This window comes from Pinus tabuliformis, chromosome X (assembly GCF_031772625.1).
Source record: "Pinus tabuliformis cultivar Carrire ecotype Pingquan chromosome X, CPIR1, whole genome shotgun sequence".
In the NCBI taxonomy this organism is placed as follows: Eukaryota; Viridiplantae; Streptophyta; class Pinopsida; order Pinales; family Pinaceae; genus Pinus; species Pinus tabuliformis.
The window spans coordinates 907,825,037-907,969,215 of record NC_142308.1 but is presented as its reverse complement, the minus strand read 5'-3'; the positions used below and the strand labels follow the sequence as shown (position 1 = coordinate 907,969,215).

General features: G+C 35.6%; 2 pseudogenes; both read right to left on the bottom strand.

The window, feature by feature from the left end:
* Positions 1–58,745: 58,745 nt before the first annotated feature.
* On the bottom strand, positions 58,746–103,850 carry LOC149142630 (kinesin-like protein KIN-12E pseudogene; annotated as a pseudogene).
* Positions 103,851–124,096: 20,246 nt separating this feature from the next.
* Positions 124,097–140,938, bottom strand: LOC149142629 (LRR receptor-like serine/threonine-protein kinase FEI 1; annotated as a pseudogene).
* Positions 140,939–144,179: the final 3,241 nt, after the last annotated feature.

Sequence of the window (144,179 nt, the reverse complement as noted above, 5' to 3'; positions counted from 1 at the left end):
AAACCCTTGATGGAATCCAAATCAATGTGGACCCTTTGTCCATTTCCAACTACCCACCGAAGGTTGATTCTTAGCCATGGAAGGATAACTCTAATACTACCCCAAATCTTGGAATTTTAGCATGTTGAAGGTTCCCCCTCAACAATCCATTGATCGAGTATGCATTGAAGAGAGTATTTGTCTTTAATTATACTCTATCAGAGTGCTTTCTCACAAAATAACCTCCACAAATTTTCTACGAAAAAGGCTAGGTTAAACTATCGTGTGTCAATAATGTTGCAACCTCCACATACAATCGAACTCACAATGGACTACACGAAAAAGCAAACCAAACAATCTTTGACACCATTGAGTCCATGTTGTTAAGGAAATATTGGGGAAGATGAAAGATATGCATCAAGTAGATTGAGATTCTAGTCATGAAAGTCTTTATCATAATACTCTTCCATGCAATGTGAGCCACCTTTGGTCCGAACAAAATAGTTTTTTTATTTATTTTTAATTTAGAAAGAAGCCATTACCAATCATTCAATAAGTACTTGTCGTGCTTTAGAAAACATCCCAGGTATTTAAAACCATCTATCATAGAGAGGATTTTCATTCCAAACACAGATTCTATTTCAAGTACTTCTAGGTCATCCACCACCACATCTATGAGTTTAGTTTTGTCTTTGTTTATGTACAGCCCAGAAGATTTACCAAAATCCATGAATATCCTATGAAAAGAAAACCACTGAGAGAGTATTGTTTCAATAGCACATGGTACATCATAAAAAATCATTATATGAGAGATTTTTAATCCTCTAGAGACTTTGCATCCATATATGAGTGTTTCCTCAAACCTGGCCTTAACTCCCCTATTGAAGGCATACATGATCAGAATGAAAAGAAACATAGATTGTGTAGATCTTTGGTGGAGCCCCCTCTAACTTTTTAATAAATGAGTTGGCACGTCATTGACGAGAAAAACTATATATGTCTATGTTAAGAAAGTCATTATCCACTTCACGTGCTTATGCAAAAAACCAATTTAATACAATATCATTGAGAGAAACTCCATATCCACACAATCATACACCCCGTGGAGGTCAACTTTCATGTTCCATTTTAACTTCTCTTCGATGGGAGAGTTTACAAAAAAATGAACATAATAGATGTTGGTACATAAGTCAAACTTAATATTTTAGTTGTTTCACTTGAAGTAATATTTAACAAGATTTTTATATCCTCCATTATCAACCATAGAATTATTAAATTCTCTAACATTGATTTGTCATTTTAGATGAAACATGTTTTAAATAGATAATTTGATTTTAACCTTCATGTTTGAGGTATATATTTCTCACCTTCACATGTTTGTAATTTTTTCATTGTCTCAAGTAGAAACTCTATCAATCTCATTAGCAAATGTGTTTTTCCTATTAGAACCCTGTGTGAGTGAGAAAAGTGTGCAGAGCTAGATGATGTATATGGGTGCTTATGAGTGACCGCCCTTTCCAAGAAATCCATTTCATACCCCAATGTATGTCCAAATCCATATTGGGTTTGTTGGAAAGATTGACCAATTGTACGGCCCAACCTTAAAGTTGTTAATGTCAATGTTGTTTTGAACTCATTTTTGATGTCTTCCATGCATTTCACTAAGATTGAATATGTTTCTTTGTTAGGATATATGTTTTAATTATGAATAATTCATTTGTTTTGAATAACAACAATGCAACAATAGTTTTGAGAAATAATTTATGTCTCACTCAATGGAATTATTATTGTGGTTTTGATTAAATTAAAAAAAAAAAATTAATGTTAAAGAAATATTATCATGACATAATGCATTTATGATTTTCTAGATCACTGTAAAATGTAAATTACACTAAAGGTATATTTTCCAAGGATAAAAGTATATTTTCCAAGGATGTATGATTTCAGTGACTCATTTTTTTTGACATATAGAGAATGAGATATGGATTTTTTAAGATCAAAGAAATTTTGATTGAAAAATTATTGTAGACTGTTAAAAATGAACAAGATTTCAATTTTATTCAAATTAATTTTTATTTAATATATTTTTCATTAAGGGAAATTATTATAGTTTGAATATTTTTCTAAAATCAAAATGTTTATATGTGAATTGTGAACTAACAAATGATAGGTTTGGTTCAAAATTTAACAAAATTGTAATCAAGTTTAATAGAAGTTAGTAGAGTCATTGACTATTTTATCCAATAATGTTCTTAAGAGAAAATGGGTAGTAACTAAAACACCAAGGTTTTGGACTAGTATTTCAAGGTATTGAAAACCCAACTTAACAAACACTAAGCCTATTGTTTAGAACAAAAATGTACCATGGAATCTTTAGGATATAGGGTGGCTAAAAAAATAGATACTTATATAAATGTAATATTCAATGCAAGAAGAAACACATAAATGTTGGAAACTAGCTTACAGGACGTGGAATAAAAATGTCAACATATAATGATATTAAAAGATTAGGAGAGACACATTTTGAGAATATATATTTGGTAAATTATCTACAATTATTAGGAATATGAAAGAAAACTCAAAGAAATAAACAAGTATAGAATGAGACTGTGTCTACATTATTTTGTGTGGCATTTCACAAAGATATGGGAAATCCCACTCATGATATGAGTTTGTATATATTAAATGTTAAATTGAATTGTTATTAAGAAAATCAGAACCTTAAATAACTTTACAAGAGAAAAGGTACCTCCGAACATTAGGAAGAGAAAGAATCTATGAATGTAACAAATTAAGGATTAATTTATAATATGACATCAAAACTCATAATGACTCTTTTTTGTAATGACTAAGTAGACTATAGTTCCTACATATCTTATGTAGATTATACTTATGATATAGATGTGTGCAATTTTTTTGTCAATATCTCATAAAATTTAATTATTAATAAATATTATCTATTTATAATATATTACATTAATTAGTTATTATGGTTAGCTTTATTCATAAAGTTAGGTATTTTAAAATAAGATTGCAATTATGATGTACTAATTCTTATCCAAAATAAAGTATCTTCTAAACATTATAATAGTTCCTCTTATTAATTTTTGTAAACTATTATAATGGATAAAACAAAACTAAGTTGATACTCTAACCAAAATGTTTCTAGCCAAATAAAAATTATTCACATATTTGTTAGATAAAATATTCTAGCTTAATTTAACAATAAATAGAAATACAATCCTATTATACATAAACTTATCAATTATAATTTTCCCATTTAACATTGAACTTATAATATGATAATATATTATATGAGTTTGATAATAAATAGTTTATTACTAATATTAATATATATGTTTAATTATAATGTATACTCTATACAAACATAACTCAATGTTGTTGCAACCACAATCATGTCAGAGAAAAAGAATTGTGGAGCTTTAAGGACTAGCTAGTTCACAATTTTCTTTAAAAAGCAATACATTAAATGAGTACATTATCCTATTATAGTGCGAAAGATGATATTATGCTATTCCGACCTTGTCACTATTGTGATATTTCCACTGCCGAAGATAATCAAGCTCTTATAGTATCCTCAGAAAGGTTAATTAAATTGAAATTACAGACACTTAAAGAAAATATGCTCTTAAATATCTTTACTTTTAACAAATCTTCTGATGACATATAAAATTTCTAAATTTGGAATTTAAATAATAATAATATACTTATAATTTAATATAAATAAATAAAAATAATTCATATTATCGAATATCATGATAAAAAATTACACCTATGATGAAATTTAAACATATATTCCCTTCCTTTTTATTGAAATGAAAATCCAAAAATAATGCCTAACAAAAAAAAACATTTGAACGCAGAAAAATCAAATTAACTTTAATATAATAGATTTCGTAGAATTTTTCATTTAGATTCAAGGCCCACTAGATATAAACAAGCTATCTTGATATAAGATAATTATCTCCTGCTATATTTAGAGTTATAAGGGAATCTCCAAACTAGCATGTCTATTTGTAATTTTGTATTACATTGGATGGAGATTGTGTGAAATATCACTCGAGCCTCAAAAGCAATCTAACCATGGAGAAAATTAATTGCTTAACCAACTAAATTGCAGAGTAGGGTGTTAGAACACTCAATCTTCCATAGATTTAATTTCTCCCATGTTGGCACTGCAAAGAAATTAAAACACCAAGGAAATTAATGAAATTAAAATACTAAGTAAATTAATGATATCTTTGTGCACATACTACACTGGAAACAAAGAGTTGCAACAAGGAAAGCAAATATAAATGCAAGGAAAAACATCATGTTTACCAAGAAAATGAACATGATAGATGTTGGTACATAAGTCAAACTTCTTAGTTTAGTTATTTTGTTTGAAACTATTTTAAAAACTTTTTAGATCCGACATTACCAACCATATAATGAGTATCTTCCTTTGCATTTATTTGCACGTTTAGATTATACATGTTTTAAATTAAAACATTTGAAACTAACCTTCAGATTTGAGATATGTAATTCTCACCTTCATATGTTTGTGTTCATTTCGTTGTCTCGTATAGAAGCTCTATTGAGCACATTAGAATTAGTTTTTTTCCTTCTAGAACCTTGTGTTGGGGGTGGAAATTATGCAGAGCTAGATGATGTATATGAGGGCTTACGAGTGACCATCATCTCCAAGCAATATCTTTCATGCCTAAGTATATCCAAATCCATATTGCACTTGTTGGGAATATGGAGCATATGGATGGTCCAACCCCAAAGTGATTGATGTCAATGTTGTTTTGCATTCACTTGCAACATCTTGCATGCATTTTTATAGGAAGTGGAGATGTGATTCATCACCAAGTAAATGCATAAGTGACTCAAAAATATGCCTAATATTTTGTGGTATCTTTTCTCATTTGTGACTTGGATAAACATTACTTGAAGAATCCATGGAATAATTAACATTATCATTTACCTACAAAGAAAAAATCAAATAGTCATAAAAACAGTAAAAGAGTGATAAAAAAAATAATTAACATTATCATTTACCTACAGAACAAAAAAACAAATAGTCATAACAATAGTAAAAGAGTAATGAAAAACATAAAATTATTCAAGTTATTAAATTATTACCATGGCATTAACATAAGAATCCATGGAAGCATTAACATTATCATTTACCTACAAAGCCAAAAAGCAAATAGTCAAAACACTATTAAAAGAGTGATAACAAATATAAAATTTACAGAGTTATGAAATTATTACCAGGGCATCAACATCGAAGTTATGCACACTTTCAAAGTAATGATTTTCACGTATATGCGAACAAAACATTGTATCTTATTAGATCAAAATGACTATTATTTATTATTATTTATCTACATATTCAATCAGAAATACTCAAATCACCTAGTTTTGGGTTGTTGCATTGATTCTTTCTTCTAGATTTTCTTGTTCTAACCTTACTTTTCCCCTCATCATGCTAATCTTGATGGCATGTTTGCAAATATATCCATTTTTCGCCCAATAACAATCACACATAGAAAAATTGAACTTGAATGGCATACCATATATGATTTATTGGTATCATGTTGACTTTGCACCCATGATATTAAACAATATGAGTGGTGCAGGGTCACATTACAATCTAGAATGGATTTTGCCCTTAGCCACGAATGAGCTTCTATTTTCTCCACCTTATAGCTTCTATGGAAACCATTTTACTTTTCACATTGACACCACAAAAAGAGATGTTGACCATTAAACACAATTGATGCACCAACCAATCCACCCAACGATGTGAAGTTGCTCATATAGAATATAAAATAACTTGTTTCAAATGTGAATGGTAGGACTCAATAGGCCCATTTGTTTCTTGTCTCACATGATTTAAGTGATGACAACATATTTTCCCACATTTCTGCGATTTTTCAAGTCCTTATGAAATCTTGGGGGAATAACCAAAGCTAGATCAAAAAGGTCCCTCAAAACGGATGAAAACTATGTTCCTAACACCTCCCCTAATTATCACAACACAAGGGTATATTTCAAATATATCATCTTACTTGTCTCTTTAATCTAGTTTATTAATTTTATAATTTTTTCAAACCTATAATTTAAATTTTAGATCTATGAGTTATAAAAACTACACATAATAAGTACAAAAAAAAAACACAAATCATAACAAAACAAAATCATTGTATTGTGGGAACCCAAGGATGATAAGGCCCTTATCTGCTCAATGCCCCAGTAACCATGTCTGTATTGTGAAAAAACTCCTTACCATTTCCATATCAATCTTGTATGACAATGATACATTTTAAAGAATCCATGTTGTGCTCATGGCCTTGATCATGGCCTTTTAGCTCAAGAAACAAAAGTTAGTATCCCTTAATTTCTTCCTCGGCCATGGTGACAAACTCAACCCTATTTCACAAAGCTTTAGATTATCCATAGTGCACAAAACCCCATACCAATTCCCATATCCCACATTAAGAATGGTGATATCCTATACAAGATAAGTTTTGTGGTTTGAGACTTTATTCATGTCCCTTGGTCCCTAGAGACTTCATTTAGAGCCTAAGGGACTTATTTTCCCTCCATCCCCATTGGAAAGGCCTTGAGACCCATTTTTACAATCCAATGCATTTTAGGAGCAACCGTATTCCACTTAAGCGCCATATATCCTGATTTCCAAATCTGGCCAATGAGGACTAACACTAGTATACATAGATAATACATATTCAATATAAGTATGTTGGTATATATACTAGTTATATTTGTTGGTACATATATCAATATATATATATATATATATATATATATATATATATATATATATATATATATATATATATATATATATATATATATATATATATATATATATATATATATATATATATATATATATATATATATATATATATAGATATATAGATATATATATATATAATATGTCGTTATATATACCAATATATATATACTCACATATTATATTTATATTTATATTAGTATGTGTACCAACATATGTGTAGTAATAGTATATAATTGAATACATAATGTGTGGGTATACTAGTGGTTGTCGTCATTGGATAAGCACAATACATAGATAGATTAAGAGATTAATAATTTAGTTTAGGGTTGTAAAAGCATCCTAACTTAGTACATTTTAATTCATTAATCATGTATTAATTTATCTATTAAGAAAATGTTATGTGGTTGCTCCATATACAAATCCCTAATATGCCAAACCTCTAATAGTCACCCTCTTATACTTGTAGGATAAACATTTCATTGCTTGTTTGGTGGTCCTCATTTTGCAAGTTTTCCCAATGAGTATCACCATTAATATACTGAGATAAAATGTATATATGTATATATATATATATATATATATATATATATATATATATATATGATAGTATTAATATATATTGACAAATCTACTAACATAATATGTCTATAGGTATATACATGGACATATTTACCTAGTATATATCTAGATAATATGTTTCTATGATCTCCTTATGAAAGCATCACTTAGACGATTTGATAAAATACAAGTTATGTTCATATTCATTTCCATTCTTATTTCATTTCACAATAAGCGTACAACTTTTTTTAAGTAACTTGTTTTCCCTCAAATTCCTTCTATCAAAAAGTAAAATTCCATTTATAAATGACAAGTGGGTTACCTCAATGGATACCTTAACTTGTATATCTCTTAATAATCCATTTCCCTTTATTTAGATAATGAATTATTAAGCATTTATTCTACAAAGGGGAAAAAAATGGTGACAAGGGGCATCCTCGCTTGTGACCCCTAAATTTAATGAAGAACTGCAAAGGAGAGTCATTTATTGACACTTCAAATTTTCCAGATTCCACATCCCCCACAATAAAATTAATGGATAGAAGTGATAAACCTATGTAAGGAAAAACTAATACGAGAATAACCCTTTTCACTTTGTCATGTGCCTTTGAATGGTCAATTTTCATAACTATTATGGGTTGTTTTATAGTTTTTATTGACTGAAACCCCTCCTATGTGTCCCAACAACATCATGAATTTTCTTATTTAAACTAAATCCAAATCATTCTTCTGAAATATAATTAGATAGTGCTTTTCACATTTTGTTTCCAATGGTCTTTAAGAAAATATTGTAGATAAGGTTGAAAAGGGATATTGTTATGAAGCCATCGAAGGTGAAAGGTCATTATTTTTTGAATTAAGTTTTATAGAATCCCATAATATCTTTTCATATGTTCTTCCCCTCTAAATCACCCTAAGAAACTTATCATGTAAGAAGTTGTAGAATCCTAAGACGAATTCTACAATCCAAGAATCACGGTGTGGAATTTTGGCCATCTGAAAAGTCCTTAGAATATCTTTTAATTCTTCTATTCCTATAACTATTTAAATTCATTCACCTCATCATTAAAGAGTATAGGAAACAATTTAATTATTTTCACAATCTCCCCTATATCAACTACATCATTCTCTTTAAACAAGGATTAGAATTGTTGTTTACTTACGTGAGAAATATCCTTAAAGGATGAGATCTTTCAACCATTTAGACCTCTCAAATCCATAATATAGTTAAATTTCCTTCTATAGAAAACATATTTTTGAAAAAGCTTCATATTATTATCTCCTCAAGAAAACCAATTTAGGTGGATTTTAAATGTTCACTTAGTTTCTTCTAGCTTCAGAAGGACTTTCTTTTACCTTTAAGGTATTTTAACCATTCATCCCCATTGTCAATGAAAATACCATTGTTATTTTGGTCAAAAAGTTCCTATGTCATTGCATCCACAACCTTCAAGTCTTCTTGGTATTATTTTGCTTCTACCTTTTCCCAAACTACAACCACGTTCTTCACTCTAATCAAGTTGTTAGAGAATTGAAGCATTGTAGATTCAAGAGTGGAATTTTATACTTTATCCAATTTCTTGGAATTAGATGTCTAAATCTTTCCTCCAAGAGTGAAGAGTGATTAAGGTTAAACAAAAATGAGGAATTTTTATTCTCCACCTCAAATTAAAATAGGGTAGGTAAACGGATATGGTTCCCATCAAAACCTTCCAAATGATTTTTATTTACAACTAAGAATATGATTCAATTTCTTGAAAAATCCAGCCTTGCTACTTTTGGAATTTCACCAAGTTGAAACAACCTTGATTTGTTCAACATATTAAGTCTTTAAATACACGAGTGAAATCATTTTCTAGTGGATCTGATCTACGATCCTCACCCTAGTATTCTCTTGAATTCAGAGTAAAATTTAAGTCAACTCCTATGACCATAAACTCAAGATTCATTGATATTTTAAATTGTTCTAAAATGTAACCAATTTTATATGGAGCCTACAACTTCATAATTTTACATAGATCATCTACGCCCTTGGCCCTTCCTTGAACCATACTTCTAGAAATGAGACATATAAAATTAGTAGCCTCAAATCTATCATTCTAACTAGTTACTAGATCATTAGAGAATCCTTGTGCATTCATACCAAAAAAAAAAAAATCTCCTTTAAGATAGAGGAAAGAATCTCAGTTAACATAGTCCCATCATAAATTTTCTCTTGGAACATAATCACATCCAACCTATACATAGAAAGAAACATTATGAAAAATAAAGTCAGTAGGAATCCCCCCTCACCTGCTAATGTTAAAGGACACAGAAATCATGATGTAGAAACCTTCCTAGGGGTTTCCACTTTAGGTATCGCTTGTATGGTCAATTTTTTTCATACCATGAACTCCCTTTAGGCCTTCAATTTTTTTTTCTTTAGATATATGATTTTGTCCTAGCTAGATCCAATTTATAATGCATCATATCTAAAGCACCCTTGATCCTTCCTCCTTCATTTTCCAAGATTTATTTCTTACAAAAAAAAATGAAATAGGAGATAAAAAAATTGCTTATTTAAGTATCCAAAACTTGTGTCTCATTATTGAGTGGTCACCCTTAATGCAACTGTAGAGATGTATTTGAAACCACATTAAAAATTTGACAATTCTCCAACTTCGATTAATGAAATACCAATAGGTATACAAAATATTTGAAGCTGCCCCTCTCAATCCTCTCCTTTAGGTGATAAGGACTCTTCATTAAAAAAAATAGAGCTTGTGAATCCAAAGAGAGAGACTCCTTGCCTTTATATGTAGCAATTGAAGTAGATTCCTTATGGGACTCCCTCTTTTTAGTTTAGAAGTCTTGTCTCTACTTAGGGAGAGCTACATCGAAGTCAACCCCCTCAGTGGGTGACATTATTCTTTTTGGTTTTTCTTGATCCAATGGAGTCTAATCATTGAGGATATCTCATTTTCTAATCCACCACTTCTTCTTAGTCTACCATTAAGGTCTTCAGATGTTACACTCCCTCAAAAAAGGGTCTTTCGAATGATACATTAAGAAATGAAACAATTTTAGTAGGATCATGATTAAATTAGTAATGATTCCCCTCTACAAAATTCAATTTATGTTGACAACATATCTGGAATATCAACTTTAATGAGAACTTTCTCCATTCATTTGTCAAGGATTCCTACATATTTTCCTCAACCATAATGAAACACCTAATGTTACCCCCAATTAGTTTTAAGACCACTTCATTCCATAATTCTAGTGTTATCTAAAGGAGAAGGATCCAAACGTTTTGGGTGCTCATTAGTTCAGAATGGGGGTCAAACCCTAGCTTCCAACTATGCAGTACCGAAGTGGAAGGCCCCTACAACTCTTATACTCTATTGAATTTTAAGGATATCCAACCCTTGACCATCAACTTATATTGGAGGGGATATCCAAGAGTATTTCAAAATCTTGCTTCTAACCGAAGTATCACCAAGTCTTCTTTTACTCGTTTCTCAATATTCTCTTTAATCAAGGGTTGGTTCATAGGGCTTCGACCCTATCCGTAATACATCAAGTTTGAGAACTAGTTTCACCTCGTCCTTTCTATACATAAAATATTTTTTTTATTTTTCTAAATATTAATTCATATTGGATTGAATTTGTCTCTAGGATGCACGCTTCATGATTTTACCTTAGCTCCACCCCTAATAGCATCTCTTTCACTCTTTCCACAACCTGAATAGAGCTACGAACTTTAAAGTTCACAATGTGATCTATACTCAAAATTATAGATATCAAAGGCTTAAGCAGTTGTAGTACATCAATCCATGTTTCATTGCATTTATGCTTAGAGTGAGATGACCTTATCTCATGATCTTTATCATTGATCAATACAATGTCTAGCTTGATCATTGGCTTGCCATTTGTCACGATATGTCTAGGAATTCAGGGAATCACCTAATAGGGTAGGTCCTCCTTAAAAGTTTGTGTGTTTCTCTATATTTTAACCAACTAATTATGCATCTAAAATATTAATAACAAATTCCATGAGTTGTCCTTCCCATTAACTACTGCGTCTAGATTGTGAGTGATGGCTTTAATGATAGGATAGTCCAAAACTATAGAGTTTAGATGCATAGAAACTAAATGATAGAAAACCATAAGATGACCCATTATCCTCATTAGAGGCCTCCAAACATATCCCCATGGGTCTTTCATTTCTAAAATGGTCATCATCATCTAATATAATATACCCATAAAAGATATCACAATAAATGATATAATAATATATTTACTGACATTTTAAAGGATATAACATAATATTTACTATTAATAAAACATATAGTATATAATTTAATACATTAATAATTCATTAACTATATCTTTAGTAAAGAGTCATAACTTTAATTTTAATTATATTTTTAATATTGTCATTCTATTATTAATGACACAACTCTTTTTAGTATTTTATAATTTCTTGGTTTACCTCGTAAAATTAAGTATCTTCCATCACGAAGATGCATTTTCATTATTTATTTATCAATTTATTATCTTATTATTTAACTCTCTTAATGATGAAGCTTGATATGGATTTGAAATGTCAAGACAGTGGCTACCAATGTGGATAATTTAGAAGTCTTACATTCTAAAACAACTCAACTTTAAAATAAGAAAATACATCATGAAACAATAAATAATCTTGAAACTTGTCAAAAATTTGGAAAATCAACATTTGGAAAAAATTTGTTGATACATTATGGATAAGAAGATTCTAAATGTCAAAAAAATGCCTTGAAAAATTGATGATTTTAGAGTACCACTTGTTAAACAAAGAGAAAGGTAAAAAAAATCAATAAATATGGTATTTCATCTCAAAAATCAAGAATTATAAAAACTTCTCATCAAATAGCTATCTATGTTATTCTCGTCTTTTATATCTAGATAAAATATGTTTTTGCTAATAATTTCTGATATATTCTTTTTTATATTAATTTTCATTTTTCAATTTTAATTTTATTTAGTGAACTCAGTTTTATTCTTATTTTCTAATTTAGCAAGAAATATTTTGACAATATCGTTGTACTTAAAAAAAAAATTATGATGACATCAAAGTTCACTTTAATCTACCCGGATGCTGGTCCTTTCAAAGCTTAATAAATGCGGGCTCATGTCAAGCCGGCATCTGGACTTGCACCTGGCAATCCTGCATGGCCTTCAATCTCCTCTCGCGGATGATATGAATCACTCTCAGTACTGGCAGTTCTTCAAGCATTCGATATTGAATGCGCTCCCTGTTCGAGACTCTTCGCAGGTTGTTATATTCATGGCTTCGTCGGTGGTTTCTGCTGTCATTCTTATCGGGTCTCTCTTCATCATCCTCTCCTTATTCCTGCATCCTTATGTTGCTCTGGTAGCTTGGTGGCTTTTCAGGTGTCAGCTCCTTACCTGGCTTTCCCACCTTCGATCCTGCTTTGTCTGGCCCTGTTCGTCTTTTCCCTCAGGTCTCTTTGTTCCCCTGACGATGGTGTGTTGCCATGGCTGCTCTCGCCATGGAGGCAGCGGTCGAAACTGCAGACGTTCTCAGCCTGCTCCCCAGAACATCATACCTTTGGCTTCGACCTCCACGTCCTCTGATCATGGTAAGCCCTTCCTGCATAATTCATTCCAAACCACCCACTTTAAATTCCACAGTCGTCTCAACAGACTGATTCTCTTAGCTAGCATTATTGTCATTTTAGCTGAGGAAGAAGACAGGCCCAGTGTCTCTGTCCATACCTCACCCTTGTAGTCTCAGGATGATAGCATGCTCCAGGGAGAAGATGTAGGAATTGTGTTTGATCGTGGTGACTTGCAGGCTGAGGGGAACATTCCTGATGTCCCCAAGCCTCCAGAAGATATTTCTTAGGACAGTTTGGCTGCGGTCGATCCGGTGAACCCATCAGATTGCAATCTGTGCTTGGCAGCTCCTCCAGGTGGCAGTGACACGGACGTCGGGGACAATGTCGATGATTCATGGATGGGCATTCCTTTCCGGGTGGAGAAGGATGCTTGGGACCCTCTGCAAAATGCATGATGCCTCCGGAACCTCGCCTGATGTCGCAGTTTCCCTTCTGGTTCTTCTATCCTATGTGCTATGTTATTCTGGCTTTTGTCAACATGTTTTGTATCAGGTCTTGGCTCGGCACAGATATCAGCTATCATGATCATATGCTTTATATCAGGTCTTGTCTCAGCAAGTTTATCAGGCCTTTGTTTTTGTTCAGTTTTGCATATGGTTATCAGGACAACAATCATCGCTACAGTTCTCATATGCTCTGTAATGTTTTTTACCATCTTGGCTAGTATTTTTGTATGTACGGATTTTGGGATTTATGTATTTGGTCGTCTCAATCCGGGAATTGGGTTATCTGGTCATCTGGTCATCCAGTTATTTGGTCTCATGTTCTCTGGGTCAGTGTTGTTGGATGGCTTCGGCTTCCTCTGAGGTCTTGACCTCCATGTAAATATTTTCTCTTTATTAATAGAATTAGCCTTTACTTGGAAAAAAAAAAGTTCACTTTAATCTTGTTTTTTTTTATGTATGATGACAATGCTTGTTATTGGAACAAGGAATTTGTTTGAGGAAGGTTGACCAACAAAAAGACTTGAAGCCATTTTATATAATAAGGGATTGTGGTAATGTTATATGGATTAGTGTAGTGTACATGCACACAATATAAATCAACATATATATAATAAAAAGTTACAAGTTAAAGAAGGTCTTTCGATATAAATCACATAAGGGAAATTTTTGGCCGACGCATTTTGAACCAACATGTGTGGTTCATCGACCAGATGAAGAGGCATAACATGGAAAAGGCTTAAATAGAGAACAATGTAGAGACATAATTTCAAGTAACATGTATATTTCAGCAATAATATTTAAATTATGATATCAATTTATTAATATATTAAAAAGAAATATTATTAACGGCTATTAATATTAAACAACAAGTCCTTGAAAAATAATATGTAGATAATGATATTAGTTTATTAATTTATTAAAAATATTAAGAGGTAACAACTATACTAAATGGGTAGTTTTTGAGAAATAATATTTAAATAATGATATTAGTTTATTAATTTATTCAAAAATATTAACAAGTAAGGATATTTAAATTAATTTATTAAGACCAAATATTACTAGTTTTTGAAAAGTAATATTTAAATTAGTTTATAATTTATTAAAAAATTATTAATAATTAATCACTATATGAAGGAGCAAGTTTTTGAAAAATAATATTTAGCTTAATTTATTAAAAAAAAATCAAATTCTAAACAAGGAGGGATGTCAAAAATTATAAAAAGGAGTGAAGACCCTAATCTAGATTAAATGATCTTGTCTTGGTTAGGGTCTTGACTCCTTTTTACAATTTTTGACTTCCCTCCTTGTTTAGAGTTTGACTTTTTTTTTTCAAAGAAATTAATTTAAATATTATTTTTCAAAAACTAGTTGCTTAATATACCAGTTACTTATTAATATTAGTTTTTAATAAATTAATAAACTAATTTGAATATTATTTTTCAAAAACTAGTCATCTAAAATAGTTTTTACTTATTAATATTTTTTAATAAATCAATAAATGAATATCATTATTTAAATATTATTTTTCAAAAACTAGCACTTTAATATAGTTGTTACCTATTAATATTTTTTATAAATTAATAAACTAATAAAAATAATTTTTTTTAATATATTAATAAATTGATATCATAGATTAAATATTATTGTTCAAATACAGTGGTTACTTGAAGTTATGTCTCTACATTGGTCTCTATTTAAGCCTTTGTCATTGTCTCTATCTTTTGTTGAAGCGTCTGCAAAAAAATCTCTTATGTGATTTCTACCGAAAGACTTTGCTTAATTCATTATGGTTCACAGAATAGAGAAGTTACAAGTTTTTTATATTAATTTTTATTCAAAAACATTCTAAAAAGTTAACTACATAATCTATATAAAAAAAAAAATATGATTAAATAAAAAAAAAACTATAATTAAAAAAGGGGTACAATATTATAAGAGAAAATCATTATGAATATTATTTTAAATATTTTCATCTAATACTAAAATTTTAATTAACTAAAAAAATATTAAAAAAAACATTTGAATTTATAATATAAACGGTTCATACTTTAAAAGCATTAATTACACCTATATACATGCTTATTTTGGAATAAATCTTTTATAATTTTAATTTATTTATCAATAATCATTAGGTGTGAATAGTACAGATTTAGTCTCCATAGAATATTCATGAATATCTATAGTAGTATACAGGAATTAATTTTTGAAATTTATCTCCAAACTAGTTATGTTATTTTCACTCTTCTAAATAAATTGATTAATTAAAACAAAATGGCATATGAACATGTGTCATGTGGAGTGAGTTATGGTTTTTTAGGCATGTCATATTGATAAGCCATGATATTGTAACAAAGTTTATTTACAAATAAAAATTCTCCATGGTAAAGTGGAGGTAAATCTCCATGATAAAAAAACCTTCTTCTATGTGTTTTTAATTCTATATGTTTAAGTCACATATTAATTCATTTTATAATTAATAATAATAATAATAAAGCTATAATTTAGTTAGGGTTTATGATTTTTTTATTTTTATTTTAACAATGTGAGATGTATCATGAAGTAAGTGTTATGATGCAAGAGTTTTGATGCTTATTATGGATTGATGTCTATCTGCATGATTTAATTTATATGGTTGAGATAGTAATATATCCAAATTCATATGTCAACTTCTATCCTATTAATTTTGAACTTAATATATATAAGTTATAGTATTGGTGTCACTAGCAAAGTCAACTTTTTAATAAAATCAATAAGGTTAAATATATGGTAACAAAAAAAACATAAAATGATAAAAAATGTTATATGTTTTTTCAAATGTAGTACTTTAATTTTAAATATATTCATTCATAATATTTTTTTTGCACAAGTATCAACTAGCACAACCACATTAATAAAGTGGTTGATATACTTTCACAAATGTCATTTTCCATATGTCAATTGTCATATGAAAAGTAGAAAATGACACTAATAGGTGTAAATCAACCACTTTATTAATGTGATTGTGCTAATTAATGACTAACATATATGACTAAGATTAATAAACCATAATAGAGTATGATTAAATATGATCAAACTATACTTTGACTCTATGTGATTCATTTCACTATTTTCAATCTCACTTATTCACCGTGCAATGAGTGCTAACTGTAATATTAAAAAATCATGAGAAATTAGTGATTTACGACTACCTCTCATAGAAATGGTCATACATGAATAACTTAAGGCAGTTGAATCCCATACAATGATTTCTAATATAATGTAGTGTGAAAACCTCTTAATACTCAAAACTAAATTATAATTAATAAACACTTCTATCTAAATTGATATGCGATTCTTTTCTATTAATTTTGAAATATACAAATAGTTAAAAAAATATACGTAATAGTACTATTTTTAATGTTAACCTTTCAACACAAATATCAACAAGGTTAAAGGCACACTAATGAACACAAGCAAATAAATTAAACTGTGAAAAATTGGACATGTTTTCCTGTTGCTAACTACGCTACACTCGAAACATAAATAATGATTCAAGTTTTGGAATGTTTTAAATTTGGTGCAGAATATATTTTAATTTTATAAACCTAATGTATGTCATACATGAATTGTTCATTTTGGTCGAGGTCACCGAAGTCTATGAAAATTTCGTCTATGTTAGAAATAGTAATTACTCTTGCATGTGGAGTTAGTTAAAAATAGAGAGTTAGCTAATTGAATGATTGAGTAGTTGAGTTAAGTTGAGTTAAGTGATAGATGACTTTGAGTGTGTGATTGCATGTCTTTGCATGTCAAGATATTTTAAGTAGTTAGCTAGTTGGAAAATGTTTAAATACCCTTCACCGGGTTCATTGTAATCATCATGTTTTATGTAATCAATAGAAGAGCAGCAACGCGTGAATTTATGTGTGAATTCATGATTTATCTACTCCGCCTTTCTGACAAATTGATATTGGACCCATCATATTTCGGGAGTGAGAGTTTTCCTGTAAGGACCTCTGGTCCGATAGACTCCCGACGTGTGAAGTGCGATATGTTTTGAGTGGACGAGTTAACGAAATGGCAACGCGAAGCACTTGGGCGCGTGTGCAAAGTGTTAGAGCAATCATATGTTTATACGGTACAAGCTAGGCATTCGTTCAACAAGCTGACAATGGAGGATTAGTAATTTGGGTGAAGGTTGGATGGGCCAACCAAACGAGTTGATAATGGAGGGCGTTAGCTAGGCATTAAAACGCAAGTCAGCCAAGGATGGCACGACTGCCCACCAAGCATATATATAACATGCGATGGATGGGGAGAAAGGCATCGATCAGTCACATTCGATGGAGATTCAAATGTGAGCATTCGGTGGAGAAGAGGAAGTGTGAGATAGGTGAAGGCCATAGCAAGGAGGTGCAACACTTATGTGCCCACTCTTGGGCAGCACTACACGGTGATATGTACAGGTCTTGGTTATCGGGTGAAGACGTGGGTGAAGGCGCCCACTGTTCAAAGGATACACGGGTGGAGAATTGGGTGAGGTCGCCCGCCCATCGTGCGAAGGTGAACGGGTGGAGACTCGGGTGAGGTCGCCTGCGCGTCATGCAAGGTGAATGCGGTGGAGACTCAGGTGAGGTCGCCTGCCATTTGTTGGCATTTCGGTTGAAGGCTCAGGTAGGCACGGTGCGTGGGGCGCCCGCCTGCCTAGTGAAACGAAGTATTGCCGGGGTTGAATGAAGTTCGGTTGAGGAGTGTGGTTGGCGGTCCGTGTGAGGGCACGCCCGCCCAACTCAGGCAAGGAACTCAGTTGGCACACGAAGGTGTGACTTGTTGTAAAATTGGCTAAGTATGAAACTTGGTGTTTCCCAAGTATACTTGTAAATATTGGAAAGTTGAATAATATATTGAATTCGGGCAGACTCATTGTTCAGGGAGTTGCCCCTCCCTTTATACTGTTGCAATTGTCTTATTATTTATAATTGTTGTGGATAATGAATGTGTATGGGTGTTCATTGGTATAATGGAATAATAATAATACTTGCTTGAGAAAAACAAACTAAGTAGACAGTAGTCCATGAACATAAGTATTGGTGAAAAGAGAGTGTTCGGTGGTGCCGCACCTCGCTATAAGTGATTGAAAGACTACCGTAGGTGTAGGGTCATGATAGTTGGTATCAGAGCAAGGTTTTCTCGTGACAAAGTGATTATGGAAGTAGGTACTTTTAAGTGAAGGAAGTTGGTTTCGCACAAGTGAAACAAGAACTCCTTCGGTTTTGCAGTGAACCTGACAAAGCTGGTGAATGTGGAGAAGCCTGAAATGGTGAAGGTGGTAGATAAACCTATGGAAGGTGAATCTAGCCATGATGCAAGTGAAGCTCTCTAGTACAAGGTGTTGGAATAGGTGAGCAGATGGAGTTCTGATTGGGTTCTAATGAAGGCTAAGAATATGAAGATTCAGGAAAGTTGTTCGAATTTGAGGAAGGAACTTGAAGAACTCAAGTCCCAATACGGAAGTATGATGGATGGTGAACTCAGGGAACTTGACAAGGAGATCTGACAAAATGGTCTTGATCTTCAAGAGCTCTTGGATGAAAGGGCCCTCTTGAGGAAGAAAAGTGCCATGGTGGGGACCAAAATCAAGTAACTTGAGGAAGAGATAAAGAAGAAACTTCTTGGTAAGAAGGTTGTTGTAATTGAGGAGGAAGAGCTTGACTACATTGACAAGCTAGGGACTCGCTACCGTAACAATCTAGAGGATGTTTGGAAGCTTAGTTCTATGAAGGTAGTCAATGGGCACTTGGTTGATGCACTTAAGCAGTATGCGATGGAGGACAAGCTTGAAGGAAGTCAAGCTGAGCCAGGATCGAATTGCTTAGAAGAGCCAAGCAAGGAAGTGAAGTACCTTAGGAGGAACATTAGATTGGAGCACAAGCCAATGGACACTTCTGAGGCTGAGTTTTAGAAGAAGGATGCTGATGTGAGACAGAAGATAAAGCCGACAGAAGGAGGAGATGCCTTGAAACTGAGTTTTGTGCAAGTGACCGTGAAGGGCAAGAGATTTGTAGCTTTGGTGGATACGAGGGCTACTCATAGTTTCTTGAGTAGGAAGACAACAAAGTCTTTTGGGAAGAAAGCTGAAATGGAGAGGAAGTGGAGTGCTTTAAAAGCAGTCAACTCCACCATGAAAGTTGTTACTGGTGTGATGGAGAACACTCAAGTGAGAGTGGGATCGTGGTTTGGAAGGTTGGACTTGAGGATAGTGGACATGGATGATCATTCTATGGTGTTGGGGCAAGATTTCATGAAGCTTGCACAAGCCATACGAATTATGGACCGGGACATCCTCTTGATCACAGCTGGAGGAAGAACTATGTTGGTTTCGATGAATAGAAGGAGTTTCTTGGGGTATCGACCAAGGATGAATTCTATGACTTTGTATCCCAAAGATCCGAATGTTAATCATGAGGATGTGGAGCAAAGAGGACTTGGGAGTATGACTCAAACGATGAAGGAAGGGAAGGTGATTGACTTTGTTGCAAGAGTGAGGAAGGAGGAAGGAAGTGAGAGGACAATCTCACAGATCATGAAGCAATTGTTAAAGACATCTTCTACTGATGATCTTCACAATGGAGTTGCAGATGAAGGGAGTCCAAGTATTACTTCAGAGGCAGTGGTTGGAGAGGATTATGCAGGTAGAGATCCAGCTGGTATAGTGGACTTTTGCACATATGCTATGGGTATATATGACTTTCAGTTGATGAAGGACAAGCTAGGTGAGCTTGGGTGCACATGTGAGGAGGTTGAGGCTACGCGTAGATATCTGAGGACACAATATCAATCTGATATATGGGTGGATGAGAGTTAGGAGGAAACTTCCTGGCCCTCCTTTTTCTATAAACAACCTTGGAGATGCGTTGGTGCAGGGACCTTAATGGCAAGGGGCTGCACTACCTTGGCAAGGGGCCTTGGAGAAGGCTTCTTTATGACAGATTTGCGGACTTGGATGCAGATGGCCAGATGTTGGGATGAGACCACTTGGTTGGGTATCATGGACAACTAAAGTCATGAACATCAGGTTGGAGACATGGAGCATGGGTTATGGAAGGACATGATGCAGGAGCATGTATAGAGGTATCACTTATGGACATTCTATGGGAATGCCGAGGCAGAGATGTTGTGCAGACACTGATGTGACATGGAGATGTTTTGTATGATTCGATGGAGAGGTTGTACACTCCTTGTACAATAAGACCATGGGCTAGACATGTTGTAGATGCGATGGAGTTTCCATGGACCTGAGCATGGGATTTTGAGCAGACTTGATGAGTCCGAGATGTAGCAGAAGTCAGGGGAAGACTGATGATGGCATAAGAATGAGCATTCCTGTGGTTTGAGTGTACGGTTGGATTAGCTACCCAACTAGTTTGAGTCATGACGGGTACCAGTGTGCAAATGTGTGTCAGAATCGGGATGATGGCAGGTAGACTACAGGGAGCGACGAGACATGATAGAATTGGTCAATTTTCATATGTTGCAGGGATTTTTGTGATGTATGGATTGCTTGGTATCATGGATAAGACTGTTTGGATATGAAAATCTTGGTGATAGGATGGTTGCCCGGATGGTAGATATTGTCGAGGATGACAATGACTTCAGGTGGAGGAGGATGTAAGGACCTGCGGTCCGGTAGACTCTTTCCATGAGAAGTGCGACATGTTTTGAGTGGACGATTTAACAGAATGGCAGAGCGAAGCACTTGGGGCGTGTGCGAAGTGTTGGAGCAATCATATGTTTATACAGGACGAGTTGGGCATTCGTTCAACAAGCCGACGATGGAGGATTATTAATTCGGGTGAAGGTTGGATGGGCCAACCGAACGAATTGATAATGGAGGGTGTCGGCTGGGCATTAAAACGCAGGTCGGCCAAGCATGGAACGACTGCCCACCAAGCATATATATCACGTGCGATGGACGGGGAGAAAGGCATCAATCAATCACATTCGATGGACATTCGGATGTGAGCATTCACTGTACAAGAGGAAGTGCGAGATAGGTGAAGGCCGCAGCAAGGAGGCGTAGCTCTTATGCGCCTGCTCTTGGGCAGCGCTACACGGTGATACGCATAGGTCTTGGTTATCAGGTGAACACGTGGGTGAAGGCGCCCACCGTTTGAAGAATACACGGGTGGAGACTTGGGAGAGGTCGCCCACCCTTCGTGCGAAGGTGAATAGGTGGAGACTCGGGTGAGGTCGCTCGCCCGTCGTGCGAAGGTGAATAGGTGGAGACTCGGGTGAGGTCGCTCGCTGGTTGTTGGCATTTCGATTGAAGGCTCGGGTAGGCATGGTGCATGGGGTGCCCGCCCACAGGGTGAAATGAACTATTGTCGGGATTGAACGAAGTTCGGTTGAGGAGTGCGGTTGGCAGTGCGTGGGAGAGGGTGCCCACCCAACTCGGGCAAGGAACTCGGTTGGCATAGGAAGATGTGACTTATTGTAAAATTGGCTAAGTATGAAACTTTGTGTTTCCCAAGTATACTTGTAAATATTGGAAAGTTGAATAATATATTGAATTCGGGCAGACACTACCGCTGCAGCTCGCAAGCCATAGTGTGTGAGTGATTAAGCACAGTCGTAAAGAAACAATCGAGCGATTCGTTGTGGCTTGTGGATTGCCGCAGCCCAAGTACGTAAACCATGGACGTGAGCAAGTCAGTCCGTTAATTAAAGAGAGTCGCAACTCTCGTCCCTGTTACAGCCGTGTTAACAATCAAAGACTTGGGGGCTTTTGCATACACGCGGGTCAACGGTAAATACAGCGCGTTACTAGACTAACGTGGGAGTTCATTTGCGTGGCGTTAACACGTAACCAGTTTCAATGATACAAGGAGTTAACAATTCCGAAGTCGGGTTCACTTCGTTATACGTTGACTCTTCATCACGCAACTTGCAAGCTTAAGTTGACGGCTTATGAGTCACATAGCCTTATGAGTTATGTTTCCAAAGTCAAAGGAGTCACTTAAGCTTTACATTAAAGTGGTTTTTTATTACGTGAGGTTTTTTCAAGTATGTGAGCTTTATTCAAGTATGTTTCACTTAAGCTTTACATTAAAGTGGTTTTTTACTAGGTAAGGTTTATTTAAATATGTGAGTTTTATTAAAGTATGTTTAAAAAAGGCGTGCTTAAAAGGTTTAAAGAGTTATTAAAGTGTTTTTATAATTCAAAAAGGAAAAAAGGTGTTTCGTAGAATATGGTTTTGAACCAAGTTTTTTGGTTGGGAAAAAATATTATGGGGATTTAAGTTTATTTATTGGTGAATTTTGTGGTGTTTTGTAAAGCATGACAATTCTTTTGGTGACGATTGTGTCTTATAGGGGCACATTGAAAATCATATTTTTTTCGACGTAATATGGAAGATAGACGCATGAAATTAGTGAAGGATTTACAAGAAAAAAAGATACAACAATCATGGGTCACAAAGCGCGACTGAAGAAGACTAAGAAAATTAATCAAAAAGAAGAGGTAGAGATTGTTGCCATGGTTAGAGAGGTTCAAGCCGTAGCCGAGGAACTGAGAATTATAGCAAAAGACAAAGAAGAAATCGATAGTGATTGGTGTAGCTTTGATCTGCTACCACCTCCTATGTTTACAGGTGAATATTTTGATCATTGGGTTATCAAGATGCTAACTTTTCTTAAAGTTAAAGAGTTAATTGAGTACGATTCTAATAACCCATATGATGAAGTATGTGATGATTTAGCATTGAATTTTATAAAACAAGCACTAGATGAGCAGTGTTTGTGCAATGTAGCAAAAGCTACAACTTCCAAGGAAGCATGGAAGTTCATGGAAGTAGAGTTTGGTGCAATGGGGAGTGACATGCAATAGCAGGTTATGTCACAAGCAAAGAAGTTAGTCGCAGATCTGAGAGTAGATGAGCAAGACTCTGAGAGGAAAACAGAGCTTGGAGAATCTCACTCAAAAGTGGATGATGGTTGTCAAGACTATAATATTGAAACCCATTATGCAAACATGTGTATGGATGAAGAAGATGCAACAAAGATTGCAGAGATACAAGTTGAAGCCTCTGTGTGTGAAACAGAGTAAGAAAAAAAAAGTGCTCAAGGTCTCCATTGTAACGTGGATGATATAGATGATGGTGAATCCCACTTTGGTGAGACACATGTGGATGATAACTGCAAAGTTATATGTAAATTCATGCATCCAACTGTAGCTGATGGATTTGGTGAAGTTGAAATTGATAATGAGCACATGTGTGCTCCGATATCCCACCATAGTGTGGATGAACATTATATTGATGATATGTGTGGTTTTTTTTTTGGAACATGGATTGATTGTGACAATATGGTAAGCACAATGTTTGATGAAACATTGAAGGTTGACGCTGCCACTGTAGCAACAAGATATGAAGCAGTTGGAACTACTCATGAAGTAGTGTGTCATCTAGTAGGATTTGATGATCAAGAATATGATAAAGTAATTGAAGAGTTTTTGATAAGAATATCCACTAACAACATAAAAATGGAAGACAACTTCCATGCAGTTGAAAAGAGGGAAGATGTAGAGAAGGAAGCTCTCACTGAAGAGAGACATATTAAATATGTTTTTAACATTGTTTCTGAATATGCAGGTGTTTAGAATAGCATGGGCAAAGAAGTTGAAAGCAAGGTTGTTAATAATTTTGATGCAAATTTGAATCTTATTGAATAATGGATTCAGAAACCAATTGAACAAATTGATGAGTCTTAAAGCAACAACTGGAATAAAAGAATTGAATGAAATGGTGAATAACGATCTTGAGTATGAAGATTACAGGAAAAAAGCACCAGTCCTCATGATGAAAGAGAAAAGAATGAATATGAAGAGAAAAGAAGATAGTTTGAAGATGCAATGTTGTGGCAACAATCCATAGTTGAATGAATATTTGAAGAGGAAGGTGTAGAAGACATGATCCAATTGTTTTTCAGACCAGGTTCAAGAATAAAGCCTACAACAAGAAAGTTCAAGAGAGAATGAAGCAATTTCGAGGATATAAAATTTGGAAGTAGAGAAAAAGAAAATGAAAAATTGTAAAAATATTGAGTCATTGTAAGCCTAACTGAGAATTAAACCAACAGACATGTTTATGTGATAGTGAAGTCATGTCGAGTTATGTTGAGTCATATGGTCGTAATTAAGGGGGAGTGTTAGAAATAGTAATTACTGCCGCATGTTGAGTTAGCTAAAAATAGAGAGTCAGTTAACTAAGTGATTGAGTGGTTGAGTGTTGAGTCAAGTCAAGTAATATATGACTTTGAGTATGTGATTGCATGTGTTTCCATGTCAAGATATTTTAGGCAATTAACTAGTTCGAAAAGGTTTAGATACCCTTCACCGTGTTCATTGTAATCATCATGTTTTGTGTGATCAATAGAAGAGAAGCAACTCATGGCTTTATATGGGAATTCATTCTTTCTCTCCTCTTCCTTTCTAACAGTCTATTTTTTCTACATTTCCTGTAAAATGATGGGACCGTTGTTCTACTTCTGCTTCAAAAAAGTTAGCATTTGTCATATCAAAGTTGACATTGTCAAAGCCATTTACAGGAATGGAACCCTTTACAAATAGGTCACACCATGAATGGAATCATTTGGAATTTCTTTAATATTACATTTTTTGAATTGCTTAACGATGTAGCCGAATAATGAGCTCCTCCTCATTGGGAGCAATGTTTCTGCATTTAGTGTTGATCAAATGTAATGCACCCAAAGTATTCTGCAACTTTATTCACATGGCTTGAGACCTGGAAAACATATTCTAGACCTATTTTTAGTCTATCAATATATATATATATATATATATATATATATATATATATATATATATATATATATATATATATATATATATATTCGTTAATACAAATCTGTTGAGATTCACCTGCTTTTACTTTATTGGAAGATTTCTCCATCCAACATAGTCGTGAAATGCAATTAAGGCAGAATCATATATTCTTAGCAGTCCAGGCCCCATAGTTGAGCGCTTCTTTACAGTAGCGATGATATCTACCCATCTTGGATACTATCCTCCTGTTAACCCTTAAAACTACCTCCAAGGTCCATGATCTCCTCTTCTTGGAACAAATGTAGTATTGGCCTCTTCAATACTCTTTTGTAGGGCTTACAAAAGCTGAAGAAGCTGGAAGCCGGTGGTGGACAGTGGCTCAATGTAGACCGAAATCTACGCCACACTTGTATGTGCAATTATTTACGATAATGAAAAAACTTGCCCAAGCTTCTGCAATTAAACCCAAAACATCAAATGTCTTCACCGTGTAGTTATGGGCTAGCTCAGAAAATATAGAAGCATATTGCTAAAAAGCCTGCCTACCAGGTGTTCATGTGGCACCTAGGGTGTTCAAATTTCAAATTTCAAACCAGTGGTATTGTGTTTAAAAGGATTTAATTGCGTTGAGTTGAATAGTGAGAGAAGTTACAGATAGAGAGTGTGAACTACAGTGAAAAAGATACAAGGTGACAGGTGTTCCATATTGCAAATTCTCACCAGTTTTCTAACTTCCACAGCAGAATGGGCTTATAAGTTTATGTAAACAAACATCAACGGAAATGGAGAGTGCTCACTGGCCACGTTGACAAGCCCAACGAATGTGCAATCTAGATAAACTCCCTGGTTTATTACTAACATGTATCAATGTTTATTAATAGAAATTTGAATTATTGATATGTTGATAGCCATTACTTGTTCATGGTTATATCATTGTGGCCCACCCAAGTCTATGGCCACATCTTCTTGAGAGGTGTGTTGCAAGAGACACAAATGAATTAGAGGTAGAGTCTCCTGTCGAAAGATATTATTTCTACGACTGATGGCTAACCATAAAAAATAAAGAATGTGCAAGAGGATCCCTAAAAGATGGCCACAAGAAGGAAGTTTTTCGTAATCCCCATGAACCATTTACTTATGGATTGACTTTTCTCATCCCAAGCACCCCTTCGGTGTTCCTTTTCACTTTTAGGTGTGATTACTAGCTATTAGTATATGCTCACAAAGTCGCAATATAACAAGATTTTATAGTGGATTTTTATCAAATAATAAGATATTTGATAGCCAAGTTGTTAGTTTTAAATGTACTTTTTAATCAATGCTCATAATTATTGTGCAATGCAATGAAAGGTGATGATTTTTTACTTTAAAAACTTCATTTAGGGGATGACTAATACAAGATGACCATTTGAAGTAAAGATTATTTACAACTAGGTATAGATTTTTGAAATCGAAGTTAAATATCTTTTACATGTTGATTATGTGATTTATTAATGGAGAGAAATTAATAATATTGATTAGAATTTCTATGTTCTCTTCCCTTTTCAATTGTATTTTTTCTTGTATTTGATATTTTTCAAGTCGTTTATTATGCCTTATGGTGTTTGGGGGCTTTTATATGTATGGATTTTATGTATAATGATTTTACGTAGGTTTGTTAGTTTGCGATTAATTGTGATTGAATAAATATTTAACTTATTGTTCTTATTTTCAATGATCATTGGTTATTTCTTTACAATATCTTCTGATTGTTATGGCTTTAAAATAAGATTGGTATGAGGTATAACTACTTGAATATTTAATTTTAGTTTCTGATATTTTAATGTGGGATAGTATAGAGTCTTATAAGTTTGCTTAGAAATTCAATTAAATGGAGAGAGCATTTTTACAGGTTGCTACTTATATAAACTTAATATCAGAGGGGCATTTTATGCATTGAAAGGGTCCTTTCTATGGGAGGACATATCAATAATGAACTTTAATAGTGGTTCTCAAGGGAAATCCCAAACTTTAGAAAGGAACTTTAATATGAGTAACCTTAACAAAGAACAAAATTATAAATACAAACTAGAGCTATCACTAAATGTTATTGCCAAAATATGTTCCACTAGGTAAAGTGAAATTTGATCATCCATTGCAATTTAATAATTGATAATGTGACGGGGAGCCCAAATCCCCTAACCAATTTCTAACTAAATCCATCAAAATTTCATAGAGTCCAAGTAAAATATCTAACAAAAGAAACCACTATATATGGATCCATAACAAGGTTTGTAATATGAAGAAAAGATATATAAAAAATCCCATGATAAGAGTTGGCCTATTATATAAAATATTACTATTTTTCTTAAAATAGGAAGCATTTTAGAACACTTTTTCACGATTATTACCTTTTTGGAGGCTAAAAGTGGAAAAATTCCATAAAAAAATTAATATCATTTGAACTCACTCTCAAGGGTGCCACATTGAAGTGTCATTGGACATATGATGATAAATTATCCTTAATAACTTGGATCAAATTGATTAACTAGTTCCGTGTGAGATAGGGATAAAACCATTAGATTTCACAAAGTTTGTAGGAACCCATAATATGAATGAGGATATATCTCACGAATGAGAGTATCAACTTTCTAGACCATGTTTTAATGGATTAGTCTATGTTGGGTTATTTTTATAACCATGAACTATGACTTTGAGGAAATGAGAAGCCCTAAATATGGAAATTGCGATGAAGAGAATGAATATGAATATGAAGCATTAAAGGGAGCATTGGGAGACTAGTAAGAAACAAATTAATGTAAGCACCATTAGCTAAAATAAGGGGAATAGCTACAATGCAACATAGTCCACTCCTTTACTACTAATTAATTTATTAAAACCATGCTTCATTTTGGAGGGCCCACATTTTCGCCTTATGCGAGAATGCCTACATTTCCACTATCTATCATTATCATGGATTGTGGACGTAGAGTATAAGTTTTTATTGTGAGAAATTCCTGTGTGTACTACGTTGTCTCTTCACATCACTATTCTCCACACACATTTTTTCCACTCACCTATTTTGTAGACCCTACCACAGATTATTCCAAAGCCACTTTTTCATACTTGTAACCCTCATGAGATTTGGCATGACTGGAAAGAGAAGTAGCAATCTCAGGCATAAAAATTCGGAGAACTTAGTGAAAAAACCACCAATTATAGAATTAGCATTTTTTATCCATGCCCTCACTCGTGATACTGGATTAGGATTTTTCTATGAAATGTGAAGGAAAGTGGCTTGATTCGATATAGTCTCTCCTCATTAATATACCCTTCCATGCTTTGTTCTCTACACACCCATTCTCCTTCGTTTTCATATCAAAAAATTAACCTTTTATCTTTTTTTCTCAACTCCACATACTAAATTACCTTTATCTAGAGTGTGGAGGAGGAAATATTGACTCAATATAGTCCCTTCTCTTTAACAAACTCCCCCACAAACAATTTATTTGCATGCCCTTTCTCCTACATTTGTACTTCCCATCATTGGGGCTTCAAATACTATATCATGTGCGTTCATATTGGGGTATAAAAAGTGAAAAAAAAACCTAAAATAATATATTGACAATATAATAATGCTTAAAATGGTTTTTCTTAAATTATATTATAATAATTATATTATAGGGTATCGTTTATGGCATATTTTGGCTAGGTTGAGGGAAAACTATAGGTCGATACTGTAGACTTTTCCTTTGGAGTGTTGAGAGAGGGCAGCGAACTTCAGGCCGAGGCAAAAGAACAAGCAAAATATCGTGGGAGAGTGCAAAAAATTTCGGGTTACTTCGCGAGAGGAAACATTCAAAAATTTGTGGCATGGCAACAAAGGGTTCACTGTTGGTTTTCAATGCAATTTATATTGTAATAGGTTCTATATATCAGCTCGAAATGTAAATTGGCCAAGTGTGACTTGGCCGGAAAGTGCGTGGATAAGTGAGAAACAATGCATAAATGAGTAGAGTTAAAGAACATAGGCTGAAAGAAACGAGAGGGATTTGAAGACAACAACCTATAGCATATGAAGCTAGAATAAATATGCATGAGAGGGCATATGGAGTAATGATGCTAAATCCGTAGCGCAATATCTATTAAAGCATAGAAATTACAAATCATTTTTTTTGTGCTACCCTACCTCTTGGGTGTGAGGTCTCAACATGATGCCCTGTGTGCGAGTTTCACGAAATGAACTATTGGAAAATAAAAACAAAAGAATAATAGTTCCAGGCAGAGAGAGAGAAACAAAGGAAGGGTATAGCTATAAATGAACTACCTAGATATTTTGAAGAGTGTGTGCCAAAGAAATCCAAAGTGATTTATCGCTATGTTATATGCATTATGAGCAACCACATTATTTTTCTTTTCAACTCTGGAAATTTAATATGTTCTGTGGGTGTGCTCGAAATTGAAATATCAACTATGTTATATGCATTATGACCAACCACATTCTTGTTCTTTCCAACTCCAAAAATTTATTTCTTTCATGAGTGTATCCAAAGTTGAAATCTAACCCACATAAGAAAGAACAAACTTTTATGCATATCATTTCTTCTCTCCAACTCCGAAAATTTATTTTGTTCTGTTGGTGTGCCCGAAGTTGAAATCTGACCCACATAAGAAAGAACAAGATTTTATGAGTATAAATTAGAGGAGGTGATGCAGGAGCATCTGGTTAACAGGGCAGTGGTTTCCAGGACCCAGTTCGTTGGATGGACAGTAGATCTGTCTTTGTTTTTATTTATTTATTTTACTTTACTCTTTAAATTGCCAAAAAAACAAAGAAAAACAATATTGTTATGGTTTTTAATTTTAATTAGGAACAGTAGTGATTAGGTAGCATTCTTTGTTTTCCAAACAGCCATATTACGGTTGAGAAATACATGTAAAACAGAATGTACTAACTAGCTATGGAAAAGCCCGCATATGAAACAACTGTTATAACCAACAACACAACTGACAGCAGTTACAAAACTGTTTGTAAACAATATTATAAAATGGGTGAAACAAACCATTACAGGGGTTCGACTTTGTGTAAGAGAACAAAGAAGTAATAATAAGAAAAACATTTTGTGCACATATATATATTCCTATCGTGTCTCCAGAAACTGTCTAATTGTGCAAATAGAATATTATGCAAGACTGCCAAACGTGTTGCTACAGGTTTCGAGCCCAGAGGGAAGAATAACCAGTTAGACGACAAGAAATAGCCAAAGCTCATACAACCAGACCATTAAAGAAAGCCCTCATCACAGGTATGTTGAAGGAAATGATACAAGTCCTTGCCGTTCACCTAAATTAAAATTCATACAAATACACCGCACAGTCGGTCAAATATATATATATATATATATATTTCCAATATAAGTTTTCTTTACATACTGTCAGCGTTAAGAGCCTGAATTAAAACCACAGTCGAACACATTAACCCTACAGCAAACAAGAAACCGACTCGCGCAAGATTCAACATCATACCCACGCCCAGCAGCTAACGAAGGGTCAAGCACATATAGAGAGCAGTCTAAGACCAGTAACCAGGTTCAACAGTTAAAGTCGAAACACCCCTAAGACAAGTTGCCAAACACCAAAGAAACTACCCGTGTTTGCCGAACTGCCGGAAGCTCAAACACCGGTAACCACGAACAGTCACACCTGCAAGAGCATGCACAAGAAAGATTAGATTAGGCGACAGTATAAACCGGATAAAAACCTTCTGAAAAGGCGAGCAGACAAAAGGCGATGGTGCCCTACCTGTTCGAAGAACCATAGCTTCCAGCCGACCCCGAGAGGACCCCTGCTCACGAAGGAGCCACTACATTAGGAATAGGTAAAGAAGGATACAAAAAAATTCCGGCATAGAAGCCAAAAACTTACCGAATAAGCATGCAGAGATTCCAACTAAGGACGCCGCCATCGAGTTATCAAGGACCGTGAAGAGAAGCCAAACCAGTGTCGAAAGCAAACAGTAGCCACAGGGGCGGACATTGTCAACAGAAGAAAATCGAAATCATACATAGGGTACAAACAACATATACAAAGATGGGGACCCTCTAAGGAAACAAAATAACGAAAACTCAAACCACAGCAACGTTCGACATGCAAGCCGAGAAGTAACGCCATTCAAACTTACCAAATTATTTATAAAACGTCGGAGGAACAGGGCCATATCGGACCAGACAACAACGACTGAAGCTGAGAGGGTAACACGGAGTCATAACAGCCGAACCAAGCAAACAAGTAACAGGAAACCGCACCGAGAGAAAAAACCGCCGAGTTACAGAGCTTGCAGAGTGAAAGACTAAGTGAAATAACAAGAATGAGGTGGGCGCGAAAGGGTGAAATCCCCAAACCCTGAATGGATTCGTGGGATCCCGAGGAGGACAGATGTTCAAAGGACAGAGTGTTAAGGTACAACCCTCATAAAACAAAATCCATACGGTGCCGATTACAAATCAACCCACATAACTATCCAACAGATCCACCACATTATTATATTCACTACGGTTGTTTACACCTCAGCACTTCAGCGGCGGGACCACGTGGGCTGGCCCCATCAAGTGGTATCAAAGTAGCTTTTTTTTTTAAAAGGAAGTAGGGAAAGATGGAAGTACAAAGACGAGGACGAGGAAGAGGTGCATGCAGAATAACAGACGAGGGCTTGAGAGAACAGTTGAGAATCCTTACTGCTCGCTTGGAAGCAGTAGAGGCAGGAAGGCGAAGAGACCCGGAACTTGGAGATGACAGTGAAGACGAGGCAGCAACTGTTACAGATGGGTCAGAGGAAGAAGCCCCGGAATTAAAACTGTTGAGATCAGTATTGTTAGCCAGCAGCAAACCCAAACCGGAGATCTCTAATTATGATGGCAGTCTGTCCGCTGATGTTTTATTGGATTGGGTGAGTGAGTTAGACAAGTATTTCGAAAATGAGGAGATTAGTGAGGATAAAAGAGTTAGATTTTCTGCGACTAAGCTAAAAGGACAGGTTGCCCTATGGTGGGATAGCATCGAAGCGGACAGAAGACGGATGAACAAGTTGCCGATAAGAAAGTGGCCAAGGATGGTGGCAAAACTGAAGGGAAGATTTTTGCCTAAAGACTACCAGGTTGAACTTTATCGGCGAGTACAAAATTTAAGGCAGAAAGGTATGACTGTAAAAGAGTACATAGAAGAGTTTTATCGAGTAAATTTACGTGCTGGTTATACGGACGATACTACAGAAAAAATAGCGAGGTATGTGAATGGCTTGAGGTTGGAAATATTGGACGAAATCAATATTCTTTCTCCCCGAAATATTGAAGAAGCCTTTCAGAGTGCTGTAAAGGCTGAAGAGAAAATTAACAGGAAACAGAATAATAGGATAGGGAGAGGGAATGACAGAGGACGAGGACAGTCCTATGGCAGAGGGAGAACTGCCACCAATAGCGAAGAAGGCAACAGTTCCAGAACTTCAGGGACAGCGGAGAAGGGAGAAAGCACTAGAGGAGGTCGACCATATCAGCGGGGAAGAGGAAATGGTCGTGGAAGGGGGACTAATGTCCAGTGCTACAGGTGCCATAAGTGGGGGCACAGATCCTTCGAATGCCCGGAAGCTGAACGCGCTGGCCAGAGGGGAGCATTTGTTGCACAGCCTGAGGAAGCTGAAGCACAACCCCAGGAGATCGAAAACGTGGCAGAAACAGGGGAAGCTTTAATTTTGAACAAAGTGCTGTTGAAACCAGCCAAGGAGGTGGCTGAACAGACCCAGCGAAAAGCGTTGTTTCGAACAGTTTGCAAATCACGGGGGAAGTGCTGTAAATTGATTATAGACAGCGGAAGTACAGACAATTTGGTTGCCACCGAAATGGTGGAAAAGCTGGGATTGAAGCGGTTAAAACACCCCACACCTTACAGGGTGTCGTGGCTACAGAAGGGCCACCAACTACTAGTTGATGAACAGTGCGAGGTAGAATTTCACATTGGCAAATATCACGACACGGTGGTCTGCAATATTATGCCTATGGACGTGTGCCATATACTGCTTTGGAGACCATGGCAGTATGACCGGAAGGTGACACACGATGGGAAGACAAATTGTTATAAATTTGTGAAAGATGGGGTCAAACACACGCTTGCACCCATCAAAGAGGAAGACACAGCAGAACCAAGCAGAACAAAAATATAATTAATTGGAGGAAAACAGTTTGTGAAACAGATTGAGGAAAATGAGGTCAATTATGCAATTGTAAGGAGGACAAGACTGATGTTGCTGAATACAAAAAAATCAGAACTGCCTGTAGAAGTTCAGGAGCTGTTGGAAGAATTCCAAGACATTGTAGTTGACGATTTGCCAGATAAGTTGCCTCCCAAGAGGAGTATTAGCCATCATATTGATTTTATACCCGGAGTGAGCTTACCAAACAATGCAGCGTATAGGATGAGTCCGAAAGACAATGAGGAAATTCATAAACAAGTGCAGGAGTTGCTGGATAAGGGACTGATCAGGGAGAGTTTGAGCCCTTGTGCAGTACCAACAGTACTTACACCTAAGAAGGGTGGAGAATGGTGAATGTGTAAAGATTCCCGGGCTATAAATAAAATTATGATTCGATATAGATTTTCCTTACCCAGGATGGATGACATGATGGATTGTCTTAGTGGAGCAGCTTATTTTAGAAAGATTGATCTGAAGAGTGGTTATCATCAGATCAGAATTAGGGAAGGAGATGAATGGAAAACAACTTTCAAAACTAATGAAGGGTTGTACGAATGGCTGGTCATGCCATTTGGATTGAGCAACGCTCCTAGTACTTTTATGAGATTGATGAATGAGATGTTAAAGGAATTTATTGGCAAGTTCGTGATAGTTTATCTTCATGAAATTTTAAATTTCAGCAGAATAAAAAGAGAGCATCTTCAACATGTTCGAAAGGTGTTAGAGAAGTTGCAGCAGAACAAACTGTTGATAAACTTCAAGAAATGCACTTTCCTACAGAAGGAGGTGGTCTATCTGGGATTTGTAGTTGCAAAAAATGAGTTGAAAATGGACCCAGAAAAGATTGCAACAATTATAAATTGGCCGTCACCGAAGAGCTTATTTGAGGTACGTAGTTTTCACGGACTGGCAAGTTTTTATCGGAAATTTATTAGAAATTTCAGTGAAATCTGCGCACCAGTGTTAGAGACCATAAAAAAGGCCAGTCAGCATTTTTGTTGGAGCAAGGCGGCAGAAGATAGTTTTCAGCTTTTGAAGTGGAAGATCACGGAGAGGCCAATCTTGAGGCTACCTGATTTTAATAAACTCTTTCAAGTTCGGTGTGACGCAAGTGGAATAGCTATTGGCGCTGTGCTCAGTCAGGAAGACAGACCAGTAGCATTTTTCAGTGAAAAACTGAATGAAAGCCGGCAGAAATATTCCTCATATGACAAGGAATTTTATGCAGTGGTCCAAGCTTTAAAACATTGGAGGCACTACCTGCTGGGCAATGAATTTGTTTTGTTTTCTGATAATTCGGCATTGCAATACGTAATGCAGCAGCACAAGTTAAACCATAAGCACGCCAAGTGGGTAGAATACTTGTAGAGTTTCACTTTCATGTTAAAACACATAAGTGGGCAAGCCAACAAAGTGGCAGATGATTTGAGCAGAAGAGCCTTGCTCTTACAGGAGAGTAGCATACAGGTATTGGGATTCGAACATCTGAAGGATTGGTACCAAACAGACACAGATTTCAAGGAAGCTTTTGAATCCTGCCAAAATCCCGTATTAAGGAATGCGAGCCCGTGGTTGGACTATAATTTGCAGGAAGGATTATTGTTCAGAGGTGGGTAGTTATGTATCCCGGACTGTTCAATGAGGGAGAATATTGTACGGGAAAAGCATAGTGGCAGATTAGTGGGATATTTTGGCTTCAGCAAAACTTTGGAGCAACTCGGACATTTTTATTATTGGCCTAAAATGAGCAGGGATGTACAAAGATATGTAACCAGGTGTAAAGTCTGCCAACTGTCGAAAGGACACAGTCAGAATACTGGACTTTACACACCACTACCTGTTCCAAGCAGGCCATGGGACTCAGTCAGCATTGACTTTGTCCTAGGACTGCCTAGAATGCAGCGGGGATATGATTCAGTAATGGTGGTGGTAGATATATTTTCAAAAATGGCCCATTTTATTCCTTGCCGGAAAACTAGTGACGCCACGTACGTGGCACACTTGTTTTTCATGGAGGTTGTTAGATTACATGGCCTACCTAGAACTATCATTTCAGACAGAGATGTAAAATTCACAGGACACTTTTGGCGCACCTTGTGGAAAAAGTTGGGCACGCAACTGAATTTCAGCTCTGCGTATCATCCGCAGACTGATGGACAAACGGAAGTGGTGAACAGGAGCTTGGGGAATTTATTACGGAGCTTGACTGGAGAAAATTGACGATTATGGGATCGAGCTCTCACCCAGGCATAATTCGCTTATAACGATTCACCCAATCGTAGCACCGGACTTAGGCCATTTCAGATTTTGTATGGCATGCATCCTTGGGGAATACATGAACTTCGACATTTGGGAAAGCTGGAACAGAGAAGCGCGGATGGGGAAGACTTTGCAGAAGCAATGAGCGAGCTTCACGAAAAAGTAAAATTAAGGTTGCAGGATGAGAGGTGCATTTTAATGTTGGGGATGAGGTCCTTGTGCACCTGTGCCGGGAACGGTTTCCTAAGGGCACATATAATAAGTTGAAATATAAGAAAATTGGTCCATGCAAGATCCTACGAAAATTTTCAGCCAACGCTTACGAGATTCAGCTGCCACCTGACATAGGCATATCACCTATATTCAACGTGGCAGACCTGTTCCCATATAATGCCCAGGCAGAGGATGATAGTGTGGTACAGCCAGAACGGGACACCCAATTTGGAGACGGTTCTTGGAAGAAACAATTGCCTTCAGCTCAGTCCCATGAGATTGAAGGGATCCTCAGCACCCAGGTAGCCAAGAAGACACGCAGGAAGGAATATCTGCGTTACCTCGTCAAGTGGAGAGACCGTCCAATGGAGGACAGCTCATGGCTCGACGCGACGCAGATACAAAAGGCTGGTTATTCGGTGGAGGAACTCATGGAACGGAGCCATGAATTTCTTTTACCCCGGGAGCCTGATGCAGGAGCATCTAGTTAACAGGGTAGTGGTTTCCGAAAAGGACAGAGGACACAGTTCATTGGATGGACAGTAGATCTGTCTTTGTTTTTTTTATTTATTTTACTTTACTCTTTAAATTGCCAAAAAAACAAAGAAAAACAATACTGTTATGGTTTTTAATTTTAATTAGGAACAGTAGTGATTAGGTAGCATTCTTTGTTTTCCAAACAACCATATTACGGTTGAGAAATACATGTAAAACAGAATGTACTAACTAGCTATGGAAAAGCCCACATATGAAACAACTGTTATAACCAACAACACAACTGATAGCAGTTACAAAACTGTTTGTAAACAGTATTATAAAATGGGTGAAACAAACCATTACAGGGGTTCGACTTTGTGTAAGAGAACAGAGAAGTAATAATAAGAAAAACATTCTGTGCACATATATATATTCCTATCGTGTCTCCAGAAACTATGTAATTGTGCAAATAGAGTATTATGCAAGACTGCCAAACGTGTTGCTACAGGTTTCGAGCCGAGAGGGAAGAATAACCAGCTAGACGACAAGCAATAGCCAAAGCTCATACAACCAGACCATTAAAGAAAGCCCCCATCACAGGTATGTGGAAAAAAATGATACAAGTCCTTGCCGTTCACCTAAATTAAAATTCATACGAATACACCGCACAGTCAGTCAAAAATATATATATATTTCCAATATAAGTTTTCTTCACATACTCTCCGCATTAAGAGCCTGAATTAAAACCACAGTCGAAGACATTAACCCTACAGCAAACAAGAAACCGACTCGCACAAGATTCAACATCATACCCACGCCCAGCAGCTAACGAAGGGTCATGCACATATAGAGAGTAGTCTAAGACCAGTAACCAGGTTCAACAGTTAAAGTCGAAACACCCTAAGACAAGTTGCCAAACACCAAAGAAACTACCGGTGTTTGCCAAACTGCCTGAAGCTCAAACACCGGTAATTGCGAACAGTCACACCTGCAAGAGCATGCGCAGTAAAGATTAGATTAGGCGATAGTATAAAACGGATAAAAACCTTCTGAAAAGGCGAGTAGACAAAAGGCGATGGCGCCCTACCTGTTTGAAGAACCATAGCTTCCAGCCGACCCCGAGAGGACCCCTGCTCACGAAGGAGCCACTACATTAGGAATAGGTAAAGAAGGATACAAAAAAATTCTGGCATAGAACCCAAAAACATACCGAATAAGCATGGAGAGATTCCAAGTGAGGACGCCGCCATCGAGCTATCAAGGAACGTGAAGAGAAGCCGAACCAGTGTTAGAAGCAAACAGTAGCCACAGGGGCGGACATTGTCAACAAACGAAAATTGAAATCATACACAGGGTACAAACAACATATACAGAGATGGGGACCCTCTAAGGAAAGAAAATCACGCAAAACTCAAACCACAGCAACGTTCGACATGCAAGCCGAGAAGTAGCGCCATTCAGAATTAGAAAATTATTTATAAAACGTCGAAGGAACAGGGCCATATCGGACCAGACAGCAAAGACTGAAGCTGAGAGGGTAACCAGGAGTCATAACAGCCGAACCAAGCAAACAAGTAATAGGAAACCGCACCCAGAGAAAAAACCGTTGAGTTACAGAGCTTGGAGAGCAAAAGACTAGGCGAAATAACAAGAATGAGGTGGGCGCGAAAGGGTGAAAACCCGAAACCCTGAAAGGATTCGTGGGATCCCGAGGAGGACAGATGTTCAAAGGATAGAGCGTTAAGGTACAACCCTCATAAAACAAAATCCATACGGCGCCGATTACAAATTGTTATGAAGCCAGCTCAAGAAAAGATAGAAAAGAAAGATCAACGCCTTAGAATTCAGCCTCTTCGAGGGGGAAACCTCCTTTACATTACATAAATGAACAATTCTTGGATGATACAAATGACAAAACCTCCTTTCTATATATAGGAGTCTAAGGAGTCACAATATAATCCAACCGACCTAACAATAATAATATAAAGCCACAAAAATAACAATAGAGGGATTCTATGGGCACAGAAATAACAATATGGGGGTAATAGGGGCACAACAATATAAATAAGGGGTATAACTACAATAGTAATGGGGTAATCACTAGTATTATAGGGACCCAACATGCCCCTCTCCTTCAAAAAAGTGTTGTCCTCAACGCTTGAGTAGTTCTGGATACTTCTGCATAAAATTCTCATCCTCCCATGTGGAATCTTCAGCGGATAAGTTCTTCCACTTGATAAGATACTCTGAAATTGATCGATTTCGTAGCTGTCGAGTTCTTGTTTCTGTGACTGCTTCCGGTTCCAATATAATTTTTCCTTCCTCGTCAAGTTCTGGCAATATTGTTTGAAATGGGAGCTTGTCGCCTATAACCTTCTTTAAACATGAAACATGGAAAACTGGGTGCAATCGAGAAGCTGCAGGAAGCTCCAATTTGTATGCCATAGTACCAATCTTTTGCAACACCTTGTACGGACCATAATACTTTGGTGATAATTTATTATCCTTCTTAGCTTGCTTTAGGGACATTTGCTTATATGGTTGTAGCCGTAGGAATACCCAATCACCTACATCAAAACTTCTTTCACTGCGATGTTGATCTGCCTGTTGTTTCATTCTATTTTGTGCCAACACGAGGTTATCCTTTAAGAGTTGGAGGACTTGTTGTTGATGTTCGATGTGATGTTCCACTGCCTGAACCTTAGAATTTTCTCTTAAATATGATGTGATTGATGGTGGTTGATACCCATAAAGTGCCATAAATGGGGTCATTTTTGTTGCTGTATGGAAGGAAGTGTTATACCACCATTCAGCCAGAGGCAACCATTTGACCCATTGTGTCTGTTTATCAGATACAAAGCAACGAAGATATCCTTCCAAACATTTGTTTACTATCTCAGTTTGCCCATCAGATTGAGGATGATAAGATGAGCTATGAGCTAACTGAGTACCAAGACAAGAAAATAATTTTGTCCAAAAATTTCCAGTGAAAATGGGATCTCTGTCACTTACAATAATCTTTGGGTTTCCATGTAGCTTTTGAACTGTTTCCATAAATGCAGTAGAAACTGTACTGGCTTTAAATGGATGTGATAATGCACAAAAGTGTGCATACTTGGTAAGTCTGTCAACTACCACCATGATGACACTCTTTCCCTCAGACTTGGGTAAACCTGTGATAAAATCCATTGAAACCTCCTCCCAACGTTGGCTTGGAATGGATAAAGGTTGTAATAGACCCGGTGTCTTAATTGTTTCAACTTTATTTTGTTGGCAAACCAAACATTCCGCCACAAACTTTTGAATATCTGATTTAAGGCCATCCCAAAAAAATTCCTTCTTAACCCTGTGGTAAGTTTTTAAAAATCCTGAGTGCCCTCCTAAGGGAGAAGTGTGCAATTCCATAAGAATCTTTTGTTTTAGCTGGGAATTCTTACAGAGGTATAAGCGATCTTTGTACCATAACGAATCATTTTGCCAGCTAAATGTATCAGAAGTACTGGAATCTTGTTGTAGCTTTCGAATAAGTGCCCACACTTCTTCGTCATTCTTCCATTCCTCCTTTGCTTCGTTTATCCAATCTGGTTGGATAATAGAAATGGCACACAACAATGCTTCCACATCCTCATCCTTTCTTGAGAGTGCATCTGCCACCACATTTTGCTTCCCTTTTTTGTAGATGATTTCAAAGTCATAACCCAACATCTTTGTGACCCACTTTTGTTGCTCTTCAGAGGATAATCTTTGTTCTAAAAAGTATTTAAGGCTATCATGATCCGTTTTTACCTTGAAGTGTCTTCCCATTAGGTAGGGTCGCCATTTCTTAAGTGCATGGAGTATTGCCAACATTTCCTTCTCATAAATAGCTTTGCTTAAAAACTTTCCCTTGATTGGACGACTTTCAAAAGCAATGGGTCTTTCATCTTGCATTAGAACAGCACCAATTCCATTTCCTGAAGCATCACATTCCACAATAAAGGTTTTTGTGAAGTCCGGTGTAGCTAAGACCGGTGCTTGGCACATTGCCTCTTTAAGATGTTCAAAGGCCTTTGTTGCTTCCGGAGTCCATGAAAATGAATCTTTCTTCAATAATGTTGTTAGAGGTGCTGCTATTCTCCCATAATTCTTAACAAACTTGCGATAATACCCTGTCAACCCAAGAAATCCTCGCAGATGCTTTATGGATGTGGGGATTTTCCATTCCTTAATGGCTTTAATTTTGCTAGGGTCTACCTTAACTCCTTCATGAGATACAATATGACCCAAATATTCCACCTCCTGGACTCCAAAGAAACATTTGGATCTTTTTGCATATAATTGTTTCTCCTCCAATAGTTGTAGCACCTTGTCAACATGTTCAACATGATCCTTCCAAGACTTGCTGTAGATTAGTATATCATCAAAAAATACTAACACAAATTTTCTAAGGAATGGTTTGAAAATTGAATTCATCAAACCTTGAAATGTTGAAGGTGCATTGGTAAGGCCAAAAGGCATGACCAAAAATTCATAATGACCCTCATGAGTTCTAAATGCCGTTTTCGGAATGTCTTCAATCTTCATTCTGATTTGATGATATCCCGAACGAAGATCCAACTTGGTGAAGTAAATTGATCCATGCAATTCATCCAGTAATTCATCAATGACAGGAATGGGGAACTTATCTTTAATAGTGAGCTTGTTGAGCTCCCTATAATCTGGACACATGCGCCATGATCCATCCTTCTTGTGCACCAATACTACTGGAGCTGAGAAAGAACTTTGACTCGGTTGAATTATACCAGCCTCTAGCATTTCTGCAACCATACGTTCAATTTCACTTTTTTGGACATAGGGATATCTGTACGGCCTGATGTTTGGAGGAACACTTCCTGGAATCAGATGAATAGCATGATCATGATCACGCATAGGTGGGAGACCTTTGGGAGTCTCAAATACCTTGGAATGATTGTCCAGGACTTTTTGGAGATCTGGAGAAATAGATGATTCCAATGTGGAAACATCTAGCGAACATAATTGTGCAATTACACCTCTTTGCTCCTTTTTTAGAAGCTTTGTCATACCATTAGAGCTGATTATCTTTCCTGGTTTCCCTGCAATACCCCTTAATTCAACTTCCTTTCCTTCCACAGAAAATTTCATGAAAAGTTCTTGAAAATTAAAAGCTATTGTACCCAAGGATTGTAGCCATTGGACTCCTAGTACAACATCAGCACCTCCCATTGGAATGGAAAGCATTGGGCTAGTCAATACATATTCTCCCATGGATAGCTTGATATTATGGCACTTTCCAGAACAATTTATTGTTCCTCCATTTGCAATCATCACTTGACACTCTGGTGCTGGATATAGGAAGCAATTCAATTCTTTTGCTACCCTACAATGAATAAAATTGTGGGTGCTTCCTGAATCAATCAACACTATTACCTTTTTCTTCTTGATTTGTCCTTCTATCTTGATGGTTTGAGGAGTGGTAATTCCCGCCAATGCATTACAAGATATGGTCGGATTTATTTGTTCTTCATCTAGGCTTTGTTCCTGGAATATATCCTCTTCTTTTGACCTTTCTTGCTCCTTTTCTTCTTCCTCTTCACAATCTATGTAGAATAATTTCTTCTCAGCACACTTATGACCTTTTGTGTATTTGCTATCACAATTGTAACAAAGCCCTTTTGCTCTTTTTTCTTCCAATTGTTGTGGTGTCAACCTTGTAGGTTGTGGAAGACTATGGGCAACAACACTTCCGTCTTTATAGTTGTGAATGGTATGCTTCCTAGTTGCCATAATTTTGCTTTCCATTTTTCTTGCTAACCTGAATGCCTTCTCTAATGAATCAGGTTCCCAAAGGCGCACATCATGTTGGATATTATCCTTTAAAGACCCTATGAACACATCAATCCTATGCTCCTCTGGAATATCTTTTACCCTTATGTTCAATTTTTGGAACTCCTCAATGTGCTCCATTATTGAACCCTTTTGTTTGAGACTTATCAATTGGCTAAAAAAAGTGTTGCTTTTTGTATCCTCATAATGTGCTATCAATTCTTCCGTAAAAATTGCCCAAGTGATAAATTGTTTACGAGAACAAAGCCATTGATACCATACAAACTGATTTGGTTCCAAATATAAAGTTGCCATACGTACCTTTTGTGTGTTTTGCACATTATTGAGATCGAAGAATTGCTCCATCTGTAATATCCATGTGGCGGGATCCTTGCCATCAAACTTCCTCATATCGATTTTTGGAATATGGTGAGTCTTCGATCCAACATTAGAGTCTATGGAATCATGATTAACATTTCTTTTGTTCTCATCATGAGTTTCCTTTAGTACTCTTTCACCCTTAGTGACCATTTCTTGTAGCAACTTATTCATATTTATCTTCAATTCTTCCATCTTATCTTCTGTGCCATCAATTTTAGCGTCCATGCCATTCACCTTAGCTTCCATGCCATCCATCTTAACTTCTACGCCTTTCTTTAAATTGTCCATCTTAGATTCTACACCTTTCTTTAAACCATCCATCTTAGCTTCTACATCTTTCTTTAAACCATCCATCTTAGATTCTGTTCCTTTTTGTGCAAGGGACAGTTGTTGCACTTGGTCTTGTAATTTTGATATATCATGTTGCATTTCTTCCTCTTCTTCATGAGTCATGCTAGAGCTTTCAGGTTCCTTACTAGGTGTTTGCATTTTCTTTCCTCGGGGCATCAGTTACCGATAATAATGCTCTACTATGCCCTTTGAATTCCTTCAAAATAAATTTTCAAACCAAGCTTAAGCAAAAATTTAAAAAAATCTACACACCTTTTTTCACTTTGTAGGAGCTTGATATTGCCTCTGATGTATCTCTGTACTTTCCAATCATCTAGTTCTGAAATTGTGACCTGTAGTAGCTCTCTGTGTCCTCTTTCCAATGCCACCAGTCTGATCCAAATTGGATTCTCCAAGAAAGAGTTATGCACAATCTCCCAAGATGACCTGATTATAGACCTTTCAGAAGAGCGAACTTGTATGAAGTGCCACGTGTACAATTTTCGACCTTTGGTTCTGAAAAAGATATACAAGAAACTACAGTCCGTCCTCTTTCTGTACCTTCTTACAAAATTTCAATCCGATCCTCAGAAAGAAAGTTATGACGATTTTCCCTAGGTCACCTGTTTTGAATGTAATTCAGGAGTCTGCAAAAAGACCAACTTCCTCAGATCATATCTCCGCAAATATCACGCGAAAAGATCTGAAATTCGGACCCAAGGTTCAGCCTGATTTCTTCTCAAATGGGTTTTTTTGCGACTTTTGAAACGTCACAGAAAAAAAGTTATAGCGAAAATGCCACGATGACCTGTTTGGAGCAGCGAAACCCTAGAATCCAAAGCTCTGATACAAATGTTATGAAACCAGCTCAAGAAAAGATAGAAAAGAAAGATCAACGCCTTAGAATTCAGCCTCTTCGAGGGGGAAACCTCCTTTACATTACATAAATGAACAATTCTTGGATGATACAAATGAAAAAACCTCCTTTCTATATATAGGAGTCTAAGGAGTCACAATATAATCCAGCCGACCTAACAATAATAATATAAAGCCACAAAAATAACAATAGAGGGATTCTATGGGGCACAAAAATAACAATATGGGTGTAATAGGGGCACAAAAATATAAATAACGGGTATAACTACAATAGTAATGGGGTAATCACTAGTATTATAGGTACCCAACACAAATCAACCCACATAACTATCCAACAGATCCACCACATTATTATATTCACTACGGTTGTTTACACCTCAGCACTTCAGCGGCGGGAACACATGGGCTGGCCCCATCAGGAGGGAGATAAATCCTTGTGGGTAACTCTCCTTCCTCTATTTTCTAGTTAGGCCGTTCTATTAATGCTAAAGGATTGCACATAGACATATTGACACGTTGTTCCAATTTGAAAGGTCAAACCTACACTTTGCTGGTATGTGCACGCATGTCGGGATGGACTTTCTGTTATCTCATCATATCATTCATTACGCAATTAGGAGGAATTCCTGGTTCATAATTCCACTGTAATGAATACCACTTTCCCACATTTTGTAAAAAATTGTTTAATCGAGTCAACTAGTTATTTATGTCATAGTTTGTAGGATATTTGAGAGGTTAGCAGCCATCTAGAATTTTACCATTTACATGCATGCCAGTCTAGAACTAACAACTTATCATTCACTTAAGGAGACTAGTACACGAAAAACCCCTTTTTGATTGTATGTGTTTACCCTTCATTGTCACTTTTATTCTCGGAAGGAAATGAAAATACCTTGTCTCTAATCTGGTCCATGTTGTCAGATCTACCCTTATTTTCTGGATACCAGTGGATTAGGATTGATTAGTATTGAAGGTTATTTCAAATATGCATTATAAGTGCTTATTCTTCTACTAAGAGGCAACCTTGGATTTAGAAAATTACCTGAACTAACGACCATAATATGGTAGATGAAGAAAACTTGCTTTTTGGAAAATATGATAGTTTCACTTTTGGGCGTTTCTGACTATTTTTCTTAAGGAACACCTAACCAGACTACGTAGGATGTGCCAGCACATAAATCTAGGTACGCTCCTCGACTAATCACTATGAATAATGAACTTAAAAGAGGCTGACGTTTTTATTTTCATAATTATATGCTGATATATATTTGCTTTATTGACATGTGAACCGTGGGTATCCAATAGGTATTATGTTTCCTTGACATCATCTCTTTCGTGTGGAAACTCAGGTTTATTAACTGCAATTTCTCCACACCATTACTGCAATTTTAATCTATTTTCACTGACATGTAGTGTTAGTTTAATGTCTCCCTGATCTCCTTGATATAATCCCTTATTTATGTCTCGTTGCGTTATATGATCTAGATGTGCCTTTTGGGTTGTATTTATCATGTTCTATCCAATAATGGATGGATAATAAAGTTAATAATAGGGAACACCGTAATGGATATTTAATAAGGTTCATGGACATACATGATTTGATAATTACCATGATATGTTATTTTCAGCCTTACACATGGGGGATTAGGCTCTATTTCTATGTCAAATTCTTATCAATAACTCATGGAAACATCTATATTCCACTGTTAACTTAAGCATAAGGAGGGTGATTCACTAGAATTGGTATTTATGGCTCTACTCAATTAATTACTTGTCACGAGTTCACAATAAAGTACGAAGAATTAAAAAAACCCTTTATCAATATTGATTGCTCTTCCTAGTTAATGAGTTGTCACAAGTACAAAAGAAAGTAGGAACAGTTACAAGACCCCTCCATCAACCTCCTCTCCTCTGTTTTTGTTTGAGGTCATACAACAATGGTGGAATTTTGAGGTGAACAAGAGGATTTATACTACATAGCCTCACTTAGAAAAGCCTTTGTAGGGTGTTATGTAAAAGGAAATACCCATGCCTCAAATCAGAAATCGTTAATATGATAACATATATGACATCAAAATTCTGCATAGACAAAATTTACATATCTTTGTCTATTTTTTATTTTAGAAAATTCCATTATCTACCCTTTATAAAAGGATAACTTGATAAGAGGGTAACTCAAAAAGGACACGATAGTAAGGAAATCATTGACTTACTAATTTACATTATATTCATTGAATACCACTTTAGTCTCATCCAATGAATTAGATTTAAAGACAATGAGCCAATCATTGGCTTACTACATGGTGTTTAGTATTTTCCATTATAGAACATCTGAAGAAACTTCAACTTGGTTGAAACAAGGTGACTCAATCCATAAATCTTATATATTAACCCCTTCCAAAATTTGATATAACCTTCAACTACAAAGTGGCCTTTTTTTTTTGACCATAGCTTCTTGTAAGTGACTTTGGGAATTTTTCACAATCATTCCAATGTTCTTGAGATCTCTTTCTAGAGTTGTCTTCCTAAATCACATTTTATATAAAAATTAAAGGCAAAGACGTAGCATTGCCCACTGATTATATATTCAGTCAGCACATGATGGAATCTCTTTAGTTTTCCATATAGGTCTCCATAAAGTTTATTGTCAGATAATTTTTGGCTATAGACTATCCTCCTGACATTTACAGCCATTCCATTACTCCAAATATCTGTGAACAATCAGTTTGTTGCTCCCTCCATTTAAACAATCCATTCATAGTTTTTTTCACTAAATGCATCCTGATTGGCAACAACCCTCCACAATAGTGTTGATGAGTGTAGAAATGTAGTCATCCATATTTCTTCTCTCTCTCTCTCTCCTTCAACCTAGATTTGACTATTAGAGATTCCAAGCCATCCTAAAGGTATTCCCAAAGTTTTTATTTAGTGAACCATAGTACCTCATTGGGACATATTCTAGGACTTACAATTAGTAAACATATCTAAGATTTAATTTTGAAGTTGAACTGTGAATCCTCCAGCCTCAAGGTTTTATCTATAAACAATTGAAATGTATTGATCTCATATTTCCGAGTAATAGACATTAATCAATTAGGTCACATCTTTTACTATGAGCCAATAATAGTCAAGCTCATTTTACTAATCCCATGCTTAGCATTATTCTCTGCCTTACACCAATAATGCCACAAATCATGACAAGACGAGACCTAGTAATGGTCAATTCAAAAACTCCAAATTAATGGTTTCACCCAACAACATCGCTTGATAGAATGAAAGAAAAACATTGGTGGTGCACCATTATTGTCCTTACTCTTTTACTCTAATGTGCCTGAAATGTTAAACTATAGTCAGTGTTTTTAAACTAGGATGTTCATATTTGAGATTGAACTAGCTTGACATGGCTTCACTAGTAATTTATAAATTTAATATTAAAGCTTGCAATGTCCAATTTGGATATGATCCTTTCTCCCATGGAAATCCAGGTTCTTGGTTCACGTTACTTTTCTTTATCTCCACCAGAGTCATAATATTTGGTCTACAACGTTCAAATAACTTAAATCTGAGTAAACAAATATACATTCTTATTTGTGTCCCTACATCTATGACTTCAATCTGATTAAATAAATTATATAGATATATAGAAAACTGAGATCGAACCCAAACTTATAATTTTTATTAATATCATATTCTTAGTTTCATAAAGACAATTAAAAGGTTGTAGAAAACAATCCTAGTTAACTATTTTCTTAAAAAATATTACAATATTCATTACTAACTCTGCATTTAGCCTCAATTTCAAACTAGACAATAGATTACAAAATTATTGATCATTGAAGGTTGATTACTGTTAAAATTGGCAAGTAGGGCCAAACTCCACATGGGTCATCTTATTCAAGGCTGATAATATTTTTATTAGATTCCTCTAATCAAGAGGTGTAGGATTGATCTAAAGATCATCTGATTCTGATAATTATTTATGGAGATATGAATTTATTTTTATGATGGAATAATTATCAAGCCTATGAACAACTCATGCAGGCTCAGAAGCCCAACTGTCGCATCTATTCAATTATCATCAGATCTGCATAAATATAGGAGGAATTTTCCTCGTTTTGACTCACTCAACTCATCAAATCTCTCTCTCTCTCTCTAGCGCAATAAAGAGTCTCTTCTCTCCTGCATAGTAGGTGACTCTCTCTCGAACAAGTGGAAGGAAGGACGCAAAATTTAATCTTGCAACTGCAGAACCAAAGTTTGACCAATGTTGACTAAAAGACTCCCTCCTCAGAACTACGTTGTAGGTCCATCTAGACCTCCTCTGAAGGCCCCATTTTTTGGTGGTGGAATCAAGCCGACCCGATGGTCTGTTTGCAAGATATTGATTGCCCTAGTTTTGATGATGAAGACACTAATGCTAATGTTGTTGATCTACGGTTTTCTATTGCTGATATAAATTAGATTTTTGTACTATTTCTCTCTACTGAATTGTTGAAGATAAAAGAAGATTTGATCAAATGGTTTCCCCATATTTGGGTTTGTCCCTGGCTAGCTGCCACATCTTGTGTCTCTTATCTTGGATTGTTTTTTGTTGATCATTTAATGTTCTATCTGCATTTTACTTATGCACATGTGATTGCTAATCTGTGAATAATAATAAGAGAGAAGAAGTAAATTCCTCTAAGCATAGAACATTCCATAAATTAACATGGTATTAGAGATGAGGTGAGGACAAAGCCCAAGCAAGAGCAAGAGCAATCACCGAAGAGAAGATTGCCAAGGCTATCTTAAAGAACTATGGGGTCCTCAACACTCTTCCCTACCGAGGACAAGCTCCATGAGAAGTCTAACTATCACGAATGGAAGATGTCTATCGATCTAACCTTAGAAGATCAAGGAGTGTTGGACCATGTGAGAGGCAATATTGTTGAGCCTCCATCAAATGCACCCACTGCTGTGAGGAACAAATGGAATACGGGTGAAGTCAAAACAAAGAATATCATCTGGGAATCTATCGACAAGAACTTGGTAGCCTACATCTATGATCTGAACACCTCCAAGGAAATATACGATAGACTGGTGAGTTTATTTAAATTTAATGAAGCAAATCAAGTTCTATTTCTTAGAAATAAGTTGAAGGAAATGAAGAAGGGGAAAGATGAGAGTATGCAAGCATACTTCTTAAGGATCACCGAGATCAGGAATGATCACCTATCTATTGGGGAGACTATTACTAATAGGGAAATGACACTCACAACTCTTGGATGATTACCATCCAAATGGTATGTGTTCAGGACTACTCTTCTGAACAATAATGTAATTCCTCGTTTCAAGGAATTTATAGCTAGATGCATTCAAGAAGAAACAAGGGTTGAAGAGCAAGAAATGCCCATGCGTAAAGGTCCTCCTACTGCCTTTTCTTCTCAATCTAAGAAAAGAAATAATTATGGGACTAAATCAAAAAGAAAGGTTGGACATAAGGGTGGAAGAAAAGGACGATGATACATTTGTGATAAACTAGGTCACTATGCAAAGGAGTGCCCTGATAGAAAGATCTCGCACCGAGACGATGATGAAAATTCCTCTCATGGCAATTAGAGGAATGGGAAACCTAATAGCAAAGGTAAAAGCACTGTTGGTAATCAAGGAAGAGGACAACCATTCAAGAAGGCTAAAAATTCTAAGTATGAATCCAATATTGTTGAAAATAAGCAAGATGAATATTATTTACCAACTGCTCTATCTACCTCTGCTCCTTTGGACTCAATGGGAATTTGGCTCATTGATAGTGGTGCGTCAAGGCACTTCACTGGTTACAAAAAAGTTCTCCATAATCTAATAGAGAAGGAAACTAACCTGCAAATTGTCCTTGGAGATAATATGAAATATCCATGAAAGGTGTAGGCAATGTCTCTCTTAAATTGAATCAAGTCAATATGATCCACTTACAAGATGTATTATATGTACCTGACCTCAAAAAGAACTTGGTTTCCATCTCGGCAATGGAAGAAAAATTCTACAAGGTAACCTTCGACGATGGCAAGGTACATATATGGAAATATAATGTTAAAGATGCCTTCACTCTTGGGTTTCGAGTTGATTCATTACATCAGGTCAGAGGAAGTCCACTAGGTGTCATGTCTTGTGACACATCTCAAGCCTTCATCGAGAATCAAACTGGAAATAGCATCAAGATCTTAAGGAGTGATAATGGAATTGAATATGAATCTAATGAGTTTCATGACATTTGTAAAGAGGCTAGCATTAATAGGGAGATTACTACACCATATACTCCTGAACATAATGGTGTGGCAGAAAGGAAGAACCATACGATTGTGGAAGTTGTGCATGATCAAAGACTTCTGAAGTTTCTATGCACCGAAGCTGCAAACACCACCATTTATGTACAAAATTGATGCCCCCATGAAGCATTAGGTTCCAAGACTCTTGAAGAAATGTTCACCCATAAGAAACCTGACATATCTCATTTTAGAATTTTTGGAAGCCCTGTATATTTTCATGTGCCAAAAAGGAAACAAAATAAATTGGGTGCATCTGGAAAGAAAGGAATCTTTGTGGGCTATGGTGAAAATACTAAGAGCTATAGAATCTATGTAGTCAGTTAAAGGGAAGTCGTGATTAGTCATGATGTCACCTTTGATGAAGATATGGCTCTCAGCAAGGTGAAAATTCTTCCTACAGTGAGGAGGTCTCAAGAAGTTGAGACCAGGGAACCGAAAGAAAAAGAGTCTGATGAGATATTTTCACCTGTTGCCAAAAATACCACCATCCACATGATCATAGCTCTTGCGGCTTCACAAGGATGGAAACTACATCTGATGGATGTTAAGACTGCGTTCTTACATTGTTCGATCAAAGAAGATGTCTACGTGGATCAAGCCGAAGGATTTGATATTTATGATAAAAAATCTCATGTATGGAGGTTGAAGAAGGCTATCTATGGGCTGAAGCAAGCACCTCGAGCATGGTATGAGAAGATTGATAGCTACTTGATGAAGTTGGGATTCAGTAAGAGTGAAGTTGATCCCAACCTTTACTTTAAGGTTGTAGATGACAAACCTCTCATACTGGTGTTGTGTGTTGATGACCTCTTTCTAACGGGTGCAGACCCTACCATTCACAAATGTAAGAGGGAGTTGGCTTCTGAATTTGAAATGAAGGACCTAGGATTGATGCACTATCTCGTAGGACTTGAAGTCTGGTAGAAGCCAACGGAAATTTTCCTATTTCAAGGAAAACATGTAGTGAAGCTATTGGAAAGATTCAGTGTGGTGGACTTCAAGACTGTTACTACCTCAATGGAGCTTGACTTTAAGAAGTTAAGAGGTAGTGTTGCTGGACCTATTTTACGAAATGCCACTAAGTAACATCAACTCGTCAGAGCATTAATGTTCTTAGTGAACTCCCATCCAGATATATGCTTTACAGTCAACAAATTAAGTCAACATATGGTTGAACCTCACCACATACATTGGATTGGTGCCAAGAATCTGTTAAGATATATTTATGGCACAATTACATATGGGTCAAGATACACTACCAAAGATGTGAGACTACTTGGATACACTGATGTTGATTGGGCAGGTAGTGTGGTGGATCGTAAGAGCACTGCTGGGTGATGTTTCTCCTTGGGATCTACTTCGATATCCCGGATGAACAGGAAGGAGAAGTCGGTGGCTCTGAGCACCGTTGAGGCAAAGTATATTGCTACTAGCATGGCCTCTTGTGAGGCAGTCTGGTTGCAAAATCTTTTCATTGAGTTGTTTGGATTTACATTGGATACCAACATGAAATGATGTGACAACCAGAGTGGGATTCGTTTGTCAGAGAATCCCATATTTCATGATTGCTCCAAGCATATCAATATCAGGTACCACTATATTCGAGATATGGTGTAGTGGGGAGCTATAAGGCTCCAACATATCTATATAGATGAATAGGTCGCCGACATTCTGACAAAGCCCCTAGGAAAGCTCAAATTTTTTACTTTCCTAGAACAACTTGGTGTCGTTCAGAAACTCTCTGATGAGCATCTTGTATGATGTATTGAGCTCTGGGAGCTCTGGGGTGCGCAGGGTACTTCTTGGAGTGACATATGACCACAGGGTGACTCACCATCCCCTGGTGGTGTATGTGTACAAGGTAAAAGAATCAAAACTTTCCCTGTGATACCCTGTGGCGACTATGTAGCAGGATGATTAGTTCTCTTGTTGGGTCTGGATGATGTGTTCTCCATGACGACTATGTAGCAGGATGATTAGTTCTCCTTTGAGGTCTAGATGATGTGTTCTCCATGATGATTATGTAGCAAGATGATTAGTTGTCCTGTGAGACCTGGATGATATGTTATCCATGGCGATTGTGGACATGATGATTCGCTTTCTTATGGATAGGATGATCTTCTGTCCTATGGACAAGACGATTCGTTCTCTTGTGGGACAAGATGATTCATTGTCTTGTGGGACAGGATGATTCGCTCTCCTGTGGATAGGATTGATTAGTTCTCCTATCGAGGCATCCTACCCATGTAGTCTGGGACTCATGGGAAGTACCTCTCATCTGATCAATGAGTAGGGAAATAATGATAAGGACCATAGTAGTACCGATGGATGCATCATTGTATCTACCGTACTCCTTATGCTAGGATGATCTTCATTGATCTGGGATCAATGACACTGGTCTGGGACCAGTGGTAGGAGTTGTACCCACTATGACGCCGACTTCGGGTCGGTTGAGACTGGTCTGGGACCAGTGGTACATACTCTGAGACTAACTTCAGGTCAGTGAAGGACTGGTCTTAGACCGGTGGTAGGAGTTGTACCGACTATGACACTGACTTTAGGTCGGTTGAGACTGTTTTGGGACCAGTGGTACATACTCTGAGACTGACTGCAGGTCAATGAAGGACTGGTCTGGGACCAGTGGTAGGAGTGGTACCTACTATGGCACTGACTACGGGTCAGTTGAGACTAGTCTGGGACTAGTGGTATGCACTCTAAGACTGACTTTGAGTCAGTGGAGAATGATATTGGTCTGGGACCAGTGGTAGGAGCTGTACTCACTATGGCGTTCACTTTGGGTTGGTTGAGACTAGTTGTACATACTCTAAGACAGAATTAGAGTCAGTATGATGCATCCTCGATCATTTCTTCTTCTTCATAATTCGAACAAAAGCAGAGCAGAATACAACAAACAGTGTAGAGCAGAACAGAGCAGAGCAGTGCATATCAATACAGGGCAGAACAAGACAAAGAAAAATAGGCATAATAGAGTAGGGCATGGAAAGGGTCAAGCTATACAGGGCAGTGCATTTGATGGATGAATAGTAGTGACCAACAAACAGATTGTAGATGGAGTTCTCCCTAGTTGAGAGGGGGTGTTAAAATGGGCAAATAGGGCCAAAATTCATGTGGGGCATCTTATTCATGGCTGATAATATTTTTATTAGATTCCTCTCATCAAGGGGTGTGGGATTGATCTAAAGATCATCCGATTCTGATAAGTATTTATGGAGATATGAATTTATTTTGATTATGGAATAACTATCAAGCCTACTTACAACTCATGTAGGCTCAGAATCCCAACAGTCGCATCTATTCAATTATCATCAGATGTGTGTAAATACAGGAGGACTTTTCCTCATTTGGACTCACTCAACTTATCACATCTCTCTCTCTCTCTCTAGCGCATAAAGAGTCTCTTCTCTCCTTTGTAGTAGGTGACTCTCTCTCACGTAGGTGGAAGCAAGGATGCAGAATTTAGTGTTGCAATTGCAGAACCAAAGTTTGACAGCGTTGACCAGAAGAATCCCTCCTCAAAACTACGTTGTAGGTCCATCTAGACCTCCTCTGAAGGTTGCATTTTTTGGTGGTGGAATCAAGCTGATCCGATGGTCGGTTTGTGAGATATCGATTTCCCTAGTTTTGATGATGAAGTCGTTAACGGTTTTCCCATATTGGGGTTTGTCCTTGGCTAGCCGCCACATCTTGTGTCTCCTGGCTTGGGTTGTTTTTTGTTGATCATTTAATGCTCTATCTACACTTTACCTATGCACATGTGATTGCTAATGTGTGAATAATAATAAGAAAGAAGAAGTAAATTTCTCTAAGCATAGAGGATACCATCAATTAAAAATTATGATTATGATCTTGTTTTGAGTTTTGACCCTTGGACATGATAGGTCGGGAGGGTATCTCTCCTATACTTTTCTTAAAAAACTATATAACAATGCACTCATTCTTTGATGTGCATTCCTACTTTCACCAAATATTAAGGTCCTAATAGAACGAGTTTATATCACGACAAATAAAGCGGTCAGGTTTTTGCATGTCTTGAAAATTTTTGGCCCTTTTCAACTTATACATTAGAAATTCTCTTGCCAATATAATCATTTGTTTGAATTTATTATATTCATTGACTTTTGAAGTTTACATGAAAGCAAAAAGAGGAGCATGATTATAAGACTCTCGGGTTGGGATATTAATACAAAGAAAAAATCATGATTAGTTTACTACACTACACCATACAGTTAGTATATCAATAATTTGTGTATTAATTTCCCTAGGTGCTTCATTTATTTCAACTTGTAGAGATCCCAATGAAGTGTTTGCTTCCTAAAAAAATGCATGAATATCCTTTAGCTTCTTTATGACTAGTTGCGTGAAAGAGGAGTGATTAGGTTCAAGTTATTCTTTCATTTTCTCATCACAAATTTTTCTTCCTTCCAATTCAAGTAGTCTACTAACTACATCTTCAAGACCCTCCCTATTACTCTTCAAATTTTCCTCTTTTCTTTTAACTTCAAACTCGAAAGATTAAAGCTCAAATATCAAAGCATCCATTTCTCAATTTACTTCTTTGTGCGAATCAATTAGAATTTTTTTTCATTGAGAATAATGTATAAGGAAATATTTGATTCCTTTAAAGAATCAAAGCTTTCCCCTACATGAGACTCCAACTGCTGAATTTAAGATTTTGTTAGCTTAAAATGTTTCTCCAACTTCTTAATATTTGTTTTTCAATCCTTTACTTGATTTGAGGATTTTTTTCAAGGTAGTAAAGAGCTTATTTCTTTCTTCTTCACCTTTTAGCAAGGATGCAACCTTGCCAATATGTGTAGAAACTTGTTATGAAGATGATCTTAAATATGGCGATGAAACAACCTACTTTTCTAACTGAATAACTAGGATTTTCTTCTCAGCATCAATTTTGGGCTCCTAAACAAGCTAAACCTTCTCTATTAAATCACATACCTTAGATTGTGTAATTGTCTCAATATCCATAGTTTTCTTTAACACAATTTTTAGTGACTTCTTATCATCTTGAAAAACAAACATTTCCTCCATCTTTTCCGTCACAAGAGAACCAAATGTTTCTAATTTTTCAGTTTCCCTTGATTCCCGAGATTTCCAATGCTCTTCAGATGCAGAAAAATCAAACAACAGTGTCTCAAGAGAATTGAATTTTTTTATAGACCCATACCTTCTTTTCCTGCATTTGATTGTCACACTTTTTTGTTGTGTTAATTTATATGAGTCCTTTCTAAAAAACTACATCTCTTTGTGAGATATCTCCATCAAGCCCAATTTGTCAACTACTCGAGTAATCTATATTATCCTCTCTTTTAAAAAATGCAGCTTGGATCTTGGAAAAGTTATTTCGCATTGAAGCATTTTCTCCTAATTGAAAATTGCATCTTTGTCCCTAGAAAATTTAGAACATTGTCTAGCCTAATTGTATCTTTCGTTACTTTAGAGATGGCCTAAATCTCATTTACGATGTTCATATTCTTGAAGACTCATTTATAGACATTCAATCTCTAACTGCATAGCCTGAAGATTTTTCTCATTTACTGCAATGCTAAAGAGAATCTTTGTAACCTAGCACTAGATTAAATCCAGAGAAGTTTCAAATTTCTTTAAAATAATGTCAAGGCTATCCATTGGTAATCCACATTTTCCAAGCTTGACATCCATCTCTTCAAATAGATTTTGCACCTTTTGTTCATATTATTTCAAGTCCTTAAGTTTCTCTCCAATCCATGCATGCAAGCTAGCAACAAGTGCATCAAATTTCCCTATATTTGTTGCAGAAACTACCACTGTGATTGGTTACCCTGATTTCCCCACATTTGTGCCTGAATAATTTTTGGTTGTTAATGACTTAAGTTCATCAGATTGGTTTATTGCAAAATGATATTTTTGGTAGAAACTACCACTGTGATTACTTCCCTTCAGTTCCCCAAATCTTTGCCTAACTCAATTCAGCTGCCAATGATTGAAGTTCATCACATTTGTTTATTACAAAAGAAGCATAAACATTATTTGATGAGTCCTTGCTTATGTTTAATGAAGTGAATTTTTGAACAAATTTCTCATTCCCCTTGACCATATCTTCATTATTCTCTATTAGGTACTTTGGCTTGAACTTGAGATCCTCTATCTCCCTGGAGAAAAGTGTCCTCTCTTTTATGGAATTTTTGAGTTCTTAATAAGTTTTCTCTAATATTTTCCTGATCTTATCATTATCATTTGTAGTGTCCTCATATAGTACTATTAGTTTCTCATCTTCACCTGTCATTTCCTTCATTTTCAATTAGAGTTCATTAGCCTCCTTTATCAACAGGCTAAATATTCTATTAGAGTCTAAATTGTAAGCCATGTTTTTCCCAAAGTGAGACTACTCCTAAACACCCTCTACACTTCCCTTGTGGGTAAAAAATATACCATGATGACTTTCAAAAATGTAAATGTCCTTTCCCTATCATTGTTGCTTCATTTCCTCATGAGTTTATTTTGTGATAAAAAAACAAAGGGGGTTCCCTCATGCAATATGAAGAATTCTAGAAATGATATTGCATCTATCTCCTTTCAAAAGATCTATATTCTTAGCATGCTTCAGAGCATTTGTTGACTTCTTCCACAACTTCACTAATACATTTCTCTCAAATATAGCTTTCTCATACATATTAACTAATTCTCCATTCTCTTGATACATACTCCTCATCTTTATTTGAAGATTTTGAATATGATCAATCATTTCTTGTTGCCATAGTTCTAAGTTCCTCTTTGGATGCTCTAACTTAACATTAGAGGAGGCAAACAAAAATTTTCTTTCTGGCATATTTCCATTATTTGATGCTTCTAATGGTCCCCTTATCTCCTCTTGACGTCCATCATCTTTCATGCTAAATTTTAGATATATTTTACCATCTTCCAAATCTATCACCAGTCCATCAGAAGCCTTTTCAGGCACAATCCTGAGTTCTAGTTGTTTAGTCTCATTTCTCAATCCTTGAGATAATATAATTCCCCTTATAGTTGCATTTACTTATGTGGAAGCCTTTTTTTGTACAATGTCTTGCCATAATTCCCTAATTCCATATTTTTCTTGCATTTCCTACTCATACATGCCAATTAATCATTCATTCTCTTCAGTTATATCCTTTAATTTCAATCGACACTTCTCAACATCCATTCCTGTATGGATCGCCTCAGTTTATGCTTTTCCATCCCCATTGATACTAGCATGTTCAGACAATAATGTAGTTTCAACATTGTCTTGAATTTATTGTTAATGCCCTTGAATTAAGGTTTCATGACCTCGTACATTTACCCCATTCCATATTCCATATCTCGCACATGTTCTCCACAAATTCTCTTACCTCCATAATTCCACTACATTCTTCTTTCACCATCTCTTTCTCACATTGATTTTTCATATACCTCAAGCATTCTTTCATTCTCTTCTGGTGTATCCTACAATTTCAGTAGAAGTTCTAGAATCTCTTTTCTAAGATGAAGAACTATATGTAATACTTGAGCATTCATAGCACTTGTTTCATCTTGTTAGATATTTTGGAAATCATCGTTTCCAAACATGTCTCTCTTGCTTCAAAATTTATGATTCCTTTCTTTAATTTCTTTCTCAAGTTCCTTAACTTGATTCCTGAAGAAATCAACTAGTTCTTGGGATTTTCCATTGATTTCATGTGCATATTCCTCAAATTTCCTTATTTCATCTAATTCTTACATGGCTTTCTCATAAATGATAATCACTATTTCAATATATTCAAGTTACTCCTTTACTTTTGTGAGTAAATCATCAACTTCCTTAGCGAGAAAAATAACAGTTCCATGAGCTTCTACTTCACATTGATTGGCTGCACTAATTTATTCAACTAAAAATTTAAGTTCCCTTTTCATTGATAAACCATGTTTAACTGATGTCTCCTCTTTCTACTGGGAGCATGCATTACAAAGTTCGGCTATATTGCTCCATCAATATTTGAAAGCATCATCTAATCAAATTGGATAATCAAATCATCAATGCGCCTTTCCAAATTTTCTTTGGCTTCTAGGTCGAAGCACAAGCTATTATTAAGAGCTTCTACTTCCCTTTGGTACAAATCATCTTATCAATGAACCAAGTTATTTGCCTCACTGATTGAAGAAAGCTCTGCTTCTGATGATTCCTTCTAGTTCACAAGGTTTGAGTCATGCTCATCCATAAGGTTCTAGTCCAAAGTTTCCAACAACTAATCTCATTATACAACTATATGTTCCAAAACTTTCTCCAACTCTCCACCCTCATAATATTCTTCGTACATTCTTAGTTGTTCCATCAACCTCATATTTTCCATTCAAAACCTCTTCACCTCAAGATTGTGATCAAGGCGGTTTATTAGAATTTGTAGCTCCTCCATTAACACATTCTTCCATTCTAAAAGGTGTGCTTCTACAGACATCTTGTTAGAAGCAACTGCCTCGAGTCTCTTAATTTTTTCTTCTTGAAAACAGAGCATCATCTTTCCACATTGTGCACCTTCCTCACATTGTTTAAACTAAAGTTTTAGTTGTTCATTTTTAGTAGCCATTTCCTTCATTGTTGTTTCTAAATATTCCTCTATTTTCAGGGGTACTACAAGCGAAAATTCTAAATCTCTTTTGTGAAGAGAATTCTTATGACCAGGTAGTGGCATTGCTACAACTTTCATATCCCATGCATATGGTCTTAAAAATATTAGTAGTTCCGTGCTTCCATATCCATATTCTTGAGTGGGTGACGCTCCCTTGAGATGACCACACAGATGACTAACTTCTTCGTTCAACTTTTGAATTTGCATCTTCAAAGTTATAACATATCCTGTAGCATCTTCATTTATAGATGCATTATTCCAAATAAACTTTGCTCGCTATGAAAATTTCAAATTTCTCGGCGTCTCTATTACACAACATTTAGGAGGGATGAAATTGGCAATGATAGTCATTTTAGAGTTTCCACCAAGAAAATCCTAGAGAAGAAATGTAAGTTTGGAGTCACGATATGGTACATGTTGTAGTTTCCCATTGGAAATATTTACAAGATTCATGATTAAGAGCCTGAGAGATGAGAGTGATTTGTTGATGTTTGAGGCCTCTTTCAGGTGCTCACCCTCTTTCTTTTAATTATACAAGCAAATACACTATGTGAGAAGGTGGCGAGAAACTACTATCACAATTCAAATTAGTTACTACAAGTTTCTTGTTAGCTGCTCCTTACAGGAGTAGCCGAATAACATCATTGACACCTTTCACCTCAACTTCTGAAAGATTTTCAACATACACTCCTTTCTTGGCATCTTCCCTCATCTGTAAATTTGTTGATGATGGTTCTAGGAGATCTGCAACCTGCTCATTGTATATTTATAGAAATGAACACTTGCAAATAAATTTCAATTTTTCTTCTTTTCGAGCTTCTTCTTCCTTATGGATCCTTGCAAACAAATGCTCAAAAACACGAGGCGTCATTCCATGGTTTGCACTTAGTTTTTGCTTTACGTCCTCAATATCACCAAGCATGGTATGTGTTTTCCCACTCCCAGTTTGACCATACACAAATATGCAACTGATGTATCCTCCCATGTAATTCTCAATCACGGGTAATATAGCTACTTTTAAAAGCTTTTCCTAAGATGTCATTTCGCTAGCTACAAAGTCAAATGTAAAACGAGACTTTCGGTTCCCCAACCATGTAATGGTGTGGTGAATGTCTTGTATGACACATCTATAATGACCTTGAGAAGCAACTTTAGTGCTACTAAGAGGATGAATACGAATAACAACCTTACCATTATGGTCATCCCAAAAATATGGATCTTATTGAAGCTCAAAAATGATTTTGCACAAAATTGTTCTTTGAATGTGATTCCAAATATCTTACATGAGAAACATTCAGAGTTTCTATAAAAGGAACCATCAGGGGATTTACAGTGCTTGCATTGAGACACTGGTTGGTTTTTATAGATTTAGTGACACCATTTGGGGTCCAACCAAAGATGTTTTCTAGATTTCTAGCTCTAGAACATGGAGGGTAACTTGGAAAAAAGGTTCAACTCTTGAATTTTTTCTTGGGATGGATATTTCACAAGGCTTGTAGAAGAAAATTGGGAAAAATCCACTTCCGTGGCAGTTGAAAATTGAGTTCTTGACTCATGCCAACAAATCTGTTTCTGGAATTTATTTTTTAAAATATAATTGAGCTATTATGTAGATTGTTCTCGAACGTGTGGAAATTAAATTCTTTGGAAGTATTTTCTGAAAATTGATTTGAAACTTGGTCTTGTCCGGATGTGAAAATATTTTCCCAAGAACTTGTTTTAGGAGTACATGGATCTTGCTCTGCATTTTTACTAGGTGGTAAATTGTGGTTTCTAGAATGCGACATAATGGAGGTCACAGAGTAGGAAAAGAGTGGTCCTCAACATTGAATTCTTGGAAAGGACTAGCATCAGAATTGTTATTTTTATTATTTCATTCTCTAAATATCTTTTAGGTGTTTTCTTTAAATGTATACATAGAGGAGAAGCAAATTTCATTATTCTAATTTGTTAATCGAGAAGTAAAACAAGATTTCCCTTGAAGTGATATCAACAAAACCCTAGGATGAATGGTTCAACCCACTTCCACCACTTCCACTAACATAGTTTCAAAACATTCCCCCTCTTGCAAAGATTGATTTTCCAACGGTTAGAGTATCTAAAATACGCTACATTAATCTCTTCTGATAGATTCAAACCCTATAGTTCAATGCTGCTAGGACTATACAATTTTGTCTATCCATATTTTAGGTAAAAAATGGCTCAACTCGTATTCTTTAGACCCATATCACTCAATCCCAAAGAGATTCACTTCAAAATATTCTTTTACCAGAGTTGATTACAGAATCGTTGTAGGAGAAGATGGTAAAATTCCCCTCAATTTCCCTAAAATTTAGGACTTCTAGAAATGAAGAAAAAAAGGAACACGAAACTCACATAGTTTAATTTCAATAAAATGAAGCATGCATGCTTTGAACCCTCCAATTTTCTCTCAATGGAGCTGCAAATCCTTGCCTTATTTTTATTTTCCACATGATATGATATCAATATTATATTATTGGCCAATTCTCTAGCTCTTCCTTTGCCTCTCTATTAATATTATATTCGTGGCCAATGCTCTAGCGCTTCCTCTGTTCCCCCGCCATGACATGATATATCATTGAGTGTGATTATAATATATTGGGGTTTAGGAATGTGATTACATATATTTAAAATATTGATCAATGCTGAAATCATAAAGTATGAAATGTAATGTTGGAATGTGAAGGAAATATAGTTTTAAATTTTTTAATAATTTTAATAATTTTTTTATTATATAAATTTTAAATTTCAAAAATATTATTAATACAGATGTCACAATATATAAGGTCTAATGTTTTAATTTTAATAAAATTAATGAGAATTATTTTAAAAAAAATATTCCACTTATTTCTATATGTTTGGTATAAAATGGAAATTTTGAATGGAAAATAAAAATAATAATAATAATAATATAATTACACCATAAGGCATTCCCCTCAGAGAAGAACTCTCCAGCTACCACTTTGCATCGGTTCGCACTCTCGGAGAAAATTTTAAATGATTGAAGAATAATGTGTCGTTGAATTGATATAGTTTCAATAGAATGACCTATGATAATCTCTCAACTTGCTCATTGTTAACCAAATTGGTGGTCCAAGGCTTAAACGAATCAAATGCATTGCAATAGAACAAACAACTATAGGTTTTTTCTTTTCAAACATTTGTGTAGGGTTTGTTTCTTCTTTTTGAATACCAAGCCCTCACTCAATCTGTTCTTGGAAATAATACTTGGGGGGGCGGGGGGTGATCAGTATTACCAAATCGATAATCTTTTCATTTCCATTATCATAGTCATATACGCAACATCAGTTAAGGGAACCCACGTGTACACGCAACTATGGGTCTACAACAACTAGCGTATATCTAGTAAACTTATGATTCAGTTACTCGATCTTCAATGAGTGCAGCAAAAAATTATTAACCATATGAACAGTAAATAGGTGCAGTAAAACAGAATAGATCGTCACACATAAGAAGCACACATGAATTCCATGATATAAGGTGGAAACCAAATGTGGGTGAAAACCACATGCTGCAATTCGTCTCTATCTTCTTTTAATAAGAAACTTCTTTTTACAATATTTCTGTACTGGTGCTGTCTTATACCAGTAGACAAGCTTCTACCCGTAGAAGGCTGCAACCTTCTCTCGTCCTCTAGCTTCTCTTGGAAGGGAGCTACAACCCCCTTAGCTCTTGTACTAACTAATGTACTAGTACATAGGTCTTGACCTACAAAAGGATACAACCTTCTCTTTTCTTCCAGGGACCACGTTTCATAAATTTTCAGACTGGATCCATAACTACAAAACAATGACCACTGCAATATAATCATTAACTCTAAATCATCCAACAACTGAATCACTGAAACCCTGTCATCAAAACACAGTCACCAGAACACAAAGCAGAGCCCAGAACTCTGCAACAGCCACTAGAACCAACAACAGCCTCAAACATCAAATCTCATAATGTATAGACTACTTGACTGTGTCAAACCATCATGTATACACCCTTTCACTAGAGATAACATGCCTATAGATTTGAAAATAATTACTTATGCCTTCGCTGCAATTTTCAACCTTAGATATACCCTAAACATAAGATATAAAGGATAAAACATGCGTCGGTATTCAAATCTATTCATGATCATATCATATAATGATAATGCATTTTAGTCTTCATGATCCTAGTCCATCAATCTTTATCAACCACATAGGTGCCTCCTAGGTTTAGATCGAGTAAAGCATCACAAACCCATAACCAGCATACTAGATCTCACACTTCATTAGATATTCATCACTTGCACAGTTTCCCCTCTTGGTCAAATGATCTTTTTCTTATATAGGTTTAAGCCTCTCTCAATACCATGGTCCAAAACCACGTAGAACCAATACCTTGTATCCAATACCTGGGGTCAACACATCGGACTAAATACCATGGACCAATACCAAAATACCATAGACCAAAACTTAGATTCCCAACATGTACGTGCCTTTCCTTTAGTAAACGTGCATGTGTAGGTATATGCGACTTGGTATATGGTTAAACTGCATGTATATGCTTCTTTGTTACATCACACCTGCGTATATCTCTCTGATCGTTAATTCTTTGCTATTTACTAGTTGTACTATGATCTATCATCTAAGTGAGTTGCCATCAAGGACAACACCTGTATCATACAGGTATCATAATGCCAACAATCTCCCCCTTTGGACTTGATGGCAACAACCACACCAAGTCACTCTTCCCCTTTGACATCAAGGGCAAAGGGCAGACCAAGATATTCTCTCCCTTGAGATACATTTTGCTATCCATACTCCCCCTGAGTACATGCTGAAATCTCTGATTGAGCTCCCTCTTTGTACATGCCAAGATGTACCAGTCCATCCATGCTCCCCCTAAGCACATGCCGAGTCTGCAAAAATATTTTTCAAGACCATGATAGTCATCAACAAATATCATACACCATATATGATCTGCACCATAAGCATCAGCATCCAGCCCTATAACCTGCAATACCATTCTTTTGACCAACCAGCAGGATGTATCATTTAGTCACATAAGAATCATCACCAAAGACTTCTAACCATAATGCCAACAATGCATTATTTGAAGTATATACTCCCCCTGAACTTGTGCCAACCATCATATACCATGACCGAAGCATTTCTTGAGTATGTTCTACTGCTTTTTCTTCAGAGCTCCATATACGCGACTCTACAACCTCTAACTCGCATATATACGCGACTTATCTTCATAATATTTGCGTATGCAAATTGGAATACTGAAGGTATACACTTTCAGTTTCCCCTGTTATGTCAGCTAACTGAGTTATGCCACATCTTTCTGTCTCTAATTCTGGTTTCTTCAATACCTGGAATTGCGATGATGTATGATCCTCTTGCTTTGGAGTTCGAATTTTGCTCCTGCATTCCCTTACTTTATGTCCAAACTTGTTACATGCATAACATCTTGCATGTTTCATGTTCCTTCTATTGCAATCAATTGATTTGTGACCAAACATATTGCAAGAAAAACAATATCCCTTAAAGTACCTGGAACGTGATGATCTTTCTATGTGACAGTCTTGAACCATTCTACTTCTACATTTGGCTGCAACATGTCCAAGATTATGACATACATAACATTCAACATTATTCATCGGAGTAAATCATCGTCTATCACTTCCACAGTCAGGAGCAAAAGATTTTCTTTGAGGAATTTCTTTCCTTGGTTGTTGATGGGATTTTCGTCTCATCTCCTTGTTGAGAATTTTAGATTTCTCATTAGAGTTCCTTGCCTCACCTTGTGAGCTAGATTCACCTTCAATAGATTCATAAAAACCAAGAACAATTTTGATAGCAGGCGACCTTTGACTGCTAAGAATACCATCCAAAATCTTAGTATTGTCTTCAAATCATAAGATATTATCCTTTTCGTCTAATTTACACTTTAATATATTTACCTCAACATGATGTTTTTCTTCCTTTTACAGATATTGCTTCCTTATGTTTTCTTCAACTTTTCTTCCTTCTTCCACTTGTTGCCTTAATTCAAGCACTTCATGTTCTTGTTCTTCAAGAGCTTCTTTATTCTTCTTCTTTGGTTCTTTAAGATCTTCTTTAGAGAGAGGATCTTCGATTCAAGCCTCTGAATTGTTATGCTCTGATCTTTTACTACATCCTGCAGTTGTTCCCTTACTCTGGTTACTATCTCCAGTTGTTCTTTTAATCTGGTAACTTCTTTTGTTTCTACGTCCTTATTTTCATATGCCATGAGAAGTCTAATTTCTTCATCACTACTGGATGAGTCATTACTTTTATCATGAGTATAATAACTTCCATTACCTTCTTCAGACATCTTTGCATTGTTATGAGAGCATCTAGTAGTGTAGTGACCAACTCTACCATAAGAAAAGCATTTGAAAGGTAGCTTACGTTGAACCTTCTAGATCCCCGTTCAAGATTCTTGATAAAATTTACCTCATATTCTTCTTCTGAAATGTATCCAGATTCACCGAGTTTTTCTTTTCCATTTTTCTGATACTTTAAATGTGGCTTCTTTGATATCTGATGGTCCTACTTTTCTAATCTCAAAAGCAGTTAAGATTTCGTGAAGCTGCATCATAGTGATTTTCTACAGATCCTCCTTTTCTTATATGGCAGACACTTTGGATTCAAATTTAGCAGACAGGGATCTCAAAACTTTCTCAACTAAGACAACTTCCTTACTTTCTTCACCCAGATTCCTCGTACAATTAACAATGTCATCTATACGTAGGAAGTAATTAGCTATGATTTCATTACTTTGCATCTTAAGAGTTTCATACCGTATTCTGAGAGCTTGAAGCTTAGCACGTTTTACTTGATCATCTCCTTCGTAGCTTAGAATGATTTTGTCCCATATTTCTTTGGCTGGTTTGAACTGCATAACCTTGACAAATTCTGATTGTGACAAACTTCCCAATAAGAGAGTAATAGCTTTGGCATTGAGTTCATATTGCTTTCTCTCTACTATATATATAGGAATTGCTAATGGATATGTATATCCACCTTCCACGATTCCCCAAACATCCGTTCCAAGTGATTGTAGATATGCTGTGGTTATTATCTTCCAGTAGACAATGTTGCTCCTAACAAAGATTGGTGGCCTGATGGATGCCTCTTTTCTTGATTACTCATCCTGATGGATCTTCCTTCAAGCAATCAAGCTTCTTCTGAAGGACCTCCTCTGATACCAATTGTTGGAAATAATACTAAGAGGGGGCGTGGAATCAATATTAGCAAATCAATAATCTTTTCATTTCCATTATCAAATTCATATATGCTACTTCAGTTAAGGGAACTCGCGTGTACACACAACTGTGTCTAAAGAAACTATCATATATCCAATAAACTTATGATTCAGCTAGTTGATCTTCAATGAGTGCATTAGAACATTACTAACCATATGAATAGTAAACAGGTGCAATAAAACAGAACAGATCGTCACACATAAGAAGCACACATGAACACCATGATATAATGTGGAAACCCAATGTGGGTGAAAACCACCTACTGCAATTCGTCTCTATCTTCTTTTAATAAGAAAATTCTTTTTACAATATTTCTGTACTGGTGCAGTCTTGTACTAGTAGACAGGCATCTACCTGTAGAAGGCTACAACCTTCTCTCGTTCTCCAGCTTGTCCTGGAAGGGAGCTACAACCCCCTTAGCTCTTGTACTAGCTGATATACTAGTACGTAGGTGCTGACCTATAGAAGGCTACAACCTTCTCTTTTCTTCCAGGGACCATGTTTCATAAATTTTCAGACTGGATCCATAAATACAAAACAATCACCACTACAATACAATCATTAACTCTGAATCACCCAACAATTGAATCACTAAAACCCTGTCATCAAAACATAGTCACTAGAACACAGATCAGAGCCGAGAACTCTGCAACAACCACTAGAACCAACAACAAAGTCAAGCATCAAATCTTATAATGTATATGCTAATTGACTGTGTCGAACCTTCGTGTATATGCCCTTTCACCAGAGAGAACCCGCGTAGAGATCTGAAAATAATTAATTATGCCTTCGCTGCAATTTTGAACTTCAAATATACCGAGAACATAAGATATAAAGGATAAAACATGTGTCAGTATTCAGATCTATTCATGATCATAGCATATAATGATAATGCATTTTAGTCTTCATGATCCCAATCCATCAACCTTTATCAAGCACATAGGTGCCTCCTAGGTTCAGATCAAGCAAAGCATCACTAACCAGCATACTGGATCTCACACTTCATCAGATTTTCATCACTTGCACACTTGCCCCTCTTGGCCTAATGATCTTCTCCTTATATAGGTTTAGGCCTCTCTCAATACTATGGTCCAAAACCACATAGAACCAATACCTTGGACCCAATACCTCGAGTCAACACTTCAGACCAAATACCATGGACCAATACCAAAATAACATGGGCCAAATACCATGGACCAAAACTTAGATTCCCAACATGTACGCTCCTTTACTTCTGTAAACGTGCACGTGTATGTATACGTGACCTTATATATGGTTAAACCGCATGTATACGCTTCTTTGTTACATCACACCTGCGTATACCTCTCCAATCATTAATTCTTTTTTGTTTACTAGTTGTACTATGATCTGTCATCTAAGTGTGTAGCCATCAAGGACAACGCCTGTATCATACCTGTATCATAATGCCAACATCTGGTGGCATACATACCACACAATACTGTGACTGTGACCATTGAAAATATGTCACTGGAGAAGAATTTATCCCAGAAATACGAACTCACTGGAGCGGTTTTATTTCTTTGCCTTGAGCTTACTAGACTTGAAATGTATCTGATGTGTAGAAATTAAATTCATTCAAAATTAATGTATATATATTATTTTCATGGAAATATCTCCTCTAGCTCTTTCAATGGTCCAGTAATTGCTTTTGTTTGAAAGGATATTGTAGAGGATGAGGAGAAAAAACTTGAGGACCTTCGTAGCACCGTATTTGCTTCATTAGGTTTGTTTCTTCTTACAAAATACTAAGCCCCTTCTTAATCTACTGGTGTACACACCACACAATCGTATGATTTACATCGCATAAAATATGTCCCTAGAGAAGAATCTATCATAGAAAGGCAAACTCATCGGAGGGGTTTTCCTTCTTCGCCTTAGGTTTACTGGACTTGAAATAGATCAAGATATTGTATAGGATCAGGAGAAAAAGATTAAGGGGTTTCATAGCACCATATCTGCTACATTCCTTTGAGTTAACAGTCACGTGGGTCAATGCCTTAGGTTGTCTTTTATCAGAGGAAAATTCTATATGTTCTTTGTTGTTGGGTATGAAATTTAAATTTAGTTTCATGAGCAGGCAATGGAACAATTAGTTCGTAACAAGATGGAATTGTAGAGGAACATAGAGGTGAGTGAAAAGTGGTTGAAAGAATGCTTGGGTAGCCATGATCATCACATATCTCATTATCCTAAATCTATATACAATTCAAAAAAATTATTGCTTCTAAAATGAGGTTTTCTTACAAATTCAATTCAATTCAGGTCTAGGGATTCTATTACTGGTATACATTATGACTTGGTTGAATTTAGGAGAAGGATAATTGTCTTTTTCATTTATTTGTATTTTTTCCTATCAATCATGGATGATGTATAATGAAATTGGAATTTTGACTTCCTTGATGCTTAGTTCTATCAATATCCATTTAAGTAGAAAAAACCCCTTGGTCCCTTTTCTTATTTATCTTTAAATTATCTACTTGAATTTTATGGCGACACCCTAACCACAAAATAAGGAACTCCAAGTTGAGTCTCAATGCTCACAAGATTTGAACTCTTTCCTACTTGTGTCTCTTTTCTGGGGAGCTAAAGCTTATATTTAAACTTTCACCATATCTCTACCAACCATGTTACCCACCCTTGTTCTCATGGAGGTTTGTAGAATATGCACCATCCAAATATTTGGCTATCTCAATGTCTTGACTATAAAGAAAATTCTTAGACACATTGCTCCCATCCACTGTGCTACAATATTTTCTCTTTGTTGTAAGGATCTTTTCACCTCTATTGGCACATCATTGTTTGGTAAAACAATATTTTGTATTGATAAAATGGATATATAACTATCATATATAAAGATATATATGAAGGTATCATTCATAACTCGTTAATAATTATAAAATCATCCATAATGGTTTCTTTGACTGGAATTATTGTTCAAATTCTTCTTTGTTGTTGTGGAATCAGGGATGGGTGGTACTTTGTCAAGAAACAAATTCATATAGCCATTTTCCTTCATCTAGATTAAAGATAAGGGACTGAATCTATGTGTTGTGCCATTAATAATGACTGTTTTGTTTTCCAAATCTATATGCCCTTACAATTATAGAATGATTAATGTGTTTAATTCATTTCTAACTAATATTAATGGTGTTTACTGAGCTACAAGATTGAGAAGACAATAGCTTTCCCACCTTATGATTTATAATTTACAAATTCCACATGATTGTTTGGTAAAGAGTTAATTTATGTTGATAAAATGGATAAATAACTATCATTAAAATCAAAATAACTATCATATAGAAAATTTATATGAAGGTATCATTCATAACCCATTAATAATGATAAAATCATTCATAATGGTTTCTTTGACTTGAATTATTGTTTAATTTCTTCTCTGTTGTTGTGAAATCAAATATGGGTGCTACTTTGAATGCAGACAAACAAAAGAAGGGTTTGATAGTAGCAGTATTTGGCCTTGGCATTGATGGGCTTGCTATAAGTAATAATAGAAAGTTCTCTCTTCATGTTGCACAGTATGCATATTAGTATATGTTGCAGTTTTAAAGTTCTCAAACCTTTTTTCTAGGCATTATTTTGTTCACTTCTCCTACTTGCATTTTTGTTCGGACCAATATGATGAGGGTATAACTTAACGACTTTAATTAAATGTTAGACTTCTTATATGATTTTAACTATGCCGGCTTGTGAAAGTGCAAGAATTCTAGGAGTTGCTCAAATAATTGGAATCAATTTCAATAATGAGAAATATGAATGAGGTTGTATATTTCCAAGTTCCATTATTGGAGACTATGTGTACATGTGTTGATATGTTGACTTGTAAAATTCAATTTTTAACCCTTTCCTGTAATATTTTGTTTCTTAGAAAAAAGATTTGGGGTAACGGAAGTTATAAACCCTAAAGAGTACAAGAACCCTATTCAAGGGATACACTGAGATATTCCCTCAGAATGCGTTAAAAATAATATTTTATTTTACAAAACCCCCATGGAACTGTATTCATTCACAAAGTTTTCATCCCGTAGATTAATCCCACTTCCATGTACAACTCCTTTCTTCATAGTTCATTTTAAGAATCTTTAACTAGGGACCATGCAAATTTAACACTAGTTTTCCCATTCTCAATCAAGATTCTTTGCCTACTGTGTATTCTTATTTTCCATGTGTATATGGTTGCCTCCAATTGATTTTCCATTTCCAAAGCATTGTTATCTATTGATAAATCAAGCAAGGAGAGAACATTTTCTGCATATGTATAATCAATAATCATGATTATATAAAGGGCATCTCCAATGCCTAACTTGACAGTGTGCAAAAAGAGACAATTAGAGATTGATAAATGAACTTTATAAATATGCACAACAATCCAAAGTTTAATCTAAGTGTTTAAAACATAGGATCTTTTCAAGAAGGATGGGATGGCATAGAGACAATTCAGGGAAGGTTTACAACAACTGAAGTGGAGAGACAAGAAGAAACAATAAGTATCATTAATAAGTCGTTAATAATTGTAAAATAATTCATAACGGTTTCTTTGACTAGAATTATTGTTTAAATTTTTATTTGTTGTTGTGGAAGCAAGGATGGGTGCTACTTTGTGGGGAAGAAAATTCATAGAGCTATTTTACTTCATCTAGCTTATAGATAAGGGACCGAATATATGTGTCATGTTCCCTTAATAATGATTGTTATGTTTTCCAAATATATATGCCCTTACGATTATAGAATGAATGTTGAATTTAATTAGTTTTTAAATAATATTAATGGTGTTTAATGAGCTACAATATTGAGAAGACTATAGCTTGCATGACTTTTGATTTATAATTTAGAAATTGCACATCATTGTTTTGTAAAGAGTTATCTATATCTATAAAATGGGTAAATAACTATCATATAAAATAAAAATAACTATAATATAAAAAATATATACAAATGTATCATTCATAACTTATTAATAATTATAAAATCATTCATAATGGTTTCTTTGAGTGGAATTAGTGTTTAAATTCTTCTTTGTTGTCAGGGAATGTGAGTGGGGTGCTACTTTGAATTTTGGAAAAACCTAAGAAGGGTCCAATAGTAGCAGTATTTTTCCTTGGGATTGTTGGGCTTGTTGGAAGTACTAGTAACAAGTGTTCTCTCTAAGTTCCATTGTATACATATTAGTATATGTTGTAGTTTTAAAGTCGTCAAACCTTTGTTTCTAGGGATTGTTCTGTTCACTTCCCCTACCTACATTTCAATTAGGACCAATATGGTTAGGGTAGAGTTTAAGGATTTTAATTATATGTTAGCTTTCTGATCCTAGTTTAAATACATGGGCTTGTGAAAGTGCCAGAATTACACGCGCTACTTGAATAATTGGAATAAATTTCAATAATGAAATATATGAATAGAGTTTCATATTTCCAATTTCTTCTATTGGAGACTCTGTGTACATACGTTGATATGTTGACTTGTACAATTTCATTTTTAACCATTTTTTGCCCTAAATATGTTAAACGATTAGAAGATTACACATTGCATATTTTTTAACCATTCTAAATGCTTAGTATTTTTGAAGTTGAGAAATCTTCCCCATCTAGACTATTCATTAGCTTGTTTCTTTGAGTAGAAACTCAATTTTCTTAGTACTAAAATCTCTACGAATTCTTGGTTGTAGGGTCACTCATATATTTCCCATCATATTTAGACATGAAGCAACTAGGTATCCACTCTGTTTTATCACACAAAATTTTGTTTTGAAATAAATTATGTTTCAAATTAATTATTCAATCAGAAATGTTACATTCTATCAGATTATTTTCCTTGTGATTAATTGTTGGTCATTTCTGAACATAGTGAATGTGTTGGAGAAGGGGTAATTGACCTCAAGGTGTGTGATAGTGTCCTTCCTGTATTCACTGGAGAATGTAAAGAATCCAAGCATTGCAATAAAACATTTTTATTTAAAATTACAACTCTAGTCTGTAATTCTATCTATTGAAGAACAACTTTTGGGCACTATTATTCTTGATTGATAAAATTAGAGGTTTTATGAAGATAAATTTGTAAGCCCCATCATTTTTCTTGATAGGGTCTAGGCATTGTGGAGAAGAAAATTCATAGAACCATTTTCCTTCATCTAGATTATAGATAAGGGAATGAATATATGTGTCATGTGCCCTTAATAATGATTGTTGTGTTCACCAAATCCGTATGACCTTACAATTATAGAGTGATTGTTGTGTTTAATGGATTGTTAACTAATATTTATGGTGCATAATGAGCTGGAATATTAATGGTTACGGTCCTTGGGATCTCTAAAATTGGCTACAGTTGTCTTGACCTCTTTAGATAACTTTAAATGCTACCAGTGTTGTCCTGAATCTCTGTAGTATTATTCTCTGTCGGTTCTGAAGAATCTATAGTGTACTAATATCATCCAGAAATGCTAGGAATTTCAGAATTGAATGTGTATACTTAACAAACAACCACCACCTGATAGGTTACATTTTGGCTTGAAAGTGGACTTTGCAGAATGAGGAGGTGGCAATGAGAATTCCCGGCATTAGTTGTTTTTATCAAGGAAAGGCCGGGGGAAAATCATTACTCCTCTTTTAGGTAAACCTCTTATGAACACAAGAAATGATAAATTCATATATTTATATATTCTTCATAGAAATCTAATCGGTTCAAACATTATTCAGCAGAAACTACTATTCAGAATCTTTTGCAGTTGAGTTCAGACATGTTTGTAACAAAATACAACAAACCTAAAGTTGCAAGTGTGAATTTCCATGTCAATGGAGTTGGAAAGGGCCATACTTGAATAGAGTCTTCCGGTAATGTAAATGATTTCTTAATGTTATTTGAGAGAGTTTTGATTTATGCTTATACTACAAGATTCTCGTATTTTCCCCTTGTTTTTTATTTTTAATATATAATTTTTTATATTTCTTTGAGCAGAGGTGATATTTTATGTTTCTCAAGGGATCATGCCAATAAACCTATAGTTTGTAATGACTGTGCACTAGACAAGCAATTCATGGAGCTCTTTTCTATCTAAATTCATGGATCTCTTTTGTGACACAAATAGAAAGACAAGTAAAACTATTTCTTGTTTATCTTTTCTAGTTTGATAGTAGATTCAAGAGCAAGGATACCAATGTGTATACTTTTCCTCCAGCATAACATGTTGTCATATTTTCCATCTTTGGGTGCACATTTCTAATTTTCTTGTACTTTCTTCTTTTCATGTTTTGAAAATGAATCTTACATTTCATAACTAAACATGATACAAATACATACAGAATGATACATGATGCCAAACAATTGATTTTTAGTATTAGTGAATAGATACTTTTGGAGTTATGGTTGGTAAGACTTAACTTGACAATTTGTTCCAATACTGTAATTATGATGTTGATTTTGATTAGAAGAATTATAACTTGTTTACAATATTGATTTTTATACAATATTTACCATATGCTTATTGTAGATATTATACAACACCATGAAAGCTCTTCAAATATTGTGTGAAAGGAAAGTACCTTCAACATTCTCATTTGTGTCCTTAGAGGGTGATTAGAATCAAAAGTGTATTTTATAGGTTTGTATATTGTTCTTTTTCTTGGTAATAAATGTTGATTGAATGATGTTGGGCATTGTAAATATATCATTTGAGATATGCTAATGGTGTGCAGAGATTGCATCGATTTTACAAGACACTTCAACCTATTGGTTTCTATGCTACCACCTTATGATGTTTCCTTTGAAACATTTGGTGTAATTGCTAGTGTAATGTGATTTCAATCATTTGTGACATTATATCATGATTGTGTTTGTTTGACTAATAATGAAGATGATAATATGATGTATTTTTAAATGATAAAATGTTGTTTGATAAATAATACCATTATTTGTTTTTTATCACATGTTGGGTTTGTTAAATGATAATAATGATTTTTATTTTATATTTATTAGATGATATGATACTAAGGAAAAATATTATATTTTTGTTCACTACTTTATATTATTATACTTTTTTTAGATAGATAAGATAATGTTAAAGATTGTGCTTTTGTTAGATGATATGATAATGATTTTTTAGTAAGTTAAATCTTTATATTTATTACAGTAAAGATGATGATGCCAACTGTGTTTTTGTTTATTAGATGGCCATGTCCTCCTCTCTATAAGTTGGGTCACAGCTGAGAGATTTGAACCTTGGATATGTCAATTTTCACAGATTTCACATTACTTTGATCACCAATTGAGCTTCTCCCTAGGACATGATAATATTTTTTTTTAATTAGATAATATGATTGTATTTTTGTTTATTAGATTATATGAATTATGTTTATTAGATGATATTATGATGATAATGATGACTGCTTTTGCATGTTAAATGAAATCAATAAGTTTCTTAAAGCATATGGTGTTGATATTTATATGTTCTTAATGTGTAGTTTTGTTCATATATATATTTGTGTATTTTTGAGTGATGAGATAGTTTTATTTGTTACATGAGATGATAATGACAATTGAATTTTATTTTGGTATTAGATGGAGTGTGGTGTGAGGATTATAGAGGAAGAGGAGTGAGAGAGAGACAAGCGGGAGGGGGGGATGTTAGGGGCATGAGTGTGAAAGAACGGGGGGGAGGTCCGAAGGGGGATGGGAGAAAAGAGAGGTGGGGGTGGTGAAAGAGATATTTGGGAAGGAGAGAGAGAGTAATCAGGTAGAGAGAGAGGGAGAAAGAAAGAGAGTTAAAGAGTTGGTGGTGGGGGACGAACGTGGGGAACGAGAGAGGAAAGTGAATGAGAGGTGAAGACAAAGGGGAAGATGGAGAGGGGGCATGTGCATAAGATAAAATGTTGTGGGGGTTGGTGTTGGGGGGGGGGGGGGGGGTAGATGGATAAAGAGATTGAGGGGGAGGGGGCGTATCGAGAGAGCCCAGGGTGGGGTTTTTGTGAATGTATTTGGAGATCGGGGGAAGGAAAGGGAGTAGGAGGAGAGAAAGAGGCAATAACATAAAAAAGAGATAGATGAAAAGAGATGGACAGAGAGATGGTGGGATGGGGAGAGGGATATATAGAATAAGGGGCGAGAAAGAGGGGCGAGTGAGTGCATGAGAGAGAGATTAGGGAGAGAGAGAGAGTGGATAGAGTGAGAGAGATAGTGAAGTGGGACGGAGAGGGGGAGAGGAAGATGGATAGCAACTATTCATATCAAGTATATTCCCTTTATATGCTTGTTGTGAAACATAGTGTTGACTTGTTATGTATATTCCTTTATATGTTCTCCCAACTAGTCTTGACCAAATAGAGCCACTCATTCATCCTTGTCAAAAAAGGATCCTTGAACTCAACTTGACAGAGAACACAATTTTTTAATTAATTACATGAAAGTGTCCATGTTTATGTGATGGATAGGCCATATTCACATCATCTACAAGTCAACATTAGAGAAACATTTCAAATTAAAGAAGTAATAATCCATGCTATACGATTGAAGAAGGGAGTATAATAATTGAAGGTTAGGTGTAACTTCTAGTAGGATTTTCTCTATGTGAATCCAATTGGTCATTAGAATTTGCTAAAGCTTTTATTTTTATATTTTGTTGAAGTGCGACTACACATTCAATATGTACTAGAGCTTTTGCATTGGTCTATATGAGAACTAAGAAAATCACAACATAAAATACAATACTTAATCAAGCACACATGCTTACGAATACGACACAATTATTTGAATAAGCAACTAGGACCTCATTAAAATTTATTTTTGGTAGATAAACCAAAAGGTTTATATTATTTAGAATTTACAAATGAGCACATCAAATGATCGTTGATACTAGACAATATTTCATCTAGTTCAATGTTCCTATAACATAGTCTGTATATATAATATTTGCCAAAAAAATAGAAAATTGCTCTTGTGCTTATAATTTGTATTACTAAAAAAGGAAATATCACTTTTAATTAAGGGTGGTTGTTCATGTCCATCATGAATCACCATGAATGCATGTGTATAGCAATATTCTTAAATATGCATTACAATAACACACAAGGAGTTTTCTCTCTTTATACCTCCATAAAGACCCAAATAGGTTGTAGTAAGTTCCCAGCGAGTGAATGGTTAATTAAGTGATGGTCCTATAACCTCTCACTTTATATGGATTTGAGATTTTGGGCCCCAAACTTATTTGTAGATAAATGTATTGCATCTACAGGGTCTACACTTGTCCCTGAACATCTTATTTAGTGCAAATGTATTCATAAGGATTCATCAATTGATTTTTTCATCACTAGATATATATAGATATATATCTATATCTATATATATATATATATATATATATATATATATATATATATATATATATATATATATATATATATATATGTCATTTTATATACATTCACAGAATCAATATTCCTAAAACATGGTTGATCTTTGTGTTTCTTATACGATTATATCCTAGAAATCATAATGAGATATGCTTTACTGGGGGTTGAGTAATTGCATTGTGGGAGAACTAATATGCATTTACAATGTATATATAAAGAATAAAGGTGCATTGTAGCATGAATGTGGGGTCATAGGAGAGACATCTTGTCACTATACTAGGGATATAAATAGAAACTGGTATAAAAAATGGTAATGAAAAAATGGTTACCTACAATATCTAGTGAAACTAGGGGTTTTTTAAATTGCGAAGGTGTATTAGGTTTGTACTGGTAGGGCTTAAATAAAGTGATTTTTAGAGGTATTTTCCAATATGTAGTCAAATAAAGGGTATTATTTAGTATGCCATAAACATATGTGCTATGTCATAGGTTCATTGAGTGAAGCCCCTGTGCTTCTCATAAACCCTTTTTCCACAAAACAAAATAGTTATAATTACCCCGCAATTTCTGGCATCATTGGCAAGAGTAATGTCCTAAAATTAATTAATACTCAATAGAAAGTGACCATAAGGTATAAAAATAAATAAATATTTTGATGCTTTAATGCTCTTGTATTCTATTTCCTACAAAAGCATTGGACATGTAGGTTATTTACTTATGATTTTGTCTCATTTTTTCTGAGTTCATCTATGAATTTAGATATTCTTAAATCATTTGAATCCTTAAATCTTGAACTGGACATGTCCCTTTATAATGATTTTTAACAGAGGGGAAGGTATAATGATATGGAAGAAGCTTTCATTGTGCAGAGTGCAAAGCTTTCCTTATAGACATGATACTCTATGTAACAACCCTTGGTTGATCTTCCATGTAAATGAAATAAGACAAAGGTCATGGGACACATATTCCAAACTCAATGGTGGGAAAAAACTATGGTGGTCATCATTTGTATATTATTAATGGCTATGTAAATTGGAAAAGGAATTTGAAAATTCAAAGAGGAATTAATTGGTATTTAATTATGAGAACCAAGGAAAAATGGTGAAAAGGAAGGTGAAGAGACGCAGATTTTCATGCAAGGGAAATTAGAGGGAAAATGAAAAAAAATGAGGAAAAATAGACATTAAGGATAAAAAGGGCATCATAAAATTAGTTCATAACTCTTTATAGTTTAGCTTTTGACAGTTTGGAGTTGAGAACACTCTCATTCTCCCATACTCTTGCAAGCTTAAATAATTCTTGTAGCATACTCGGAGAAATCTAGTATTCACTTGGATTCGAGAAAGAAGGAAAGGTAAAGTAAGGGAGCACAAAGGAATAATGTGATCAACAACTACAAGCAAGGATACTTTGCAGGTAAAATCTTGCGTGTGCGATTTCCTTGTTAATTTTTGGATGCATGATGCATGTGATTCTTTAGTTATGTGTTATCATTGGCAAGGAAATTTTCTTGGATTGACATTCATTTCTCCCTTGCCTTTCCATTTCCTGGATAACCATGGTGTTGTGGGTTTCCCATTTATTTTCAAGATTCATTCTCAGGTTACCTATGGATTTTGGTTTAAACAAACACTCTGGAAGCCTTGGAATAGTTTGGGTGAGTTACTAGTTGCTGGAGTCATAGGGTGGGACAAATGCTTTAGAGCCCTCGGTGGATTGAGATACTAGTTGTTGGAGCCATGTACATCTTGCGTAGAGACCGATCTAGTTGATGTTAGTGATTTCTAGACTATATAGGTCAGATCATTTTGGTTGAGGATTGAGATGGTTATGCCTTTGGAAGCCCTATTTTGGTTTTATTTTGGTTTAACCCATGAGATCCCACATTCCTTCTTGGAATATGGTGTGGGAGTGATTAGCTGAAAGAGATATTTGGTTTAGCCCAATATATGGTTCAGTGGTGCATGGAAGTCCGTGACTTGGTTGGCATTTTCACTTGTTGATATGAGATATTTTCCTATTGTGATAGTTGATCATTTGTAATGATTATGTTGGTGATTTTATGGCTAATTTTCCATTGTATTTATATGTTCTATGTATGATGTATTTTATTTATGGCTCTTGACACGTTTTGATAAATCGTTGAAAGGTTGATGGATGCATAGGCTAAAAAGTGTTACTGCAACTAGCTAGAGAGGGCTTAGAGCCTTCTTGGGGATTCTTAGATGAATTTCAGAAGTTTATAATAAGATATGTATACATGACCTATAGCTCACTCTTTTACCATATGTTTTACAAAATGTCTATCATGTATTAGGCATGTCTAGGACATGTAATTTCTTTTGTAAATGCAATAAGACAATCCTAATTTAATTTCATCATTGAAATAAATTAGCAATTAAATTCAAATTCCACATCTCATGACAATAGTTAAATAAGTGAATTAGACTTGTTTGGCTCAGTTAATTCGAGTTTCTGATCTAACTGGAGTCATGTAGAGTATCTCCTACTTTTTAGGAGCCTTGGTTCAGTTTATTTTGAGCTGTAATTATTTAATTTAGTTTAATTGAGTTAAATATGGTTAAACTAGTTCAAACTAATCAAGGAATTAGTGGGAGATCCTGTAGTCGAGTGTAACTTGCAGAAGTGGGCTGAACCAACAGTGATCAAATAGTAAACATAAGATTCACTCATAATTAACTCATGCATGTTAGATCATAGAAACACCTAGTTCATATTGGAGTTTAGGGACAGTGGACTATCAATTGTATAATCATTCAAATTTTGCAGGTGGTGCATGCAATTAGAGGAAGGCCTATGAGTATTACACAATTCATAATTATGGGATTTCCTAATTAAATATGGGCGAATTCCCAAGGGAACAATGCAAGGAAATAGGAGCTTGGAAGGAAATAGAATTGGCTTATATTGACTTGAGGTTGTAAGGAAGTAGTGAGATAGATAGAGATAGTGCAGAGTGATGGGCCTCTAAATTAGACATAAATTAAGGCTCATGCCTCTTAATTAGAGATAAATTAAGGCCCATCTAACCATACTTCAGCACATTAAATCTCTCTTTTTCGATTAAAAAAATTATTTTTAACTTTAATATGTTCATTGGGAAGGTTTATGGTATTTTTCATATTTGTGCTTAATATTATTTATTTTTGTGGAATATTGCGAGAATTGTAGGAATTTACAGGGTAAGTTCCTCAGACAGAATACCAAGAGGACACCGCTCACAACCAGATCTCAAATCAATACACCAGTATTTTTGACGTGGTTAAAACCCTCAGAGTGCAAGGAGGGAAACAGTCCACGGCCTGTCCCAACGTGGGTACAGACAATTTATTAATCAAAGAATGAAAATTTACATAAGCTTCTCTCATGTACGGATTACCCGAACAATGACCCTCCATGCGCTTTAAATAGAACTCATGGACCAATTGGGTGTCAAGCCACGGATCAAGTGTCGGTAATACCGAGGTGAGAGTGAACCGTCGGATCACTACATATCGTGACCGTCGGATTGTAAGTTACAAAATGTACAACGGTAAAGAAACACACTTTACCTAACTCTAACCTAACTCTATACTAGACCAAGTTGAACTTAACTATATCCTATGTGTCGGAATATCCTAACATCCCCCCTTAAGAACAACTTGGGATAGGATTGAAGGATTTACAAATATGACACAATAGGAGAAGGAAGGAGGCACTAGAGCCTATCCCCCCTTAGTGACAACTTCCTGAACTCCAAGCATATATCGAAGTTTAGTGAACTTCGCCTCTGTGAGAGCCTTTGTGAAGATGTCTGCAACCTGATCATCTGTTGGACAATATTGCACTTCAAGAACATGGTCATGAATGAGCTTTCTGATGAAGTGCATGTGTAGTTCAATGTGTTTGCTGCGCTGATGCTGGACTGGATCTTTGCATAGCTGAATGGCACTTTGATTATCACACCAAAGTGTGGTTGGATGCTGCTGCTCAAAGCCAAACTCTGATAGGATCTGACGAAGCCACAAGGCTTCCTTACTAGCTTCCACGGCACCACGATACTCTGCTTCTGCTGATGAAAGAGAAATGGCAGCCTGTTTCTTACAAGCCCATGTAATAGGTCCTGAACCAAGAGTGAAGACATAACCGGCAGTAGACTTCCGATCATCAAGGTCACCAGCCCAATCAGAATCAGTGAAACCAACTAACAGAGGAGCTGCTTTGGCACTGTAATGAATCCCAAACTGTACTGTACCTCGAACATAACGAAGTATTCTTTTAGCTGCTTTCCAATGACTTTCACGGGGGTTTTGCATAAAACGAGCAACAAGGCCAACAGCAAAGGAAAGATCAGGACGAGTATGGGTTAAATACAAGAGTTTTCCGACAAGTTGACGGTATAAGGTAGCATCAACTTCAGGAGAAGTACAAGAGACTGAAAGTTTGACTCCAGACTGAAAGGGAGAAGGGCTGGCTTACAGTCTTCCATGTGAAAATGACGAAGAATATCACAAGCATACTTGGACTGGGAAAGGAAAATACCCTCTTGGGATTGCAAGACTTGAAGACCGAGAAAATAGTGTAAGTGTCCTAAGTCTGTCATTTCAAATTTCTTTTTAAGGCTGGACTTCACATGGTTTATAAGGTTGGGATCACTACCAGTAAGAATAAGATCATCAACATAAAGAACAAGGATGATGAGAGAGTTGCCCACTTTCTTGGTGTAGACAGTATTGTCAGAATGACACCTAGAAAAGCCAGATTCTAAAAGAAAGCTATCCATTTTGGCATACCAAGCTCGAGGAGCTTGCTTGAGGCCATAAAGGGATTTCTTAAGTCGACAAACGAGGCTGGAGTCTGTTTGTATGAAGCCAATGGGTTGTTCCATATAGATTTCTTCCTGCAAGTCCCCATGCAAGAAGGCAGATTTAACATCCATTTGATGGACTTCCCATTTTAAAGAGGCAGCAAGGGAAAGAACAAGGCGGATAGAGTTCATTTTGGCAACTGGAGAGAAGGTTTCAGTGTAGTCAATGCCTTCAACCTGTGAAAAGCCCTTAGCAACTAGACGAGCTTTATGTTTATCAACTTTCCCATCTGGTCCATACTTGGTTCTGTAAACCCATTTGCATCTAACAAGTTTGCGTCCCTTTGGTAGAGGAACAAGATCCCATGTATCATTTGTCATCAATGAATGATATTCTTCATTCATAGCTGTTTCCCAATGTGGATGGCCTGAAGCTTCTGCAAAAGTGTCAGGATCATGATTTACTGGAGCTTGAGCCAGTAAAGAAGAGGCTCTTTCAAACTGAGAACGTGTACGTCGCTGATCTGTAGGATCACCGGCAAGATCACCTGCTGCATCCCGAGTAGCACGGACCCATCTTGGAAGTTGAGGATCCTGAGAAGGTGGGGAAGGATTATCATCCTCGCTTTCATCATCAGAAGAAGAAATGTTTTCAAAGATAGAAGAGATAGGAAGAGGTGGCACATCCGCCGGACTAGGCTCGCAGGCCGATTTATTTTCATCAAATTTTACATCTCTTCTAATGATAACATTTTTGGACTTAAATGGAATAAGTCTATAGCCTTTTACATCTTCAGAATATCCAACAAAAGTACATTTCTCACTCTTAGGTTCTAAGGCTTTATGCTTTTCATCTGGAATATGGGCCCATGCTTCACTTCCAAACACACGAAAGTGACTTACATCTGGTTTAATGGAACTCCAAGCTTCTTCTGGAGTGATATTCTCTAGAACCTTAGTAGGAGTGCGATTGATTATATAATTTGCACAATTAATTGCTTCGGCCCAAAAACTAAGACTGAGTCCTTTAGATTGCAGCATACAATTAGCCATTTCCTTTAAGGTGCGATTTTTCCTTTCAGCTACACCATTTTGTTGTGGAGTGTATGGAACAGTATGTTGCATTTGAATTCCATTTTCGGTGCAAAAGTTGATGAATGCATTTTTAACATATTCTCCACCATTATCAGTTCTTAGCTTAAGAATTTGATGTCCAGATTGTTTTTCAACGAATGCTTTGAAGGCCAAAAAGGTGGTAAATACTTCGCTCTTGAGTTTTAAGAAGTATACCCAAGTGCGTCTGGAGAAATCATCAATGAAAGTTAAGAAGTACTTGCAGCCAGAGAATGAAGCAACAGGAAGAGGACCACATAAATCACTGTGCACAAGCTGTAAAGGGGCTGAGGCGTGCCAAGAGGCACGTTTGTCAAAACTGTCCCGATGATGTTTTCCGAGTACACATCCGGAACAAACACCATCTTTGCAAGATACCATAGGAAGACCTGTCACCATATTTTCTTTACATAGATGCTGAAGGGAGCGATAGTTTAAGTGACCATACCGCTCATGCCAAAGTTTGCTCACTTCATCATTATGAGCAACAAATACTGAGGGAAGATGGGATGACCCAAAGTTGTGAAACTTATACAACCTTTTGGAATCATCAGCAAGACCAGTAGCTAGAATCTGTTTAGGATCTTTTAGATCCTTGATTACAACATCATGAGGTGAAAATTCAACAATTTTACCTTCACCTGAATGAGTTATCTGATAGACAGATAGAAGGTTGCAGGATAAGTTTGGAACACATAATACATCATTGAACTGACCATTGTCTAGATGAACAGTTCCAGTCCCTACAACATTAAGAGATCTATCATCACCAACATATATATTTTTGGTGTTACAATCATTTAAAGAAGAAAACATGGCTTGGTTTTTGGCCATGTGACAAGAGGCTCCAGAATCAATGAGCCACTCATGAGAATGAGAAGAAGAAGAAGATACATTTAATGCATAACCAGACTGAGATGATTGACGATGACATGCAGAAAATGCCGTTCCGGAAGTTGAAGTTGAAGTAGGCTCCAGATGGATGTTATGTTTCTTCATTGCGGCTTCCAAGGCTTCCATCTTCTTAAAGCATTTAGATTCTAAGTGGCCATCTCGATTACAAAAGTTACAATGTCTATCAGTCTTCTTCCATTTGTTTTTATTGGTCTTGTCATATTGCTGAAATGATCTTTCATCTTGAGGCTGAGTTGGTTTAGGACCATTCCTTTGAGGATAAGACTTCTTAGGATTCTTTGAATTTGGTTGCTGCTGGGCGGCTAACGCTTTCGAGGAAGAGTTTCCAAGATTAAGAAGACCAAGGTGTAAGAGTTTTTCTTGTTCTCTTATTAAGGAATCACAAAAGGAGTCAAAGGAAGGGGGCTTGTAGTCTTTGCCTTGACAAATGAAAGCTTCCCTGGTAGAATGGAAAGTGGAAACAAATACAGAGTAGGCTGGTCCCAACTTAGTAAGGATGGAATAAATAAGGTTACCATCTTCTTTCTTAACTTTAACACCTTCCAAGAGATATCTAAGGGTCTTGAATTTGGACAAGAAATCTTCAATGCAAGAAAAATTATTAGGATCCAAAGTAAGCAACTCATTCTCAAGTTGATGGGCTCTAATTTCATTTTTAATCCCAAAAACTTTAGCAAGTTTTTCTAATGCTTCATGAGGAGTTTCAATTTCTGCAATGTGGAATCTAAGATCAGGAGAAACAGACATTCCTATCAAACCACGTGCTTGATCTTGTCGATTTTCCCATTTTTCGGCCTTGTCTTCATCTTTGGGTTTCTTCTCTTGGTCTGTGGCTATTCTGAAGAGACCTTTACTTCTAAGTAAATCTCCCATGTAGGCTACCCATTGGAAGTAGTTAGTGCTGTCAAGAATGACTTGGCATGGACTTTCCATTTTTTTAAAAACAACTGAAGCTGAAGATGCTGAAAGTAAGTGGTCCAATGGATAGATCTCGAAAAAATAGGCGGTTTTAAAAAAAACGGCTCTGAAAAAGGCTTCCGGATGAAGAAGTTATGGCTTTTTGAAAAAAAATTGTTGACGTTGCCGGCAAAGTGCGCGAATGTGCGGGAATGAAAAAATCCGCCCCCACAAAATGGAGACTTGAACCCAAGACCTCTACTCTCTTAAAAGGTCTTTGAACCAATTGATCTATACAAAATATTTGAGAGAGAGAGAGAGAGAGAGAGAGAGAGAGAGAGAGGGGGGGGGGGGGGGGCTCGATTTGCGTGCTTGCCTTGGGAAGACTCTTTTCCCCTACAAAACACAAAACACAAAACCCAACACGAATATCCAAAGAAAAACGAACCTTACGGCTCGAAGTTAGCTTTAGCCAAAAAACTAGAAATTTTAAAAAAAATCTCAAAGTTAGCTTTTAGCCGAAAAACTAAATATTTTTCTCAATGTTTCTGATTTTCCGAGATCACACTAAGGTGCAGGGAAAAGAGCATACGCATGAGAAAAATCCTTTCTTTCTGTTTCTGATTTGCCCAGATCGCACAGAGTCGCAGGGCAAAGAGCATACGCAGAAATGAAAGGTATAGATCCGGAAAAAAAAAGGCTAAATAAACCGAAACCGAAATAAGCAGAGAGAAAATGACAGTAAACTGCAAAAAAAACACTGTATACCTCCCGATCTAAAAAATGACGCAGCTAGGGCTACCGGAAACCTTTTCGCGTGAAACGAAAGGGGTTCCTCACTGAAACAGATGCTCTGAACGCAACAGAGCAGTCCTCTCGGCCCGAAAGCAGTCAGAAACAGCAGATCTAGGAAACGACAGCCGCATGCAGTTCTACCGGCTTCAGATTTGGATCACCAACGGACGCGGCCCTCAAATAGCTCCGATACCATGTAGGAATTTACAGGGTAAGTTCCTCAGAAAGAATACCAAGAGGACACCGCTCACAACCAGATCTCAAATCAATACACCAGTATTTTTGACGTGGTTAAAACCCTCAGAGTGCAAGGAGGGAAACAGTCCACGGCCTGTCCCAACGTGGGTACAGACAATTTATTAATCAAAGAATGAAAATTTACATAAGCTTCTCTCATGCACGGATTACCCGAACAATGACCCTCCATGCGCTTTAAATAGAACTCATGGACCAATCGGGTGTCAAGCCACGGATCAAGTGTCGGTAATACCGAGGTGAGAGTGAACCGTCGGATCACTACATATCGTGACCGTCGGATTGTAAGTTACAAAATGTACAACGGTAAAGAAACACACTTTACCTAACTCTAACCTAACTCTATACTAGACCAAGTTGAACTTAACTATATCCTATGTGTCGGAATATCCTAACAAGAATATTGGGCATATTATGAAGATTTGGAGGAGGAGATAATTTAGGGACTTACTCACTACTACATGAGGATGAATATTAAATAATAAATCAATAATATATTCTAGAATTATGGCACATATTTTGGAGCTCTAAGGATTGAGGAAATCTAGGAATGTGTTCCCCGCAATTTAATGCAGATTCCCAGTATTGGGAACGGATCCACTAATCAAGGGATTTTGGTGGATCTAGCTTCCTATTTTCATGGGAAATGATTCCTAATAATTTTTTATAAGTATCAAGTCAAATTTTCCTTTAGGGGTTGATATTTATTAGTCTTCTTGTGGAGAGAACTCATATTTTTGCAGCTCCACTTTCAATTTCTTTAGGGATGTAATTGTATTGATGAAAGTAATGAAGATTGGTGACATGTTTAGCTTCTAAATATTGGTGTCACTCATAAGAATCTATGTTTCCTTAGGGTTGGCCATCTTAGGACCCTCGGATCCCTTTTGTATAATTTACTTTTCTTCCTTTCACTTCCTATTCACATGCATCTCTTTTCCTTGTTTCTCTATTTCTGCATTTAGTATTAATGACTTGTTGTTCAAGGATTGGGTTAAATGGTTGAATTAAGTTATTTCATAGGATAAAAAGAACCATTTAATAATTGGAACATATTTGGAAGGTCACAGTAATCATAGAGCTACTTGGATTAGTTTGCTTATTCCAAAATCTACATTTATGGAAGTCCCTTGTGGCAAATAACAATAAATTTCTGCTATCTTTTATATCATACTAACTAACTTCAATAAAGTTTATCCCACTTGAATTATATCACAAGAAAATTCTAGTTAATAAAAAAAACTACCCCATTTCATTTTCACTTGATTACATTAGGAATTTGATAGATTTACTATCTCACTAGTTCGTGAAATTCTAGATTTTAGACTAGTAATTTTCTGCTTTTTTTTAGCATGGGTTAATAGAGGGGTTTTTGAGTGATTCCACGTGGAATGGAGACCTAAGACATCCTAGTCAATAAAAAAAAAGTGTACCATCCAATTTGGATTTTATTTTATTGGTCATTTAGTGAATTATAGTTTCCTATAGTAAATTTGTTGCTTCTTGTAGTACTCTTCTAGCATGTATATACTTGGCCAGATTTGTTCGAAAATATTGGTTTTCATCGCTTAGGATTGAACCATGACCCCTAGGATCTAAATAAATTATCGATTAATAATAAAAACCAATTAGGACATGCCTTTCAACAATGTATATTATGCCTATCTATTTAAATTCGTGATCTTAGGATTTCAATTACAATTTGTTGTTCTTGCTTAGACTAATTTATTTTCAAAATTAAAATTTCCATTTATGAAATTAGTATATGATTTATTTCCTTACACTCACTCTAGTACATCATGACACCAAAGGAAGGACACATTGTATGTTTCACATATAGTGTTGATACCTCTTAAATTTGTACGAACCCCTGTTTGATAATTAAAGTTGTTAGCCTTGGGAGTTGAAGCATTATTGTTGCAATATTGAGGCTCATCACTTTTTGCCATCGATTCCAGGGAGGTTTCAAAGTATGCATTGTTTTCTTCCCTAGTTCATTCATTTATTTTAAATTTTTACAAAAACAAAAAAAGATTTTCATTAGGCATATTTCATTTAAAAAATAGAAAAGTGCATTGTGTTAGTGTTTTCATTCAATCTTAAAAGAAAAAAAAATCTCCAACACCAACCCACCCTCCCATTTTATCACGTGGTATATTAAGAGCCACATGACCATCCACTTTTGTGGGTAGAATAAGAATATATGGAAAATAATGTAGAAGAAATGGATGGAGATGATGATGACAATGAAGAAGATTCTCTTGGATTTCCCATTCAAGATACTGATGGTAGTGTGCACATGAAGAATATCTCTCCATATTTTCTTCCAAAAGATTATGGTCTAAGGTCAAAGGATATGGAAACCTTTCTGTTTGAATTTGAAATCCTTTGTATATCTTACGATTACTTACTAAGCAATAAAAAAATTGAGATTGCTTCCGACAACATTGAAGGGTAGATGTCTTAAATGGTTCACGAATTTAGTGAATAATTCAATAAGATCATGGAATGATATCCAAAATATATTTTTAGGAAAATATAAATATCATGATCTTAAGCAAGAAATATTTAGATTGAATAAAAGGGAAGATGAGAGCCTTCACGATCTAATAGAAAGATTCATGTATAACGTTAAGAGGGAAAAACTACATCATTTAGGATCTAATACACTAAAATCCATCTTACTTAGGACAATTAGGGATAAACGGATTAATGTAATTTATCTCATGAGTAGAGGTGATGTATATAAATTATCATTCGAATAAAATTGTGAAACATCAAAACACATACCAAGAGGAAGGGCCACAGTAAGTAAATCAACATCAAGGTTGGTAAGTCTAGCAAAAAATGGAAAATTGTTTGATGATTTTAAAACATAAATTATTAGAAATATAAGAAAACAAGTAGAAATTTTAAAAATGCAAGATGAGGAAAATTAAGATCATGATATTTTTGTTGTCCATGAAGAATCACATGTTAAATATTGCCCCTCATTACCACGGTTGAAGGAAGTTTACCAAGAGGACGATAGAGCAAGTCAATTGTCAATGTAGCTATGTTATGTAGCTCCAAGAAGACCATGGAAGTCTATTCAACTCGATATTAGGGAAGAGCCTAATTCAAAATTTTGAGCTTATGTACATCCATCTCAAAGTAATTGGAGCACACCCTTTCCTTGGAAGCCTTGGCCATCTCGACCCTAGAACCAATCTTGGCAACAATGTTGGTAAGGAACTTATGGGATCCATACACAATATCCTCCATACTCAACTCCATGTTATCCATACCATCAACCTGCACCACAAACACAACCCTAAACACATCCATCTCAAATATCCACTCCCACTCAACTCCTTGTACCACCATTTCTGAACCCACACAATGAAGTGGCTCAGGCCCACGTACAATGCTGAGGTACAACACTTCCAAACATCTCCTCTTGATTAAAATTTTATTAATATTAGCTCAGGAAGAGTATCACAAAAAGATATTCTCTTAACATCATTAAAGGACAACATGCAAAAAAAGAAGATTCAAATGAGAAGGCCAAATAACCATGGGTTGCATTTGACGAAGAGGAGACATCAAAATTAGAGATTGAGAAAGTTCCCTCATGTTCACAATTAGATCATGTATGTGTTCAAGAGAATAATCAACAAAAGGAAGAAGATATGAATTTCATTGAAGAAGAAGACATCCAATATTATCCAAATCAGCCAGTGGACCATGGGGAATCAAAACTATATTGAAATATCGTTCTAGATAATCAGTAAGTTGCAACCACACACACTTCTTCAACAATTCCTCATCTCATTGCAATAAAATCATTTGGTCTCTTACATTCAGGTACATGTCAAAGAATATGGTTCGATCCTACACATGATTTTATTTATCATAGAGTTATGCAGTGGATCCATTAGAAGTACTCCTACACTTGAAAAGGATTTTGTTTTTCCAAGTAGAGTAGGATAGGAAAAGAAATAAAAAATGAAAAATAAGAGAAAAAGATAAAATCTCAGGTGAAAATATCCTTTGAGATGCCTAAGATTGGCTCATTGACTGAAAACCTCGATGAGGCAATCAATGGGTTGGAAAAAAAGAGAAAAAACATTCCCAGGAGAAAACCTCCTTTGAGGGGCCTAGGTAGACCTAGTAGTTAAAGAGCATGCCCAAGCAATTTCAGAAATTTCTAGTTCACACTTTTCAAGAAACTGTCTTCCATCAACCACAACCATATTTGAATTTTCTTGATATTCATGCATCCATTTACAAAGTTGTTTGATGTGGGGATACATATAGATGATCGTAGCATGCCCACGCAATTTTAGCAAATTCTAGTGCACGGTTTCTAATAAATCGAGCTCCATCAACTTCAGCCATTTTATTTTTTCTCAAGATTATGCATCCATTGGAAAAACGTTTTTTATGGGGAGGTGCATAAGGATAATGGAAACATTATATGAACATTTCAGGTCGATCCAATATAGCAGTTGCGAGATATTGTTTTTAAAAGGTTGCTACAGGGTTTCTTCTAGTACCACAGGATGTCCTAGTTTACTATAGGAAATAGGCTAAAATCTATAGGAAGATAGGGAAGGTGAAATAAACTGTGGGAAAGTTGTCTGATTGTGGAATAAGGAATAGGGAAGGTGAACGTCACCCATGGCCAAGCACAACACTCCCAAAAGACCAAATTTGACTAAGATAGCTTTTTCATGATAACTGGAAGAGAAATATTCAGAATCACCAAGCTATGGAGACCTGTGCAGAAGTAAAAAAAGGAAATTATCACCTCCAAAGGACCATGGATTGATCATCAACTCACCAGTAGCATGCATGACTCTCCAACAACCATCATGTACATACAGGTATGCAACATTCTTGACCTCTTCTATTGAGCATATTATAGTTAGAAATTTTTTGTCAATGCATGAAAGATGATGTTTTATAAGCTAAGGATGGATCAGCAGTCTCGGCCACCTTCAACTAATTAATTTCAACTCACTCCTTCACTAATACAATGTGGAAAATCAAAATTAGGAAGGGTGATGATTTCAAGGAATGGGGACAATCGTTAAAGGAAGGAATTTCTGCAAAGTCAAAGTCACCACAACACTCCAAGCCATCCATCCACTTCATATCCACTATCTATCCATCATTCATCTTTCTCATTTCATAAGAAAAAAATAACATTTTTCAAGAACAAACCCTACACTTCGTCTCACCATGAAAATTTCATGAAAAACACACAAAGCACATCATATCCATTTTCACAAACCTACACTACTCCCTCTAAGCCCTAGAATGATCCTCTAGATCCTCTACATCATTTCTCATCATTGGCATAAAGTCAGAAGACCCTGAAATAGGAGGAATGAGTGCTACAAGAAGGCAGAATGTTGCTACAAGAAGGAGGAAAGGAACAAATTGTGCTAAGAGAAAAAATGGCAATTCCTAAGAGAGACCTAATCAAAATAGTGAACTCCAAGCCCATTAGGCAATCATCTAGGCAACAAAAGAGAATAATAAGACAACAAAGTGAATTAAGGAATTCACCATCAAAATAGAACTCAAACTGCAGTGATGAAAAGAGCCTTTGCAACAGGTCTCTAATCTCCTTCTAGCTTTTGTCCAAGGCCTAAAAGATGCTATAGAAAGGGGATAAAGGCATGGAAGTCAAGTTGAGGGCCTACCGTAGGCTTAGAATATAATTTCTACTAAAAAATGTCTAAACATGCTACTACAGGATTTCTTGTAGTTACTACAGGTTGCTATAATGTTTCCTGTAGTTACTACATGAATTACTAGAGGATGTCCTTGTTCTCATCTAAAGGAATTTTAAAGGTTTCACAGGTGTCCAAATGGTGGAAAAAGGTAGTAGGAGGTTGGAAAACGATGTGCAATACCTTGCCAAACAGAAAAATATTCAAGAACCCATCTTGAATAAGGGGAAGAAGGTAGGCTAATAGTCTCAAGAAACAGTGTCATTTTTCTACGCATGAACAGTTTTGGAAAATTGAGTGAAAATGGAATGAAGGTTTGAAGGAAGAGGATATGAATGAAATGGATCTCCAAGCAAAAAAATTTCACTTGCAAAGAGAAAAGTTATGTTTTTACCTTGAACCACTATTAAACAATCATGAAAAGAACAACTACATTTTTGTGATTGTCCTTGCATAACATACAACCAAGATTCCTAAGAGAAAGGACTGAGGAATGCAAAAGAGAGAGGCCACCAGGGCCATGAATGGCACACAATGGGGTCACTAAGTTTCTCAGAGGATGAGCACACTTTCAACAGGGTTGTATGATGGGCCTCCAAATTAGACATAAATTAAGGCTCAGGCCTCTAAATTAGACATAAATTAAGGCCCATCTGACCATCCTTCGGCACATTAAACCTCTCTTTTTTCATTAGATAATGTATTTTTAAATTTAATATCTTCACTATAAAGGTTTATGGATAATTTCATATTTGTGCCTAATATTATTTATTTTTGTTGAATATTGTGAGAATATTCGGCAGATTATGAGGATTTGGAGGGGGGGATAATTTAGGGACTTTCTCCCTACTACAAGAGGAAAAATACTAAATAATAAATCAACAACATATTTTGAAATTATGACATAGATTTTGGATCTTGAAATGATTGAGGAATTCTACGAATGTGTTCCCTGCGATTTAATGCAGATTCCTAGTATTGGGAACAAGATCCGTTTATCAAGGGATTTTGGTGGGGAAAGCTTCCTCCTTTCATGTACAATGATTCCTAATCATTTTTTATAAGTACCAAGTCGAATTTTCCCTAGGGTTTTATTTTTATTAGTCTTCTTGTGGAGAGAACGCATATTTTTATAGTTCCACTTTCATTTTTTGTAGGGATGTAATTGTATTGATGGAAATAATGAAGATTGGTGACATGTTAAACTTATAAATATTAGTTCCCTTCATAGGAATTGGAGTTTCCTTGGGCTCGCACATCCCAGGAGCCTTATAGCACTTTTTTATCATTTACTTTTCTTCCTTTCACTTCTTATTCTCATGCATCTCTTGTTCTTGTTTTTATATTTTTGCATTTAGTATTAATGATTTCTTGTTGTAGGATTGGGTAAAATGGTTGAAGTAAGTTATTTTTTAGGATCACAAGAATAATTTAATCATTGGAACATATTTGGAAGGTTGTAGTAGTCATCGAGCTACTTGGATTAGTTTTCTTATTCCCAAATCTAGATTTCTAGAAGTCCCTTGTGGAAAATAACAGTAAATTTCTATTATTTTTTAGAGCATGGTAAAGAGATTCAATCAAGTTGATTCCACTTGCATTAGATCAAAAAAATTCTATTTAATAAAAAAAAACTACCCCATTTTATTTGCACTTGATTAGGTTAGGAATTTGATATATTTATTAGTTCACTAGTTCTCAAATTTCTAGATTTTAGACTATAAATTTTCTGCAGAGCCGAGACATCATTGAGTTGTGGCATAGAAGATTGAGTCACTTGTGCCATGGAGCTTTGAATAACATGCATAAAATTTCCACAGGACTTCCCAACAGTACACTATAGCAGAGAGACACATGCAAAGGGTTTACATTTACGAAGTACACCAAAGTTTCCTTTCATGATAAATATAGTCAAGCACAAACGATCCTTGATAGAGTTCACTTAGATGTGTGGGGACCATTCTCGATGGCATCCACGAACAAGCACACGTATTATGTAATATTTGTTGACCAATTTTCTCATAAGTGTTGGATTTTCTTCTAAATTTTATGAATTTGAATAATTTGTCGAGAAATATATTGGCAGGAATGTTAAAGCTCTCAGAAGAAATAATGATGGATAATATGTTTCAAATGAATTCAATAACTTTTGTGCATTAGAAGGAATTTGATAGTAATTAATAGAACCTCATAAACCATAGCAAAATAGGTGGATGAAATGAAGAACAAAAGTAATGTGGGAGTCACATCAGTGATATTACATGATCAGAGCATGATGTTGAACTTGTGGGTTGAATCATGAAACAAAACTATTTATTTGTAGAAAATAAGACTTCATTGAATTCTGAATATGAGTAAACCAAAACAAGCTTTTTTATGTAAGAAACTAGATGTGGCACACTTCAGTATCTTTGGTTCATCGGTCTATTGTAATATTACCAAGGACACATGGAAAAATTTAGAGCCAACATATGAGTTGGACATATTTGTGGTGAACACTAATACACCTCACAAATATCGAGTGTACCTTCCATCGAACAAGATGATAGTGGTTCATAGATATGTGACGTTTGATGAAGAGAAAACCATAATATGTTATATTGATAGAGAGAATTAGTTACATGTTGATGAGGATCCTTTACCTCCAAAGGAGGAACGAAAGGATGATGTGGAGCAACCGCATGCAGAGGAGAAAAGAGTGGAATAACCCACTCATGCAGATACTTCCATAGATGGAAGGAAGCACACCAAATAGGCTAACAGATTGATGCATGATGCTAGAGAGAATGTGGGAGCACCCACATCCTAACATAGCCAGAGGAGGTCGATAGATCGGTACATTGACTACATGGTTCTGGTGAGTAAAAGTGCAGAGGTTGAGTCATTCACATTCAAGAAATAAGTGAAACAACTAGTATCAGTTGATGCCACAGTTTATGAGTATGAATCCATTTTTAGAAATATTGTTTGGGAAGCGGTCCTAAGATTAGCAGACAAGTCAGTGGTGAATTCTAGATGGTTTTACAAGGTAAATCGAGTAAAAGGTGAGAGTGTGGAGAAACATAAGGCCAGATTTGTGGCTAGAGTATTCTCTCATGTAGAGGGAATTGATTACGATTAGACCTTTACTCTAGTAGAAGGGTACTCTTCAATCAAATATATTCTAGCATTCTTAGCGCAGATGGGATGGAAGATACATTAGATGGATGTAAAGACAACATTCCTCAACGGTATGATTGAGAAAGACGTGTATATTGAGTAGTGAGAAGGATTTGAGACCCTCAATAGAGAGTCGCATGTGTGAAGAAGTAAGCGAGTGTTGTATGGAATAAAACAAGAACCCCATGCTTGGTACACCATGATTGACAATTATTTCATTGGGTTGGGCTTAACCAAAAGTGAAGCAGATGCGAACCTTTACCATATTATGGCTGAAGGTTAATTGTTTATTATAGTATTATATGTCAATGATTTGAATCTAGGTTATGAGAAGATGATAAAATGTTACAAAGGAGAGATTACATGAGAATTCGAGATGAAGAACCTAGGGCTTATGAATTACTTTCTTGGTATGGAAGTATGGGCAGGAGATGGGCAACTATTTATCTCTCACGAAAAGTATTTCAATGAGATACAGAAGAAGTTTTACATGGAGAGAAACAAACCCATGGAGACTCCTCTAGAAGGTAATTAGAGGAAGGAAGATGTTGTTTCTGGTGTAGTGGAGGCTACTATTTATAGACAGCTTGTGGGTTCCCTTATGTATTTGGTGAACATGATCGAACATGTGTTTTGCAATTAACCAGCTTATTCAAGCCATAGATAAGCCAAACAAACTCTATTGGAAGGTAGGCAGAGGGAGTGAAGCTTAAAGACTTCCTAGATGCATATTGGGCAAGGATTCAATTCGATGGGAATAACACATCAGGGGGAATCTTTAGCATTGGGTTAGCACCAGTTTCTTGGTACAACAAGATGCAAATATTAGTTTCACTTCATTCAGTAGAAGCAGAGTACATGCCGACTAGTCAAGTATATTGTGAGTCTCTCCGAATGAGGAAGATCCTTGTTCAGTTATCTAGTTAGAAGATGGATCCTACAATGATTTACTATGACAATCAATGTTGTATCAAACTCCCTGAGAATCGAGTTTTTCATGATCAGTCCAAGCATATCAACATCTGGTATCACCATCTATGAGATTGTGTGTAGAGGAGAATCATATTGTTGGAGTACATTCCGACAGAGGAACAAGATGTAGATATTTTGACAAAGACAATGTTAATATGAAAATTCTATTTTCATAGACGCGGGATCAGGGTAGTAAACATTTCCTTTCTTGTTGAGAGGAAGTGTTGAAAATGCAACAAAAAAATCCTAATTTAATTTTTTCCTTCAATTAAATTAGGAATTAAATTGAAATTCCACATCTCATGACAAATTTTAATAGTTAAATAAGTTGGTTTGACTTATTTGTCTTAGTTAATTCGAGTTGATGGTCTACCTAGAGTCATATACTATGTTTCCTACTTTTTATGAAGCCTTGTTGAGTTTCGTTTGAGTTCTAATTATTTAATTTAGTTTAACTAAGTTAAATTTAGTTAGAATAGTTCTAACTAATGGAGCAATTAGTGTGAGATCTAGTAGTGGGGTGTAAACAATAGTAGTCAACTAGTAAACTCAAGTTACACTCATAATTAACTCATGCATGTCTGATCAGAGAAAGAACCAGTTGAGATTGGAGTTCAGGGACAATGTACTATAAGTCACATAATCATCTGAAGTGTATAGGCCATGCATAAAATCAGAGGAAGGCTTGTGAAGCAACAAAATTGGTTAAATGTCATCATGATATTGTTTGGGAAGCAGTGAGATAGATAGAGATAGTCGAGAGGTTGCTCAGGTTTGAGCAAAGCATTGTAATCTTCTCATATTTTCTAATTAATGCAATATACATATAGCAGGGGATTTTAGCTATGACTTTTCCCAGAACATTATTATATTATTTGTGATTGAATTCTTTCTCTTTTATGCTTCGTGATTTCATCAATCATTTATTGTTTCTGCCGATGAGTAGATCAGATTGAAGTCAATTGTTTTAGGATATTATAATATGTGGTTTGAATCTATAATTAGTTTCTACAATTTCTTGAGGCTTGAATGGTTAAAATAGTTAACATGTTATATGTGATTCTAGAAAGTCAGTGAGTTTTGGCTAGTGGTCTAGAGGCTAGCCTAAAAAGGTGGCTTAGATTTTGTAACCACATGCGCGGAACTGGAGTTTGTAGGTCATAACCGCATTGGAGTAGCCTTGTCCATGTGGTTGGGGCCTCATAACCGCACTCTTTCCTTGTTATGCATCTAGTCAGGGTTTAATCTTCTGAAAAATAAGTCTTATCTCATTATCTAGGCATGAGAGGTTGTGGACCAACTTCTTGGTATTCTAGTGTTCCTAAGGGAATTTAGTAAGTTGTTAGTGTGTGAGCCGCACTTCTATAACTAGAACTTCAAGGTTAAGTCATATTATGGTGACACTTGTCTCATGTTTACCCTTGCAAGCTTGTGAATTTGGGTAAATGTGAGAGGATTTGTTACAGGGTGGTATCAAAGTGAGCTTATGTTCTCTTTGGGTGATATCTAACATTGCAGGGTGGTATCATAGCTTCCATGTTCAAACACTTGGATTTGATGGGCTTCATGTGATTTTTAAGCACACATGCTAGTTGTCAATGTGTTGGTTGTGCATGTGTTGTAATGGTTATGATTATGCATGTGCAGTAGGCCAGACATGCATTGTGAACATTACTATTGTAGTTTGTGTCATCGTGATGAGGTTGATATGTTAGTGTCATTGTGTGTGTGTGTGTGTGTGTGTGTATACAATGTGTGTGTGTGTGCTAATCTGGATTGATTGTGGAAACTAGATAGTTTCCCTTAAAGCATACTGAGGTATGATTTTGATTATGTTTCTATTTAGTTTATCTAACATGACATGTTTTTAGGAGATAGAAGATGAGTGATGAAGAGTAGAATGGTGGATTATAGTTTATTGACTCTCCTTACCAATCAGCTGAGAAACAAGGAGATGAGTACCATTGTGATTTAGTATACATGTTGAGAAGTATAAATGCAGATATCATAAGTTTCAATGCAGGTAATAACAGGTTGGTGGAGGAACAAGAAATAATGGATAGATCTCACAAAATGAAAGAAGAGGTTAATGCAATGATCGTTCAAATCTTATTATATTTGTAGAGACAGGGATACCAAAGGGTCAGTCATGGAAAAGAGGAAAGGTCTAATGGAGCATATGGTAGCAGGTCTCATGAAGGACACATGCCAGATAGTGATGATATAATTATAGGTGGATGATGGTTGGATACAACTGATAGGAGAGGTAGTGCTTATGGGTTTTATTATAGTTCTAGTTCAGAGAGACGTCATGTTCATCACCACCATTATCCTTATAGGAGGAATGAGAATAAATACTTTTCATATAAGTTAAAGGAAGTTAACGCTCTTACATTGAATGAAGAGATAAAGAAACTTGAAGATGAAAAAGCATGGCTACTTGGGATGTAGAAGTTATTCGAGTTGCATGATTATATATAGTATATGAAAGTTGGTATAGAAATTTTTAGTCTTACGGAAAATCAGATATCGAGTGGGAAGATGTGAAGCGTGATAGAGCTATCAAGGTAGAATAGTTGAGTTGGCATGAGTTTAAAATACTTTTGAGGAATAATTACTTGTCAAAGAGACATTATGATGGAAAGACCAAGTAATTATGTGAGTCTAATATTGGTTCCATGATAGATGAAGATTAGATGAACAATTTCTTAGAGCTATTGAGCTATGTTCCCTACTTCAAGGATGAGAAGACAAAGGTCCAAAGGTTCATCACGGGATTCCCTTTAGCATTCAAGTATTGCATTGAATATGATGAGCCTCGATCATTGGAGGAAGTGATAGGGAAGTTGAATAATTTTTACGAGTAGTCTAAGCATAATATTGAGCCGAAGCGGAATTGGAAATTTAATGACAAGATTAAATGGAAGTGGACTAAGAAGCGAGGAATGTAACACCCTCATTCCACATTTACCCAAGCTAACTGGTCCATCGAGGTAAAAATGTGATGAAGAGTTACTATTATATGATTCAACTTCCCATGTATAGTTAAGGAAATGGAATGGACAAACTGAAACAAAATTGAGCTTCATCGAGAGCTACAAAACCTCTAGGATCCAAGTAACCCCTCTAGGTGTCCAACCCCTAAGAGAACTTTCTTCTTAACTGAACTAGACCACCCTATCTCCCATGACAAGCCCTCCATGTGACTGATACTCTCTATTCACTCCCATAGGAATACCTCCATTTTACTGTGGCCTTTTTCAGGCAGTTTTGGGTCGGCAACCCATATTTTGAGCCACGTTTTTAGAGCCAGGACTCAAGAACCTACCCAAAACTTCATCAAAAATCCATAAATGATCAATAACATGATGAAAAATCCTATGACAAGGCCTAGACATGACGAACATTATTTCGAACACGTCATGGACATGTAATCTACAGGTCATATAAACAAATCTGAGCATTGGGACTTCATACTTATCTCAGAATTGTTAAGAAGGTTTGATACCCTCTCATAATAACTACATTATCGTCTATTAGGTGATACATTCATTATTCATTCATTTACTAATCAAAACATGATGAGAGCCATGACTGAGATTTGTCATAAGACCATTCATATAACCAATAGAATAACAATGATAGAACAACCACTAAAATGACATATTAACAAGTATATTTACGCATAGAACATAAGAGGAAAGGAGCTCTTATTAACAAATAAAAAAGACAACCAAGATAGACTTCCACATACCACCCAACCATAGGTTGGGCTAAAACAAATTTTTCTTTCAACGAATCATCCCCATGCGATATTCCAAGCATCAATGTGGGACTCACAACAAAACCAATAAAGGTTTCCTCTTCCTTTTCCGTTTATCCTACTAAGGGATTCCTAGAACCAAACAGTAAACATAGAATAGGGGATTTATCGCAATCCCTCCATGTACTAGTCATGGGATCCCTAGGCCTTAAGCAAGCATGGATGGCTAGGAATTTCTCCACCTAGACCATGAGGAATTTGTCTATCTCCACATCTAGGCTTTGTTGGATATCCCACAATTATGAGTTAAGGGATTCCTAGGCCCAAGGAGATTCTACCCTTTAGGCCTTACCGTGTATCCCACTATTACCAATAAAGTGATTCCTAGTCTCAATGAGAGAATTCACAGCCAACCTTTATCATGTATCTTACCATTACAGTCAAGGGATTCTTTGGCCTTACGAATTTCCTCAGACTGCCACACTTAGATTTGAAACCATTAGGAAATGCAAACCCCATCACACCATGCCTAACCGGAAATGGAAAGGCAAGGTTGAAAACCATTATCACACCTAGAAAAACCCATGTCGAGGATAACAAGAAAACCAAAAACACACATTCATGTACCATGCATGCCAAAACTAGGAAGGAAATCACATAAGCAACTCGATACATGTAACTAATTTCCTTATAACCGCTACAGCCCACTCTTCCTTGCTTGATATTTTCTTCCCTTTGATTTATTTTCCTTCATTTTCCTTTCTTCCTTCAATGCTATAGTGCTCCAAGAATACTGTAAGTGTGCAAGAGTATGAGAGAGAGGGAATAGAGGGAGACCTAGAAAATTGAACTTCCAAAAGTTTTGAACTGATCCTAAAAACCATTTTTATTAATTGAGGCCTCTATTTTCTTCATTTTCCATTATTTTCCTTCATTTTCCTCATCACATCCAACCTGTGACATTTCTCCTTACGTTTCTCTTAAATTCCTTTATTTTCATAAATACAATTCTAACTAATGCCTCTTTCCTTTTCAATGTCCTTGCCATTTCATTTTCCAGTTTCCTTAGCCATAATAAACCAAATGAACACCCACACTAGGATTTTTTTCCCAACGTTTACCTTCGAATAAGTGTCCCATGACCTTCATTATTATTTTTCCTTTATTAATTTTGTGACATGGATTTTTAACCTGGGGATGTTACAAACCCTTCCCCCTTAGGGGAACACCATCCTTAGTGTTCAATGACACCTACAACTAGCAAGATTGCTGAAAAGAAAAACATACTTCCCATGGAGCTTTATAACTTAGCTCAATGTAATATTTACTATGATCAGTCTACAGAAAATAAAACCAACATGAAAACATAACAGCCATACCTCTTATTCAATCTTTATAACATGTCTCATGGAGGTATTTACATCCATATACATATATATATATATATACATATACCAAAACACGATGTCAAAACATATACCAAAATACATCTGCTCAACTAGAAAATAAGGAAGGATACGTAGCCCCCATCTAAGCAGCCATATCCCATGTAACTTCATCACATCCAAAGTGCTTCCATTTCACTTTAACCTGCTTGATTTCCTGGTTCGAGAGCATGATCATATTTCTCTACAAAATACACTAAGGTTCCGACTGGAATTCTCCTTATGGCTCCACCTACAATATAGACCTATCAATAACATTATCAACATCCTTTACATATATTTTAAGCAATGAAACATAGAAAACATGACGGACTTTCACTATCATAGGTGTCGGCCCTCATTATTGGTTAATTTTTGCTTAAGGAAACTTACTTAATTATTATATTATCCATCCATTTTCCATCAAATACACCTCATTTTGATGTATTTTATGCATATTCCATTATTTAATTTTAATTTTGAAATTTCTATAAGTTTTTAAGAAAAATTGGCTTTCAAGTGCAATTTTTGGACAGAATCAGAAATTCCCGTAATAGCTATGTGGATATCATATTTGCAGGACACCTGGGCACGAGTTGGATACGTGTATGGAAATTTTTGGAACTACGACTAAGCAACTCCAATTGGTTTGGTCAAAAGAAGCTAAATCAGGCCCAATCAAAGCCGGTCAAACAAAATCAGCCGTCGAGAAAATCCCTACGAAATAGGGCAGTTTTATGATTGCATGGGATTGTCCATATTTTTAGTGATAGATTGGATGGATTCAACTTGGATAGATGGATATGAGTAGATATCCTTGAAGGCTTATGGCATGTAGTTTTTGTATAATTTAATGTTGAGACATTTGAATTTTTCAAGTTAATTTGAAGAACTTGTTCTACTTCCATTTTTTTGTACATTGGTCTAGATGGGTGATTGAAGTTGCATTAGTTGATAACATCTTCAATTGTGCAAGGAAAGGGCGGAGGGCCCCTACTCCAAGCTAAGTACACTTCATTGTTAAACTAGCTTAATTTTCATGAACTAGTTTCTTCAGATTTGTTTACTTGTTTTGTTTTAGATTTTCTTACTTGAATTGATGTGTGATGATTTATGTTGCTGATGAATCCTAGTATGTTTATCATTTTGATAACAAGGGACAACAAAGTTTTGAATTTGAACCCTCCTTCTATTGAATTAATGGATCAAAACTAGAATTCATCTTTATTATCTTCAAGAAATTTTATACAATTTCAATTTTCTAACAATAGCATAATGATGAATGAATTTGTGATGAGGAATATCAAATATCTCTTAAGTTAGGAGTCTCCTTCATTATTTATTTATGCATCTTAAGCTGTTGTTAATTAATGATTTTTTATTTCTATTCATCAAGTGATATTATAGAATAAGGACACAAATGGATCTCTTAAGTTAAGAGCCACTTCATCTATCATATATTGCAGAAGTAAATTCGAAATTGCTTAAATAGATTTATATTTGTAATATGCACTTCCTTAATTCTTGATATTTTATCTTCTGAGCTTGGCTTCATCTGATATCCATACATTGTGGACATGACTCCAAGTTTTACAAACCTGGATTGATAATGAATATTTGTGTTAATTTGTGTTAATAAATTAGCCCAACATTTTGGCGCCATTGCCGGGGAGGCATTCATCAACACAGTCAAATATAAGATAAAGAAAAAATTCTAATTTTTTTTTGATAAAGCAAAAACAATAAAAATTCAGTTATAATATGTTTTTATTAGTTATGTTTCTTTATGCCTAGAAATAGAGATTCTAAAGGTATATTTATTAAAAAAATTCGCCCATCAATACAAGTAGGACAATCAAAACTAACCACACTAGTTGTTGGTAAACCAACAATAGAGGAATTTGAGAGAAACAAAGAACATGACAAACATTAACCTTAATTGAAAGACAAACCTTGTTATCCTTGGAGGTAAAAAGGAAAAAACTCCAAAAGAAACACCTTTTTTAGGAAAACAAAAAGAAATTGTTAAAGTAAATCAACCCATTTTTTAGTGTATAGATCAACCTATTTTCGAAAACAAACAGCAGCCTGAATCTCAAATTGTCATCGAGATAGTTGAAACTGTGACAGAAGAAGGGAAAGGATCTGTTATTCTTACTCCTAAACTAAGACTTGAATATGAAAGACAACAAAGAGAATTGAGAAGACAAGGAGAGGAAGAAGAAAAAATAGGAAACGATAGAAAGAGAGAAGAGGATAGGAAAATACAAAATGATAATGAGCAAGAAAATATTTATCATCAGGAAGCTACTTTTCGCTTTGCAATATTAGATACAAGCACAATATTAGGAGAATATGTGAAAATGAAAAACATTCCACCTTCTGTATTACCTAAGTTTTATGGAATATCAACACAAGATCTTGATTCATTTATGTTTGAATTGAACATCTTGTGTAGAAATTATGGATACACAGATGACAGACACAAACTTCATCTCTTTCCTACTACTTTGAAAGTAATGGCATTCAAATGGTTCATGGGTTTAGGAGAGCAAACAATAACTTCTTAGCATGACATAAAGAAAATATTTCTTAAAAAATACCAAGCCTATTGTATGCCTAAGGACTTGAAAGAGGATGTTTTCAGAATGACACAACAAGAAGATGAAAGTTTAGAAGAATACTTAGAAAGATTTGCTTACAATCTACAAAAGTCTAAACAACACTCGCTAAACCATGAAACCATTCAAAAAAAATTTCTCAAAGGTATAAGAGATGAATACCTTGACATTCTGAATGTAATGGGCAAGGGTGACATTTAAAACTTGCTATTTAATGAAATTGTAGAACGATGTCAAAAATATTCTAGAGGAAGATCAAAAGCCAGAGGGAGAGACGTTAGTTTAAAAGCAACAAAATCAGTAGCAGGAGGGGTAACAAGAGCAAAGATAGGAGGCTTGCTGGAAAACTTAGAAACTGATATTCTAAGTACATTAGGGACACAAGTAGGTGTTCTAAAAGCAAAGAAAAAGAAAGAAGAACAAGAAAAAACCTTATCAATCTTTTGTCGCAAATGTAGAAAGAAGCATGCATTAAGAGAATGTCCTTTAGATAGTGTTCAAGTATGTGGCCTTTGCACTAAAAACCATTCAATAGAAAACTATCTAATGTTGAAGGAATTGCAAATGAATCTAATGGAAGAAGTACAAGGAGTAGAAGGTTTCTATTATGTGGCACCAAGAATGCCTTGGCAGCCAAGGATTCTTCAACAATTCCCTCAACAATTACCTCAACAAAACTATCAGTATCCTCCTAAAAAATCTTGCAATAACCCAATGCCATGGCAAGCTTCTCATCTACAAAAATATAAAATCAAAGCTCCACAAGGTTGGAGAGGATATAGTTATGGAAACCAACCACCTCAACAAATGTATCCTCAAGAATACCAACTGCAATACCAACACCAATATCAACATCCATTCCCATACCAATAGTTCCAACAATATCCACAATCCATGCCATTTCCACAAGAGAATCTTGCAACATTACTAACAAAAGCACAACAACTACAACTGCCTTCAAACCAGCCTAGACCAACTCAACTACCAGCTCGTGCCCAAGTGTCCTGCAAATATGACATCCATACATTGTGTACATGCCTCCAAATTTTACAAACCTAAATTGATAATGAATACTTGTGTTAATTTTTGTTCATAAATTATCCCAACATTTTGGTGCCATTGATGGGGAGGCATTCATGAGCATAGTCAAATAGAAGATAAAAAAAAAAAAAAATCTATTTTTTTTTTTATAAACAAAAACAATAAAAATTCATTTATGATATGTTTTTCTTAGTTATGTTTCTTTATGCCTATAAATAGAGATCCTAATGCTAGATTTATTAAACAAAACCCCTCATCAATAGAAGTAGGACCATCAAAACTAACCACACTGGTTGTTGGTAAACAAACAATAGAGGAATTAGAAGAAAAACAAAGAAAAACACAAAGATTAACTTTAATTGAAAGATAAACCTTGTTAGCATGAGAGGTAAAAATAAAACAAACTCCAAAAGCAACACCTACTTTAGGAAAATAGAAAGAAATCGTTAAAGTAAATCAGCCCATTTTTTACTACATAGATCAACCTATTTTCAAAAACACACAACAACTTAAATCTCAAGTTGTCATTAAAATAGTTGAAACTATGATAGAAAAAGGGCAAGGATTTGTTATTATTACTCCTGAACAAAGACTTGAATATGAAAGACAATAAAGAGAATGGAGAAGACAAAGAGAGGAAAAAGCAAAAAGAGAAAATGATAGAAAGAGAGAAGAGGATAGGAAAAGACAAAATGATAATGAACAAGAAAATATTGATGATCAGGAAGCTGCTTTTGGCTTTCCATTATTAGATACAAGCAAAATATTACGAGAAGATGTGAAAATGAAAGATATTCCACCTTTGGTATTGCCCAACTTTTATGGAATGTCAATAGAAGATCCTAATTCATTTATGTTTGAATTCGACATATTGTGCATAACTTATGGATACATAGATGACACACCCAAACTTCGTCTCTTTCCTGCTACTTTGAAAGCAGCAACATTAAAATGGCTCATGGGTTTAGGAGAGCGAACAATAACTTCTTGGGATGACATGAAGAAATACTTTTGAAAAAATACCAAGCCTATTGTAGGCCTAGGGACTCGAAAGACAATGTTTTCAGAATGACACAACAAGAAGATGAAAGTTTAGAAGAATACTTGGAAATATTTGCTTACAACCTACAAAAGTCTAAACAACACTCACTAAACCAAGAAACCATTCGAACAATCTTTCTGAAAGGAATAAGAGATGAATAACTTGATATTATCAATGTAATGGGCAAGGGTGACATTTCAAACTTGCCATTTAATGAAATGGCATAATTATGTCAAAATATTCTAGAGGAAGATCAAAAGCTGGAAGGAGAGATGCTAGTTCATAAGCAGCAAAATCAAAAGCAGGATGGGTAACAAGAGTAGATATACAAAGCTTGTTGGAAAACTTCAAAACTGATCTTCTAAGTACAATAGAGACACAAGTAGATGTTCTAAAAGCAAACAAAAAGAGAGAAGAAAAAGAACAAATCTTAGCAATCTTTTCTCCCAAATGTAGAAAAAATCATGCATTAAGAGAATGTCCTTTAGATAGTGTTCAAGTATGTGGCCTTTGCCAAAAAAACCATTCAAGAGAAAAATGTCTAAGGTTGAAAGAATTGCTAATGAATCCAATGGAAGAAGTACAAGGGGGAGAAGGTTTCTATTATGTGGCACCAAGAAGGCCTTGGAAACCAAGGATTCCTCAACAATTCCCTAAAAAAAGCTATCAGTATCCTCCTCAAAACTCTTAGAATACCCCAATTCCATGGCAAGCTTGGACTCCACAACAATATCAAAACCAACTTGCACATGGTTGGAGAGGATATAGTTATGGAAACTAGCTACCTCAACAAATGTATCCTCAACAATATAAACAACAATACTAGCAACAATATCAACAGCCATTCTCATACCAACAATTAACCTCTGTGAATGAAAAACAAAAACACACTGCTTATTCTGATGTAAAATCCATTCTTTTCCTTGTTCCACTTTCACCAAAACTCTGCTCTGTCCATACAAATGAAGTATTCCTCTTTATGCATATCATTGTTTATAAGAAAGAAATTGAAAATCGAACTTTGTTTTGATTTTCATTTTTTTTTTTATAAAAAAAATCATATCATGAATTCTCCTTTTGATTTTCATTCTTCTTATCACTCTCTTATGGTTATAAAACTCATTCATATATCATACTATAGTCATTCTTTGTTCACTGGTTGTTTAATTAAGGCTACTGCGTGTGCAATTGAACTCACTGTTTTTCTCTATGTCATGACTCAACTAACCTGTCATTTTAAAATTAAAAGATATATATTGAAATAAATACATATGGAAACATGCGCATTATAAAGTAATATAAAGTGGAAGAAATCAAAATAATTGATTTTGATGAGTTATAAATAAAAGCGCATAAGAATGATACTATTGAGTGCAACGGTTATTATAATGAAAATCATGTGATGACAATACAATGCAAACAAATGTTATGAGTGTTTCAAATGAATAAGTCATAGATAATGGAGGTAATAGATATGATGGAGAGGTACAATGACAGTTGAATGGAGATAATATGATAAACCATGCAATCAAAACTATTCAACGCGGTGATCAAAACACAATGCATAAAAATACGAGTCAGTGTTAATAAAACATATGGTATGCAAACAATACGATGACATGAGTGATATATCAATCAAGGTCAAGCAATAAACTCCGCGACAGTACTGTGGGTTGGTATGTAGGATGACCACGATGGATTGAATGACAAGCATGATGGAAGCAATTAGAAAATGCAGCAAGTGGAACGGTCAAATGAAATTTAAAAATACAACAATAAATGTTTTAGAACAACACCGAGAGTTTGCATTCAAAAGAGATTCACACATACTTTGCCATTGTTACACACAGAGCATGGTGAAAATCGCTTTCTCTCCACCATCACAGTCATTTTGAAGGCTCAGGGAGAGCAATGAAGTGTTGCATAAGCCATTAGCAAGTTGTGAGCCTGAAATGAGTGGTTTCGAACCGAGAAGGAGAAGGCAAGAGATATAGTAGTTGGATATCGGAGTGATAAGAAGGAAACCTAGAGAAGATTAAGAGATAAGTCAAGCAGACTTGCAAAGAAAGTGGAGTTAGCTATAGAAGATCTCGTGATAAACAAGGTAAGATCGAAACATGATCTCCCTCAATGAATGCAACAAATATTTTATGAGAAAATCTCGGGATTATTTTTATAAAACAGAAGTTAAACTCTGGGATATGGGAAGGGCTCCAACCTCGATTTGTCATTTGTTAAAAGTTGTCTCTGCCATCAATCAAAGAGCAATGATTTTGAAACAAAGTTTAACAAGTGCCAACCATTATGAAATATAGGTTAGTTGAGTCACGACATAGAGAAAATCAGGGAAAATCATTGCAGACAGGTAACTCGACTCAGATCCTCCACAAAATTGCCAAATTGAATAACGAAACAGAGTGCTTAAGTGAAGTTTTGATTACATGCTTTCATCGAGATTGAGTAATGAAACAAAGTTTTTTAATGTAGTTTTGAAAACACATTGTTTCGCTGAGTTAAAATAGAATGTTTAGTTGTAATTATGATTACATAAACACATCCTCTAACTAAATATTGGGTAATGAGGCAGAACGATAACTTAAAGTCTGGTTGCATAACCACATGTTTATACCAAATTGGTCAACGAAACAGAGGATTGAACTTGTATTTGAATGCATAAACAAATGAATTTGTTGAATAAACAGTGAAATATTTATGGTTGATTGCATAAAAAGTAAGTTCAAATTGTATAAACAATGAGTTCAATTGCATCAAAGAGTGAGTCCAAATTGCGTGTTCGATTGCATGGACAGTAGGTTTAATTGCACACACAATGCCCTTAATTAAACAAGCAGTGAGAGAACAAATGACTCTAGTTTGACATATGAATGACTTTTATAACCATAAGAGAGTGATAAGAAGAATGAAAATCTAAAGGAGAAGTCATGATATGATTTTGTTTTTATATATATAAAAAAAAAAAAATCAAAATCAAAACAAAGCTCGATTTTAAATTTCTTTCTTATAAACATTGATACACCTAAGGAGGAATACTTCATTTGTATGGACAATAGAGTTTTGGTGAAAGTGGAACAGAGCCAAGAATGGATTTTACATGAGAACATGCAGTGTGTTTTTCTTTTTTCATTCACAAGGGTTAATGTTTAAAAAAAAAAAATTGTGATTCATTGTTGCAGAAAGATAGAGACAAAGAAATTTGGCTTTATCATTCCAAAGAACATAAGCAGAAAGGTGCACCCTCCTACAAACTGAATCAAAAAGGATTTTTATGCATGAATGGTTGTTATTTTCATTATTAAAAATGAAGTGAATGATAGTAGAAGGGTATATTGACTAGTTTTCAGAAAATATGATCACCAGAATAGAGACAAAATTTTGAATCGAGCAATGGAAGAAGGAAACAATAGAAAAATTGAATCAAGCAGGGCTTATAAGGTTTTTAGAGAGGTTTAATGGACACAGTGAGGGTACAACAAGAGAGTTTGTAAATAACTATACTTAGGAGAAAACAAGGGTAGGAAACCTAATCATTTCAGGGACTCACGAATACATCTCCCAAGCATTATACCTTCCACTCACAGTGGAAAATTATCACAAAGGTCTACATTTCAAGGACAAAGCATGGAATTTCTTCTTCGAGAAAAACAGAAAGGGAGACTTTGACAGAGACAAAGGCATACCAAGGGAGTGGTTCAATGAGCCATGGGAAGAATTAGTCTTGATTGATAAAAAATTCTTCACTTGTGATAGGGGACATAGTGTGGCACATTTGTATCATATCAGGCTACTCCAACACATTAAGGGAGAGGTCAAAATAAACTTGCCATATTTATTCTCCCAAAGTCCCATTAAGATTATAGAATTAGTAAGAAATGAGAAAAAACCAAGAGAAGCTCAAATTTATCATGAAGGACTAATAAAAATTCTAGTAGAGCATCAAGTAAAAACTCAGGGTATAATTTGCGTAGATTTTTTAATCCAAAACCACTATCAATAACAGGTCATTGAGGAATAGAATAAAATAGAGCAAGAAATAAGGAGCATTATGAATTCACCACTTTATCCAAGAACCATATCTATCAAGCAAACCAACAATGTTATGGTTGAAAATGAAACATCCATCATATCCACTCCTAGGAGGCTTAGGAGGAAGAGCCCAATAGAAACAATAGTAGGGACCAAGAAGTACAAATTGCAGAAACATGTTCTATAGAGAAACGGGTAGAGGATATAATTGAAAGATTAGAAATAGAATCTTTAGAGAAAGATTCATATTTTGATGATGTGGAAGCCACATAATTTGCAAAAGACATGTAGGAACTAGAAAAAGAGTTACAGTTGAGCAAAATCAAAGAATTAATAGACTAACTAGAAATAAACAAGATTCTGGAAAAGCAGTTGAAGAAGGAAAATAAGGTATGCAAGAAAAGTAATTCAAAGTTAGTTAAGGAGAATGAAAAATTAACTGAAGAAAAAGGAAAACTAAATAAAAATAATGATATACTTTGCAAATAGGCATTCAAGTGGCTTAAAGAAAAGAACAAGTGGAAACACAAATATGAAAAACAAAAGGTCAATGATTTATGTATAAAGAAGAACACAACACATGGATAGATTATGTGTTAGAAGCAACACGACAGGAGACATCAGGGTCGGGAACATGATTCACAATAGGGGTCAGGAGATCCAAGAGGAAGAAACAAGCAGGAAGACATGCTTCAGAATCAACAAGGAGGAGATGTTGGCCCTCATTTTTGGTCCATTTTTTCTTAAGGAAAGTTACTTAATTCTAATATTATCCATCCATTTTCCATCACATCCACCTCATTTTGATGTATTTTATGCATATTAAGGTATTTAATTTTAATTTTACAATTTCTAGAAGTTTTTATGAAAAATGAATTTCAAGTGCAATTTTTGGACAGAAACAGGAATTCCCGTAATAGCTATATGGATGTCATATTTGTAGGACACCTGGGCATGAGATAGATAGATGTATGGAAAAATTTGGAACTAGGACTGAACTAAATCCAATTGGTTTGGTCAAAACAAGCTAAATCAGGCTCGGTCAAAGCTGGTCAAACAAGACCAGTCATCTAGAAAAACCCTAGGAAATAGGGCAATTTTATGATTTCATGGGATTGTGCATATTTTTAGTTATATATTGGATGGATTCGACTTGGATATATGGATATGTGTAGATATAGTTGTTATAGAGACTTTATATCAGTTTGTTTCATGATATTCAATTCAAGCCAAAACTTTGAAGGCTTATGGCATACAGTTTTGGTATAATTTTATGTTGAGACATTTAAATATTTGAAGTTAATTTGAAGAACTTGTTCTACTTCCATTTTGATTTTCATTGGTGTGGATGGGTGACTGAATTTGTAGTAGTTGATAACATCTTCGAGTGTGTAAGGTAAGGGTGGAGGTTCCCCACTCCAAGCTAAGTACACTTCATTGTTAAACTAGCTTAATTTTCATAAACTAGTTGCTTCAGATTTATTTACTTGTTTTGTTTCATATTTTCTTACTTGAATTGATGTGTGATGATTTATGTTGCTAATGATTATTATTTTGTTTATCATTTTCATAAGAAAGGACAACAAAGTGTTGAAGTTGAACCCCCCTTCTATTGAATTAATGGATCAAAACTAGAATTCATCTTTATTGTGTTCAAGCAGTTTCATGCAATTTCAGTTTTCTAACAATAGCATAATGATGAATGAATTTGTGATGAGGAATATCAAATATCTCTTAAGTTAGGAGTCTCATTCATTATTTATTTGTGCATCTTAAGCTGTTGTTAATAAATTATTTTTGATTTCTATTCATAAAGTGATATTGTAAAAGAAGGACACAAATCGATCTCTTAAGTTAAGAGCCACTTCATCTCTCGTATATTATAGAAGTGGATTAGAAGTTGTTAAAATAGATTTATATTTGTAATATTCACATCCTTAATTCTTCATATTTTATCTTCTAAGATTGGCTACATCTGATATCCATAGATTGTGGACATGCCTCCAAGTTTTATAAATCTCGATTGATAATAAATACTTGTGTTAATTTGTGTTAATAAATTAGCCAAACAATACACAATAAAATTATGTAGGCCATTGGTTCAATCTTCTCGAGTATCTCCAAAGGCCCAGAATACCAAGTTGCACTAGAAGAAAAAAGGACATTGGTGAGAGGCAAAGAGTGTCACCATAAACTCGTTGGTGACAGTAAAAAGAGCCTTCGTCACCAAAAACAGAATGTCACCAAAGGTGGCATCGCTAAAAGTATAGGTATTGTAGTGACATTCAAAGTCCATCACTAATACTGATTTATAATGACGGATAGCGACCATCACTATTTCATATGTGAAATGGTGACAGACCATAGCCTCTGCCACCAAAAATTGAACGTCACGAAACGTGGCATCGCCAAAAGTATAGGTGTTGCAGTGACATTCAAAGTCCATCACCAATAATGATTTATAATGATGGATACCGACCGTCACCATTTCATATGAGAAATGGCAATGGACCGTGGCCTCTATCACCAAAAATTGAATGTCACCAAAGGTGGCATCACCAAAGGTATAGATGTTATGATGACATTCAAGGTCAGTCACGAATATTGATTATAATGGTGAATAGTGACCATCACCACTTCATATGATCAAAAATGATTTATTGTGATGGATCTTTCATGGAAGTCACTATTGGTGAATATATATGGTGACATTCATTGACTATCACTAAAAGCCACGTTGCCAGAAGTATACGTGTTGTGGTGACAGTCAAGGTCTGTCATGAATAATGACTATAATGATGGACATCGACCATCATCATTTCATATCAACAAAAACAATATATGGTTATGAAACTTTGAGGGTCGCCACTATTGTTGTGTATATATGGTGGCGTTCATTGACCGTCACCATTTCATATTTTGGTGAGGGTCGAAAAATGTCACCAAAGCTCATTAGTGTTGGTCGAAAGATCTTCCATCACCAAAAATTTATGATCGCCATTCCATATGGATGTCAGGGCACGATGGAAGAAAACCACCAACCTTCTGCTTGTAAAGCAAGTTCTCTTCCATAGATCTAGAACCCTTTAAAGATTTAGACTTTTAAAAACTAGACCTTGAAACTTCATAAATTGTAAATGCTACAACTTCCAATAAATTAAAGTCTCGACAATATTTTACTAAAAAACAAAGCAACATCGAAGTTGCAGGTCGCTACCTAATGGTTATGGAAGTTATGAAAAATGGGTGGAGGGAAAAGTAGTTATGTATAAGAGAATCAATATTTTCAGTTGAATATTGAATTATAAGTGAAACTCTAAAGACATTTATAATCTATAACTGACCTATAATTGGAAAATCCACCAAAGATTGCAAAGGAAATGTCATAAGTGGATATCATATGGAAGAAGAATATTAATGAAGACATATTAAATATGCTATAAGTTGAGTGAAAGAAAAATCTCAATGTTGTTGTTGTTTGGTGTTTAAATATGTGAATGATATATAAAATTCTATGCAAATGGGACATGGATCTCCGAAAACCATGAATGATATATATATATATATATCCCCTTTTCATAAACCAACATGCAATTTGTAATTTCACAAGTCCGCACTCAAAACACGATAGCAACCAACAAATAAAAGAAATTGACTTGGACAGAAAGCAATAACTTCACCATCATTCTTGAGCTTCTTCTATTTATTTTAATTTGACTCATGACATTATTTATCTGACAAGAAATCAAAATCATCGCTCCTCTACCAAAATATAATCATAACTTAGCAAATAAGTCTAAAATATGTTCTTAATTAATAAACTTTGTATTTGGAAATATTGTTTTTTAAATTTAAAAAAGACTATGTTGTACAACACTTCTATCTATTTATCTAGGAAATTATATCATAGCATATGTCACACAATAGCAATCTATAGTACCTAAAATAAAAATAAAAAATTTCTCAAGAAAATAGATTTAGAAAAGAGCTTTGAAAACTATAAGTTTTTCATCAAACCTTTAATTAATTCAACAACAAACTAGTTGGAGTTTGAAAATCAAAGTCATTCATAGGAAACGAATAGGACAATGGCAATTTTTATTGGTACAAATAAAGATGGAAACATTATTGCCATTGCAGATAGCTGAAATTTGGGCAGTGGTCTAACAATTAGACCCTAGGTCTAACAGTTAGACCCTATTTGGGAGCAAGACTCATCAATACCATCATTTTTTTCATGCTCTGTTGTGGCTCTAGATCCAGATAGCTTGCCATTCCCAAGTTCTACCATTCAAGTACTAATTTTCTTTTGTTTTGTTTTTATTTGTTTTGTCAAGAGAATTAGGTGTTTTGTTCCAAATATTCTTGCAATAAGGTTTTCCTAAGTGAGAAGATGGTTCAATGAGATGAGGAATTAAATAGTGTAACTAATGAGATCTTTTCGGACTAAAGAACATTTAAGTGAGAATTCATACCACTCGATGTTGGAAGAAAATAAGAGAATGTGTGACACATGTGGATGTATGGGAATGTTGGCACCTCTACTCATGATAAATAAGGGCTCTCTTGTTTAAGACAAGAGGCCTACATTCCTCCACTAGCCATATTAAATTGTGTAGAAAGGACAATTATCATTTTTTTGTTGGAGGAAAAATATTGCTTCCTATCTCTATTTTCCTAGAATTTTTTGAAAAGCACATCAAAATGCATCTAAAATATGTATAGTGCAGTGATTCATCTACTTTGAAACATAGTGCATAGAGGAAACCACTTTAGGAGTTTTTGAGACTCTTGCTAGACACAAATGGGCTTGTAGTTATACATGTCCATCAACAATACCCCAAGAATTTAGACAAGATGAAGCTTTGAATAGAACCCTCCATTAGGCACCAACTTAATTAAGTGTAATTATGATACAATTTTTTAGTTCCCCCCTTAAAATGAACATGCTAGAACATGCAATGAGTAGAAAAAAATAAAGAGGAGGATTACCCATTGAAAAGCTTGTAATTTCTGAGAGTTAAAATGTTGACATACTTTGTAGCCATGATGAACCAAAGGAAACACATCACAAATACCTTTGCAATGGGTAAGACTGCAAACTTTAGCATTTTAAAGATGGATTTTGAGTCATTCCCAATTTTTTAGAATCATTGCTGGAAGAAATCCTTAAAATATAAAAATAAAATTTATTTTTTTTCATATCATCTTTGCTCGTAACTCCTTACTTCATGTTAATCTCCTTCAATCCAATCCAAACACTCGTTGTCTAATTTCCACTAGAAGCTGAGATAGATCCACATAATGGTCTCAGCTTCCAGCAGTCGTGAGTACAAACAATCGTCAATAGTGCGAAAATGAAAATAAAATCTATTATCTCAATAACAGGCCAAAGGAGAGCCTGTAAGCATCAAACTTATATAGAAGGACATTCATTTATTTAAGAGAAAAAATAGTAAGAAAAAAACAATGTAACCCATGTAGGACACAATCCAGTCCAAGTTAATATAGGTGAAAAGTTATCAAACTCATGCAACAACTATATATTGAAATAGGTGCAAGAATTACAAGGGATCTACATATCTTGAAAATTCAGTAATTCAATAATCACAATTTTATCAATACATTTTCATGCAAATGGTTGATTTAAAAAAATATATCGAAATTAAATTTGCTCCAAAAACCATTCAGTGTTAATAAATTTTATTATGTGTCAGCTATCTGTAGAAAATTTGAAATGAATGAACATAAAACTTTTTTTGATACAAATAGAAGCACAAATATGAATATACTATTGGTAATTGATCTAATATGCTCTAGATTCTGATGTAGTCTCTAAACAATTTTTATACATATTGAGAAGATGTTGTCAAAGACAGTGACTGGAAAACTTGGCCATGGGCCTAACAATTTCTACTCATAATGCAACTAAGAGTTAAACTGCAAATGGAAAGTGTCACAGAATGTAGGGATATTTTACAAAGTTGTTCATGATGGGCTACTCAAGAAGGCAAAATCACTAGATTCCTTGTCTAAAGAGCAACCATATATTTGTAGATTTTGCATAATGCTTCGAACTATGAGACAATGATTTAAGTACACACATAATGGCTACAATTTTTATTCACTTTCTACACTTTTTATTTTCATCTTCAATTACATAGATTATTAATTCCATAAGTTTAGGGACTTAGCACATGTAGATCAAAACTTTGCCTCTTCAAAGGGACAAGAAAAAATTTCTCACCAAATCTTAGAATAGTCATACGAAAAGATAAGTAATAATCCATATGCTAAGCAAATTCTCTTACCATTCAATCATATTTTGTAGTGTCACAAATCTTCCCAATTTTGTGAAAATCAGACATAGTAGAAACAAGGCTGCATAGCTAGCATTCTCTACCTCTTGTTTTGATTATTGAATTTAAAGTTAGCAAATTAAATGTGCTTTAATGTATAAGATAAATAAAAGAAATTTGGTTAATGAATAGAAAATTTAAAACAAAAAATTCTTGCAAACCAAATCTTTCCCAAGATACTCACAAACTCTCTGTCTCCATCATATGACACATGAAAATTCATGCATATTGGATACAAAGACATATGACACATGAAAATTCATGCATATTGGATACAAATAGCCTTATGGCAGGCAGGACAAAGATGTGATTTTCTGACCTTAGTAAAAAGTGGATCCACTTAACACACACTGCAAACCAAAAATATGTTAAAAATGATGGACAAAACTGTATATACCCAAAATGATAGGTGCACCCACATACTAACAATTAAGTTATCTCTAACAAATTCAGAGAAGTGAAACTTAAATGGAAAAATGGAAAAAACTCAAAGAAACTTCGAAAGAAGCCTATTATGAATTTGTGTCATTTGTAGTTTTACAATTAACCTTCCAATTTTATTGATAGTCAAATACTTATTATTTTCAAAACAGACTTTAAATCCATTTTGTACTAATTATTTAATATTAATTCTAGTATATTAATATTATGAACAAAATATAGATTAGTGTTTCTTTCTCCACCTTTTGGTTTTAATATTAATGCCTTTGTTACCCAAGTTGGCTACCTTTTATTGTTTCCCAATTTTATGTCATGTCTAGTTATGGAAATATATTTATGTTTGTAAATGTAATTTTGTTTTTACAACCATGATTTAAAAACCACACTTCTTTTAAACTTTATTCTGCAACATTGCAAGTAATATACATTAAATCACTATTTTCATACATAGTCTCTGCTGGAAAAATTGTATTCTTCTTATTTATGTCAAATTATTTTTTTTGCATTCAATTGCATAATACCAGATTTTTGACAATAATGACATTTTATATGCTATATTGTCATACATTTGACCTTGGACATGATATTTCTGGTTATGACTCATGAGTATGACTACCACCTCTCTGCTTACAAAGAAATTAAAACAATGTTCTGTTTTTATGACATTTGTTGGTTTCTTCTCCATTGTGGTTGTGAGTTCTTCCTCTTGTAAATATTCTTTCATATTTATTATTAGTTCATCTCCTCTTATACCTCTTAAATTTGTAACTTATTTTATTTTATTATAATGAAGAGATCCTTAACTTTTTGTTTGTCCATTTCTTTACTGTTGTGCGAGATCCATGCATGCCTTGGGATTGTGAATTTGTTGTGTGAGATCCATGCATGCCTTGGGATTGTGAATTTTTTTTGTATAGTGTATATATTTCAAGATACAGTAATAAAAAAACATATGGAAAAACACAAACGATTACAACAATAATTAATATATGTTTCAGAGTGCTTCTTAGATGAAAAAACCATATTTGTCACAATACCTAAGAAGCACTATTGAACATATAATACGTATTGTTGTAAATGTTTCTATCTTTGCATATGTTTCTTTACTTCTGTGTCTCTGCAAGATAGACCATATAAAAAAAAATAAAAATCCAAAATCCCAACACAGGCAAGAATCATTTGCACATACATAGTAGTAAAAAAGCTTGTCATGTTTTGTTTTTTAATATAAACAAGTTTAAACTTTATATAAGTAATCCTGGGTACACTCATTGACAATAATCTTAATAAAATTACTATTTTCAAAACTGGAATAAGTCTTACCATTTTGAAAACTATAAGAGCATGCGCCGTAAGCTTTGTTGAAATGCTAATTTCAACCGCTCAACAGTTTTGGAAAACCGCCCAGATTTTTCCCGCATCTCCAAATTTGAAACCAGCAGTCATGGTAGCGTCAGGCGTCGAGTCAGGAGCGCGGTGTATTGGCCATTTTCCGGCGCCGGGAAAATCTCGGGACCATTTGCCGGCGAAGGGATATTCCGGTGAGCGACTCCGATATAATATGGAGCAGACACGTGGATGAGCACTGACGTAACGCAACGTAAGGTTCTCGGGAGGTAAAGCTCAGCAGTTGTGTGCCTTCCGATATCAACCTCCGCCGTCCGATCTGGTTGGGTGTTCTCCACCGTCGATCTCCGAAGTTGCAGCCCATCCACATCAAGTCAGAATTTTTGTGTGGAGTGAGGACAAAGCTTGGTTGACTGCCGTCCTGTCTGCGATGGAAGAATTAATGGTTTTAATGGTTGGTCGTAAGTTTTGGTGAGGCCCGTTTTAAATGGTTATGGGCATACGTCCCATTTATATTTTTATATATGCATTTATGTAAGTTTAGGTGTAGGCCATTTAATATGGTTATGGGCCACGTTAGTTTTTTTTTGTTTTCATATATGACTATGTGTGTAGTAGTTTTAGTGTAGAGTGGCTGCGGGAGCATATAGTGTTGTGCGCGTTTCTTTTGGGAGAGGTGTATTGTGCCTGCGCACATTTTTTATGTAATTGTATTATGTTGTGGCTGCGCTCGGTGGAGCAAATTTTTGTAAACGCACAGCAGTGCGAGATATGAAAGAGGTGATGTAATTGTTTTTGACCCCCATTGTAAAACAGAAGATTATGTAATTTTCACAGCAGTGGAGTATGTAATTTTTGTGGTAAATGTTGAACGCACAGCAGTGCGGAAAATGGAACAGGGGAGGCATGTAATGTTTGTTTGCCATTGTAAAACATAGGAGCAGCAAGAAATTGTTTTGTAATATCCACAGCAGTGGAAAATCTGTGAGAGCAGCAGAGTTTTATTTTTGAATCCCTCTTTGCACAGAGGATGAAGTTTGTATCAGTCTTTTGTTTTAAATCAATAGAAGTTTTTACTGTGTAATGGACTGTGTTCTGAGTTAATTTTTTTTATTAAAGAGGTTCTCTGCAAATGATCCTGGACAAAGGAAACAGAGCATTGGCTCTGTGCTGTGGTATTTGCTTGAATGGTTTTTGGTATTTTCTCCATGTAAAAATGTCCAACAGTGGTATCAGAGCTAGTCCAGGCTCTTTGAAGACTCAAAGAAGCTGAAGGAAGGAGTGGTTGCAGCAGTCAAACTTCTCCAGCAGTGTGAAGACTCAGCCAAAAGCATTAAGGTATTCCTCAAGCTTTCCTCTGTGTTACAATTGTTGAAGACAGTCAGGTGTTTTTAAAAAAAACACAATCAAGTATTTAAAGCCTAGATAAGAATGGCAAGGTCAAAGAAGAAAGCCTCCAGGGCTGTTAAAAATGTGTCTCCCTCCTCTACTAAACTAGAAGGGAATCTATTTGAAAGCATTGTATTTGAGGTTCCAAAGTTTGATGGAAACTTTGATGTATGGGAAATAATGATGAGGGCTTTCCTAATGTCTGAGGGGATTGAAGTCTGGGAGTCAGTGATTGATGACAACCAGAAGGATAAAGAATCCATGGAGTATGATGCACAAGCAGCAAAACTAATCTTGGATGGACTCCCTGATTCTGTGAAGAAGAATCTAGGAAAATATTCATCAGCAAAGGAGATATGGGATAGACTCCATGACCTTCATGCAAAGGGAGCACTGACCATGACAATGGGTCAAGATGAACCCATAATAGAAGCTGAGAATGAGAAGCTTGACCTCATCAAGCTTCAAGTAAAAGAAAGGGATGAAGAGCTTGCCAAGCTTAAGAAGGAGCTTGATCAATGCAAGAAGAAACATCATGAAGAAGTCATATCCATGACAAATCAGCTGAATAATGCAAAGAAGCAAGCAGATGTCTTGACAAGTGAACTTGAACAAAGACAAAAGAGAGTGAACAAGCTTGTAGAAGAGATTGGACAGTACAAGGTAGAGGTCTCCTCCCTTAAGTCCGAACTACAAGAAGCCAAGAAGCAGGCACAAGGAGCTGAAAAGAAAATGAAGAGCAGTCAAGCAAAAGATGAAGAAATCTCCAAAATGAAGACAGATATTATCTCCTTCAAAATAGTAGCAGCTGAAGCTACTCGTAGCAAGGAAGAAACTGAGGGACAACTAGCAAAGAGAAATGATGTATGTGAAAAGCTAGAAGAAGAGATTGTCCTCCTCAGGAAGAAGGTTGAAGGGATGAACAAGATCATGAAGAGCTCTCAAGCTCTGGATGACATGCTCAACTATCACAGATCTCCATTTGATAAATCAGGACTTGGGTATGTAGGCGAACCCTCAAACAAGGATGAGGATGCTTTAAGCAAAGGAGATGTGAAGAAGCCAGAAAGAGATGGTGATGCTCCTAGTTCCAGCAAAGGCAAGGAGAAAAATGAAGGCTGCAATAGAAGAAATCCTGCTCCAAGAAGAGAACCAGCTTCAAGAAGAAATGTAGCTGATGTCAAAGAGGCAAGAGGCAATGGTGATCATCAAAGGATCTCAAAGCAGCAAGGCTTCAGAAGTACATCAAGAAAACCTCAATCTCCCAGGTACCAAAGTTCATTTTATGGTTATTGTTATGCTTGCTCAAACTTTGGTCATATGGAAAAAGACTGTAGAGCATTTCATGGAGATAGATGTTGTGGTCCCCGACAATCTCTAAGAAATAATTTCACAAGAAGAAATCATGAATTCTTATTCATGAATGAAGTTGAATGCTTCAAGTGTCATAACATTGGGCATATGGCACGTGACTGTAACTTGACATGGGCTCTTACACAAGCTAGACCCATGCAAAAGAAGAAAGTTACACAAGTATGGAGAAGAAAAGAAATACAGTGTGAAAGCCCCTTAAGCAACGCAGTGGATCTAAGTTTGTTTTGAGAGAACTTGCCAAAAGAAGACAAGCATACATTAAAGGGGAGCTTGTAATTTTTTGTTTGCTGAACTGTATTAACAGCCATTTGTTGATGGAGGATGTATTGCAGCGCAGCAGTTGCAAATGAAATCTTTGTTAATCCCTCTAAAAGGTAATATGCAGCATTGATGAAATCAGCAATGTTTTTGCTTTGTGTTTATGCAATATGCACAAGAATGCATAAAGAAGAAAAAGGGGCAGCGCTCAAATGTAAAGTGCAGCAGCGCAATAAGAAGTATGCAAAGCAAGAAGACCCTCACAGCAGTGGGAAAACAGAACATAAAACAGCAGTTTGGGAATTTTTTTTTGGAGCACATGGATTAGAATGAACAGCAGTTTAAAATTCTTTTTGTGGTGCACATGCATTGAAATGCATAGCAATGGAAGGTAGTTTCCTTCTATGTAATGTGAGAGAATATACTCACAGCAGAATGAGTGTAATGCACAGCAGATGAAATGTTTTGTATTGGGAATGAAAATGCAAAGCAATGAGAAGAAAATGAGAAGAAGGCAAAACGCAGCAGAGCGTAAATGCCCAGTGGCTGAGAATGCAATGAAATTTTTGTTACACAGCAGAAAAAAAATGTAATGTTTTTTTTGTATGCAATGCAACATGCAAAGAAATGCATAAAGAAAAACATGGACAGCAGATTTTTAATGCACATGGGTGAATGATAATGTGTGGCAGCAGAAAGCCAAAGGAATTGCACAGTAGTGCATTGTGTAAAAAAATGAAGACTAAGATTGTGTGAAGCAAGGGTGCATAAGAAAAGGCAGCAGCCTGTGTTATTTTTTTGTGGAGAATGAAGTGCCAAGAGTATGGGCACAACAGTATGATGAAACAAAAGGGAGGCACAGTGCAAATTGCAGAGGCAACGCAGTAGCAAATAAAAACCCAGGGATGACAGTCTATCGTTATGGGTATGGACAACAATGAATATAAAAAATTGCAGCAGCAAGAAGTTTTGAACAGCAGCACATGCAAAAGAAATTTTCCTTACAGCAGTAAAGGTAAATGTAATGAATTTGTTGTTCATTGAATTGATATACAATATATGCAACAGCAGTGAGTGTAAGAAATGTTCACACACAGGTGTGTAAATTTGCAACTTGGGACAGTGTAATTGTTCCAGAAAAGACAGAGTATTTTGTCTTTGAAAAGTGCACAAGCAGTGCAAGTGTAGACACAGCAGTGTGGGGTAGACGCAGCAAAGAAGATGGCACAACAGTGCAGCAGAGAATATGCATCAGCATGGGAGAACATTGTAATGAGTTTGCACACACAGCAGTGCAATGATTGTTTGTTTTGGAACTGCATTTGAAGCAGTCATTTGGTGAACCCCTCTGTTGAGAGGAAGATGCTCTTTAGCATTGTTTGGTGAAACCCTCTATTAATGAGGAAGGTGCTTTTCAGCACAGTCATTTGGTGAAACCCTCTATTAAAGAGGAAGGTGCTTTTCAGCACAGTGTTATGGTAAATCCCTCTATCAAGAGGATGATGCTTTTCAGCATAGTCACAGGTGAATCCCTCTGTCAAGAGGAAGGTGCTCTTCAGCACATTATTATGGTGAATCCCTCTGTCATGAGGAAGGTGCTCTTAAGCACAGTTTCAGGTTAATCCCTCTATTAAGAGGAAGACAACTTTGTTTGTTTGTGGTACTGCATCAGAAGCAGTTGGTGAATCCCTCTATGTGAGGAAGATGTCTTTGTAACAGCAGTTGGTGAATCCCTCGATGTGAGGAAGTGTTTGGGTAAGATTGAATGACCAGCAGTTGAAATTAAAGGGGAGTGTTGAAATGCTAATTTCAACCGCTCAACAGTTTTGGAAAACCGCCCAGATTTTTCCCGCATCTCCAAATTTGAAACCAGCAGTCATGGCAGCGTCAGGCGTCGAGTCAGGAGCGCGGTGTATTGGCCATTTTCCGGCGCCGGGAAAATCTCGGGACCATTTGCCGGCGAAGGGATATTCCGGTGAGCGACTCCGATATAATATGGAGCAGACACGTGGATGAGCACTGACGTAACGCAACGTAAGGTTCTCGGGAGGTAAAGCTCAGCAGTTGTGTGCCTTCCGATATCAACCTCCGCCGTCCGATCTGGTTGGGTGTTCTCCACCGTCGATCTCCGAAGTTGCAGCCCATCCACATCAAGTCAGAATTTTTGCGTGGAGTGAGGACAAAGCTTGGTTGACTGCCGTCCTGTCTGCGATGGAAGAATTAATGGTTTTAATGGTTGGTCGTAAGTTTTGGTGAGGCCCGTTTTAAATGGTTATGGGCATACGTCCCATTTATATTTTTATATATGCATTTACGTAAGTTTAGGTGTAGGCCATTTAATATGGTTATGGGCCACGTTAGTTTTTTTTTGTTTTCATATATGACTATGTGTGTAGTAGTTTTAGTGTAGAGTGGCTGCGGGAGCATATAGTGTTGTGCGCGTTTCTTTTGGGAGAGGTGTATTGTGCCTGCGCACAATTTTTATGTAATTGTATTATGTTGTGGCTGCGCTCGGTGGAGCAAATTTTTGTAAACGCACAGCAGTGCGAGATATGAAAGAGGTGATGTAATTGTTTTTGACCCCCATTGTAAAACAGAAGATTATGTAATTTTCACAGCAGTGGAGTATGTAATTTTTGTGGTAAATGTTGAACGCACAGCAGTGCGGAAAATGGAACAGGGGAGGCATGTAATGTTTGTTTGCCATTGTAAAACATAGGAGCAGCAAGAAATTGTTCTGTAATATCCACAGCAGTGGAAAATCTATGAGAGCAGCAGAGTTTTATTTTTGAATCCCTCTTTGCACAGAGGATGATACAATTTTTGAATCCCTCTTTGCACAGAGGATGAAGTTTGTATCAGTCTTTTGTTTTAAATCAATAGAAGTTTTTACTGTGTAATGGACTGTGTTCTGAGTTAATTTTTTTTATTAAAGAGGTTCTCTGCAAATGATCCTGGACAAAGGAAACAGAGCATTGGCTCTGTGCTGTGGTATTTGCTTGAATGGTTTTTGGTATTTTCTCCATGTAAAAATGTCCAACAAGCTTTGCATTATTTTTTATTGCGACTTTAGTATCATGTAAAAAAGAGAATAGTCGTTCGACTGAAGGCGCAATCTCAAACACTCTGTAATCATATAAATGTTTTGCATAACTCAATGACTTTTTATGGTTTTATTGAAGAAGATGTGTTGAAGGGGACAAACATATTTCTACGATTGCTAATACAAAATTAGTTAGAAAGATCTTAAACCCTAGTTTGCCAGCATTTGATTTCGTTGCATTCCATGATTTCTTCACTAAGGCTTCCTACTCCTCTGTAAAATCCCTCGGTCGTACGTTTGTAATTTTCTTCTCCTTCCAATATGGATGTTAATACCTACATTCAACCAATATGGATGTTTTATTGAGAAAATTTGGCCAATAGAACTGTGTTATCGAAGAAATAATTAAAGATTTTCTACGATTAAAAACTATTATATCAATTGAAAGTAAAACTCACATTTGATTTTGAAAAATACCTACTCATACAAATATACCTGACTACCTTCGTTTAAAGTGATGGAAAGGCTTTGCATTATAAAGGAATACTCTTCCACTATTATTCTAAGACACAAAAGCACTGAGTGCTTTATCTGCAGGGAGCCACTGGCTCCCAAACATAACAAGTGAAGATGTAAACAATTTATTGAAAATAGCCCTTGGAAAATAAGTTAGTTGCCAAAATGGGTAATATATACAAGAAAACTAGAACCAAACAACCGAGGGCGTAAAGAGTTTATGGCCAATATCCCGGAAATGAGAAGTTAGTTTGCAAAATGGGTATGGAAGGCCTGATATTGATTTCATCCAGTCACTGTAAATTAGATAAATAAAAGTCACTAGGGCATGGACACATAGTCTCTATTTCCACCATTTGAACAACTTGGTTCATTGTTGGATGTTCTTGAGTATTGGAAGCTATGCACCTCACAATGATTTGTAGAATAGCCTCCATGCTTTCTTTGCAAGTGTAATCACAACGTGAATCAGCAAATTCTTCCAGCGTATTTTCCCTTAGTAGTGTGTTCACCTGCATTTGAAATAGAGATAGATATCAATGATAGTGTATTCTATTCTATTATATCAATGAATTTGTATTTTCATAACTAACTATTTTAATACCAAATTATCATTATTATGATACAATGATAAATTTGAAATTAAATTATTATTACTATGGGGAAAGGAAAATATAACTTACCCATCCAACAACATTCAAACCTTTGACTATAAATGATTGGTCTGTTGGCCGTTTGCCGCTAAGCAACTCTAGCAGAACAACTCCAAAGCTGTACACATCAGATTTCTCTGTTGCTCGCCCACTTTGCAGATACTCTGTCAATTGGACCAAGATATATGACTACCTATAGTGATACAAAATCTCTAAATCCTGTGAAGGGGATAGAAGTAAAGGAAATCAGTACCTGGTGCCAAGTAGCCAAATGTGCCAGCTACAATGGTGGTCACATGTGTCTCATCGTCTTCCAAGAGTTTTGCAAGACCGAAATCTGATACATGTGACTCCAAATTGTCACCCAGCAATATATTGTTGGACTTTACATCACGATGTACAATGCGAGGATAGCAATCATGGTGCAGATAAGCCAGACCTCGAGCTGCTCCAATTGCTATTTTTAATCGAGCACTCCATTCTAGAGTTGAATCTGTTTCTCTATGTTCTGGACAACATTGAAAATATTGTGACAGACATTAAAATCAGAACTAGTCATCTTTAAGGATTCCATGAAAAGTAAAATTCGACAAATTGGTGTTGTCAATATACTAACCATGTAGTAACTCGTCTAAGCTTCCCAGAGGCAAGTAGTCATAGATAAGAAGTTTGGCTGATGGAGAATTGCAATAACCACGCAAATTCACAAGGTTTCTATGCTTGATGCTTCCCAAAATCTCAAGCTCTCTTTCAAACAGGCGATCTGATCTTACCCCGTTGTTCAGAGTTTTCTTCACTGCAAACGCACTATTGTCATCCATCACCAATTTGTACATGGTACCAAAGCCTCCAGACCCAATGATATCAGTATCATCAAGTGTTTCAATTCTCTTTATTATATCCTGGGATGTATACGGCAGATCTCCATGGAACATGACCAGCTTAGCATCTATGATATAGCACATTCCAGAGAACTTTTTATCAATTACACGCCTGAATAGGTTAATGCAAGTTTAAAGAGCTTGGAAAAATATACTTATTTGCATACCTGTTTCCTGCAAGAGCTGCTGCTCCATTTTTGTGTAAGGTTGCTTGGCCATGTCATTCTTGCACAAAAAATAGTACCATAAGAAGAACAGAAGCACAACTAGAGTCATGCCCATTGTCACCATTGCTCCAATAGGAATTCCATTTGAAATTCACCCTGACGGCTTAGTTGATGCTGATAACATCAATAGTAAGAATTCAGTAAAACAAAGTGAAAATATATCAAGCTAAAGTTCCAAATTTCCCATTACAATACGCAACAACAATAGCACAAGGGTGAAATCAAATTCAAGACACGTGGCAGGGAAAGTGAAAATGAACATATAAGAGACCAATGTGAAGCCTTGGAGGTATCACCTGGATCTACATCACAATATGAGTCTGGTATTAAAATGGGAAATCCCAATGACTTCTTGCAAAGTGTGTCCAATTGTTGACCGTATGAATCCAAGTTATTGACAAACCTAAAATTCACATCCAAGAAGTGATTCTCTTAGATTTTAAAACAATAAAAATGTTTCAAAAATTCAGAGCGCAAAATATTGAAATTTAACATAAGGAAGATTAAATCTTATATAAATAATCTCGGCTACACTCATTGACAATAATCTTAATAAAATTACTATTTTCAAAACTGGAATAAGGCTTTCCATTTTGAAAACTGTAAGAGAATGCGCCTTAAGCTTTGCATTCTTTTCGATTCAGACGTCAGTATAATGTAAAAAAGAGGAGCCGTTTAGCTGAAGGGGCAATCTCAAACACTTTGTAACCAAATAAATGTTTTGCATAACTCAATGAATTTTTATTATTTTATTGAAGAAGATTTGTTGAGGGGAACAGATAGATTTTCGTGATTCCTAATACAAAATTACCTTAGAAAGAAATTAAACCTTAGTTCGGCAATATTTTATTTCATGTCATTCAATGATTTCTTAACTAGGGCTTCTTCCTCCTCTCTAAAAGCCCTCGTCCGTACATTTGTAATTGTTCTTCTCCTTCCACTATGGATGTTACTACCTACATTCAACCAATATTGAAATTTAACATAAGGAAGTTTAAACTTTATATAAATAATCTCGGCTATACTCATTGACACCATATTTTAATAAAATTACTATTTTCAAAAGTTTGATAAGTCTTACCATTTTGAAAACTGTCAGGGAATGCGCCTTAAGCTTTGCATTCTTTTCGATTCAGACGTCAGTGTCATGTAAAAATGAGGAGCCGTTTAGCTGAAGGTGCAATCTCAAACACTTTGTAACCAAATAAATGTTTCGCATAACTCAATCAGTTTTTATGGTCTTATGGAAGAAGACTTGTTGAGGGGAACAAATAGATTTTAGTGATTCCTAATACAAAATTACCTTAGAAAGAAATTAAACCATATTCCGGCAATATTGTATTTCATGTCATTCAATGATTTCTTAACTAGGGCTTCCTGCTCCTTTGTAAAAGCCCTCGTCCATACATTTGTAATTTTTCTTCTCCTTTCAATATGGATGTTACTACCTACATTCAACCAATGTGGATGTTTTGTTGAGAAGATTTTGCCAATAGAAATGTGTTATAGAAAAAATAATTATAGATTCCAGAAATCCTGTTGCAGCGAATGATGTATTCTCGAGAGCTTAATCGAGATAAGGAAATAATGGGAGAACTAGCCCTCTTACCATCCCATCATCCCCAATCACTAGTGCAGGCAAACCCAGATCTTTAACTTTTAACTTTATCCTATAGCTCTGGGACAGTTATTATGAGTTTGGCTTTCGAATCGTGGACCTATTTGGCTACTTCCATGACGGTACACACCACGGTCACTATTAAATAAATCCATAAAAAGGAAAAGAGTCATTACATAGTTATAAACATTTTTTATGCATCAAATCCCTTGATCGGGCATCTCACCTATTACGAGGAGCCATGATAGCTGTATCCACGAAGGCTTCGAGAGAGTTCCTTTCGAAAACTCAACTCAAATTTCATAACTAAACCCTCATGCTGGAAAATGCACAATGGCTTGAGAGTAGCTTCGGGAGAGGATGAGGGTAGTTCCTCTAACTTCCACGTCAAATATGAGCTGTCAATCTGAACTCAGCGCATGGAATCCCTTTTTTGGGGCATCCCACTAATTACGAGAATCCTGACAGTTGTATCCACTAAAGGTTCAAGAGTGTTCCTTATGAGGAATTGACACAATGGTGGTCATACCCATCCTATCAATGCAATTGGCGGGGAGAAGCATCATTACACAATAAGACCGCGAAAGAGATGAGCAATGAGAAGCTTAGAAATAAATTTAAAATAATAATAAAAATAAAAATAAAAATCATTTTTATAAATTTAACATTATAACATGGTTGTTTAATTTTTGGCCAGCCCTGGAATTAATTGAATTTCAACTCATTTTAGAATGGGTATATCCACTCCTCGGACAGGGATAATCAACTAAAAGCAAAGTACACAAAAAAACAACAAAGTTTGTCGAGAAAGAAAAGGAAATTAAAAATAGTCAAAACAACAACACATATAGACATGCATCCACAACTTGATACAATTTTCCACCAAACTAAAACACTTACCTAGAGAGGTACCGGTTCATACTAAATCTTGATGGGACCTTTAGGGTCGAAGCATCAAGATCTAGGAATAATGGAGTAATAATGCATGAGAATGATAGTATCATTTTTGCTTTCTCCATTGGCATATCAAACAAAAGCTGGATTTGAGGCTCCAATTCAAGGACTAACTTATGTACTGAATAAGGAAATCATACACTCAATATTAGAAGAGACTTTACGCTCGAGTAGTTGGGTTTTAGATAAATGGTGTATGAGAGATTGGAGTATTCAATATGCCTTAAAGGAAATTAGGTGTTTTGTTGCAAATTATTTTAATAAGGTTTTTCTATGTAACAATATGGTACAATAAAATGAGGAACTAGATATGCAACTACTCAAATCATTTACGACTAAAGAAAATTTAGGTGATAATTCATACCACTCCATGTCGAAAGAAAATAAGGAAATGTGTGACACAAGTGCATATATGGGAACAGGGGCACCTCTAGTCATGTTAAATATACAATTTCTTCAAACTTGTTAGCTCACGAAGGCATGGTGGCATCACATCCATGATACAAGCGCGAGGAAGAGATTGTATCATGTGAGGTGGCCTAAGATTATAAAAGGTGGAGAAAACAACCAAAGAATTAAGGGATTGAGAATGAATGAATTTGAACGAAGGGGATTTCCATAAGGAAGTTGAGGTTTTTAAGAATATTGAGTTCAAATGGAAAATTATATAGAACATCATAAAGGATAATGATGCAAAATCCATAAATGGAAAAATCACAGACCTAGAGGACAACATAACAAATGACAACCTAGATATTAATAATAAACTGAACCATCTCAATATTGACCTAGGTATTGGTAGTTCAGCTATTTAAGACAGTTAAGGGGGTGTAGCAAACATCAGAGCTAAACTCTTAAGAAATTATGGATGAGAGCCAAGGTTGCATGCCATCATATTCGCAACTAAAATATGAAGAGGTTTCTTCATTTTTAAATTTAATTATAGGATTATCGTTTTTTGAACTTTGATGAGTTTTGCCACATAAGTTTTAGAAATTACAGTGGAACCTAGCTTCATACAATGTGTTTTGATTTTACAAAATGGAACTCGATCCTTTATCTCCTTTTCGTTTTTAGTTTGGTTATTGGATGCAATTTGATACTATGGTTTTCTATGAGTTATTAAGTGTTATAGCTAATTTTTAGGATTATCTATGACTCTATTCTAATGGACCATGTTTGGCACTCAGAAAAATAATTCAACAAAATTACTAAAAAGGAGGGGAGTGAAATGAAAAAATTTGACTCTCTGCTTGCCCTAAAGACTAGGCAGCCCAACCCGCACAACTGTCTGTTTTGTCAAAGCCTAAATGGAATTGTAACACTAGAAGGAAAGTTAAAGTAATCCATACAAATGGATACTTAATGAGAATTATTTGAAATAAAAAATATGGTGAACTCTACTCTATGCTTACATATTGGCCTTTCCTATTTTTGTTTTCTTTTTAAAATTTTGTCTGGGTGGGGGTTGGGGTAAGAGTTGGGAGTGTTGTGTTTTGTGGGGTTTTTGGATGAAAAACTATTGTTCATAGATTTATATGCAATGGTTTTGGTAGTTTTTATAGTTTTCAAATGATAAATTTGATGTTACTATTGTATGGCGGTTAGTGGATGCTTATGAGAGATTGAAATAAATTGATGTCATGTATAAAAAGCAAGGTAAATAAACATAATAATCAACACAATATAGAAGTAATAACACACACTAACAAGAAAAAAATATAGAAGCAATCACACACACTAACAACCCCAAGAAATACCCTAGGAAAACTGAAACTCTAGGGTAAAACCCAGCAAACAGAATTCCATGAAACCCTAGCCAAGATGGTAAACCCTTGGCCCTTTACAACTCATAACTGGGGAGCCCACATTTGATCAACCCTTGGCACACTACAATGGAGACTAATAAGCCTATTTATATTCTTTTTTCCATCCAAATATAATTGGCGTAATACCATGGGCAAGAAACCACTAGCTCTAAACTAGTTGTATGCTTGTTTTGGGCAGTTGTTAATTTGGTTTTACCATAAATATAGTATTAAAAATGTATTTTTTCTGCTTTACATTAGAAGAGAGTCATGACTATGTTGAGTAGATTTAACACATGTCTCTTATATCAAAAGAATATTTTTAACATCGCTCATTATTTTCTATCGACCGGGCTTCATTATGTTCTGTTGGAGACAATGATTCCTATGAAAGGGTTACTAATTTTGGTGATGATTTTTTCATTGCTCTGTAATTTTCCATTTTTTTCGAGCTTCATTGATGGTTTTGAAAGAAATTTCTTCCAACGCTTTACATTTTATGTGGCTGATTGAGTTTAGAGTTCTTAATTCTTGTTAATTAGTTGACCAACACCTAGTTTTTCTCTATTCGATTGTCACTTTTGCAGATACCCCTATTTGCAAGGCTAAACATGGAGGATTTAAGGATACTCTTGCTGATGACTTTCTTTCTCATGTTTTGAAAGTCTGGATTAGTGGTTACACAGATAAATCGATTAATGATTTCTTTATGCAGTTTGTAAATTTTCCTCTTAACCATTATGGTCCATGAACCATGAGTGCACATATCTATCTCTAAATGTTCTCTAGGTTCCTGCATGCATTGATTGACAAGACTCGACTTAATATAGTTGAAGTTGGTGATATTGTAGGGGGTATTGTTATATCACTTGGCTCTCAATGTGCCAGTAAGTGCAGGATGGCTACTTCTTATGCAGGATTCCCAGGTGTATATCCTACCATTTCATGTGTCAAATGAATTATTTTCTTGTTAGATGCATGATTTTTTGTGAAAATTTCATGTTGCTTACCATGTCATCTCTCCAGAGACTATTTGTCAGGAGTCACTCAAGACTATCAATAGACATTACTCTTCGGGCCTACAAGCAGTTTCAAATGTTGCAACTACAATTAAAGATGGGTTTTATGACACTGGTATTTCAATATCTATTTTCTACCACTAAATTATCATAGTAGGTTTGAATTTAGATACGTTTCTGATTTCAATTTGTCTTCTTCAGGTGCTGGTGCAGGAGTGAAGTCACGGACTGTTAATCCTTTGGCATGGGAAGGTTCTATCAATTCAAAGGTAGGATTCAATAAAAGTTAATAATGTTGTAAACAGAAGGCCTTTAATTTTTTTAGTAGTTTCAATTTTATGTTTATGTCCATACTCTTCTGTCTTTAGTATAGCTTACTATTTCCTTCACATTTATACACAGTTATACATATGTATACATGTCTACACACAAACCTTCACGATGGTATATGTATAATTACTTCATTAAATATTTGTGTGCAAGGCACTAATGGCTTTTCTTTCCACTTTCAATAGGTTGAATTTTTCAGAAAAGCACCAGATTGTCCTTTTCCCCATGGGTATCACCTCAAGAAGTGTAGTTGGACACTATGGAGTTTCACGTCAACACCTGGATCAAACAATAGTATATGGATGCTATTTTAAGCTTTTGATTTGAGTGAAGTCAATGGTGGTGTAGTTCATATGAATTAATTCATGAAGGTAAGGAATGGGAGTTGAATATTACCAGCTATAATTATTTTTCACGTCGAATCTCATAGGTGTGCAACAGCAATAGTTGCAGGGATGTTCGAAGATGAGATCATCCTGGTTGAAACAAAGGTACAAAACACCCATGTTTTATAATTTCCAAAGATGGAGTCATTCGAGAGTTGCTGCAATTGTACTTAATGTGTTTCTTGTTTTTGTGCTGTAGATTGTTGATCCTAAAACTAGATATGACAAGCCCATGATGATATATGTTGAAAATGGAATTCGTCCTAATATTTCTCTTTCTAATTTAGGGAAACTCAGACTTGCATTTAAGAAGAGGGAAACACCGCTACTGGTATAGATCTATTATCTAAAACATGACCATTCAAGGTTTCCTATTGTGGGTCAAGCAGTGCATTGGAAGATCGAAGATAGTTCCTAGGCTCTCATTGGGAAGGGCACTTCGATTGGAAGTCTACAAAATCATATTCTCCTGCATTCATTAATTAACAAATTAAACAAAGAGAGTTTCCAGTATTTAACTTAAATTCCCAAGAGAGACTATCCACTTGGAAATCAAGGGTGGCTCTCTTCGATGGAACTACAATTGGAAGGTGCTCATATTGCAGTCTAGGAAACATTTATAAGAGCTATCCAAAAATCCCTTGTATCTCTTTCAAACAAACTGAATCAACTTATATGGGCTTCAAACCCTTTGGAGGTGTATGTGCCAAAACTTGGATATATGCAGTCCCTTGACAACCTACAACCCATTTCTCCTTGGTGTGTAAAAAGGCTAGGAAATCACAGTGCCCCCTAAAGGAAAAAATATTCATGTGGTTTCTCCTTTGCAACAAGGCCCCAAGATGGGACAACTTGTAGAAGCATTCCTTCCATGGGCCTAGCAAATGTGTCCATTGTTCACAATCATCTGAATCAATGGAACACTTGATTATCAGTTATCCCTTTATGCAAGCAATATGGCAAGACACCCATATTCTAAAGGACATCTCTTATGTCTAGGAGCATCACTTGATAGAAGATGCTCTAAAAAACTATTTTTTAGGGCATCACAAGGCTCGTCATAAGTATCTTCCTTTATCTATTTCTTGGATGGTGTGGCTAGAAAGAAACCATGCCTTATTTGAAAATGTTGGAATTTCCTTCTTGAAAATTGGCACACAAAGTACGGCTATTATAAACTATTATGATCCTTATTAAAAATAATTTTCCTAATCCCATCCAAAGTAACATATCTATTAACGCAGACCTTACTTGGGGCCTTTTTGATGGAGCTTCCCAAGTTTCAGCTTCCTAAGGGTGTGGCGGTGGGCTTCTCCTTCTCTCTCATTCTCATTTCATATCCTTTTCAGCTTGTAACACTCCCACCTCAAAAAAATATGCAGACTTAATGTATCTAAAATGTTTTCTTCAACTAGCTCAAGAATACAGGATTTCCTACCTTCATGTGTATGGAGACTCAAAGCCAATCATAAATTGGCTGAAAAGAGCGTCTAAACTTTTGAGCTACCACATGTAGCCTCTTTTTCAAAATATATAACTTACCTTCTATTTTTATATTTTTGAAGGATTGACCATGTATACAGGAGCATGATTCAAGAAGCAGACAGATTGTCCAAAGTCAGCTTGGAAATGGACCCAGGCTCGCTGAAATTCACACCTTCCAAGGAAGGCCAGCAAATTGATCATGGCACTTGGTACTAAATAATGTTTTTACTATGTCTATGTTTTTTATCGAATATGACAAATAACCTTATCATTGTTTTCTGCAACTCTATATGATCTTTTTGACTATAACAAGGATGTGATGTATATAAATAGGGATTGTTAAATGATTAAATTTTGTCTTTTGGATAGCAGATCTATATAGCTAATAGGATAATAGATGTACCATTTTGAGAGGGTGCTCACTTGACAAACAACATGGATACAAATGCGTTTTGCTTTTGCAGATCTAGAATTTTTTGGAAAACTAGTTTTTAAGGTTACTTGGCCTTCGAGAATGCTTACTAGCATATATCGATGTAATTTTATTATCAATATAAAATTACAGAATTTATTTTCCAAAGGAAAAGAAATTGCACCTACATGACAAAACAAGGAAATGACATATTACATTGAAACTACATCTCATCGAAGACTGGCACAAGACATGTTCTAGTAGTAAGCTATGAAAAATGATATGTTTACATTTTTTACATGTAAGTTAGAACCCCGCCATCTAGCCTCTCGTTAGAGCCTAAATGTACCTCAGGCTGAAGAAAGACAGTCTAGGGTAACATCAAACCATACTTAACCTAGTAGCTAGCCCTACCAGGTCGGGAGAGGGCTCTTGGCTTTTCAATATCAATTAGAATATGACAACTAGGGCTTCAGATGAATGAAACGAATGTTGATTTTAGGCTAGGTATAGTAGATCAGAGGATTTTGTTTGATTTTAGATTTTGGTTGCTCGATCAATTGGAGAAGGCATATTGGGTCTCGGAAATCAACTCAGGGATATAGTCATGTCCTGTGGGGCAAGGTAGACAAGGGTTTATGTACTAGCAATGGATTTGAGATGGTAGAGAAGATAGCTGAGGAGTTGAGGAGGGCATAGGAAACTATGAATCCTCTTCAAACAGTGAAAACATTGAAAGCCAAATGCATTCCCAAGACAAAGCACTGTAAATTAGTGTATTTTATCTATTCACCTTGAATCATTTAGTTTATAAGAGAGAGAGAGAGATGTGGATACATATAAAACATCATAAAAACCTCATTACAAAAAAGAAACAATACATAAACTCACTGTCACAAGAATCCCACAAAAATAGCTATGAAACCTGGTTTTATTCCTTGTCAAACTGCTCATACAAATGTTCAGTGAGTCCAACACTTCTGCCAAAGTCCAACCTTTACAAATGACTAAGAGATTACATAATATAGGCAAGGAAACCACTCATGCTAGCTATCAGGGTTAAATCCATGACAAAATTGGTGGTTTCAACCATATCTAAACTAAGAACAAGAATATAGGCAGTTGAACAACTTGCCTCTAAAACTTAGGAATCCAATTCATTACAATTCAGAACCACTTGGAACTTCATGTATCTACCCTATGAGGTGATTTTCATCAATTCTTACATTAAATACATCATTTACCAGGGACACATTTACCAAGAAAACAAGAAAAGTCAACCACTGAAGAATTTCGGTGAAATTCTGAGTTTTAGGCTAAATTGGCAAAAATTTTCCTGATGTGTAGCGCCCTGAGCCTCATGCGCAGTGCCGTTTCATGACTACTTTTGGAGGTGTTGTGCTTCACCAAAGCAAGCCCAAGATAGCTTTTTCAAAAGCTTTGCCTGTCTACTTTCTGGAACACTTTAAATTTTCTAATTTGGAGTTGATTTACCCCTTCAAAAATCATTTCTCCCAAGACTTCTTTCTGTGGGTCCAAAAATGGCAGAGAGGGAATTTTTTAGGTGTTTTTTGACCTTTAAGTGACCCAAATCTTCTCCAAAATTGATGAAACTTTCTGGATTTCATTATCTTTTCATGTTGAATCCAAAACTACAAGCCATTTGGCAAAAGAGTGAGCCAATTCAATGCGCAGTGCCGGTGGCATTGTGCATTAGTTGAAATTTCCTATGTTCCTATTTACAAAATTGCAAAATGACAAAAAGTTCCCAAAATTTCCTCAAATTTGGCAAGAGGCAACCTCATTAAATGCTTTGCTAAGCTAATGAAGCTTTAGCCAAAATTTTGACTTTATCATGTTCTTTCTTGGCCCCCAATGCTCTCCTTAACTTATATTTTAGCCTCTTTACCCTTGTTTCGCAAATCTTATTCTCGGTTAGGTAGTGATACGCCATATGGCACAACATTTTCTTCTCTTTGTTGGCTTTCTCAAGCGTCTTCTCATGGTGAATGTTTGCCCTCTCCAACCGTGATTCTCGTTCATCCTCAATTTCTTTCTCAAAGGAGGTCATCTTGATCTTTCTTTTCTTTGCCTCTTGGCTATTTTCCCTAATCATCTGCAACTCCATAATAGCTTGCTTATCTATCAGTATGTGTTTTCCTGCTCAAGAAAGTTGATGATCCATTTGGCCCTCTCAATGTTAAGTGATAAGACTTGTATCTCAGCCTCCTTCTCTTTGATAATCATGTCCTTGAGTCTTGAGCTTTTTGAGCCCAAATCATTGACATCCACCTCAATCAAAACAAAATCCCTATCTTTTCCTTCAGGAGGGCTCTTCTCATGCATCCTTTCGTTTCCTTTATCTCTGCCCTTTGACTATTGGCCAACCTGTATAGCTAGAGAAGAAGGAAATGCCCCATTCATCCCTGGTGAATAAAACAAGACCCCTTCCACCCCTTGTGGAGATAGTACTCATTTGGTTGCTGCAAAGAGCATTCTAGTGCCTCTTTCATATGTGAAAAACACATGAATAGGAACTTCCTCTCTTTTATTTTCAGGATCCTTTTGTTGCCCGGAAGGTTCACCTTCCTCTTGAGGATCTGAAAATATTTGAGGCCCCTTGAAGCACTCATGGGCAATGAAAGTTTCTCATGGCACTCCCAAATGAGTGAGCTAATGCAAAACAACAATTTTGGTGACAGAAAAATGATAACCGCTATTGAGATGTTGTGGATATGGTTTTAATTTTGCAATCACTGTCATCCTCTCTATGCTTTTGCATATGAAATAAGGGATGCTCATCATTCTGAACCCGGTGAAATGCATGAGAAATCTGATGTGGTAGGCATAAAGTCTGGAACAAACTGCTCCTCCAAGAATTTAAAAGGAAACACCCTATTGAGTTTACCATGATACTTGGCCTCGATATAAGGCTCATAATGTTGCTTACTAATATTTCATCTTTTGTTCCACTTTTCCCCTACATCTGGAATTCTTGTGGCTTCTGCAATGATAGTTGGTGAAAGAGTGAAGTTAACCCCAGCAAGATGTACCATATTATTATCCATGTTTATCACAAACTACCTTGCTAACTCATGGTGATATTTGACCCTCTCAACCATTTCACAAAACTCAAAACAGGACTGATATCTGAAACATGTGGTGGCTCGTAAGGAAGCAAGGAGTTCACTCATGCTGATAGGTTCCTCCCTAATGATTTTTCCACCTTTGTGATGCTTCCTGGGATGCACATTTCTTTCCCTTGAGCTATCACTAAGTGTGTCTTCTTAAAAATCTCATTCACTACTTCTTTCCATGATTGTCTTTATGATATAATGTGATGATGATATGGTGAACAATGGTAATGGCTGGGGACAAAGAAAATCAGTATGAAGAGATTTTATAAATGGAACAGTAGTAATGAAGTGGTGTAGGGGAATGAAGGGAAAGATTTGGGAAACTAGGGTTTTGATTTATGAAGGACTTAGGGTTAAATAAAGGGGATTAGTTTCTTAGGGGAATAGGGAAAGAGAAAATAGAATCAATGGGTAGTTTTAGTACAATGAAGTTGGGAAAAAGGACAAAGGATTTTGGTTTTGAAATGAGGTGAATGTTTTGCAAAGAGGTGAAAAAGGTATGGAGGCAAGCTATGGTTTTGATTTTAGGAAGCAAAACTCATGAACAAAACATGAAGAATACGTATTTCAGCTCAAGATAGATGAACACTTACTTGTGGGAGGTGAATATGGCATTTGGTAGAATTTGTGATGAATTTGAGTGAGTTTGGAGCCTCCTTGGCCAATGCGCAGCGCAGTGGGCCTAATCCGCGGTGCCTACCTGATGTGCAGTGCCTGAGTAATTTTACATAAAGAAAAGTTGTCTGATGCACAGTGCTAGTCTGATGCACAACGTCAACCCTCTTATGTAAAACGCCAGGAAAATTTGCTGCAAATTCCGAGTTTTCTTCCTCTTTTGTTCAATATTCCTTCAAAACAGAATTTTGGCTCTCCAATTGACCTTTTGCACAATGGAATGACTTGCTAGCATGAATTTGCTTTATATATGATACACTTTAATTTTTCTTCATTGTAAACCCACTTTTCTAAAGTCTAAGTCACTTTTTCAAAAACTATTTTTCAGTTTGAAGTTTGACTCTTTTTCCTGGCAATTTGATGGACTCATGTCTTGATGCTTTTGTTTTTGCAGTGGCAGGAGTTGGAAAGGTGACCAGGAATAGCTGCTGAGCTTATTACATATAGAAACAATTAAATTACATGAAATTTTTACAAAAATGGGAAAACTCTGTTTTCACCTCAAAACAGAGTTTTGAGGTGAAAAAGATTTATTGAGCACATAAGAAGTAAATTTATGATCTTATGAACCCTTTTTTCCTCCTCATGTGCCTTCTCACATTTTTATTCAATTTTGGATGACCATGATGACATACCCTAAGACCTAGTGAAACTAAACCCTAAAACTGAATGAAATGAACTGAAATGACTATAAATGTCTGAAAAGAGGTTTGAATAAGCCAACAGGGATATGACATGAGGGAAACCCAAATGAAACAACTACCATGAGTTGATCCATGACCTAATGGAATGCATCTGATCGAATGAGACAGCTAATATGCATGCAAAAGAGCAATTTGATCACCGATGGAAGTGTGAAGACACTCACACTAACATTGGCTCCAATGGGGATGGTAGCTCCTGGGAGGTGCCAAGAACCATAGACCTCTGGAAAAGTAGACTAGTGCCTTCATCTATTGGGCAATATGGAGTCAATAACTCAGAACACCAAAACAAACACCTTGACTCAAGACTCATAGCTAAACCGACTCAACTAAGACAAACTCAACAGCTTACACTAAATAATCAAAAACTGAAGCCAGGCATTCAAATTTATAGCCTTCACTTCGGGCCCCAAGATAAATGAATGGTGACAGTGCAAACTTTGCAATGAAAGGAATAAAATGGTATGTATAATGACAAAATGTGATAGCAGAATTTTTTTTAGAGATAGTACCGTTTCAGAAGACAAACATTTACTAGTCCTCCTAAACAGTCTTCCTCGTTCATTTCTTTGAGTAGAAAAGCATTTTTCCCTCTATATGCAGCAATTATGTATGGTCCCTTCCATAGGTTCTCGAATTTGCGGTGCTTGCCTTTATCCTCGTTTTTAGCATCTCATCGTAACACTATGTCTTCAATATGAAATTTGCCTAACTTTTCCTTCCGACCATAAATATTTTTAATTCTCTCCTGCAGCCTGAAGGCATTGTGAAAAACTTCCTCTCTCGTCTGTTGTAAATGGATCATTTGGCTTATTGTCCACTCAAAATGATCTTCCTCGCTGCCAGCTTCCTGCAGAAGTTTAACAACCAGGACTGTAAGAGATGTCGGGAATACCATGTCAATATTGTATACAATCTAAAACGAAGACATTCCTATTGACTTCTTTTGGCTTGCTCTTTCAGCCCATAATGCATTAACCAATTTTTTATGTCAGCTCTTCTTATTGGTTTCCAGCAGCCTGTTAATGATGTTGACCAATGACTTGTTTGAAGATTCAGCCAATCTATTACCTTGTGGATAATATGCAGTAGAATGTCCTAAGGTAATTTTGTATTTGCTGCAAAATTCAATCATATTTTTGGGCTTGAAAGCGGTTGCGTTATTTGTAATAAGTCTGTTGGGACAATCAAAACATGACAAATTATTTGTTTCAGGAAATTGAATTATTACTGAGTTCGTGGCTTGCTGAGTGGGAACTGCCTTAATCCACTTTGTGAAATAATCTGTTTCTGTCAAGATCTACTTCTGTTGAGCTAAAGATGTGGGATGAATCTCTTCAATAAAATCTAGGCCCCATTACTAAAATGGTGCACTAACTTCGACTATCTTGAGAGGTAGAGGTTGCAACATTCTTCTTCCCTGGAAAATTTGGCATTCATGATAGCTTGTGAAAGTTTTATAAACATCAGCAAACAAGGTAGGCTAGTAGTACCCTGCTCTCAAAATTTCTTTAGCCGTCGTCTTCCAAAATAAGTGACCTCCACAGTCTCCCTTATGAAAATCACTGATGAACTTTTGGGATTCATCTTCGGTTAAGAAATTCAACAAAATACCTACGGGATCCTTCGAATAAAGTGCATTGTTCAGAATACAAAATCTAGCAGCCTCAAGTTTTAGAATTCTAACTTTATTTTTAGTCATCCCTGGCGGTGGTGAAATATGTTGAAGCACGTACACAATATCTGAATACCAAGAAGATTGGAGAAAAATTTCAGATACCTGAATCACTGAAATATCTTCTTCTTCTTCAGAAATGGCTGCAATCAAATTTATATCCAATGCATGTAGATTGGACTCCGCCATTAACTTTGCTAGACCCTACCCCTTGATTAGCTTTGTTGGCTTTATCTCCAAGTCATATTCTAGCAATGCTTCAATCCATTTGCCCCGCCTTCCTTCTGGATCTGTTTGTACCAAAACATCTTTAACTGCTGCCTTAGGGACATAAGCAAGGATATGAGAGTGAAGAATATATACCCGGAAATCTTTCAAAGCTTTAACTAAGGCAAGAGCTTTCTTCTCAATGATGTTATATTTCAAGGCTGCATCCCTTATTGTCGTGCTAAAAAAGGCAATTGGTTTTTCTAGCTCATCTCTTTTCTACATTAGAACTGCTACCATAGTATGTTTAGAAGCGAATGAAAATAATATGAAATCCTGTGAATAATCCGAACTGATCAAAATCGGGGTTGAAGATAGAGCCAACTTTACCAAGTTAAAAGACTTCATAGCTTCCTGAATCCACTTGACCACACTATCTTTCTTCAACATATTAGTAATTTCCCTCCAGTGTTCAGTTAGATTAGGCACAAAAAAATGTAAGAAATTCATCTTACTGTCAAATGCTTGGATCTCTTTCTTATTACGAGGAAAATCTGTCTTCTGTATAGCTTCCACTCTACCACGATCAATGTAGATTCCTTCCTTTGAGATTTTGTGACACAAGAAGCTTCCCTTCATCCATAGCAAACAAGCTCTTTTTGGGATTGAGTTATATTCCATATTTTCTGCAACGCTAAAAAATAATTTTCAGATGGTAAATATGCTCTTCATCTGAAATTGAAAATACAGACAAATCATCAAGATACACTACTAAAAACACATCTTTTTCATTTGCGAAGGCAATGTCCATGGCATGCTGAAATGTTGCTCCAGAATTCTTTAAACCAAACGGAATCTTGGCATAGTGGAATGTTCCCCAAGGAGTGGTGAATGTTGTCTGGTCACTGTCATCTTCATAAACCAAAACTTGATTGTAGCCAGCATATCCGTCTAGTGGCGACATGCGAGATGCTCCAACTACTCTTTGGAGAATGTGATCCATTTTCGACAGCGGGTAGTTATCTTTTAATGACACTTTATTCAAAAATTTTAATATATGCACAATTTTATCTCGCCTGTTTTTTTCCTCACAGGAACCAGATTAGAGATCCAATCTGAAAATCTGATCGGAACAATTACATGAGCCTTGTACAAATGATTTACCTCTTTTTCTATTGACGACAGCAACTTCGGATCTATCCTTCTCAGCTTTTGGCAAAATGGCTTCTGATTTGGCTTAATAGGAATTATATGTTGAATTATACTTTTATCATAGTCTTTTAAATCTATATAGACCCAAGCAAATACATCAGAAAATGAAGACAATAAACTAATTTATTTAGCTTTTACCTGAGGAGGTAATGCCTTTGACAACATCACCATCTTTGGATTCTCTGTTGTTCCAATATTTACATCTTCAACACCCTTCTTAGTCGGCACTAAGCTTGCCTTTTGGGCTACATCATCTTGATCAAATAATTCCTCTAAAGGTATAAGGCCTTTGGGAATGACATTATCTTTCAACTGTAAGAATTCCATCTGATTTACCTCTATTTTTGGTTCACCATCATCTTGCTCACCATCTATAGGTGTGTCTTTATACTTGCCTTCATTCTGCAGAAAATCATCAATCTCTTTGTCATCATGAAACACCTCCCAATATCTCAGATTATCAGGGATAACTGGGCGATGCTTCACATGAATTTCAAACTTGTTGTTTGAATCCATTGGGATCTTTAAATTATTTGCAGCTATAGCAAGAGAATCTGCAATGACATTTTGTGTACGAGGCACACATTTCAAGGTATAATACGGAAACAACCTCAAAATATCTAAAACTACTTTCTGATAAGCCCTCATTTGCAGATTTTTGGCTTGGTATTCACCCTGGGCTTGTTTGATTACTAATTTTGAGTCACCATAAACCGAATTCTCCTGGCATTCAACTTCTTTAGTATCTTTAACCCTGCAATCAGTGCCTCATACTCGGCTTCATCGTTAGAACAATCGAGAGCCAATTTATATGAACAAATTCTTACATTACTTGGGACTTTATTTGGTAGGAAAACAAGGATGTGTATCCAAATCCCAATTCTTGCACCATCCTTATTTACTGCTCCATCGAAATCCATACTCCATAAACCGGCTTCTTCCTCCAAGTGTTGGAATTCGGTTTGCTCTTCTACCTTTGGTTGTTGTCAATCAATTTTCTGCTATTGGCAGAACGTAGACTTCTCATCGGTACTTGAAAACCTTTGTCTCTCTTGATCAAGTACTGCCCTGAAATTTTCTATTATCTCTGGAACATCTTCCACTTCAACTAGCTAGCTATTTACATCAGTAAAACCATTATCTGAATAAATAACAAAATATTCTAAATCTATATATACAGAGCTAATTGGATGATTTGAAGGTTTCTCCTTGCTTGTGATCATATACTTCATCTTTTTCTCTCTATATAATTTTCTCAACTGATCAAGCACGGGAATAGTGGCATAGGAGAAATCTAATTGCAATGACCCTTTCAGTTTTGCTCCCCACAACCTAGATAAAAGCATGCCAAATCTACAGGGAATGTCGGCCACAACTACATCCATGAGAACATTCTTTGCTAGAATCTAATCTAAATTCAAAACCAAATCCTTGATAAGACCAATACTTCTGACCCTACCGGAATCAAAAGAATAGACATCATTATATTTACTAGTGATGTCGAGACCCAATTTTTCCATAATCGCCTTTGGCATCAGATTGTGCAATGCTCCTGAATCAAACATGGCGTTGTGCAAGATATACTAATGCAATCTAAGGCTGATGTAAAACAGGTATACTTCACTATCCTCAGATTGGCCTTCTAATGTAGGACCAAAAATAATCTTCGATTGGTCATCTTCCACATTAACCATATCAGACAGGGGATCTATATTCAAAATACTTGATACTTGACTCTTATAACTTCTATTCTTCATTAATTCTATCAGAGGTATTGACACTTTCAACTTAGCAATCTCATTCTCTAAGCTAAAGGTTGTAATTTTATCTACCTCTTTGACCAGAGAATCCTTCCTTTTAGAATTTTCCTTTGTTGTACTTGGCTAATTGTTCTTCTCATTTGTAGATTGTACTTTGCTGGAAGTAGGATCTGCTAGCTCCTTTCCTTTTTTCTGAACATTTGAAGAATCATTCTTAGGCTGTGCTACTTCCTTTCACTTTTGGACCGGATTGATTGGTACATCCGTGCTCCTGAGTGAATACATATATCCCCTCTAATATTCATTTGATTCTTCTTCTAAGACTGTTTCATTGACTAGTAAAAAATCTTCATCTTTCTGTATAGTCGGGCTCTCTGAATATTCCTCAACCTCCGTGATATAGATAGGCAAACCATCTACTGTAAAAAAGCGATTTTCCTATCCTATTGGATCTTCATCATCCTCTGACTCCAGGCCGTACACATAACTCTGCTTTTAGAGGTGTTTTGACTTGCTGCTGTGCTGATTGATCTTATACTCTTTGCTCCCACTGTTTGATCTTGAACTATGGTTGTTGTTGACCACGAAAATTTGGATTTCTCATTGGTGTCTCGGGATTATATGCAAGTATCAATCTATCGAAAATTTTCTCAATTTTATGAAGCAAATGATCAGCTTTTACATCTAAGGAAGAAGCCTCTTCCTTTAAGGTCACTTTTTTCTTAGTCTTCATCCTAGCTCTCTTAGCTAGCAGATTTGCCTCCACGCTCACTACATTTTTTTGCATATCCTCCAATGTAGTAGGGTCTCATTCTCTCAATTGGTATGCCATGTTGAGATCAAAAACATCAGGGAATTTTTTCAAAGCCAGCCCCATCGGTGGCTTGATATCAACTGGAATAGCATTATAGATAGTATTGAATCTCACACAGTAATCCTAAACACTTTCACTGGCATTCCTCTTTATATTTTCATACTCAGAAAGAATTTGGAGCGGAATTTCCTTTACCTCCCAACGATCGAGGAATTGTCTATGAAGAGCCGACAATGTATTGATAGTCCTTGTGGGTAGTGCTATGAACTACTTTTGAACATCGCCTCCAAAATTTTGCACAAATAATCGCATGGTCACATTCTCTTCATCTATCTCATGAAGATCAACAAACTCGTTCGTCCTGTCAACATGCTGCTACGCTGTCATACCTTGAGTAGCATCAAATAATGGTATCTTAC